At 50.6% G+C, this 133,721-nt stretch overlaps 2 protein-coding genes across 4 annotated transcripts; both read left to right on the top strand.

Annotated features, from left to right (window-relative positions):
- Nucleotides 1–919: 919 nt before the first annotated feature.
- DDX4 (DEAD-box helicase 4) lies at nucleotides 920–60,894 on the top strand. Of its 3 annotated transcripts, XM_036279572.1 has the most exons (21): nucleotides 920–991; nucleotides 8,496–8,556; nucleotides 11,820–11,900; nucleotides 15,773–15,850; nucleotides 18,358–18,408; nucleotides 21,662–21,721; nucleotides 32,219–32,320; nucleotides 33,200–33,280; nucleotides 34,290–34,331; nucleotides 36,160–36,207; nucleotides 36,310–36,357; nucleotides 36,584–36,726; nucleotides 37,585–37,737; nucleotides 38,880–39,034; nucleotides 49,875–50,004; nucleotides 51,257–51,423; nucleotides 54,855–55,000; nucleotides 58,292–58,391; nucleotides 59,164–59,434; nucleotides 59,836–59,946; nucleotides 60,817–60,894. In XM_036279572.1, the coding sequence occupies exons 1-21, from the start codon at nucleotides 920–922 to the stop codon at nucleotides 60,892–60,894; spliced, it is 2,178 nt and encodes a 725-aa protein (XP_036135465.1). The 3 variants fall into 3 exon arrangements, with proteins under 3 accessions (XP_036135465.1, XP_036135466.1, XP_036135468.1); XM_036279573.1 differs by lacking the exon at nucleotides 21,662–21,721; XM_036279575.1 differs by lacking the exon at nucleotides 32,219–32,320.
- A 22,647-nt stretch (nucleotides 60,895–83,541) lies between these two features.
- IL31RA (interleukin 31 receptor A) lies at nucleotides 83,542–126,009 on the top strand. The gene is made up of 14 exons (XM_036278802.1): nucleotides 83,542–83,641; nucleotides 89,713–89,830; nucleotides 93,103–93,281; nucleotides 101,060–101,211; nucleotides 105,887–106,046; nucleotides 112,201–112,280; nucleotides 114,062–114,278; nucleotides 116,821–117,003; nucleotides 118,020–118,121; nucleotides 118,805–118,951; nucleotides 121,209–121,349; nucleotides 122,969–123,062; nucleotides 124,006–124,087; nucleotides 125,569–126,009. The coding sequence occupies exons 1-14, from the start codon at nucleotides 83,542–83,544 to the stop codon at nucleotides 126,007–126,009; spliced, it is 2,196 nt and encodes a 731-aa protein (XP_036134695.1).
- The last annotated feature ends 7,712 nt before the right edge of the window (nucleotides 126,010–133,721 follow it).

Raw genomic sequence — 133,721 nt, 5'->3', positions numbered from 1 at the left:
GCGGACCCCCAAAGACTGCGGGACAAGCGGTCGCGGCCAAACGTGGCCCCCAAGGCCCAACGGGCCCGTGGCGTCGACGGCCCGCGAGCGGGCGGTGGGCGGGGCCGGCGGGCGGGGCCGCGCGCCATCCCGGCGCTGATTGGCTGGCGGCGCGCGCCGCCCGGTGCCATTTGCCGCGGCGGCGCGCACTTGACGTCGGCGTGGCGTGCGGCACGTGCGGCCGTTTAGGCGGCGGCGGCAGCGGCGCCGGCGAGGATCTCGGACCCGGGCGGCGGGCGGGCGGCCAGGGGTGAGCGGCGGCGGCTGGGGGCGCGGGTGGACGGGACAGACGGCGGCTGGACTCGCCGGGGCGCGGGTGGACGGGACAGACGGCGGCTGGACTCGCCGGGGCGCGGGTGGACGGGCCGGACGGCAGCCGGACTCGCCTCCCGCTCGGGGCTCCCGCAGCTGCGTGGTGAGGCCGGCCTGAGGGCGGCGGTGCGACCGTGCACGGTCGTGGGGAACCCGCCCGCCGGTGGGGCCGCGGCCTTCCTCCAGGACCCCTGTCCCCCCCCCCCCCGTCTCCGAGGCCCGCTCCCCGGGAAACTCGTCGAAGCCCCACGCCCAGCACCTTAACTTCCTTTGAGCGGACCGAGAAGGTCTCGTCGGGTGGCGTGGGCCCGGGCAGGGGGCCGACCGTGCGAGCGGCCCTGGGGACCGCCTGAGCTGACCGAGCCCCTGGAGGTGCTCCCCCAGTTTTTCAAGACGGGGGACCCCCACCGCCACGTGAGGAACAACACTCAGCCCCCCCCAGAAGCGTTTGCAGGGAGCACCGCGCCTCGCGGAGTAGTTGCGGGGGTCGGTGGGGGGACCATGCGATCTGATCAGATCAGGGCCCAACGTGTCTGTCTGTTCCCCGAAACCAGAGCAGGAACCCACCATGGGCGACGAAGACTGGGAAGCGGAGATCATCACGCCGCACCTGTCCTCCTACGTGCCGGTGTTCGAGAAGGTGGGCGCTGCGCGGACGGTTGCTAGGGGCGCCCCGGGCCCGCGGTGGCGGCCGGGAGGGCGGGAGGGCGACCGGGAGGGCGGGAGGATGGACAGCTGGGAGGGCGGGAGGGAGGCTGGCTGGTTTTTGAGGAACTCCGATTAGATTTTCAGTAAATTTTCTTGTCGTTTCCCGCCCCTCCCCCACCCAAACACGTTTTTATGAAAATTGTAATGATAGTAAAATTACAGCGGTAACTTTTGATTCTAGCTTTTTCGATGTTCACTGTTCCATGTTGCTGATTTCCTAAAAATAATCTCTGGTTACCTGATATTTCATGGGAAGGATCGACGGTAATGTGGTTGATTTTCTGTTGGTGTGAATTTAAGATGTTAGTTTTTCACTGCAGTAGTGTCACGAATATCTACAGTTTATTCTTAGTTTTAATTTGGGAGTATTTTTTTTTTTTCATAAATGGAATTACTTGGTCAAAGGATATTTTATGGTCCCCCGCCAGCCCCCTGTTCTCAATAGGATTGTTATATTACAAAGTCTAATTCACAGATACACTTTCTCCAGTGGACTTAACTTTTTTTTTCTTTATTGATTTTAGAGAGAGAGAAGCATTGACGAGAAAGAACATAGATAGGCTGCCTCCTGCATGCCCCCCACTGGGGATTTGACCCACAACCTGGGCATGTGCCCTGACCAGGAATCGAACTGGAGACCTCTTGGTTCCTCTTGGTTCATGGGTCAACGCTCAACCAATGAGCCACACCGGCCGGGCTCTCCAGTGGACTTCAGTAGTCACTTGTCTAATTTTTATTTTTTCTTCATCTAAGATTTTGTCCTTGTTAAGCATCCTTCAAACAGTACATTGCAAACATGCCTTGTTTCATGATATTAGGACTACTAACTTGAGTATAATTTTTGTTAACAAATCTACTTTATGATTCTTTTTGTTTTAGTTTTTTTGTTAATCCTCACCCGAGGATATTTTTCCACTGATTTTTTTTTTTTTTTGATAGAGTGGAAGGGGGGGGGGGGAGAGCGAAACATCGATGTGAGAGAGACATCGATTGGTTGCCTTCTACACAACCCTGACTGGGGCCAGGGATTGAACCTGCAACCCAGGTATGTGCCCTCGACCAGAATCCAACCTGGGACCCTTAAGTTTGTAGGCCAGTGCTCTAATTGCTAAGCCAAATGGACCAGGGCTACATTATGATTCTTTATAGCTATTTATGTGGGTCCAGTTTGTAGTCAACTTTCTGTATTTGTTTGCAAACTTAACAACACCTGGTGCTGGTTTTTTGGCCTATTTGACTTGAAGGAACATGGTGCAGTTAACAGCTTTTTGGCCTGCTTGGTTGAGTGAAAAATGCAGAAACTAAGGATGCATATGTAATTTTTTTAAATGACATTTTTATGTAGGAGAAATCTGAGGTTTTTTATTCAGCCTAGTCTCTTTTAAAGGCACGGTTTCGATTGGTTATTCTGACTGAGTTTCTATTTATAGAGACAGCTGTGTTTCCCTTTTGTTAAATTTATAGTGTCTCTGAGACTGTGTTGGATTGGTATCATTTTAATATCTGTGACCAGCCTTTTCTAAGTGCTTCTCAAGATTTTATTTGGAGATTTAATGTTGACTCGCTTATGCAATTTTTTTTTAATCCTCACCCGAGGATATGTTTCTGTTTATCATTAGATAGAGTAGGAAGGAGGGAGAGAAACATTGATGTGAGAGAGACATCTCGACTGGTTGTCTCCCACATGACAAGACCAGGTCCGGGGACGAACTGCAACTGAGGCATGTGCCTTTGGCAGGAATAAAACCTAAGACTCTTTGGTCCCTGGGCTGCCGCTCTAACCGCTGAGCCGAACTGGCCAGAGCAGTGTAATCTTGAATAACTGGCACTGTTCTGGTAGCTCTCAGAGTTCCCCAGTTCTGCATTCCGAAGTGAGTGCACCGCCCGAGACAGAGCAGTGCGAGCTGTGAGGTGAAGACGAGTCAGTGATCGGACAGGTGCGTATGTAGCGCAGGACCCCCGATGCTTGGCATCGGCATGCTTCGTGAAGGCTGGGGGTGGCCTGGATGAGTATGGTGACTGCAGCAGGGCTCGGGTCTGCTTGCGGGGGTGATGCTCCTTGTTGGGGGACCAGGAGAATAAGTCTGCACAGTGACCACTGCTCTCTAACCCCTCCTCCTTTTCGGTGGCAATTTCAGAAGGCAGATGCTCCTATGATGGAAGTAGGAACAGTCCATCCACAATGATAATTTTATAAAGCGGGGCAGCAGAGTTTGCAATAATAATTTTATTTATTTTTTTAATCTTCATCTGGGGATATTTTTCCACTTATTTTCAGATAGAGCGGGAGGGAGGGAGGGAAAGAGAGAGAGGGGGCTGAGGGTGAAGTGCAACCGAGGTACGTGCCCTTGGCTGGAATAGAACCTGGGACTTTTTGGTCTGTGGGCCAACACACTAAATGCTAAGCCAAACCTGCCAGGGCTGCAATAATTATTTAGATAAGGAAATAAAGTCTGCATCTTTTCTGTTTACATCCACGCTGTGGTTCTGGATTAGGAGAAACAAATGTGGTCCTTGAACATCACTGAGTTGGCAGACCTCAGGAAGTTGAAGTGCTGGAGTCAGAGGAAGATTTCTAGCAATTTCTGCATCTAGCCACCAGCGAGATGTGGGAGGATGGAGTTTTTCTTAACCGAGAGCACGGAAGATCATATATGCTGAGTAGGAGCAAGTTGTGGGGGATGGACAGTGTGCTCATCCTCAAATCCTAAAGGATGGAGTCAAGAGCAGAGTGACCTATGGTGTGAGGAGGCGGGGAGAAGACTAAAGAGAGGGCAGAGGCTGGTGGAGCTGGTCCAGAGAGGAGAAAGGTGAATCCTTTTGGAGGAGGATCTGCAGTTTAGGGACAGTGGAATCTCGTCACCGGATGAGGATTGGCTGATGCCTGGGAGAAGCTGACCCTGGAGTCTTCTGTTCCTCCTCGTCTGTGTCTGTACTGTGCCTTCACTCACAGTAGGCATTGGTTGCAGCTCGTTCTTGATTACCTCAGTATGAGTTCGATTGCCGAATATTTTTGTTTGGGGAAATTACTTCTATTTGGAAAATGCTTTCATACAGAAATCAGGGCCTTGATTATAAGGTCTTGCAACAGTCACATTTGTTTTTGGGCTCTGGTGGTTATTTCTAAATTTTGAGGTGCTTTGCTCTTTCTTGGGTGACCTGATAGCTCGCTGGAATGTGGGTTCTGTGTGTGACACCTGAGAGTCCGAGTTGGCATTCTCCAGCTCTCGTGGTGCTGAAGGAGCAGCATTCATTCCACACAGCGCCGCTGAAGAAGCTGACCAAGGGACCAGCCGGGGATGTAGATGGGGCTTATCTGGGGGGACCGATGAGTCAGAAGAAGGAGTAGAGGATGGCATTGTCTGTACGCTGGGACTTTAATTTGTGTGAGACCAAAGGAGGAAAGATGTATTGTGTTCAAAATTTAAATTTACGTGGCACACCATCTGATGTAGCATGTCTCTTTAGCTTGGTTTGGTGTGGAACCTAGACTAGGAGGTGAGTTCCTGGGATTCAGTACAAGTTGATGTAATGACTCTGATTTCAGGGGATTCTGGGCATAAAATGATAACGATATTTGCAAAGACCCTTAAGGAGCTGGGAAGGGAAACATGGAGCTGGCTATGTTGGACACTAAACTGGATGGGGAGGCGGCATCTTCATGGTTCATAAGTTATCCAGCTATAAATTTATTTGAATAGCAGACTTGAAAAGCATTTGAAGTCCAAACCTTAGCATGTTTTTAAAGAAAAACAACTTGCCCGGCCGGTGTGGCTCAGTGGTTGAGGGTCGACCCATGCACCAAGAAGTCACCGATTCAATTCCCGGTCAGGGCACATGCCCAGGTTGTGGGCCTAATCTCCAATGGGGGGCATGCAGGAGGTGGCCAATTGATGTTCTCTTTCTTCAGTGTCACTATCTCTCCCTCTCCTTTCCTCTCTCTGTACAGTCAATAAAGAAAAAAAAATTTAAAAGGAAAACAATTAACGATATGAATAAAAGTACTCATTTGCTTGGATGAGATAAAAGACTTAAAAAAGCTATGATATTTCAGAATTGAAAATAATGAGAGTGCTTACAGGGAAAGAGAGTGTTTGTCAAAATGCATACAGGTGGTTTGCAGCTGCACCTGAGGGTGTTTGGAGCTGCACATGCTCTTCATGTGAGATTTATTTATTTGTTTTATTATTATTTTTCTTAAATCCTCACCCGAGGGTATTTTTCCATATATCTGCAGATAGAGTGTAAGGAAGGGGGTTTGCGGGGGGAGAGAGAGAAACATCTATGTGAGGGAGATACATCGATTGGTTGCCCCCTGCATGACCCAACCAAAGCTGGGGAGCAAACCACAACAGAGGTACGTGCCCTTGATGGAAATGGGACCCACGACTCTTTGACCCATGGGCTGTTGCTCTAACCACTGAGCAAAATGGGTCAGGGCCATGTGAGCATTTTTAAATTTCTAAGTTGGTTCATTTGGATGGTTTAAAGGTTATAAATGGTTTACAGCAAAGTTTTCTAAAAGTAAGCTAATTACAAGACCTATGATTCATCCAGTAAATTCTCATGGAGCTCTACTAGGTGTTGGAGATGGTGGTGAACATGATAAATAAGGTGCTTGCTGCTGTGGGCATTGTATTTTACAAGGGGAGACAGAATAACCTGATTTGAGAACCAAATAATTGTAAATAGTGAAAAGTGCTATGAAAAAAATTGAGGAAAGTGTGTGTGTGTGTGTGTATGAGAGTGTGAGCGAGCGTGATGGACAGACAGACAGGAGTGGGTGGATTAAGATCCACTGGAAAGGAAATGGAGAAGACAGGCTTCCCTGAGACAGTGACTGAGCCTAGGACATGAAGGAGGCCCAACAGAACACCATGTGCACGGGTCCTGAGGAGGGAACAGAATCGGCTCTCAGGGCGACAGGAAGAAGTACAATATGTTAGTCTCCTAGGGCTGCTGTAACAAAGTACCACAAACTGGGTGGCTTCAAACAACAGGAACTGATTCTCTCCTCGTCCCGCTCACTGGAAGTGAGCAGTCACGGTGTCAGCAGGGCTGTGCTGCCCTGGAGGCTGCAGGGGAGAACCCATGTCCCCTCCAGCTTCTATGGCTGCACCTCTGCTCCATCTCCATGTGGTCTCCTCTGTGTCCTTGGTGGCACTTTGCCTTTCTCTTGTAAGGACACTTGTGATGACATTGCGGGCCCACCCAGGAAATCCACACTCATGTCCTCATTTCAAAATCTTTAATCATATGTGCACGAACATTTTCCAAAGATCACATTGACAAGTTTCTGGGATTAGTAATTGATATTTTTGGGTGGCCATTACTCAGCCTAGCACAGCTAGTATGGTTAAAGCACAGTGAGATCAGAAGAGAGTGGTGGGAAATGAAGGTGGAGGAGGAGGGAAGGAGGAGAGGGAGGGGCCTGTGCCATCATGGATGTGGAGCTGGTCAGGCGGGATGGGCTGGATGTGGGAGTGAAGAGGGATCCAGGGTGCTGGCTCGGTCTTTCAATTTAAACAACTAGATGGGTGAGAATTTACTGCGAGGGAATCTATGGAAGATGAACAAGTTTGGGAGGAAAAACATTTAAGAATTTTTTTTTGGTTGTGTTCAATTTGAGATGCCTATGAAACATCAATAAGGATGCTGGTCAGTAGAGGATGTAAATTTGTTGATCAAGGGAGGGATCAGGATATGCGACATGAACTTGGGAGTGATCTGTGTGTTAATGGGATTTGAAGGTATGAGACTGGGTCAAGTTCCAGAGTAAAAGTTAGAGGGCCCTGCCTGAGGGCTCTGGGGCACTCTCACTGCAGAGGTCGGGGGAGGAGGAGCCCTGAAGGGCTGAAGAGGGTGTGGCTGGCAGGGCAGGTGGTACGTGGGTATTAGTAATAGTCCCACAGCTTGAAGATCATCTGGTGATAGCTTTTCAGTTCCTCAGCGCCAGAGTGTTTCATTGCCTCTTATCAGCTTTGTAACACGTATAAAACCAGCCCTTTTGTGCCTATTCACCCAGTGATACTTTGGCCATGAGAGGAGAGAAGAAAGTCTGTAGTGAAAGGGGAACACTGGATCACTTGCTTGTTTTAATGTCTGTGGTGTCATATTTTGGAACTCCTTACTGTACCAAAAGCGCAGGCACATGAAAGATGCTGTTGTCTATCTGTTCTTAAGAAAAATAATTGAGAGACACTCAAGCTTTAGAAAAGTAGTTTTTTCAAGCCATTCAGTGTCTTTTGTGAAAGACATTTTAAAAAATAAGTACTACCCAAGGAAAGCTGCCTTGGCGTGCTCCCTCCAGCTTTGGGTGGTTCAGAGAAACTTTCTGGGAGAAATCCTGGGGTGCTCGAATGCAGCCAGCTCATTAAGGCACCACCGGTCAGCTGTAGGTGCCTTTCACCTTGGAGTTTCTGAATTCCGATTCTCACGTGCAGGAGCCGCAGAGCTCGGTTCTGGAAGTGTTGCTGTAAGTAGAGGGAAGCTTATGTGACAGGAAAAAAAGTACTGGATTGATGATAATAAGGACACCCTAGGAGTTAGGAGTGAATTTACTTTAGAGTGAATTTCTTTTTAAAGGATGTGAACACATTAATCTGTTTCACTTTATAGAAATACAGTAGAGGGTTTAAAAGTAAATTTCTGTAGAAACTGTTTCCCACTGCTCCCGTCTGTGCTCTGCTTTGTCCTGTGCAATACTGATGCGTATGCTGTAAAACACCCAACTCTGTGCACTGTGTTGTACATTGGCAGGCATTGTTTCATTTATGTATCACTTTGGTCAGATTTTGTTTATGTAATAGTATTTAGTTATACTTTTCAGATAGATGGGTGGCTAAACTCTCAATTCAGATGTAGGCAAACTCTTTCATAAACAGCTGGGTAGCAAATATTTTATACTTTGCAGACCTTATGGGCCTGTCGCAGCTTTGTGGTTGTAGTGTGAAGCAGCCATGGGCGTACCCAGGTGAGTGAGGGCTCTGTTCTAATAAAACTTTATTCACAGAACCTGGTGGGTCACCAGATTTGCTCCTGGCCGTAATTTGCTGACCACTTAAAAAAAAATTATTGATTGATTTGAGAGAGAGAAACGTTGATTTGTTGTTCCACTCATTTCTGCATTCATTGGTTGACTCTTGTATGTGCCCTGACTGGGGTTTGAACCCACACCCTTGGTGTACGGAGATGATGTTCTGACCCCTGAGCTGCCCAGCCGGGGTCTAAGTGATACATTAATGTGCTGTGCCTACAGTGTCAGTGTGAAGATTTTGGAGTAAGTGATAAAGGAGCATGGGTGACTCAGGAAATCTTACAGTGCACCATTATTTTGTTTTGAATAAAGCCCAGTTGTTAAAGTTTTCTAGTATTTGTGAAATAGATTACACATTCTTATTATCCAAAGTGGAAAACTAGTGTTTTCTTTCCTACAGGACAGGTATTCTTCCGGAGCAAATGGAGACACTTTCAGCAAGACTCCGGCTTCGTCCTCAGGTAGGTGCTAAGGCAGAAGGCTGGAGCCTTTCAGGTTAGGGCTTCATCTCGGGTGAAGCGCCGCCTGGTGGACAGCTCATGGAGAAGCTGAAAGAGTCCCTCGAGAGGTTCTGTCTCACTTGGATATTGGGATGGGGCCCACTTCCAGTTAGAGAAGGGAGAAGTGAGAGAGAGCGGTGCCATAGACAGTTGTATTTGATTTAAGGGGTGCGCTGTCAAACCTTTGCCCAACCTGGATGCTGCACGTGTGGCTTTCAGGCTGCTAGCGACTTGCCAGGGTCCTTGACATAAGGGAGCAGGACTTTGGACTATAAAGGTGAAGCCCATTGCAATGTTGGTGACCTGTCAGGATAACAGCTGTTTACACCAAACCAGCTATTGCATCAAGGTACGAGTTTCTCTGACACCCAAATGAAGGGGCAGGCAAGGTGCTAGGAGAGCGACCACGTCGGGGATGAGGAGCTGTCGTTTTCCCCAACACTCATTGCGGGCCTGAATGTGTTCCAGACCTGGTGTGGGTGGGGCGGGGGTGGAGTGACAGGCTCGTGCTCAGCTCGGGCTCCTGCTGTTGGCTTCGTTGAAGCCCAAAGCAAGCTGAAATGCTGTTTCTACTGTGTTCAAATTGTAACATAAAATCGACCATTTTAACCATTTTTCAGTGTATAGGCCAGTGACATTAAGTACAGTTGACCATTGAGCAAGGCATGGTCAATATCCATGGATGCACAGGTCCTTTGTATAAAACAGCACAGAACCGTGCATATGGTCAGCCCTCTATGTCCTCGCATCCCCATCCGTGGACGGAAAACACACATACTGATGTTGTACTGGACTTGCCTTTCATTTAAAGGGAGCACCTTCTGGCTTCTCTGCGGCAGATCTGAATCGCCAGCCTCACTATCTTGTGCGTTGTTGCCGTTATTAAGTACAATGAGGGTGACTTGAACACAGCACTGCGATACCTGGACAGTCCATCTGATAACCGAGATGGCTGCTCAGTGACTGATAGGTGGGGAGCATATTCTGTGTGGGTGCTCTGGACAGAGGGATAATTCACGTCCTGGGTGGGGCTGAGTGGGATGCGGGCAGAGTTCGTCATGGTAGTCAGAATGGCCTGGCATTTAAAACTTAGGAATTGTTTATTCCTGTAGTTTTTCATTTAATAGTATCAACCATGGTTGACCGTAGGTAACTAAAACTGTGGAGGGTGAAACCGTGGCTAAGGGGGAAACTACTCTGTTGTCTTTGTTCTGCAGTTTTAATTTCTCACTCAGTGTTGGCTCTAAGGTCACTCATATTGCCAATTGTTGCAGTTCATTTATAATCATACTGCCATGACTATTCCTTCTTTTCCTAATTTGCTTTTTTAATAAGTATGTGTTTTTAAATAATGGTGTTGAATTATATCATGTAATTTTATCTATGAATGTAATTAGTTTTTTCTTTTTAATCTGTTAATTGCCTTTTTTAGATGTTTTGATGTTAAAATTTAAAATACCCTTGCATTACTGGAGTAAACCCAACTTGAACATTTACTATTGGGTTTGGTTTGTTGATAATTGTTTTTGAGATTTTATATCTACTTATGAGCAAGAGAGGTTTATAATTTTCCTGTGTCCTTGTCAAATCAAAGTTAGGTTGGCCTTGTGGAAGGAGTTGGGGAACAATTCTTCCTATTTCCTTGAAGAGTGGTATGACATTGGAATGATTTGTTCTTGGAGAGTGTGGTAGAACTCACCTGTAAAACTATGTCTGGGCATGATGCATAGATTTAAGTACTGATTCAATTTCTGTAAGACAGTTCAGTTTTCATTGCTTCTTGAGTCAGTTTTGGTGAGTTTTCTCTGACTTTCTCATTTCTTTTAAGCTTTAAATTTAGTAGTATAAAGTTGTTCATGGCAGTTTTTTAAATTATTGATTTTTAGAGAGGGAGGAAGGGAGAAAGAGAGAAAGAAACATTGATTTGAGAGAGAAACATTGATCAGTTGCCTCCTGCACGCACAGTAGCTGGGGATCGAACCTGAAACCTTTTGGTGCACCGGAGGGCACTCCAACCAATTGAACCACCAGCCAGGGTCATGGCAGTCCTCTCTTACTGTGGTACAAAGCACGTGACATGAGCTTGAGCCTCTTAACACTCCCAAGTGTACAGTGCTGTTAGCCAAGCACATGTCCTGCTGCAGGTCCTGGAGCTTGTCGTTTTGCACAGCGGACTTGATGCTCACTGAACTGCAACTCCATTGTGTCTGAGGTTATTTCTTCTTTCTTTTTTAATTCCTGATACTATTCATTTGTGCCTTTTCTCCCCCCACTCCCCCAGTCAATCTAGTAGAAATTTGTCACTCTAGCGAGTTTTCGCTGGTTTCTTTTGAAGAACCTGGCTTTGCCTTTGTTGAATCACTCTATTATATGTTTTCCTATTTTGATAATGACTGCTCTTTTATCCTCCTCTTGTGTGATTTACTTTTCCCCAACATTCTTTCTAGTTGAGATGGCTAAAAATTTAGTTAATTAGAGTTATTTTCTTGTATAAAAATGTTGGTGCTGATGAGTAACATTTTTTTTTTTATCCTCACCCGAGGGCATTTTTCCATTTTTTATTCAGACAGAGTGGGAGGGGGAGAGAGAAAGAGAAACATCGACCTGAAAGGTACACATCGAGTGGCTGCCACCCTCATGACCCTTAGCGGGTCTCTCTGGACCACAGGTCTCTCTGGACCGTAGGCCGACGCTCTAACCGCTGAGCCAAACCGGCCAGGGCATGAGTAACATTTTTATCATACAATTCTGAGTAGTTTTAAAGTTCCATTGTCATTTTTTCTATGAGCTGTGGGCTATATAGTATATAGAAGTGTTTTAAAAATACATTTCCAAATATAAGAGGATTTTAAACAAGTTTTCTTTTTGTTTATAGCTTCTCATTTGATTACATTGTGGTCAGAGAATTTTGTGTCTATGATACTAATTTTTGAAATTTGTTGTTGATTTGCACTGTAACCTTCCCACCTGGTCAGTTTTTATAAACATAAGTTCTTCAGCGTTGGATGCTGCATGGCTCTGTGGAATTGCACAGTGCTCTGTGGATGACCATAGGATGACTATGGTTCATCTGTCCTCCGAGTTTTTCCTGCTAATACAGACAGTGCTCATAGAAACATCTTTATGCACCTGTGTTACTGTGTGACTAGATCCAGAGGTGTAAAGTTTGCATACAACCAAGGTACTTGTTATTTTGATTTGCTTCATGATGTTATTTGCTTTAGAAATGGATGATGGACCTTCTCGAAGAGATCATCATTTCATGAGAAGCAGATTTGCCTCTGGGAGGAGTTTGGGAAACAGAGGTAAGTAACTTTGTCTTCCCTCAATCCTTGTCAACTGTGGACAATGGGATGAATAGAGGCTTTATTGCTGCTGAGTGAAAGCTAAGTCTGTTGTAACTCAGTGTACAGTAGGTTTTGTTGGGGTAATGAGGTCATCATCTTCTCAGATACTGTTCTTTTTACTGTTTTACTTTTTTGGGACAGTAGGAAATAGTTTAATTGCTTAGATAGATGGGTTAAAGATTGTTGCTTCACAGAGCGACTTCCTAATGTGGTTGTGGTGGTTGATTTCCACCACCTGGCATGGGAAGATTGTAAACGCTTCAGAGTTAGGGCAAGAAGGACCTTTTTCTTAAGTTTTAGATTTCTCAAGAAAAGGCAGCATAGGAAGCATTTCTGTTAACTTATTAGTATTAAGAGGTTATTTTTCCAAGCTTGGAATTTTTTATTGTTACTTTTAGAACAGCTAGAACTTGATATGACAGATAATGACACAACAAAAGACCTTCTCCCAGTCCACCTTTAAATTTGATAATAAAGTGCTGAAAATATTCTGCACTGTGGTTTCTTTTTCTTTTTTTTAATGGGATCTGTTTAATTTACAGCTTTTAATAAAATATAAATCAGCATTCACAATATCTTATCTTTAACTGTGCTGGTTCCTAAGATCAAGTAACAGCAAAGTCAGTATAGTTTTATGAAACATATAGTGGCCACACTTGTATCACTGTCTGGTTCTATTTTTAGAATTAACGGGAAAAAATTCAGTCCAATAAACCACAGTGACTTAAGTCTTTCACATGTTTCAAGCAAAGAAAAGAAAAATTCAAGGAAATTTTGTAAAAAATGGTTACTTTCACATTTTCAGTTGTTACTTGATTGTCTCTGAAGCTGTATATATATATATATATCAGACCTAAAAATGTAGTAACAAAAACAAAACAACCCAAACCCCAAAACTCTTCTACGAAAACAATCTAAAAGAAAAAGTATACACCAGAACAACTCTATATCTGGCTCAGCTCTTCATTTGGAAAGTAAAATATATGAAAGTAGTAAAAACTAGACATTTGTAAAAGTCATCGGCAGTCGAGGACAGCACAGTGGCAATACGGATCAAGTCTTAGAACATGTATCGTCTAAAAACATTTGCTTCTCAAAAAGAAGTTCCGTGGGAAAAGTAGGTGCACACACAGAAATCGCAGCATCTTTGGGAAAACGAAACAGCTACTGAAAACATTTTTCTTAAAGCTTCAAACAGGCATATGATTTTAGGAAAAGTATATTCTCTGTACTAAGGATGAATAAAAAAATAAAGCAACTGGTTTACTCGCTCCCCACCTGAAAGGGGATGACTGCATTAGTATATGTGCTTTACACATTCATATGCTTTAGTGAAGTTCAACACCTTGCACTGTGGTTTCTTACAGTACAACAAAAGATTATTAGAATCTCTAAATTTATTTAAAAACACATATGACCATATATTTTTGGGGGGCTATATCATGAGCTAGGGCTAATTGGTAGTCTTAAATATACTAACACTTATTGAATTTATTAGATATTATTCTTTGAAAAACTGTGGATATTTCTAGATATTTTATTCATTGGAAACTAACGGTTGATGTGTGTGTGGTATTATTTCATTTGCTACTTGGAAAACTTTTTTTTTTTAATCCTCATCTGAGGACATTTTTCCATTTTTTGTACAGACAGAGTGGGAGGGAGAGAGAGGAAGAGAGAGAGAGGGAAACATCGATGTGAAAGGGACACATCGAGTGGCTGCCACCCGCACGACCAACCAGGGCCGGGGACAAACTACAACCGAGGTACATGCCCTTAGCGGGAACCAAACCCAGGTCTCTCCGGACCGCAGGCGGACGCTCTAACTGCTGAGCCAAACCGGCCAGGGCACTACTTGGAAAACTTAATTTCTTGTTTAGATACAATTAAAACATGTTAATTTTATATTTTGGCATGTGTTCCTGGTACTAATGGAAGTCATTTATTCTTTAAATATGCATATATATTTTGTTTTTTATGTCTGCATATTAAGTAAGAGGCATTGATGATTTGGACCATGTTATACTGCTAAGAGATTCACATGTGAGTTTTGTTTGCTGTTACTAACATTAAATAATAAATATCTTCATATTGCACTCAAATATTTAACATTTAGATATACTTTGAAATAGTATTTTAGAACAGGCTATGTGATACTTTTTGATTCAGACTTATAAACATTGTTGAATAAAGCTTTTTTAATGAGAAAACCTTAACAGCCCTGGCCAGTTTGGCTCAGCGGTTGAGCGTCGGCCTGTGGACCAGAGAGTCCTGGGTTCGGTTCCCACTAGAGGCACGTACCACCAAAAAAAAAAAAGAAAGAAAACCATAACAGGCATTTTACTACAAATGGATAAGTTCATATGTTTTAGGTTGAAATACACATTAAACATCTGATCAAAACTTTTTGTTGCATGTTAATCGAAAAAGTTACCTTTCTTTTTTTATATCCTCACCCAAGAATATTTTTCCATTTATCTTCAGATAGAGTGGGAGGGTACGAGAGAGAGAGAAACATTGATGTGAGAGAGACACATCGATTGGTTGCCTCCCGCACGACCCCGACCAGGGCCAGGGCCCCAACTACAACCAAGGTACGTGCCCTTGTCTGGAATTGAACCCACGACCCCTTGGTCTACAGGCTGACGCTCTAACTGCTGAGCCAACCCGGCCAGAGCTGAAATGGACTCTTTCATTGCTTAAAATATATGAGCTTTCCTTGTTCTGTGAACTGCAGCCTAAATAGCCGTACCTTCGTGAATCACACATATCTTTAGCGTCTGATGGAATGTTGATAAGTTGCTTAGACCCAAATGCATGTGACTTGAGGAGTTTCAGAGATCCCCGACTCCCCTGGGGTGGGATATGACGGAGATGGCCAAGATGGTTTATGAGGCTCACAGACAGTGCTTTAACTTAAGTGACAGTTAACGGGGCAGTGTAGCTGTCTGTTACGGTTTTTTGTTTTAAATAACCCCGATACTTTCCATAGCAACTCTGCCCTCAGAATTCTTAATGCAATGGTGGAGACATGTGGAAAGAGGCGTTACTAAAAAGAGCTACAAGACAGTGCGCTGGGAGTGTGGGAGGATTGATTGTGACTGGAGTGCTAACGGAAGACTTCCTGCAGGAAGTGGCCTTTGGAGGGGCTGGACGAGTGCAGAGAGTTTTGGTAGGAAGAGCAGAAAAGCTGGCAGTGCCAGGCTGAAGGAGCAGCATGAGGGGTGCAGATAGGAGAGGTCCATGGGGGTGTGGGAGTGGTTTGTGGGGATTGAAATGGTAGGTGTTGAGAGTTGGAGTGGGGTGCAGGAAGGCTAATAGGGGACACGTGTGTTGGGGGGGGATGTGAAGGGCAGTGGCCTCAGCTTGTTTCTTCTATCATGGGGTCTCTTCCTCTGTTCGCTTTAGAAATGGAAAGCTTGAGTGATGTCAGGGCTAGAAAAAATGCATAAGTAATAGAATGATCTAGAAACAGGACAAAGGGTATAAACTTTTCAGTAGCAGTGACTTTCGCACGGGGCGTGGTGTGAATAGAGCTCTCAGGTGAGGTTCGATACAGGAAAGTCAGTGGAATTTTCTGATTGAAGATCACTAGTAAAATAACAACTAGTATAAAGCTATATTTCAGTGGTATATTTATGTTTTTACCTTCATATCATGATTTAAGAGTTTAAGAAAAAAATAACTTGGGGTATATTAATTATATCTTTATAAATGTCTGTACTGCTCTCCTCCTGTTTCTGAAAGTCCCCAAGATGCTTTTCCTTTCTGAATATTATGACGTGCATGAAGTTATGCTACAGAATTCTAACCCTGTCTGAATCTTTCAGATGCCGGGGAGTCTAATAAGAGGGAGAGCACCTCCACAATGGGTGGCTTTGCAGTTGGAAAGGGTTTTGGAAACAGAGGTAACCTGCTTGCGATGTCTTAACCGTCGAGGCTGAGTGAGCACACGTTGTTCTGCCTTGGGTCCCTAGCTCCCTGGGACACATGGGGAGTGCATGCCTTTCCCAGCATTGCTGCGGAGCACGGCTGCCTCCACTGTCCTGGTCACAGGTTAGAGCAGCAGCCTGTGCTGCCGCGGGGTGTCTGCTGTTCTGGGCAGCGTTCTTATAGCTGTGCTCCTTGCTGCAGCATCTCTTCAGATCGACTGACCCACAGGTGAACCCCAGTTCTTATCTTCTGTGCTCAAGACTCTCCCCAAACAAGAGATCTACAGTATGTCATACTTCCAAGTGAATTTGAGTCTCCATCTTCAGTTGAGGAAAGAACCAGTGGGAGCTTTGAAACTAAACTTTTTTCCTAAAAACATTTAAAAACTGTAGATCAAAAGTAGAGTTTATGTTCATGACCAGTAGTGTGTAGCTGGAGGACTTTCCCAAGCATTTTGGAAGCCCAGCACTTGGCTCTCTTGGGGAGGGGAACAGGGAGGGAAATGGGCAGTTGTAGAGGCAGTAGAATGAAGCCTTCTCTGAACCAAAGATTGCCCATATTTAAATGAATAAAATAACTAAAAACTTTGGTTTTGTGATAATATGCTCCTTCTGTAGGGGTTGTCTTTTTGTTGTTGTTAATCCCCACCTGAGGATATTTTTCCATTGATTTTTAGATAGATGGAAGGTTGGGAAGGAGCCAGAGAGAGGGAGAAACATTGATGTGAGAGAGACACACTGGTTGCCTCCCGCATGACCCCTACTGGGGTCGGGGATCAAACCTGCACCCAGGTACATACCCTTGACCGGGAATCGAACCCACAACCCTTTAGTTTACAGGCTGATGCTGTAACTGTGGAGCCAAACTGGCTTTTTAATTTTTTTAGGTTTATTTTATTTTTTTGTAGGGGTTATCTTTATTTCAAAATTATATATCTGCTCAGGGAAAAACTTTTTGTCATCTAATCATATTGAGGCCATAGGGTGCTTACTTTATATGGTAATAGTGTATTAAATTTCCATGGAGTTTTACGCTGGAAAGGATATTACATTCTGGTTGAACCTGAGATGTTAAGTGACTTGATGTGTATACATTCTGCATGTAAATTTAATGTCTGTCAAACAGCAATCGATTAGTCTCTCAGTCACAGAAACTGCAATTTAGTATGTCACAGTTTAGATCCAATACTGATTTATAGGCTCCTGTATTGACCATTTATTTTTTAAAATTTTATCCTCACCTGAGGACATTTTTGCATTTGTCTTCAGATATAATGGGAGGGAGAGAGGAAGGAAGAGAGAGAGAGAAACATTGATGTGAGAGAGACACATCAAGTGGTTTCCACCCACATGACCCCAACTGGGGCCGGGGACAAACTGCAACCGAGGTACGTGCCCATAGCGGGAACCAAACCCGGGTCTCTCTGGTTCATGGGCCAGCGCTCTAACCCCTGAGCCAAACTAGCCAGGGCTTGACTATTCATTTTAAAGTATATTATTTCTTGAATTTCTCAACACTCAACATTTAAAAATGTTATAAAATATTACTGATGGATGCTTTTAAACTTAATTTTAGAGACATGTCTATATGCTCCAGAGATGCATAAATTTAGACACAGATTTTTATTAAGTGAGGAAATTGAAAGCAGAGCTTGGTGAAAGATTAAAAATATCTTTTTTATAGGTACAGAAGTTGGCAGAATTTTGTTACTGAGAAGGGAAAGATTACTGAATATTGAATTACAATTTAGTTGTACTGTCCTCTGGCAGATAAAGAAATTATGAGTTAATTTATACAATTTAAAAATTGTGATGCTTTGAATAGCAAGTCTATAGGGATGATACTGACATACACCCTGTTGTAACCATGGACACATAGAGGGCAGATAATGTCTGTGATATGACCTTGTACACATAGAGGGCATATAACAGCTGTGGTGACAGAATCTTGACTGACATTTTAACCTCAATAGATTGACACAGGGCAGCCATGGCTGGGTGGCTTGGTTAGTTGGAGTGTTGCCCTGTATACCCAAAAGGTTTCGGGTTTGATTCCTGGTCAGGACACAAACCTAGGTTGTGGGTTTGATACCTAGTTGGGTGTGTATGGGAGGCAGCCGATTGATGTTTCTTTCTCACATCAGTGTTTCTCCCTCTCTCTCTTTCTCACCCTTCCTCTCCCTCTCCCTTTTCCTCTCTTCTCTCTCCTTCTCTCCCTCTCTCCAAAATCAATACAAACATTTCCTTGGGTGGGGATTTTTTTTAAAAAGTGATATGTGGGGAAAAAACCAGATCGACACAAGACAGAAATTGTAATACAACCTATGCAAGTTCTTCTTCAGTATTTGTATGGACAGTTGTCTGGTTTATCCTGTTCTAAAAGGTCACCATTACAAATAGTTCCTGGGACTTTTTAAATGCCATAGAGATCCAGGTCATTACTGTTTTCAGAGATGTGCAAGTTTCATCTTGATTCTGTGTAGGTTTCCCCAGCAACAAGCTCGAGGACGGCGACGGCGCTGGTTTCTGGGGAGGTGAGTGCGGGCTGTTGGTGGTGACGGTTAACTTAATGTGTGCAGTGCCTGCTAAAGAGAATCGAGACCAGCATTTTAGTCTGTTCCAGTTCTAGTTTACTTATCCCAGTTTTATGGAGCAGCTGTAGCCACCGCCTTCTCCAGGAATCCAGGCACCCTGATTTGGCCCAGTGCCACGCGCCTGAACCGGCGCGGTGCAGCCCTTGAATGCTGTGCACTCTAAGGAAAAGGTGATGATGCAACAGCAAATCAAGAATGGAAATTACACTTCCAAATGTAAACACAGTTTGGGACATATAGGTCCCCGTTCAGATTCAGTTAAGTCTTGACAGTTGAAGGTTGACGAGAACATCGCTCACTGCTGAAGTCCAAGGCGCTCCGGTGGGTTCTGACTGGTGTGGAGGGCTGCGGGCGAGGGCAGAGGAGCGGGTCCAGAAGGCAGACGGCAGTGCACAGTGCTTCCCAGCATGAGCTGCCAGAGCAGGTTCCGGGGAAGCCTGGGGCCTGTGTTAAAAAGCAGCCCCGGTGACTGATGCCTCCCCTGTTCATGACCACTGGTACGTGGGATCTCGACAGCAGCTCATGTGGAGTTCAGACGTCGTTTCCCTGTCCCCACCCTGCTCCCTGCTGGTGAGTGACTTGGAGCCGCGGGTTCCTGTCCTGTGGAACAGAGGCCCCGCTTCACAGGGTGTTAGGCAGATGGACTGAGCGCGTGTGAAGGCCCGAAGCTCCACCAGAGGAGCCGGGGCAACTGGAAATGCCGCCTATTTTCATCAGATGTTTGAGACTTGATCTTATGCCCTTAACAGTGATTCTCAAAGTCAAAACCAAACCCTTTTGGAATAAGGTGGGGCTTTAATATCAAATAAGACTGTCCCCCCAAACTCTGGGCCGTCCCAGTCTCCCTGCGTCTCTGCCTTTCCTCCTCTCCCATTCCAGTGGACACACAGCACAGCACTAGTGTCGTGCAGAGAACACCATTCTGTCCTTGCTGTTCTTCTTGAGCTAATCTCCTAGTTTTTAATTAATTGCTATCCAGGATCATTCCCTCTTACCTGAGACCTCCCTCCTGGTGCCCTGTCAATAGTGGGCACTGTGGAGCCAGAGCCCAGCTCTCAGTGCCCGCGAGAACGGCTTCCTTCCAAACGCTGGGTCTCTCCTCGGTGCTTTGTCCTGGCCTCGTTCTTGCTTCCTCTGAAATAAAACGGAAACAGACGCAGGGACCGAATTCTTCCCGACACGGATTGTTGGCAGGCCCAGGAGGCAGCTCGATGCCACGCACACTTGTCCTCAGTCGGCTCTCCCCGCTGGGCTGGCGTCGCGATGAGGAGTCCGATTTTGGACTTGGACACCCAGATCCTCCTCCTCCTCCTGGCAGTTGTATTATTTTGAAAAAAACATTTACCTTCTCTGCATTTCATTTTTCTCCATTTATAAAATGATTTTTGTGAGGATTTAAAAAGATGGCACATGTACTTCATTTAAAACAGTGCCAGACACGATCCTAAGTTCTGTCTGTGCCATTACTATTATTTTTACATAGCTAATAGGTTGTAACTAATCTTGGGATCATTATCTAATTTTTTTCTGTGCTTGGCTTTACTTTATAACTTTACAGAAATTCATTTTTGTATAAATCTTTTTATTTTGAATCAGTTTAAGACTCAAATGAAGTTGGGAACTAGTCGAGGGTTTCCTTCACCCTTCTCCCAGCATCACCGCACCTTCCTCCAGCTCTCCTTTGGTCGTCAGCCTGTTCTAATTCCCAGTGCTGTAGAATAACTGCAGGTTTGTTTCAGGGGAGTGATTGGCCAAAGATAATTTAAGATCGCTTTCTCCTCGCCAGGCTCCTAATTGATAGGTTTTTTTCCTGTAGAGCAATAGATGTCAGCTTTCACCATCAGCATTTGAGGGTTGACTTCTTTCCAGTTGCTCCTGTTCAGCCCCTGAGTGTACAGTCCGCTTCTCAGAGGCTGCCAGGTGCCAGAGGGCCCCCTGGGAGTCGGGGGCAGCTGACTCCAGCTCAAGCAGGCGCTGCAGCGAGCGCTGGGCTGTTGTGAGGCAGCGCTAATGGTGGGTTGGGCATGCTCCTGCTCTCTGATGTCACTGTCCTCAGGTTCTCGCATGGGGGCATCGATGACATGCGAGATTCCTTGAAACGAGGTCTGCATTTGTGGGAATGTTCTAGAAAGCTTGAAGTTACTACTAAAACAACAGCATAGTTTTTACATTAAAAAATTATTTATTTTTTTATCCTTACCTGAGGACATTTTTCCATTTTTTGTTCAGATAGAGTGGGAGGGAGAGAGCAGAAGAGAAAGAGAGAGACAGAGAGAGAGAGAGAGAGAGAGACATCGACGTGAAAGGGACACATCTAGTGGCTGCCACCCGCACAACCCAACCAGGGCCGGGGACAAACTGCACCTGAGGTACATGCCCCTAGCAGGAACTGAACCCGGGTCTCTGGACTGCAGGCCAAAGCTCTAGCTGCTGAGCCAAACTGGCTAGTGCAAAATATTATTCATTCTTTACTGTCACTTTATACTTTCAAAATAAACATCTCGGGGTGGGCCATGAGAATTTATTTTTAATCAACTTTCCAGATACTTTTTAGTCAAACTTCAGCGTCGTGGTCCTCTTTAACCTGTTTAGAAACCCCAGTAATGTCATTAAAAACAGAAAAGCCAGCATCTCCTCCCAGTTTTTTCATTAGTACAAATGGAGAAAAGCTTGCATATATTTAAAAAAACACTAACGTTTCAGTTTTACCAAAAAGGCAGATTACGGGAATGAGGGTGACAAAGGAACCGCTGTGTGTTTCGAGTGGCTGCAGCCAGGGAAACTGCCTACAGCGCAGGTCTTCCTAAACCATCTCAGTCCCGTTCATGTTCATGAAGTGCTGAACTTTTGGCTTTTGCCCTGCACTTGGCACACGTGGGTTCTCAGTTACACACTTCCCATCGAATATTTAGCTTGTAGCAGGTGATTTGTATAGGGATTGACTGTGAATGATGTCTTTATATTTCTGTTGTTAAAATTAATTTAAGAATTATTTATATTTTAATTTATGAAAGTATTTTGCTAATGACTGTTATTTTTATTTTAAAATTTGTTTTTTTAATCATAGTTGGCATACAGTCATATACGTAGTAGTTTCAGGTGTATAATATAGTGATGACAATGCTAATATTTAGATGTTCCACCTTGAAGTTAATTATTTAAATACTGTTCACATGTTAAACTTTTATTCAAGAGTCTAACAATGACGGTGAAGATAATCAGACGCGCAACAGAGGGTTTTCCAGGAGAGGAGGTAAGGACCACATGTTGGAACAGTTTGTACTGATGACTGATACCAAACCGATGAAAGTGATTTGGAAGAGATGAGAGAAAGGGACATTCTGGTGGTGAGAAACTTGGGAGAAAAGTACTCTGGTGTCTGCTCTGTGCTGTCAATACTGGGTGACTGTTCAGAAGGAGGTCCTCTTTCCACTCTGCCGCCCCTGGATTTCCTCCCTGCTGTCTCCAGGATGTGCTGGGAGTGCAGAGCAGGCGGGACCCCGTGTCCTGGTTAGTCACAGTGCAGATGCGCTGGATGTCTGCCTCAGGACAGACTCCTCAGAGGTGTGGGGGGAGAGAGACTGGGGATTTCTTTCTGTCTGGTCCACTGAACTCCCCCACACTCACTAATCCTGCCTTGAATGAAGTTGACAGGAGAGGGCACGACAATCGTGATGCTTGATTCTTGATTGTCTGTAGGCAGACGTGTTAAAATAGCAACAGCACCACCCACCAAAAGACTGTCGAGAGCTTACGACATTGCTGCAGGTGTGCAGGCGCCTGAGCATGGAAGAGTTTACTATCTGGAACTCCTTGGTAACCAGATACCGCAGTGCCCCGGCTGCAGCTTGGGGACATGCTTTCCCCTGTCGTAGGTGGTCAGCTGGTTGCGTGCGTGCCTGCCTCCTGAAGCTGGATGGCTGTAGGTTTCAGTGCTGCCCTGTTAGCGACGTGAGGTGGTGGACGAGGGACGGCTGTGGGTGCCACAGTGCAGGGGCCGCTTAATGATGCCGAGAACATTGAGCAAAGGAAAAAAAATGACTTAGCATTCCTTTCCCCCCTTTCTATTTTTACTTTTACTTTATTTTATCCTCACCTGAGGACATTTTTTGCATTTATCTTCATATAGAGAAGGAGGGAGAGAGGAGGGAACGGGGAGGGGGGGACGAGAAAGAGAAACGTGATGTGAGAGAGACACATGGACTGGTCACCACCCACACGGCCCCAACCGGGGTGGGGACAGACTGCAACTGAGGTACGTGCCCTTGACAGGAATCGAACCCGCGACTGTTTGGTCTGTGGGCTGACGCTCTAACCGCTGAGCCAAACTGGCCAGGGCAGATTGTACAGACTTAATTCTGCACGACATCCGTGCTCTTTTTGCCTCCAGTACTGGCTCCTTCTGTCACTTGGAATTGGCATTGTTTATGCGTATCCATTTCCATGTTGGAGTCTCTGTTGCGTAGGAGTCTGAGCTGTGGATCCCAGAGATGCTGAAGCGTATAGTCATTGGCTCAGCAGAGAAGGTAGATTTGAAAAGGTACCAAATTGAATTTATGAAGAAGATGGCTGGATTAATCAGATTAAATATCGATAAATAGAGCCGGTGAATTCAAAGGTAGATCGGAGGAAATTTTCTGAATTTGGAAAGCCTGAAAGCTGTTACCAGATTTGGAAGAGAAACTCTGTCCTGTTGTTCCAGCACATGTCCGCACGTCTGAGGAGAGAACATAGAAAGGGGGAGGGGGGGGTGAACCTTTTCCTGTTTGAACAGCTGCACGGGTCCCAAGCAAATTAAATTAAAACAAACTCACACCTGTGCGTGTATGGGAATTACAGTATTACAAAGATAAAAAATCTTTAAGCTCTTGCCCGTGTAGCTCAGAGGTTAGAGTGTTGGCCTGCACACCAAAGAGTCACAGTTCGATTTTGGTCAAGGACATGTACCTCGGTTTCGGGTTCAATCCTCAGCCCCAGTCAGGGTCGTGTGAGAGGCAACCAATCAGTGTCTCGTTCTCACATTGACGTCTCTCTCCCTCCCTGTCTATCTAACAATCAATGGAAAAATAACCTTGGTGAGGATTTAAAAAATTAAATCTTTAAAACTACCAGGGAGAACATACAGACCCCCCGAAAAAGATGAGTAGATTGAGAGCAGAAGTGTGTCCTGCGGTGAAGGTGGGGTGTGCAGAAGTAGAAGCAAGTACCCAGGGAGAGCAGCGCCAAGCCCAGCTGGTGTCAGTGGTGCCGTTGGCACGGAGCCGGTGTGCAGTGCTCTCTGGCCTTCGAGGGAGGGGCTGCAGTGTCTGGATCAGTGAGACCACTGAGCGGGAAGGGAGGGTGGAAAAGGAGCGATGAGCCCAGACAAAGCGCCATCCCGACATTGCTGAGCGTGCTGTACACCTGAGGGAGTGTTGAATGTAGGAGCTGATAATAATGATGATCAGTTTAGGGGTTGTAGACACAACAAAAATACGAGAAAATAAAATACCTTTTTTTTTTCTTTTTAAATCCTCACCTGAGGACATTTTTGCATTTATCTTCAGATAGAGTGGGAGGGAGAGAGGGTAGAAGAGAGAGAGAAACATTGATGTGAAAGAGACACATCGAATAGCTGCCACCCACACAACACCAACCCAGGCCAGGGACAGAGGTATGTGCCCTTAGTGGGAACCGAACCCAGGACTCTCCGGTCCACAGGCTGAAGCTCTAACCACTGAGCAAAATCGGCCAGAGCAAATACCTGTGTTTTTTTTTGTTTGTTTTTTACCAGTTCAGTAGGAAGGAGAATAGATAGGAAATAATTTAAAGATTTTTTTAATTGTTTAATTTTATTTTTGATACAGATGTTTCTCCTTATTTTCCCCATTGACACCCTCCTCCCCTTTCCCCCCACCCCGTCCCCGGCTTTGATGTCTGTGTCCATTGGTTATGCGTACATGCACATAAGTTCTGTAGTTTATCTCTTCCCTCCACCCACCACCTTCTCCTCTGAGGGTTGTCAGTCTGTACCCTACTTCCACGTATTCCTCAGACTGTTCCTATTCCTATTCCTCAGACTGTTATGTTCATTATATTCCATAAATAAGTGAGATCATGTGGTATTTGTCTTTTTTTGCTTGGCTTTTTTTGCTTAGGATAATACTTTCTAGGTTCCTCCATGTCATCTCGAAGGATAAGAGATCTTTCTTTCTTACCGCTGCATAGTACTCCATTGTGTATATTCTATTGTGTATATGTACCACTGCTTTTTTTTTTTCAAATCCTCACCCGAGGACACCTTTCCAGTTTTTGTTCAGATAGAGTAAGAGGGAGGGAGGGAGGGAGAGAGACATCGACGTGAAAGGGACACATAGAGTGGCTGCCACCCACACAACCCAACCAGGGCTAGGGACAAACTGCAGCCAAGGTACATGCCCTTACCAGAAACCGAACCCAGATCTCTCTTGACCGCAGGCCAACACTCTAACTGCTGAGCCAAACCGGCTAGGGCATACCACAGTTTTTTTTATCCATTTGTCTACTGATGGACACTTGGGCTGTTTCCAGATCTTAGCTATTGTAAATAGTGCTGCTATGAACATGAGGGTTCATATATTCTTTCTGATTGGTGTTTCAGGCTTCTTAGGGTATATTCCTAGAAGTGGGGACAAATGGCAGTTCAATTTTTAAGTTTTTGAGGTAACACCATATTGTTTTCCATAGTGGCTGCACCAGTCTGCATTCCCACCAGCAGTGCACTAGAGTCCCCTTTTCTCCACACCCTCGCCAACACTTGTTGTTTGATTATTTGTTGATGGCAGCCATTCTGACAGGTGGGAGGCGATACCTCATTGTTGTTTTAATTTGCATCTCTCTGATGATGAGTGATGTTGAGCATTTCTTCATATGTCTCTTGGCCATTTGTATGTCCTGTTTGGAGAGGTGTCTGTTTAGTTCCTCTGCCCATTTTTTAATTGGGTTCTTTGTCTTCCTTTTGTTGAGTTGTATGAGCACTCTATATATATTGGAAATTAACCCCTTCTCTGATGTATCATTGGCAGTTATGCTCTCCCATACAGTGGGTTGCCTTTCCATTTTGATGGTTGTTTCTTTTGCTGTGCAGAAGCTTTTTAGTTTGATGTAGTCCCATGTGTTCATTTTTCCCTCTGTTTCTGTTGCCTTAGGTGTTGTATCAGTGAAAATTCTGGTGCATATGATGTCTGAAATTTTGTTGCCTACATTTTCTTCTAGAATTTTTATGAATTCACGAGTCACATTTAAGTTTTTTATCCATTTTGAGTTTATTTTTGGGCATGGTGTAAGTTGATGGTCTAGTTTAATTTTTTGGCATGTTCCCAACACCATTTATTAAAGAGGCTGTCTTTACTCCACTGTATGCTCTTGCCACATTTGTCAAATATTAATTGAGCATAATGTCTTGGGTTCATTTCTGGGTTCTCTGTTCTGTTCCACTGGTCTATATGCCTGTTCTTGTGCCAGTACCAGGCTGTTTTGATTATAGTAGCTTTGTGTAGTATAACCTGATATCTGGTATTGTGATCCCACCTACTTTGTCCTTCTTTTTCAAGACTGTTGTGGCTATTTGGGGTCTTTTTTTGGCTCCATATGAACTTTTGAAGTATTTGTTCTGGTTCTGTGAAATATGTTGTTGGTATTTTGATGGGGATTGCATTGAATCTATAGATTACTTTGGGTAATATGGACATTTTAATGATGTTAATTCTTCCAATCCATGAACAAGGTATGTGCTTTCGCTTTTTTATATCTTCCTCTATTTCTTTTTTTCAATGTCCTGTAGTTTTCTGCAAGTAGGTCCTTTACTTCTTTGGTTAAGTTTATTCCGAGGTATCTTAATTTTTTTGCCATGATGGTAAATGGGATTGTTTTTTCAATTTCTCTTTCTGTGAGTTCATCACTTGTGTGTATGAATGCCATCAATTTCTTGACGTTAATTTTGTATCCTGCCACTTTGCCAAATTCATTTATTAAGTCTGGTAGATTTTTGATGGAGTCTTTAGGGTTTTCAATGTACAATATCATGTCATCTGCAAATAATGACAGTTTCACTTCCTCCTTTCCAATTTGGATCCCTTTTATTTTTTCTTCATGTCTGATTGCTGTGGCTAAGACTTCCAGTACAATGTTAAATAAGAGTGGCGAAAGAGGACATCCCTGTCTTTTTCCTGTTCTTAAGGGAAATGCTTTTAGTTTCTGCCCATTGAATATGATGTTGGCTGTAGGTCTTTTATATCTGGCCTTTATTATGTCGAGATATGATCCCTCTATTTCCACTCTGCTGAGCATTTTTATCAGAAATGGATGCTGGATTTTGTCAAATGCTTTTTCAGCATCTATTGATATGATCATGTGGTTTTTATTCTTCATTTTATTTATGTGGTGTATGACATTTATTGATTAGTGAATATTGTACCAGCCTTGCATCCCTGGGATGAATCCCACTTGGTCATGGTGAATAATTTTTTTGATGTATTACTGGATTAGATTTGCTAGTATTTTGTTCAGGATTTTGGCGTCTATGTTCATCATGGATATTGGCCTATAGTTTTCTTTCTTTGTAGTGTCTTTTTCTGGTTTTGGAATTAGAATTATGCTGGCCTCATAAAATGAGTTTGGAAGTCTTCCTTTTTCTTGAATTTTTTGAAATAGTTTGAGGAGAATGGGTGTTAGTTCTTCTTTGAATGTTCGATAAAACTCCCCCGTGAAGCCATCCGGGCCTGGGCTTTTGTTTGCTGGGAGAGTCTTGATTGCCTCTTCAATTTCTTTTTTTTTTTTTGATCCTCACCCGAGGACATTTTTCCATTTTTTTGTACAGATAGAGTGGGAGGGAGAGAGAGGAAGAGAGAGAGAGAAACATCGATGTGAAAGGGACACATCGAGTGGCTGCCACCCACACGACCAACCAGGGCCGGGGACAAACTGCAACTGAGGTACATGCCCTTAGCGGGAACTGAATCCGGGTCTCTCCGGACCGCAGGCCAACACTCTAACCGCTGAGCCAAACTGGCCAGGGCGCCTCTTCAATTTCTTTAGTTGTTATTGGTCTGTTCAAGTTTTCTCTCTTCCCGGTTCAGTTTTGGAAGACTATGTGTTTCTAGAAATTTGTCCAGTTTTGCCTAGATTGTCCAATTTGTTTGCGTATAATTGTTCATAGTAGTTGTTAATGATCTTTTGTATTTCTGTGGTGTCAGTTGTTACTTCTCTTCTTTCTTTTCTGATTTTGTGTATTTGTGTTCTGTCTCTTTGTTTCTTGATGAGTCTAGCTAAGGGTCCATCGATCTTGTTTATCTTTTTGAAAAACCAGCTCTCTGTTTCCTTGATCCTTTGAATTGTTTTTTTGATCTCTATGTCATTTATTTCTGCTCTGGTCTTTACTGTTTCCTTCCTTTTACTTGCTCTGGGGTTTTCTTTTTGTTTGCTTTCTAGTTCTTTAAGTTGTGAGGTTAGATAGTCTATTAGAATTTTTTGTTGCTTCTTGAGGTAGGCCTGTAGTGCTATGAACTTCCCTCTCAGAACTGCTTTCGCTGCATCCCATAGATTTTGTGTTGTTGTGTGTTCATTTTCATTGGTTTCCAGGAAGTTTTTAATTTCTTCCTTGATCTCCTCAGTAAACCATTTATTGTTTAATAACATGCTATTTAACCTCCATGTGTTGAAATGTCTTTGCATGTTCTTGTTGCAATTGATTTCTAGTTTCATGCCATTGTGATCTGAGAAGAGACTTGATATGATTTTGATCTTCTTGAACTTGTAGATATTTAGTTTGTGTCCTAACTTGTGGTCTGTCTTTGAGAATGTCCCATGTGTACTTGAGAAGAATATGAATTTTCTAGTTTGGTAGTGTACTTCTCTGTAGATATCTATTAAGTCCATTTGGTCTGGTGCTTCATTTAGAGTCTCTGTTTCCTTGCTAATTTTTTGTTTAGAGGATCTATCCAGTGCTGTCAGCGGGGTGTTGAAGTCCCCTGCTATAATTGTATTGCTGTCGATTTCTCCTTTGAAGTCCTCCAGAAGATTTTTAATATATTTTGGTGCTCTTATATTGGGTGCATATATGTTTGTCAAGGTTATATCTTCCTGTTGGATAGATCTTTTCAATATTATGCAGTGGCTTTCTTTGTCTCTAGTTATGGTCTTCATTTTGAAATCTATTTGCTCAGATATGAGTATTGCTACCCCAGCTTTTTTTTCCTTTCCGTTTGCTTGGAAGATTTTGTTCCATCCCTTCACTTTCAGCCTATGTGAGTCTTTTGTTGTGAGGAGGGTCTCTTGTAAACAACATATATATGAGTCATGCTTTCTTATCCAGTCAGCTACTCTGTGTCTTTTTATCAGAGCATTCAGTCCATTTACATTTAAGGTGATTATTTATACGTACTTATTTATTGCCATTTTTGTTTAGTGTGGTTATATTTTTCTTCCTATTTCTTCTACTAATTACAGCAGTTCTTTAAATATTTTTTACAGTGCTGGTTTGTTGCTAATGTATTCCCTTAGCCTCTTTTTTTTTTGTTTGTTTTTTGTCTGCGAAGCTCTTTATTTGACTTTCTATTTTGAAAGACAGCCTTGCTGGGTAGAGTAGTCTTGTTCACTGATCCGGTCCTCAGCTTCCTCTACTCTGATATTTAGACCTTCCAATGTGTTCTTTATTTTTGCTATGTCATTCTTCATTTCTTCTTGGTGGATTTTAATTTCCAGTTGTTTGATTTTCAACGTTTCTGTGTCTTTTCTTATGGTGTTGATGTCCTTTCTCATACTGTTGAACTTTCTCAAGTTCATGGCTCTGAATTCTAGTTCTGTTAACTTGCCTAACTGCACCTCATTTATCTCATCTTTGGTAGAGGTCTCTTGTTCTTTCATTTGGCATTTGTTTCTTTGTTTCGCCATTTTGGCTATCTCAGTGGGCTTTGGAGCCTGCCAAATTTTCCCTGTGGGTGTTGGTGTTCTGCTGTTTGTGGCTCCCTCTCCTGGGTTTGGATGGGCGAGGGAGGACCCATGTTAAACACCACTGTCACGTCTTACTTTCCTGGGCAGAGTTGCAAGCCCCAGGAATGGTTCAGTTATCCTCTAGCTTTTTGCTCGGAGGCTATTAGTTGTTGAAGGATAAAAGAAACATATTACGTCCTGCCAGAGGAATCCTGTAGGAGGATAGGGCTATGGAGGAAGGTGTCTAGGCGGAAAATAATGCTAATATTTCTTCTTTTTTTTTTTTTAATCCTCGAGGACATTTTTTAGTTTTTTGTTCAGATAGAGTGGGAGGGAGAGGGAGAGAGAGAAAGAAACATTGATGCGAAAGGGACACATTGAGTGGTTGCCACCCGCACCGGGGACAAACTGCAACCGAGGTACATGCCCTCAGCGGGAACTGGACCCAGGTCTCTTTGGACCGCAGGCCGATGCTCCAACCACTGAGCCCAACCGGCCAGAGCTAATGCTAGTATTTCTTAAATATTTGTGGTTAAATGGAGGGATATCAGTGAAAGAGTAAAATACAGCAATTGGGAAAATCTAATAGGTCAGAAAGCACAAAAAGCATTGGAAAATGCAATAAAATAAATACAAAATAAAATAGTAAAAATAAAAATCCATATATCAGTAATTACAATATATGTAAATATATTTCAATGCATAACTGAAAATAAAGAGAAAGATGCCAATCAGTATTAACCAAAAGAAGCTGATACAGATATGAGAGAAAATAGACTCTGAGGCCGACATATCAGCAATAATTACTGAGAAAATGCATGTTCACTGGGGAGGCATCACAGTTCTGAGCGTGGTTTGAATCTAACAACATATTCCTTAGATAAAGCAAAAATAGACATCATTTTAAGGAAATTTTGCAAATCCTAGTTAAACCATTAATTCTGTATTTAAACTATTATGGAAATGAGTAAGACTATAGAAAATTTGAATACCAGTTACTAGGCTTGATTTCATATTTCTGTGTGGAATAATATACCCCTGAAGCATAAATTGCATATTCTTTTCCAGTATATGGAAAAATACATACAATTTGACCATCTATTAAGGCCAAAGGAATTTTCAAAATAAGCCATAGAATTTATGTCAAGGCCATGTCCTTTTGTTAAAGAACAATAAAAGTAGAAATCAATTTCAAAAAGCCTAACCCTTGTGGTTTGGGAACCGAGTTTCTCAGTTTAGGCATAAAAATTCATATGGAAATAATGAAATGTCTAGAACTGAGTGACCCTTAAAACAGTGTATCCGCACTGACAGGATACAGCTGAGGCGGCTGGCCTGTAGAGGCAGTGTTATAGTCTTAAATGCATCCATTAGGAAAGAAGTTAGGTTAGTGCTCAACTTAAGAAAAGCAGGAATAAGATCTGCTAGAGGAAGTAGAAGCATGACTGGAGGAAGTGGGAACACCCCGTGGAGAGTGCTCAGCAGCAAGGCGAAGGGCGGCTCACTCAGCAGCCGAGCCGTGAGTCCGGCAGGACGAAGGGTGTGCGTCCATGACAGCTCAAAAGCACAGCCACTCAGAACTTCGGGTGGCTGGTGGGGGGTTCCCAAGGGGGAGAAGGCAAACGTTACAGGGCAAAGGTACTGGGGACATTTAGTCTCAGACCGGGTGGTGGGTCTATAGGTTTTCATTGCATTATATTTTAAAGTGCATAGGTGTTATACATTCTTTTATTTATACACACAAACAAGGATCTAACGAATGCCTAAAAATAGAAAAGCAGATCAAAAAGACTGTTTCTTGGAGAAATTCTGACAAGGCTTCTTAAAAGATAAAGAGGTACAAATAAAGCCCTACTGGTGTGGCTCAGGGGATTGAATGTCGTCCCGCGGACCGAGAGGTCTGGGTTCGATTCCCGGTCAGGGCACATGCCTGGGTTGCCGGCTCGATCCCCAGTAGGGGGCATGCAGGAGGCAGCCGATCGAGGTTTCTCTCTCACATTGATGTTTCTATCTCTCCTTTCTTCTCTCTCTAAAAATTTAATAAATCATTGTGCGTAAGGTGCCTGTAGCGCTGACAAAGGTGGCTTGATCGGAGAGCGCTCCGTGAGCGTTCAGTGACAGACGCGCCTTCGTCTGGCCCAGTTTACAAACAGGCTTTTTTAAAGTGCCCAGAATTCAGTATCAAGAAATGGTATGTGTAATATTTTTGTTGATCAATTTATGTAGGTATCAATTGTTCCAAGTTCATAAATGACATAATCTCAAACTTAACATTCCCTACCCAGTTCGCATCTTGGTTCTGAATTGATCTTGTTCTGTCATAGGTGAGATCTCATTTTACTTGAACCATTTCTCCTTATTTTTTGGTATTCAATTGAGTTAAAAATGTATTGTTTGTAACAGGAAATCAGACTTTGTATGTGCCTACATGTCTGTGTTCCGAGTGTGATGTTTACTGTTTTCTCTAGGAGCAGATACACGCGCAGACTTAGGTAACTGTCTGTGGACTGGGAATCCTGTTAATGCTCAGTTGGGGTGGTCTTCGGGGTTTTATCGGGGTAACTTCCTTTTAGTCACTTCTAGCTTTGAGCCCCAAGGTAAGCAGTCGGCATTAAAAAAAATTGTAGCCATGTTAGTTAAACATTTATAGGTCAAATATGGTGTTTCTTTTCAGTAACTGTATGTTAATGCCTTAATATATTTAAAGTCACTGAATTATGCAAGGCTTAAGTTAAACTGGGCCACTGTGTGTGTCCCACGGGGTCTGCTCTCTGTTGTTCATGTGTATGTTCTGCTGTTTCAGGCTTTCAGGATGGAAATGCTTCAGAAGCTTCCTCGTCATCCAGAAGAGGTGGAAAAGGAGGCTTCCGAGGTGGCCGGGGAGGATTTGGTCTAGGAAGTCCAAGTTAGTAGTGGTTGCAAATGGTGTGGTTCAGTAAGGAGGAGGATGGATAGCTTAGCACACTGGCTGGGTACATAATCACCTACATTGTACATACATCATTTAGACATTTGTAAATGCATCCTGGTTAAGTTGGAGTGTGTGAATCTTTTCAGAAGTTTCTGTGACTCAGCTCTTCAGTGTTACATACTATTAAGTGTTTTAGAGCTGTGCTAGTGTGGCTGACCTTATAAATAGGTGGCCTTCTCTGTGGTTCTCTCTCCAAGTAACCTTCTTTCGCCAGCACGGCTTCCTGCCCAAAACCCCTCCAGCCACCGTGCCTGGGAGCTGAGGCGCTGCCTTCAGAAGTCAGTGCTGGGTTGCATGTTGCGCCTAAGGGGGGGACAGATGAGTGGTTCTGGAAGCTAAAAACAAGTTTGCAGTGATGATTTACTAGATGTGTAGCACATTAGTGAATTGTCACTTCTTGAAAGTAGGGCGATCTGGAGGGTTGCTGCGCAGGAGGTCAGGTTTGCCAGGCAGAAGCCGGGGGGCCATTCTGGGGAAAAGCAGCCCGTGCAAGCTCTGAGGCAGACACGGGTTGCTTTTTGGAGGGAATCAGACTTTGCCGATACATATTTTGACATAGCATTGGCCCTAACGTCTTTTACAAAATAATTTTAAGAAGATAAAAATGATGAAGTAATTTGTAATTGAAGGAAGTAATATGTAGAGAAATCTTTTGTGCAACACTTAGAAAATGTTCATATAACTCATGTTAAATTTAAACTGTTTACCGACATCTTTTAACTTCTGGGACTATAACTTGATGTTTTTCTTTTTACTCACGATTTAAAACTTTTTAAAAGTAAGATAATCTGATTTTATCATTTACATATCTAGACAGTGAGTATGAGCAAGACGAGGGGACCCAGCGCACTGGCGGCCTTTTCGGACCTAGGAGACCGGCACCGAGCGGCCCAGGTGAGAAGTGAAGTGTGCTGGGAGGGGACCAGTCACGGCTCTCGCTCCGGGCTTGGTGCCCTGCCCTGGCGCTTCCGTGCCCCAGATTGGCTGATGCTTCCTGCTTCCTGTCTGTAGGCAAAAATTCATGGACAGTTTTGCCTCATAAAATTTATATACTGTGAATTACTTCTCTCTCATCTACCAGTTAACTTGAAGTGTAAATTGTACTTTTAATTAGAGAAAGGAAAATGAAGTTTGCATTGGTTTCAAAGAAGGGATTCTGAGTTAAGGGATTTGAGGAGAAAATGAAATAAGAATGTAATTGTTGATGACAAATGTTCAAATGTGAGTAAATAAACTGTGGTACATCCAGACAATGGAATGTTGTTCAGCACTGAAACGAAACGAGCTACCAGGCTATGAGAAAGTTTGGAGGAACCTTAAATGCATTTTGCAAAGTTGTTTACCCAAAAAGACTGCACAGCGTCTAGTCCAACTCCATGGCCTCTGGAGAAGGAAAACTGTTGGAGAAGTAAACAGACGAGAGGTTTCCGGGTCAGTGGGGAGGGGTGAGCAGGCGGAGCAGGAGGGTTTCAGGGCGGGAAACACTCTGCACGACACGGCAGTGGTGGAAACACGTCGTTATATATTTGTCCAAACCCACAGACTGTGCAGCACCCAGAGTGAACCTGCAGGCACCCCTGGACTCGGGGGGTGGTGTGCAGTGAACGGTCATCAGCTGTAACGTGCACCTCTGGGGGCGGGCATGTGTGGGGACGGGGGGGATGGGAGATCCCTGTGTCTTCCCCTCAGTTTTGCTGTGAACCTAAAATTGCTCTGGAAAACGAAGTCTTTAAACAAAACATTCAGATGGGAAAAGGTTTAGGTTAAAGGTAGACTGAAGAGATGGGTGGGTGAAGGGACTAGTTGTCCTGAGCACTGCTCAGTATCTGACTAGAAGCAGCAGTGGTATGCTGGAGGGGAAGCTGTGCTTTCTCTGAATATTCTGCAAAATGGTGTCTTCCAGGCAATGGCGACGTGTATCCAAGCCGAAGTGGAAGTGGGCGAGGTGAGGTTCTCTTGGTCTCCTGTAAATGGTTACAATGACTGATCCAGCCTTCACTCTGGAGCTGAAGGTGCTGTTGCTGCTTTCATACACTGGGGGGCGCATATTTCAACAGCCCGTTGTTGACTGACTTGATGCTCTTCAACCCAGAAATTCCATTTTTGGGGTTATACACTGTAGATATATTTGCTCAATACATGTACACGGCTGTTCACCAAAGCTTCATTTATGATAAGAAAAGACTGAAAACCACCTAGACTTTATCAGCAAGTAACTTTGACAAATAATATAACCATAAAAAGGAATACTGTGCAAATGTTAAATACTGAGAAACATGTATATGTAGAAATCCTTATTATTATTATTATTATTATTTTTTAATCCTCATCCGAGGACATTTTTCCATTTTTTGTACAGACAGAGTAGGAGGGAGAGAGAGGAAGAGAGAGAGAGGGAAACATCGACGTGAAAGGGACACATCGAGTGGCTGCCACCCGCACGACCAACCAGGGCCGGGGACAAACTGCAACCGAGGTATGCGCCCTTAGCGGGAACCGAACCCGGGTCTCTCCGGACCGCAGGTGGACGCTCTAACCGCTGAGCCAAACCGGCCAGGGCGAAATTCTTATTATTTTAAAACAATTTGTTTTTTCTTATGATAGTTACTTGATTTGGTATTTGGAATAAAGTTCAGTATACATGATTTGGTACTATAAAAATATTTTCTGAGTTATCAATATTTTAATGTCATATAAAAGTTAAAATGCTTTTCTAACTATTAAAACAGTCAATTTGGTTTGCTGTCCGGAAAATCCTCAGTGACAGACATCAGTCTGAGAGCATTCAGAGTACCACACCCCGCTCAGGCCTTGGGCTCTTCATTCTAGAAAGAGATTCTTCTTCAAATGGCTCACATATTGTTTGAAAAAACATTTCAAGACCTTTTTGTGGACAAGAAACTTAGAGGGCTCCCATGTAAACAGGTTACATCTTGCTAGCTTCTCAGATCTAACGCAGCACCTGTTCTGTGCTGTGACCGTACCTGAAAGTGGCACAGAGGTGACGAGTTGTCTGAAATAGAAAGGCTACATGCTGTGTAGGGCGGTGAGCAGTGCAGGCCTGCTGCTGTTCATCCTGCCTACAAGGCTGGCCCCGGCGCCTGGGACATTGCACTTGGGAAGGGTTCTCACCCCCTAACCGCTCAGAGCGGCTCGCTGGGCCTCACCTGTTTGTACAGCAGTGTGGTTCATGCTGGATCCCTGCTTTGCTTCTGAGTCTGAAGTGGCCGTGTGCAGCAGGAGCTGGTCGCAGGTCTGCTGAGCCTTCTCCGGCGGACATCTCCAGCGTGCCGTCACTGCTCCTTGCGGGGAGTTCCGCCTGTCCTGCGAGACTCCAGTGGAGAGGACTTGGAAGCTCAGCCTGGCTCTGACTGCCCTGGGCTCATCCTCCTGTCTGTCCTTTCCCTGTGAGACGGCATTGCCATGAGTCCTAGGGAGTCGTGGGACCTGCAGGTGCTGGTGGGGACACCCCAACACAGATGCATGTTCAGTTCCTCTAGAAAATAAATTCTTTGCTGAGGGATATAGGAATTAGGAGACATAACAGCTTAAACAAAAATGTAACAGGGTCATCTGCATAAAGTTAGCATTTTTGAATACTGAAATTTAAAATGTTCAGGATTCTAGATATCTTAATTGTCTCAAGTATTGTTTGTATACAGGACTTTAAAGATGTCTGACTGTTTTTAGAATTGTTCTCTTTGAAGACGAGCAATGACCATAAAGATGTGCACAGCCTGTGTCCTGACTGTCACTATGGGTTTCTCTAACAGGTGGTTACAAAGGGTTAAATGAAGAAGTAATAACAGGCTCTGGAAAGAGTAAGTTCTACTTTAGATAAGGTACTTAATTCTTGTAGTGAGAGTTCTTTTACCCCTCACTTTTTAAAAACATTTATCTCTTTGGGTTTGATTTCCTTTAAGATTCTTGGAAGTCAGGAGCTGAAGGAGCAGAAAGTGAAGACACTCAAGGTATGTAAATTTTGTGTGATTCACAGAGTGTATATTGCATTTTAATATAAATGCAGAATATTTAAAAGCAGAGACAACTTTTAAAAATCTGAAATGAAAATTTGAATGGTAAATATCGGGAGATTCTACAGTACTTACAATTTGATTCTGTCAGTTTTTGTCTGTTTTCCTCTTATTTTTCTTCTGGTCTTGTAATGTAGATTCTGTTTATTATTTGAATTCCAAGGACCAAAAATGACCTACGTACCACCCGCGCCCCCCGAGGACGAGGACTCCATCTTTGCACACTATCAGACAGGCATCAACTTTGACAAGTATGACAGCATTCTCGTGGAAGTGTCTGGACACGATGTGCCACCAGCAGTTCTGGTCAGTGTGACGGTCATTCCTGTATTGGCTGTGTTTTCAAATTTATGAGACATTCCTTTAAGTTGATATTAAAGAATACAAGAATTTCATTTCTAGCATCTCATGTGTTAGCTTGGAACTTTAAACCATGTCTGGCGTCTGCAGTAGACTTGATTGATCTGTCGCAAGAGAGGCTGCTCATTTCATCCCCACCTCCCTAGGCCAGGGTGTGAACTGTACATAGATTCACTAAAAACGGTGTTTTTCTATAGAGTCAAGATTCCTGCTTCCTAAGTATGTGAGAAAGTGTGTCCTAGGGGAGTGATTCTCTAAGGCGTGGAGGACCTCACAGTCCCTCTGATAACGAGCCATTGTTACTGATTAGTTTTTTGTATGTCACAGGTTTGAAGAGGGGCAGAAAAAATGTTTTAGAACCACTGTCTACCGCACTATTCCTTAATTCTATCAACAATGATACAGGTTCTGGATAGCACTTTGAGTGGGAGTATATTAGTAAAGTATCTTCAGTATGTAAAGTGGAAGTAACAAAACCTGAAACTAGCCCTGGCCTGTTGGGCTCAGTGGTTAGAGCGTCGGCCTGCGGTCCAGAGAGACCCGGGTTCAGATCCCGCTAAGGGCACGTGCTTCGGTTGCAGTTTGTCCCCGGCCCTGGTTGGGTCGTGCAGGTGGCAGCCACTCGATGTGTCCCTTTCACGTCGATGTTTCTCTCTCTCCCTCCCACTCTAATTGAACAAAAAATGAAAAAATGTCCTCGGGTGAGGATAAAAAAACAACAACCTGAATCTAATTCAAGTGGGGCATGTTTATGGAATGATCTTCAGGTGATCTGTGGAACTGAATCACTGCCCCCTTTTCCAGACGTTTGAAGAAGCTAATCTCTGCCAGACCCTGACCAGCAACATCGCTAAAGCCGGCTACACCAAGCTCACCCCTGTGCAGAAGTACAGCATCCCCGTCGTCCTCGCAGGGCGGGACCTGATGGCTTGTGCTCAGACGGGGTCTGGGAAAACTGTGAGTCCTTTTCCCACTCGGGCTGTTCAGTGTTTTTAATTCTGGTTCTTCCCCAAGTAGCTTTAATCTCTTTTGTTGGGTTGAAGGTTTGAAGATGATTTTAATGAACTGTCATAAATTATTTCTGCTTTTGCTTCTGATTTCTGGATTTATTGGGGTTTGTGTAGTTCTGAAGAAATAATTTTGAGCTATTTTTAGAATAATTTTCCAGTTAATAGATGTTTAATTTTTCTAAGTGTGTCCAGCTCCTTCTGGAACATGATAGTATCTGAACCAAGATGATTGAGGGGAACGGACCAGAAGTGATAAAGACAGAGAAAGGGAGAAGGCAGTGTATGTAATAGATGGTACAGTTTTGGAGTCAAAGGAATAAGAAATAGCTAGATACATTGTAGGGAGTGACTTCAGGCTGTGCCACTGCTAAAAGAGCTGATGAGACCAGGTTGGCTTTAGGACTCATCTGTGGATTTGTCTATTAAATAGGGTTCCATGAGTGAGTCTTAGACTGTCATTTCTAGGGTCTCAGTCTTGGTTCACAGCAGTGGTCTAAGCCCACATGGCAGAGTCGAAGGGAAAGTGGGTGAGTTGTGTAATAATAGCAGCTGACGGACGACTCAGGCATGGTTGTGGGGTTGGAGTTCAGGGTCTTACTTGCTTAATGAGAAAACTAGAGCAAAAGATGTGTCTTGCCAGATGTCTTTCAGTAAGGGTGATGTGTGGAGGAATCTGAATGTGTGGTTGCCAGGGCTGGCTCTGCTGGTGGACCGTGTTGGTCGTGCATGCTGAGCTGCAGTCTTATCGCTGCCGCAAAGGACGCAGCAGTTTCCTTCTGGTTACAGCTGCGCCTCCATAGGTGACTCAGTGTTCCTTGATTCATGCAGCATCCAGGGTGTGCTTTTTAACAAGAACCAAAAATGATGTGATAGGGTAGGTTAACTTTATCAGACATTTTATACTGTATAATATGAGCATAAAGGCCTAAATGTTAAAAATTCATTGAAATGGAATTATTTTCCTTTCTCATTTTAAATTAACCAGCAAGATGGAAGAAGATGGTAAGGCTGTAGGGCATGAGGAATAGGTTTTCACAGGGCAAAAGATGATGCTTGATAAATTTGTGAATTATACCGTTGAACTTGTAGGCAGCATTTCTCTTGCCGATCTTGGCGAACATGATGCGTGACGGCATAACCGCCAGCCGTTTCCGGGAGCTGCAGGAGCCCGAGTGTATTATCGTAGCCCCCACTCGGGAACTCATCAATCAGATCTACTTGGAAGCCAGGAAGTTTTCTTTTGGGTAAGTAAGTGCGTCTGGAATACACTCAACGAGCAAGTGGTTCTTTAGATTTTCCCCCTTGTTTGGGGAAGAACTCAGTAATAATGCAGTCATGTAATTAATATTACTTAATTGTTCTTTTTCATGATTACGTTTATAGAATCCCTGCTTATTTTGAAAAAGAAGCATGTTTATTAAAAAGTAGAGGATGATAGAAGTAGAATGACAAGAAAGGAGTGAACATATTGGTGTATGTTCTGGTAGTTTTTAATTAAAAAAATGAACTTCAGGTGTTCCTCATAATTTTCTGTTCTTTAAGACATAAATATGGAAAGCTACTTACCTCATAATCAGACCTAATTTTTAATGACTTTACGAAAGTCTGTGTGTACATATTTTGTTTCCCTATTTGGGGACATTTAGGTTGTTTCTAATTTGAGGCTACTGTAAGATAGCTATAATGAACAGCTATAATAAACTTTATCTATTTTTATCTTTTAAGTATTTCCTTAGAGTAGATTTTAATAAATTTAATGAACTTATTTGAAAGCTCGTACCAATGTACATTTCTACCAGCAGTATTATGGGAAGGCTCGTTTCACTATACACTTTGCCAGTATTTGGTATTGTATTAGTTATCTTTTGCTGCTTAACAAATGACCCTAAAACGTAGTTGCTGAAAACAGTACATATTATCCCACAGCTTCTGGGGGTGGGGAGTTGGCGAACAGTTTAGCTGGGTGCTTCTGGCTTCGGGTCTCTTATGAGGCTGCAAACAAGATGTCAGCCAGGATTGCAGTCATCTGAAGGCTTGACTGGCCCTTTGCAGAAGGCAGCTGCGTTGTCCTTAGGAAATAGCAGTGGTTTCCCTTAGATGGAGTGACCAGTGGGAAAGCGCAAGGAGGAGACCAAATGGCTTTTATAAAGTAGTCGAAGTCACTTTTGCCACATTCTGTCTGTCACTAAGCAAGTCACTAAGTCTAGCCCAAGTTCAGGAATGGGTGTGTAATTTGCAAAATGAAAATATAGGTTCTTTGTTCAAAACTTACACGAATTTTAAGACAGCCAGTAGCAGAGCATCAAACCGAGCTAAGGCCCTTCTAAGCTTGGGCCCCAGTGTGACGGTACAGATTGCACACCTGTGAAGCCAGCTCTGCACACACTTAGGGGGAGGGAATTGGGACCCATATTTGACAGAAGGGAGGACTATTGAAGAATTTGGGCACATATTTTAAACCACTGCAGGTATCCACATATTTGATTATTAAGATGTTAGACTACTTTTTGAATGCTTAATACTTTCCCTTTGCGAATTATCTGCTTGTTATCTATCCAGTTTATCTATTGGGATCTTAGTGTTTTCCTTTACAATTTTTTTTAGAATTCTCTATGTAGACGGTGTTAACCTTTTATATTGTATAAATTAGTTTATTTGAAATGAGAAAAGAAAAGACTAAAGTTATTCAGTCCTTTTAATGTCAAGCTTGATAGGTCTTTTGGGAAAAGCAGATGTGTATTTTTAAACCAGTGTTTGTTTATTGTTAACTCCCATGTTGCTTTTCAAACTTTTAAATCAAGTTAAAAGATAACATTATCTCTTTTAAAAAATGTGCATAGTAAATTCAGATAATATGTATGCAGAAAATGAATATTTTACATGGATATTTGTTATAACGTTGTGCAAAAGACAAAGTATCCAAATTTCTGTCAGTCAAGGACTGGTGAAATTATGGTACTTTTAGAATAATCATGCTAATAGCTCAGTATTCTTAATATATGCTAAGTTGTAAGTGTTTTATATATAACTCATTTAGTCCTCACAATAGTGGAAAACAAAGAATCCATTTAAAGCAGTGAGTTTTTAAAATAAAACAAACATTTCCTGCACACTTGCCCCCACGCCCGGGTCTTTAATTCTACTCTTCAGAAGTTGTCTACTCTATTAACAATTTAATATGAGTTATTATAGAAATAGCCTGGTGCACTTTTTAAAAGTAGTATTTAAAATTTAACTTTTTTTTATCCTCACCAGAAGACATTTTTGCATTTATCTTCAGACAGAGCAGGAGGGAGAGAGAAAGAGAGAAACATTGATGTGAGAGAGACACATTGAGTGGCTGCCACTCACACGACCCCAACCAGGGCCGGGACAAACTGCAACCAAGGTATGCTCCCCTAGCGGGAACTGAACCCAGGTCTCTCTGGACCACGGGCTGATGTTCTAACTGCTGAACCAAACCGGCCAAGGCTAAAATTTAACATAAAAAAAAAATCTATTATTTTTTAATTGCAGTTTACATTTAGTATTAGTTTGTATTAGTTTCAAGTGTACAGAATTGTGGTTAGACAGTCATATACTTTACAAAGTGGTCCCCCTGATATTTCCAGGCACCATACATAGTTATTGATTATACAGTATTATTGACTATACTTTTTATGTTGTACTTTTACATCCTTGGGACTATTCTGTAACTACCCACTTTACATCTTAATCCCTTCACATTTTTCACTCATCCTCCAACCCCTTCCTGTCTGGAAACCATCGATCTAAGCTCTGCTTACATGAGTCTGTTTCTGTTTTGTTTGTTAATTTTGTTCTTTAGATTCCACATGTATATGGAATCGTATGGTACTTGTCTTTCTCTCTTTGACTGACTTTGCTTAGCATAATACTGTCTAGTTCCATCCATGTTGCTGCAGATAGCAAGATTTCATTCTTACTTATGGCTGAGTAATAGTCTCTTGTATATATGCACCACATCTTTTTTATCCACTTGTCTATTGTTGGGCACTTGGGTTGCTTCCATACTTTGGCTATTGTAAATAACACTGCAGTAAACAAGACTGCATATATCTTTTCAAATTAGTATTTTGGCTTCTTTGGATACATACCCAGAAGTAGAATGGGCAATTTCATTTTTAATTTTTTGAGGGCCCTCCACACTTTTCCATAGGGGCTGCACCAGTCTGCATTCCCACCAGCAGTGTACTAGGGTTCCCTTTTCTCCATATTCTTGCCAGCACTTGCTGTTTGTGGATTTACTGATGATAGCCATTCTGACAGGTGTGAGGTGATACCTCATTGTGGTTTTAATTTGCATCTCTCTGACACTATATGTCCATTGGCCATCCGTATGCCCTTTTTGGAGAAGTGTCTGTTTAGGTCCTCTACCCATTTTTAAACTGGATTTATTGTTGTTGGGTTGTATAAATTCTTTATAAATTTTGGACATTTTTAGGTCCTCTACCCATTTTTAAACTGGATTTATTGTTGTTGGGTTGTATAAATTCTTTATAAATTTTGGACATTAACCCTTATCTGATACATCAGTTGGCAAATACCTTCTTCTGTTCAGTGGGTTGTTTTTTCGGTTTTTGATGGTTTCCTTTGCAGTGTAAAACCTTTGTATTTTGATGTAGTCCCATTTGTTTATTTTTTCTTTTGTTCCCCTTGCCTGAGGAGCTATATCAGAAAACATATTGCTAAGGGAAATGTCAGAGATTTTACTGCCTTTGTTTTTCTCTAGGAGTTTTATGGCTTTGAGTCTTGAATTTAAACTCTAATTCATTTTGAATTTATTCTCGTATATGATATAAGAAGGAGGTCTAGTTTCATTTTTTTGCATCTTTCTGTCCAATTATCCTAGCATGATTTATCAAATAGTCTTTACCTCATTGTATGTTTTTGCCTCCTTTGTCAAATATTGATTGACCACATAGGCATGGGTTTATTTATTTATTAAAAAATTTGTTTTCTTTATTGAATTTAGAGAGAGAGGAAGGGAGAGGGAGAGAGAAATAGAAACATCAATGAGGGAAAACATCGATTGGCCGCCTCCTGCACGTGCCCTGACGGGGAATCGAACCGGCAACCTCTTGGTACATGGGTTGATGCTCAATCACTGAGCCACACTGGCCAGGCAAGGCATGGGTTTATTTAATTTCTGGGCTCTCTGTCCTGTTTCATTGATCTGTATGTCTGTTTTTTACACCAGTACCATGCTGTTTTGATTTATAACCTTGTAGTATAGATTGATATCAGGAGGCATGTAACTCCAACTTTGTTCTTCTTTCTCATGATTGCTGTGGCTATTTGGGGTCATTTGTGGTTCTGTATTAATTTTTGGATTATTCTAATTCTGTGAAAAACACCATTGGTATTCTGTAGGAATTATATTGAATCTATAAATTGCTTTGGGTTGTATGGAGATACACACACACACATACATATGTATATATATATTTTAATCCTCACCCGAGGATATTTTTCCTTTTATCTTCAGATAGAGTGGGAAGGAGGGAGAGAGAAACATCAATATGAGAGAGACACATTGATTTGGTTGCCTCTTGCATGACCCCAGCCGGGGTCAGGGACAAACCGCAACCAAGGTACATGCCCTTGGCTGGAATCAAACCCAGGACTCTCTAATCCATGGGCCGATGCTCTAACCACTGAGCAAAACCAGTCAGTGCGGGTTGTATGGATATTTTGATGATATTATTATTTTTCTGTCTATGAGCATGGTATATGCTTTCATTTCTTTGTATCATCTTCAGTATGTTTCTTCAATGCTTTATAATTTTCTGAGGAGAGGTTTTTTACAACATCCTTGGTTAAATTTATTCCTAGGTATTTTATTTTTTTTAATGTGATTATAAATGGAATTTTTTTCTTAGTTTCTCTTATAGTTATTGGTATATAAAAATGCAGCAGAAATAACTGTATGGTGCTAGTGGGTACTAGAAATATCAGGGGGAACACTTTGTAAAATATGTGATTGTCTAACCACTATACTGCACACCTGCAACTAATATAAAATGTTGAATGTAAACTGTAATGAAAACATAAAATAGATTTTTAAAATGCAATCAGTTTCTGAATATTTATTTTGTATTGTGCTGCCTTTACTGAACTTATTAGTTCTTATATTTTTTTGTTGGAATCTTCATGGCTCTCTATACATAGTATCAGTTATCAGTAAATAATGACAGTTTTACTTTTTTTGCTTAATTTTGGATGCCTGGTATTTCTTCTTCTTGTCTGATTGCTGTGGCTAGGATTTCCAGTACTATGTTGAATAAGAGTGGTGAAGTGGACATCCCTGTCTTGTTCCTGAACTTAAGGAAAACGCGTTTAACTTGTCCTTGTTGAGTAGGTTAGCTGTGGGTTTGTGATATACGGCCTATATTATGTTGAGGTATGTTCCTTCCATTCACACTTTGCTGGGTGTTTTTATCATAGATGGGTGCTGGATTTTGTCAAATGGTATTTCAGCATCTGTTGATATGATCAGATGGTTTTTATTTTTCATTATGTGCATCACTTGAATTAATTTGTAGGTATTAAACCAACCTTGCATCCCAGGAATGAATCCCAGTCGATCACAGTGTCTGACCTTTCTAATGTATTGCTGAATTCAGTTTGCCAATATTTAGTTGAGGATTTTTGCATTGGTTTTCATCAGGGATATTAGCCTATAATTTTCTTTTTGGTAATGTCTTTGTTGGGTTTTGGAATAAGAATAATGCTGGTCTCATAAAATGAATTTGAGAGCCTTCTGTTCTCTTGAAATTATTAGACTAGTTTGAGAATAAGTATTAATTATCCTTTGAATGTTTGGTAAAATTCACCTGTGAAGCCATCTGGTTCAGGACTTTTTTTTGCGGGGGGGAGGGGGGGGGTGTTTACTGCTTTGATTTCATTGGATGTAATCAGTCTGTTTAAATTTTCTGTTTCTTCATGATTCAGTCCTGAAAAATTGTATGTTTCTAGGAATTTATCCATTTCTTCCAGGTTGTCCAACTTGTTGACATATAATTTTTCATAGTATTATAATCTTTTGTATTTCTGTGGTGCTGATTGTTGTTACTTCTCTTTTTTCATTTCTGATTTTATTTATTTAGGTCCTCTCTCTTGTTTTCTTGATTAGACTGATTAAAGGTTTATCAATCTTGTTTTATCTTTTCAAAGAACCAGCTCTTGGTTTCATTGATCATTTTGTCTTATTTCTTTAGACTATTCTGTTTATTGCCACTCTGATTTTTCTTAATTTTTCCATTCTACTCACTTTTGGCTTTGTTTGCTGTTCTTTTTCTAATTCCTTTGGATATAAGGTTAGATTGTTGACTTGAGATTTTTCTTCTTTCTTGAGGTAGGCCTGTCTTGCTATGAATTTTTCTTTTAGGACTAATTTTGTAGCATTCCATAGATTTTGGGTTGTGTTTTTATTTACATTTGTCTCAAGGTATCTTTGAATTTCTTCCTTGATCTCATTGTTAACCCATTCATTGTTTTAGTAAAATGTTAGCCTTCATGTGTTTATGTGTTTTTCTTTTTTTTTTTCCTTGTTGATTTTTAGTTTCATACCATTGTGGTCAGAGAAGATGCTTGATATGATTTCAATCTACCTAAATTTATTGAGACCTATTTTGTGGCCCAACATGTGGTCTATTCTGGAAAATGTTCCATGTGCACTAGAAAAGAATGTATTCTACTGCTTTGGGGTGAAATGTTCTGAAGATATCAATTAAATTCCATGTGGTCTAATGGATCATTTTAGGCTGCTGTTTCCATGTTGATTTTCTATCTGAAAGATCACTCCATTGATGTCAGTGGAGTATTAAAGTTCCCTACTATGAGTGTATTACCAGTGCTCTCTCCTTTTATGTCCATCAAAATTTGCTTTATATATTTAGGTGCTCCGATGTTGGGTGTGTAAATGTTTACAGGGGTTATATTCTCTTGTTGGATTGATCCCTTGATTATTATTTAATGTTCTTTTTTTGTCTCTTATTATAGCCATTGTTTTTTAAAGTTTTGTCAGATACAAGTATTGCTACCCTACCTTTTAAAAAATATCCATTTGCATGAAATATCTTTTTCCATCCCTTTACTTTCAGCCTGTATGTGCCTAACGTTTTGAAGTGGTTCTCTGGTAGACAGCATATACATGGGTCTTGTTTTCTTACCCATTCAACTACCCTATGTCTTTTGGTTGGAGTGCTTAATCCATTTACATTTAAAGTGATTATTGATAAAAATATACTATTTATTGCCATTTTATTCTTTATAACTGTGTTTCTCTTATTTTTTGTTTCTTCTTAAAGAAATTTGTGTAGCCTTTGCTGGTTTGGCTCAGCAGTTAGAGCGTCGGCCCGTGGACCAGAGAGACCCGGGTTCGGTTCCAGCTAAGGACATATACCTTGGTTGCAGTTTGTCCCTGGCCCTGGTTGGGGTTGTGTGGGTGACAGCTACTTGATGTGTCTCTCTCACATCGATGTTTCTCTCTCTCTCTTCCTTCCTCCTGCTCTATCTAAAGATAAATGCAAAAAAAATGTCATCGGGTGAGGATTTAAAAAAAGTTTGTTTAACATTTCTGGTAATGCTGGTTTGGTGGTGGTGAACTCCTTTAGCTTTTTCTTGTCTAGGAAGTTCTTTTATCTCTTCAAATTTAAGTGACAGCCTTGCTGGTTAGAGCGGCGTTGGTTGTAGGCCCTTGCTTTTTATCACTTCGAATGTGTCTTTCCTCTCCCTGCTGACCTGAAAAGGCTCTATTGAGAAAAGAACAGACAGTTTTATGGGTGGTCTTGTGTCGGTAACGAACGGTCTTTCTTTTGCTGCTTTTAGGATTCTCTTTCTGTCTTTAATATTGGTATTTTAATAATGAGGTATCCTTGTGTGTGCCTCTTTGGGTTCATCTTGTTTGGGACTCTCTGTGCTTCCTGAACTTGTGTGTCTTTTTCCTTCACGAGGTTAGGGAAGTTTTCATCTATTATTTCTTCAAATAGGTTTGTAGTCTCTTGCTTTTTCCCTTCTACGGTGCTTCTTTAGTGTGGATGTTGTTATACTTGATATTGTCCCAGAGATAATTATCCCCATTAAAAAAATTTTTTTCTCTCTGCTGTGATTGGGTGTTTTCTACTACCTTGTCTTCCAAATCCTGATTTTCCTGTGCTTCAGCTAATCTGCTGTTCATCTTTGTGTGTGTAGTCTTCATTGCATTTAGTGTTGTCTTAATTTCTTACTGGTTCTTTTTAGAGTTTCCATGTCTGTTTTCATGCTTACCATCTTTGTTGAAGCTCTCATTGAGTTCATACATTTTTCCTCTGAGCTCCTTGAGCATTCTCATAACCATTGTTTTGAACTCTGTATCTGGTAGATTACTTGCCTCCGTTTCATTTAGTTCTTTTCCTAGATTTCTACACTTCTTTCATTTGGGGCATGTTTCTTTGTCTCCCCATGTTGACTGCCTCTCTGTGTTTGTTTCTGTGTATTAGGTAGAACTCTGTGTCTCCCAGTCTTGGTAGGGTAGCCTTGTATGCTAGGTAGGTTTCTTATGGGGCCCGGTGACAGTCTTCTTGGTCACCTGAGCCAGGGTCTCCAGGAGTGTCTCTTGTGTAGGTTATGTGAGCCCTTCTGTTGTAGTTGAGCCTTGATTGCTGTTGGCATCTCAGTGGATGGGGTTGATTCTCAGACTGACTGTGGATGTTATCACAACCACAATGTACAAGCTGCTCTGCAGGGACTGACCCCACAGAGCAGAATTGACCCAATGGGGTCTGGTGCCTCCGAGAACTCCCTTCGTGTGTGCCCCTTGCAGAGCTGATCCAGCGGTGCTCCTCTGTGGGCTGGCGCTGGCCAGTGGGCATGTTGGTTCTAGGGCCTCTTGGGAGGGACTCCGGTGCAGGTCAGCGTCAGCGCTGCCTATGGCTGGCGCTGGCCTGCCTGTTAGGAGCTACACAGCGATTCACGGCTCATGGCTGCCTTTGTGGGCTGTGCCTGAGGGCCCATGAGGCGGCCATCTGAGAACCAGGCTTGCTGCCGGCCTCCCGCCAGGCTTGTTACTGGAAGGACCTCAGGTTGGACATGTTGTATGAGGCAGGTTCTCAGGGAGTCACCGGGTAGGGGCAAGTGGTGTTCACCTGGATGATACAGGTTCACACTTGGTGTCAGTGCTGGGTCTGAGACCACTCAGCACAGGTTTCAGGGTACTCCGAGGCCAGCCGCCACCTGCCTGGGGCAAGGGTTCAGGGTGTTGCCAGGGCAGAGCTAGTAGAGTTCCAGGCACAAGCAGATTCGGATGTGGAGGGAGGGCTCACCAGAGGGAAGGTGGCACCGTCCCTGTGCGTAAGGCACCCCTCGCCCTGGAACCATGGGCTTGGTGTGTCCCTGTGTGTCTGTGGCACCCTGAATCTGACTGCAATTCCTTGAGACTTTTCAAGCAAAACTGCAATGTGGGCCCGGTTTGGCTGCCGCTGACAGCCCAACCACGAGTTGGCCAGAGCCGAATGGTCAGGGCGGGGCTGGTGCAGCTCCCCAGGCTGATGTGGAGTGGGGGGCGTGCTTGGCCCAGGAGCGGAGGTGCCTGTGGGCCGTGCCAGAGGAGGACTTGACTTGGGGCCTTGGGGCTGTCCCCCAGCCCCCACCCAGAAGCCACACAGTGCTGTCTCTGTGGGTCTGGGAGCCTCCAGCCTCATCCCTTCACTGGGGCTCAGAGTGAGCACCCGCAAATGAGAGTCTGGGCGTTGTCCCTTTAAGAGGACACCTGGGTTTCCAGCAGCCTTCTGTCTCACCTGGACAGGTGGAATCCCTGCTGGTTTTCATGGCCAGGTGTTGTGTGGGCTCCTCTTCCTGGCTCTGGGCTCTGGCTGGGGGGCCCAGTGTGGGTTGAGACCCCTTGCTCGTAAGGGGGAACCTTTGCCGCTGAGACATCCCTCCTGATTCTCAGCTGCCACCCGTGGGTACGGGACCAGCCCGTGACACATCTCCACCCTTTCTGCCAGTCTGATGTGGCTTCTTCTGTAAATCTTTGGTTATGGGGCTTCTGTTCAGCCAGTTCTCAGTTTGTTGTTCAGCTGCATGTTCTGAGATGCAGCCGATGTGGTCGTGGAAGAGGAGAGCACAGTGTCTGCCTGCTTCGCCCTCTTGCACCTTCCTCCACGTGAGTCCTTTCAGTCCTTGTGGCGGGTGGCAGGCTGCTCACCTGCTGCCACCTGTTAGCTTAAGTGCTGTGTGTTGCTTATTCTAGAACCGTCCAGTTTCGCGCTGTGAGTGCACAGTGTTCCTTTGGGTGGGTAGACTGTAATTGTGGTTTTCTATTGTTAGACGCTTAGTTTTCAATCTTTGCTACAAAACAATGTTGGCAATGAATCTCATTGTACAGGCATCGTTGCCCATCATGGGGACACATCTGAAGGGTGACTTCATATGTGTGAACTTACTGGGATGGAAATAAGTTTTTTTTGTTTTGAGAGAGAGAGGAAGGGGGAGAGAGATAGAAACATCAGTGTGAGAAACCTCGATCAGCTGCCTCCTGCACGCCCCCTACTGGGGATCGAGCCCGCTACCCCGGCATGTACCCTGACCGGGAATCGAACAGGGACCTTTCAGTCCGTGGGATGATGCTCAGTCCACTGAGCCCCACCGGCCGGGCCAGTGTTTACGTTGTAATAGAGACTACACTTGTGAAGCAGGTGGCGCCGGCTTCCCTGTCCTCTGCTTGACGCGATGCTACCAAGCTCGAAGGAAAACCTTGTGTTAGTCTTTCTTGTTTCCCTTTTGAAAATAATGTGTAACTTAAATATCTTTAAAAGCCATTTGTACTTTTAATAAGCCATTTGTTCATGTTTTTGTCCTATTTTAGTGTGTGTGGGGGGTGTTTTTCCTTGTTTTTGAATTGCCGTTTATCAGATAGGTAACAAATTATTTTTTTCATTTGTTTATCAACTTCCTGGGAATAATTTATTAAAGATTTTTTAATGTGTTAGTTTTTGTCTGTATGGATTTTGTTTTACATTTTGTTAAAAATAAATGTCTCATTTTCAGGTAACTAGAAAATCCTGTTTATTTTCTTGTCACTAGGACTTGTGTAAGAGCTGTTGTCATATATGGGGGAACCCAGTTTGGGCATTCAGTCCGCCAGATAGCCCAGGGCTGCAACGTGCTGTGTGCTACTCCTGGGAGGCTGATGGACATCATAGGCAAGGAGAAGGTAGGCCGGAGGGGTGCCGTGCTCACGGGCTGGACGGACAGTGCTTTGTATGGGAGATGGAGACAGTGGTGTAAAGATAGGTGTATCTGTTAGAGCACCGTTTATAACCATTTATGTTTTAGGCCTTATCATATTTTTAACTAGTTCTTACATGAATCTTAAAATAATTTCAGCAAGACCTAAGTAGTGTTTTTCATGTCATACTTGGGAAAACAAGCTGCGTGTGCTGTGTGATTTATCCCCCCCCCTCCCCCCGTTAGCGCTAGTACATCAGTAGGCCAGGGTTAGAGTCTAGGTCTGATTCCAGAATCCGCGTCCTAACCCGGCCACACTCAGAGGAAATGCCCTGAATGCTTTTCTCCAGTTTCAGATGTCTCGATGGGAGCGTCCTTCCTGGAGGAAAGCCTCTGGCATCAGTAGTCGGGTTTCCTGTGGGAGTGGGAGTGGCAGTGACCAGGCCTGTGCCTTTCCTAAGAATTGGAGGCGAGATTTTAGGGCCCTGCCCTGACTGCAGGCTCTCACCACCACATTTCCACATCTCTCAGCAGCGCCTCAGGGCCCTGCCATGATGCACACGATGCTTCTTTTCTTAGCTCTTCTCTAAAGGGTTTCTCAGAACATGCTTTTTCTTTATCAAGGCACTTTTCTTAGAGTACTTATCAGAGTGCCCAGGAGGAGAGGGAGGGAGGGACTGGATGAAAGAAGGTGAAGGGATTAGTAAAGAACATGTATGCGTAGCCCCTGGCACAGACGTTTGCATCTGCCAGCCTGTTAGGGATGTCCCTTCTGGAATTAGCGTCTGCCTGTCCGAGAACACCGCGCACCCTGTGCCGTCCGTGCAGCATCACTAGCACATCTGCTCTTTACCTTCAGAGCTGACGTAACACTTAGATTCAGTTGTCAGGCGCACTGGCCGTATTCCACGTGCCGCTTAAGAACGACAAGTGGCCAGTGGCCAGCACGTCAGACAGTGAAGATGCCGGGTTTGTACATAATTAGGGTCTGTTGTGCAGAATCGATCAAGATGTTGCGGTTTCACTCTTAACTTATAAACTGTTTTACAACATTAGAGAAAAGTTGAGAACTGAAATAAACAGTAAAATATTATCTAAGCATAACAATTCCCATTTTATGTATTGATTTCTAATCTTCATTCTTAAGAATATATTAATTGGAATTGTGGGGGATGTTTTAGTTTACTATATTAATTAGTGTGCATTCTCTGCTCTGATCTTTGAAAATATCCATAAAGATTGGTCTCAGACAAGTCAGATATCTAGTTTTGGATGAAGCTGATCGCATGCTGGATATGGGCTTTGGACCAGAAATGAAGAAGTTGATTTCCTGCCCAGGAATGCCATCAAAGGAACAGCGCCAAACCCTTATGTTCAGTGCAACTTTTCCAGAAGAAATTCAAAGGTAATTGTTTTCTTCTTAAAGATAATTGTGATGTACATAAGTGTTTCTGTGGAAGCAGAAGCAATGAGTATCCTTGATTAAAAAGTAGACATATTCCTGAAATGTTGGCCATATCTTCCATTGTTTCTTACCTTTGTTCCTGGCTTTGCATCAGCATCACATTTTATTTAAATGTGTGTGTGTGTGTGATAGCGCAGCATCTAGCTAGGGCTTAACACGTGCTTATTTACTGAAGGAAGTTATTTCTATAATTGTGCCTTCAAATCAAAACTATAGAGCCTTTGGTAGAAAATTGTATACCCGCTGTTGACAGGTGTGGTCTGGTGAGCTGTGGCGTTAGGAGGATACATCCCCGCTAGCGTGGTGACAGCTGCCGCCTGTGTCCTTCAGCCACAGGAGGTTGGCAGGCCCAGACAGCAGTCTCAGCTGGTAATTTAGAGGTGGAACTGCTCTCTCTTTGGGAACCAAGACCTCCAGATCTGCAGAACCTATAGTGGGGGGGGGGGCGCAGGAAGCACAGATTCCCATGCGGGTCACGGGGAGCCATGGGGGTGCGCCACTCTTGGCTTGCATCCCTGGTCCCCAGGCCCCTGCGCCAGGAGAAGTCTTCGGGTTGGAGTCCATGCCATGTTGAACGATGGGCCAGCCCCACAGAGAGTCACTTCAGGCTGCCTCTGGGCTGGTTTCTCAGTGGGTGGTCCCAGTTTCTGTCAGGGTGGCAGCTTCTGGGGGCCATGGTGTGACAGGCCCTGGGGATCACCTTTGTTCTGAAGTGGGCCCCCTGGTCTGATACTCCCCAAGCCCTCAGATAGTTGAGCTGGCTATCAGTTTCTTTCACTTATCATATAGTTTTAAAAGTCTGTGCGTATGCCCTGCCGGTGAGGCTCTGGGACTGAACATTGACCCCTGCACCGAGAGGTCGCTGGTTTGATTCCTGGTCAGGGCACATGCTCAGGTTGTGGGCCAAATCCCCAGTGGGGGACATGCAGGAGACGGCCAATCAGTGTTCTCTCTTATTGATGTTTCTATCTTTCTCTCCCTCTGTCCCTAAAATCAATAAAGAAAATATATTTAAAATAAAAATACAAGTCTTTGTGTAAAATTAAATAGAACTCTTTGTTGGGGAAAAGGTCTAAATCATAAGAAAGCGTTTAGGCAGTTGGTACAGGTTTTGCACTAGTGACACATAACATAGTAGTTTCTTACACTTCAGTGGGGTCTTACATTTGAAGTAGGATATCTATGTTTCCATTGTCCTTGGTAAGTAATATCAATTATCTACCTAATCAGCGACTACTATTCCTGCTGCCCATCTATTCCTTGATTTACCCTCAAGTGGGAAAGTGTTTGGTATCAGCCAGCTCAAATGGCCGTGTGCACGTCATCCGTCAGTCATGTTGTTGAGGACTTTTATGAGCCATATTGGATTCGGAGCCCTGGGAATGTACAGTAAATAAAGTTGAGTCCCTGGTCTTGGGTTGTTTGTGTCATTCAACTGCGTCACTGTCTTCTGAGTCCATGTTTCTCATTCTCTGTGTTCACTGAACCCTTGCAGCGTCCATTTTGTTAGCTGGCACCTCTGCCTGTAACTCCCAGACCTGCTGCCTGCATCCCTGACCTCTGCTGAGCCCCAGGCTCTCAGATCTAACCTTCTGGCCGTGTTCTCGCGTGGATGGATCACTGCATCATGCTCACCCTGTCCCCAGCGGAGCCCTGCTTGGCTCCCTCCTCCGGGTTTTCCTTGTTGGCATGATAGTCTTTCTAAGCCAGAGTCCACAGAAGCAGGTTTAATCCCCCTCACATTCCTTTACGTCTCTGCCCTTGAAAAATCTTCCAAACTTTTACTTGCTGCTTGCTTAGACCAAGCTTCAAACTGACTCTACTCTATAAAACACTTTGAACATTTATTGGAATATAGGAAGTGTTCAGTAGATTCTGTTGTAACACTACATTATTGTAAATATATTAAATATTAAAACACTATACAATTAAAATGTATATATAGTATACATTAGAAAGTATAGTAATTGTTTTATTTATTTATTTTTATCCTCACCCAAGGACATTTTTCCATTTTTTGTTCAGACAGAGTGGGGGCGGGGGGAGAAAGAGAGAGAGAGAGAGAGAGAGAGAGAGAGAGAGAGAAACATTGATGTGAAAGGGACACATTGAGTGGTTGCCACCCACACAACCCAACCAGGGCCGGGGATAGACTGCAACAGAGGTACGTGCCCTTAGCGGGAATCAATCCCGGGTCTCTCTGTACTGCAGGCCGACACTCTAACCACTGAGACACACCGGCCAGGGCTATTTTAATATAATTTGATGTCAGCACCTCCGAGGCAGAGACCATCCTGTTCATCTTTGTGCCCAGTGCCTAGTCCCAGTGTGCCTGACCCAGGCCCCGCAGTGCTCAGGGAACGAGGAGGAGGAGGGACAGGGAAGGACTGTGCCCAGTGCCTAGTCCCGGTGTGCCTGACCCAGGCCCCCGCAGTGCTCAGGGAACGAGGAGGAGGGACAGGGAAGGACTGTGCCCAGTGCCTAGTCCCGGTGTGCCTGACCCAGGCCCCCGCAGTGCTCAGGGAACGAGGAGGAGGAGGGACATGGAAGGATTGCTGATGGTGTCAAGGTTTGTGCCTGGATGAGAGGGTGCTTGACTCTGGAAGAGGTAGATCGAAAGGAAGCTTTTCTCTTTTTCATGGTGGGAGAACAGGGAGGAAAAAGAGGCAGCAGCTATTTGCAGAGATTCGGATATGCTGAGTTTGACTATTTTCATGATATTCCAGGAGACGGCGAGAGAACAAGGGAGAAAGGAGGGCTGCAGGGAGGTTTGGATCTGTCCTGTTATCCCCAAAGTTGGCTTTCTAACCGTAGTTCTCCTTCTCTGCCCCCCGGTCTCTGGGTGACCTCGTTTGTGTCAAGGTGCTAATACCCCAACCGTAGGGGCGAGTCACATCCACGGCCTGGCCTGGCCTGGCCTCTGGGCCCTTCACTTCTTGTCTCATACTTTGCCCACTTTTGCTCAACAAATACAATTTTCTATGTGTGTCATGACGTGAAAGGCACTGGCCTAAGGTCTGGTTTGCTCATGGCCGTTCATGTGAAGTTTAGTAATTTAACAAACAATATTTCACATAATACACACAATGAGCAAAGAACAGAATTTTTTGCAGTAAACTGACATTTCAGTTGAGCACACACATTTTATATAGTTTTACATGGTCAGCACATCCAATCAGAATTAATGTTCATTATTTGACACAAACTTTTCACTAGTAGTTACATATGTTGCAGAATCAACATTTTATATTAATCTGACAATAGTACTTGGATGATACAAGCATTCACCTTATCATCTTGCAGGATTTCAGCAAATGCTGTGCGTATTAACGGAAGAGGTTAATTTAAGGAAAAATCTTTTGTCTTTCAAGGCTGGCTGGGGAGTTTCTGAAGCCGGACTATTTGTTTGTCGCTGTTGGACAAGTGGGCGGAGCCTGCACAGACGTCCAGCAGACCGTTCTCCAGGTGGGCCAGTACGCGAAGAGAGAGAAGCTCGTGGAGACCCTGCGGAGCACAGGTACCTCCCTCGCCGTGATTATTTTTTGTCATGATTTTGATGTTTTAAAATTACCCTGAGAATTGTTTGGCATGGTTTTAATAAATTTGTTTTTATTATTCTTTTTTAAAACTGTTTTTATGATTCCGTTTTCTGTGTAAATTATGTAGTAGAATAGTTCTTTCTCCTCCATAAAGGTTAGACATAGGACGGAGTTGAGACTGCATAATAGTATTTGGCCAAAAACTATTCCAGCAGAAAAATGGTTTTGTTTGTTTTTCTGTTTTAGAAAATATAAACGCTCAGGTACCATGTCTCCGGCAAGCTCTACTCCACCGAAAGGGAATTCTTCACTGTTTTCTGTCTGCTTCCCAGTTTTTGTTTCCTAAGGCCCCTTCTTCAAAAATTCAAAGCATTTTAGGGCTGGAGGGAACTTGAAAGATCCGATTCTGTTTCTTCACAATACCAGTGAGAAATCTAGTCCTCTGTCCCCCAAAAACAGTGTTTATGGAGAGTCAGCATTTCTTTGTTTGGTTGAAATAGTTGTAGTTTGTACCCGGAAATAAAAGTCTCAGGGACTCACGATAGCTTCTTGTGGCCTCACAGCCGAGTGCGTTCCAGGCTGTCCCTCCCCTCCTGTCCTCCACTGGCCTGGCTCTTCTCCACCGCGATGTCGGTGTTGGAAAGGGGGAGGAGAAGGCAAGAAACCATCTGATTTCCAAAAATGAGCAAAAGAAAGAAGGTTGACTTAGAAAGCACTTTTTAAAGGTTTTTAGTCTTTATATATGTGTGTGTGTGTATATGTATATGTGTGTATATCTGTGTGTGTGTATATCTGTGTGTGTGTATATGTATACATACATTTTTAAAAACCAAATACTTAATGTTGAGTGAGAAATTTTACTGGTTTGCTTCGTGATGTTTCATAACACATTCTGTGGCACATAAAATAAAAATAATACCTGCTATGGGCCAGTTATTGTTCTGATTGTTATACATGTGTTACTAACTCATTAGTTCTTGAAACAGCCTTGTGAGGTAGGTCTGCCACCCCACCCTGAGGATGGAGGACACAGAGCAGAGAGGCCGAGTCCCTCAGCACGTGGCTGAGGGTGAGCTCTGCTGGCCAGGAGCACGTTCTGTTGTGATCACAGTTGCGTGTGGTCTGTAGACCAGCACCTGTTCCGAGAATAACCCTGATGAAGAGGGTTTCCAGAAGTGCCGGTTAGCCTTCAGGGTCAGTGCATGAGCACTTTTGGTATATTTCTGTGTTATTTAAACTGTTAAATGTTTTGAAGTTTAGAATTCATTGCTGTATTTCTTTTGCTTTGCATGGAGTATCTTGCCAGTATGCCCTCAGCTTCACAATTTTGTTCATATAATTTAATATTTTCTTTTTCATTTTTTTACCTTGGAACCTGCTGCCAGCAGGGGTGCAGCTTATGGTCTGAACCAGAGCTGATGCGAAGTCAGCAATGAGGGGAGTCAGCAGAGTGAGATTTGTGGTCGCTGGGGGTTCACCCTGGGAGCCAAGGAGGGGTGGGTGAGGGCTCGGCTGCTCAGGGGTGTTTGGTGCCTGACCCTCAGGGGAGTCAGCTTTGGCATCAAGCATCAAGTCTGATAATTTCTGATAAAACGGAAAATCATTGCTCGTCAACCAAATGACTGTCTGCAAGGGCTCTGCTCGTGCGGGCGCCTTGGCTTTCTCTGCTGCCCCCCGAGACCGCCCCTGGCGCCCCGTCTCACAGCCCCGGTCGCAGTCACCTCGGTGCTCAGACACGGCTCCTGCAGCTGTCCTGATGCTTCCTCTGACCACATCTGATCTGTTGCAAACCTTCTTGGTTCTACCATCAAAATACATGCAAGATCCAATAGCTGCTCAGTTAAAGCAAAGATCGGCTCTTACCACCTCTCTGGTGACAGCCCGTGGCTCCCTTCTCAGAGGAAAAGGTCCTTTCAGTGGCCGTCGGGCACGTGGCGTGGCCTGTCGTCTCCGTCTCTCCTGCTGCCACCCCTGCACACTCCGCAGCAGCTCTGCTCGGCACTGCGCACACACCGGGGGTCCTGCCTCGCAGGCCTGTGGACTTGCTGCGTAGGTCTGTTTGCCGAGGTTTCGAGCACACCAAGAACACCCAGCCTCGGCCTTCATGGTGCTTTCCCCAGATGCTCGAGTAGTTCACATCTCACTTTGTCATCTCTCTGTTCACTGTCATCCAGTTAGAGAAGGCACCCTCTCCAGACCCTCCATCCTTCTGATTGTCCTTCCTACCACTTCACGCAGAGTATTTGTCAGTCATTTGCGTCCCCCCAGCGCGGGCACTGTCTGCTTCACTGCTGTGTTTCCAGCGCCTGGAACGGCGACTGGCGTCTGGACACTTGTTGAGTGAACGAAGCCAGATGATAGGGTGAGGGCGGGATTATGAACATAGTGAGTTCTTCCTTCCATTAAGGCTGTAACTATCATCTTTCTAACGTTTTTTAGGGAACTTCTTTGTGTGGAAAAATCTCTGGCTCATGCTTAAGTTTCTACCAATTGAACACTTTAAGCTAGCAAGTCAATAATGTTTGATGCATTAGGACCCTGGGAGAGAGTTATCACTTAATTTTTTAATTATCTATATAAGATACTTTGAGTCTGGTTGGCGTGACTCAGTGCACTAAGAGGTCGCCGGTTCGCTTCCCGGTCAGGACACATACCCAGGTTGTGGGTCTGATTGCCATTGGGGGGCGTGCAGGAGGCGGCCATTTGGTGTTCTCTCTCATCGATGTTTCTGTGTCTCTCTCCTTCTCCCTTCCTCTCTCTCTCAAATCAATAAAGGGAAAAAAATACTTCGGGGACAAAGACATTCAAATTAAGCGATAAAGTTAGAACATGAAGTATTCTAGAGTTTGTCAGCCCTGGGTTGGGTGCCATTATTATAAATACCTTGGACAGTCAAGGCAGAGTGAAAGATGGGGTAAGCTTGGAGGCCAAGGGCAAAGGCATTTCTGTACAGGGGGGAACGCAGAGCCTGAGACAGCGGTGGGCCTGCCGAGAGCAGGAGGATGCACTGACCTTCCTGCCGATGGCGCGAAGGGCAAAGGACAAGCTGGTTGTTTCAGTCCTGAAAGTAAGAAGAACAGTCCTTGTCCCTTTACCTTTGACAGTCATCCACTAGGGAAATACTTGCGTCCCTCATACCTGCCAGGCTCGTGCACGGCGCTGGGAATGAAGTGATGGATGAGAAGGGCTCCTGCTCCCCCTCCCCCTCCCCCGCCCCCTCTCCTTTCCTGAGTTTTCAGTTTGAATGTTACCATTTCATTGTCTTGTAGGTGATGAAAGGACTATGGTCTTTGTGGAAACTAAGAAAAAAGCAGATTTTATTGCCACTTTTCTTTGTCAAGAAAAAATATCAACAACAAGTATTCATGGGTGAGTAAATTAACACCCTTTCCTAGTAGGGAGCTGATGTCTCATGTGTTCAGACCCATGAGTGTGTGTAACTAAGAGGATACAATTGTAGGGTTAGTGTTCAGAGTTCTCAAGCACTACACTGTGATCCTTCATCTTCCCTTTAAGTTGAAAGTAGACTCAGTGGCAGGATAGGTTGAGTTGAAGGTCTGTCTTCAGTCTCCTCGTCCTGAGGAGAAGAGTTCACTTCTCAGAGGGTCTCACTTACAGGCCTCTGGTCCTCAGGTCTGAGTGTTTTCTCTGCTGAATCTAATCCTTTTGAAGCCTGACACTTTTTATTATAGGGGTGCTTAAACACATATTAACACAGCCTTACTGGTATTTACTAGTAGAGATGAAATATTAATCAGTGAATATGTAGAATTCTGAGATTACGCTTTGTTAAAAATCTGTATTTTTAAGAAAGTATTCCATTCAAATAGTTGTATTTTTTCAAAACTAAAAAGATGACTAATAGAGATTATTAATAGGTGAGATTTGACATTTATCACACTTGAGTTTATACTTTGTACGTACTACCTGTTACCTCATCTGCAAATGGGGGTGACTGTTCCAACCTCCAGGTATTGTGGGAATTGTATAATAAATACATGGTATATAAGGAATAGACTTTAATGTTAAATGTCGCTGTCTTTACTAATATTACAAAGAAATTTATATGTTGAACTTTAAAGGCTCTCCTTCTGATTTTCTTAAGAGCTGTCCTAAAACATGTGCTTTCCTTTCTCCCAAGTGACCGGGAACAGAGAGAGAGAGAGCAGGCCCTTGGAGACTTCCGCTGCGGGAAGTGCCCCGTCCTTGTTGCTACTTCCGTGGCTGCCAGGGGGCTGGACATCGAAAATGTCCAGCATGTTATCAATTTCGACCTTCCTTCCACCATCGATGAGTATGTTCACCGGATCGGGCGCACCGGGCGCTGCGGGAACACCGGCAGAGCTGTCTCCTTCTTCGACCCCGAGTCAGACCGGCACTTGGCACAGCCTCTAGTGAAAATACTGTCAGATGTAAGTATTTAAAAAACATGTTTTGGTTCATTCTCACCCAAGGATATTTTTTCCATTGAATTTTAGAGTGGAAGGGAGGAATGGGGGAAGAGAGAAACACTGATGTGAGAGAGAGACATCAATTGGTTGCCTCCCGCACGTGACCCAACCAGGGCTGGGGATCAGACCTGCAACCCAGGTATGTGCCCTTGACTGGGAATTGAACCTGTGACCCTTTGGTCCACATGCCCACGCTCTGACTGCTGAGACATACCAGCCAGGGCTAAGTATTAAAATTTTAAAACTGAATGTTCTTAACATTGAAAGTAGACGTTTTATACATGTGTATATTCAGGGAAAGTAGATTGTTCCGTTTTTGAGACTTTGTGCATGTTGTACATGGAGTTCATTTGCTTTTAAAGGCTCAGCAGGATGTTCCTGCCTGGTTGGAAGAAATTGCCTTTAGTACCTATGTTCCTGGCTTCAGTGGGGGCCCAAGAGACAGTGTGTTTGCGTCGGTGGACACCAGAAAGGTGGGTCGAGGGGCAGCTCAGAACCTGGCGCTTGTCCCTGTGAAGGAACTGTGACATGGACGTCCTCCTAAGCCGCTGCTCCATACGAGGGGCTGCTTCAGTGTTTCTCTACAGTTTTATGTGCATGGATGTTTTTGGTATTAAAGGTGAGGAATTAACAAGATGTAGACTTAAAATTCCTCCTTTCCCAATTTTGCTGGCATTTTATATTCCAACTTGGTATCTTTTTTTTTTATTCTCACCTGAGTTCATTTTTCCATTTTTTGTTCAGATAGAGTGAGAGGGAGAGAGAGAAACATCGACGTGAAAGGGACACATTGAGTAGCTGCCTCCTGCACGACCCAACCAGGGCTGGGGACAAACTGCAACCGAAGTATGTGCCCTTAGTGGGAACCGAACCCCGGTCTCTCTGGACCGCAGGCTGATGCTCTAACCACTGAGCCAAACCGGCCAGGGTCTAACTTGGTGTCTTTTGAACTTTCCATGTGGATTCTTCAGTTTGGAATTCTGGCCACATCAGCACTGAGATGAAACACTAGCGACACGAGCTGTGTCTTCTCTGCTGGGTCAGTGCAGGCCACAGACATGGAGCACATGGCATTACTGATTCACACCAGCTCATTGGCAGACAGAGCTTCAAGTTTCTCTGTTTGCCAAAACAATTGGCTTACAGTTTTTTTCTTGACATGTCTTGTGCAGTTGAGACTCCCAGGTGGAGACGGGCCTTTTTTCAATAGCTGGGGTTCGTGGAGAGTGGATGTGGGCGGGCATGGAGGGGCGTGTGAGTGCCCGGCCCCAGTCTGGGCGGTGTGACTGCAGCTCTGAGAACTCTAAATAATTCTTTTTCTCTTTCTTTTGAAGAATTACCAGGGCAAGAGCACTCTGAACACAGCAGGGTTTTCTGCGTCACAAGCTCCTAACCCAGCAGATGACGAGTCATGGGACTGAAGCAAAACCCCCTTCAAGTCTGTGGCTGCGTCTGTCGTGCAGAGAAAACAAAGTTCTGAGTTTGAGTTTTCAGCGGAAGTGTGAGACCCGACACTCCGCTCTCATTCCCGCCCCTAAAGCCGCACAGGCTGGTTATGTGAGATGCTCAAGGCACCGCACGCAGCTGCTGGTGCGCTTGGCGTTGGCTGCAGGATTAAAGCGTTCCAGATGTCTTGCTTATTTCTAGTGCATTCTTCAGGGTTTGCTGACACGTTCCTGTCTCAGCGCTGAGACTTAGCAGAGTGTTTATTGACCCATAACAAGCAGTAGCGTCTCTGATGCACTTTTGGTTAAAAATGGTTGGGTCTCATTCATATGAAAAGGAGGCTTTAAATGTTGAAGCATCGGTGTGCCGTGGGGATGTGGAGTAGACGTGACAGGTGAGCGCGCCTGGTGACTGACCTGGACCGTCACCGGTAGGATGGGCGTGGGTCCGTGTGCACTGAGCTCGGCGCGTGCCGAGCGCGTGTGGTCTGGTGGCTCTCCTGCAGCGCTGCCCCTGCGCCTGCACAGCGCTTGTGCTTCGCTGTCCGTGGCGTAGTTTCCAGCTCCTGTGTTTCGAAGTTTGTTTCATGAAATCAATGGACAGTCATCTTACACAAACACTACATCAGTACACAGATACGATGATGAGAATCATTCTTAGAACTCAAACTATACCAACAAGAATTTTTGTTCCTTCTTGCCATCATTAAATTTTTTGATATTTTAAGATTGGGGGCAACAGCCCTCTTCTCATTTACCATTATATATCATATATGTCTAGAATGTAAGTTCTTAGATCATTGAATGAACGATCCAAAACGTTAAAACAGCGAGGTGTAAATATAGGAAGACAGAAATGATCAGTTCTGAGTGTATGCTATTGTTCACTTGAGAAGACTCCATGTCCTCGACATTCATCTTGTTACAAGAATTTGGTTAGGATGAGAAGGGGCATTAAACAGATGTTGTGAGGATCACTAGTTAAGATGCCTGCCACATACCATATTCAAAATCGGTTTCCTGCGAATTACCAAAAAAAAAAAGTACAAAACATAACATTAAATAGTAAACCTTTGAATTGGGGGCGAGAGTTGACCGTAAGCTGCAAGGACAGAAATCACGAAGGAGGCCACAGGTTCGTCACAGGAGGAGTTGCTTCGGAGTGAGCAGCGGCAGGAGAAGGGGTGCTGTGGCTGCAGGTGGGGGCGTGGGGGCGTGGGGGCGTGGGGGCGGGCAGGCCAGTGCACAAGGCCCGGGCCTCCTAAGGGAGTTCAGCTGGAGAAATGCGGGGGCTGTTCAACCTACACGTTACAGCCTCGCTGCTGGGAAAGGCTGGCGAAGATGTTCATTGTTATCGTGATGTCTCTTAGTTTTCCTCCAGTTTGTTTTGTTTACAGAGATCATTTACAGACCATTTCTGTCTTTTTCATCATTTCCTCAAAGGCCATAGCCTGGTTGCTTTGGCAGGCTTTTGCACACCTTGATGTGTCAGATGCTGATACAGGACTACATTGCCGAGCGAGTTAACATGGAAGGAAATCACCCCCAGCCCACCCTTACTGCAGCCCAGCTGTACACGGCCCTGTGTTTCATTACCGTCCTCATTTCTAGGTATAGATTTGAATTTCTCACGCAGACTGTCAGGACGCAGCGTGCTGGGGAGGGGGTCAAGGAGGGCGCGCTCCTGCCCCTCCCCCCCCACCCCTCGCCCACCTGCCTGCCCCTGCTGGCGGTCGCCTCACATGTATTTTTCTCTTACCAAGTTGATACTTCTGTTGACTTTATGAATGATAAGTAAACATTTCACTTACCTCACTCTTTCTTCTTGGTAGCTTCGTATTTTTCCAGTCTTACTGAGGTACAGTTGGTGTGCATCACAGTAAGTTGAAGGTATACAGCTGAAGGTTTGACATGATCATGCAGTGAATTTAGTTTGCGTGCATCATCTCATGTAGATACAGTAAAGAGAACACTGTCCCGGCCGTGGCTCAGGAGGTTAGAACGTGCCCTACACCAACAGGCAGCAGGTTTGAGTCCTCGTCAGGGCACATAAGTAGTTTGTGGGTTCAATCCCTGGTTGGGGCTCGTGGGAAGGCAACCAATTGATGTTTCTCTCACATCAGTGTTTCTCTCCCTTTCTCTTTCTCTGTTTCTCTTCCTTCATCTCTGAAAATGAAAAATGTATCCTCAGGTGAGGATTTAAAAAAAAAGTAAAAGCAAAAAAGAAAAAAACTTGATAACTGTTAACAATATAATTAGAAGTGTGCTTAGATGATGATACACCACCCTTCCCTTCCCCGTTCCTGTTTTCTCAACGCGACATCTGTGAGCTGGACACGTCCACGTCCAAAGTTAGCATTTGCATCTGCTCCTGACCACGAGACCGCTTGTCCACTGCCGGGCCTCCTGACACGGAATCGTGGGCGGGGCTTGCACCACTGACCCAGCGCTCCGTGTGGGCCCGCTGACCGTCTGATAGCCTTCCTTTGCTGCTTCTCCAGTTCTGTGACTTCTCTCTGTTTCCAGGGGTACTCACTGTGTCAAGGTCAAATAACAATTGATCAAAACCATTCCACACACCAGTTTGCTTTACACTCAGACCATCCTTTTCCAGCCACTGGTGTGCCCTGTGGTGTGCCTCTTTTCTCCTTGCTGGGGAAGTGGGTGCCTTCCACCAGCTACCTTTCTGGGTCAAAGTCCAGTCCTCTGCAGCTTGATCCCAGAGGCTGGTGTTCCCAAGTTTTACCCTGAGGACCTTTGGTTAAAAGCGAGGATGGGGTGGCAGGTGCCCTGCAGCTCCCCCTATCTGCCTAGTGTTTTGTGTTCCTTCTTGGCTAATTGTTCCCTAAGCTTTCTCTGTTCTCTCATGGTAAAACTACACCTAGTCGTCTATACCATTTATTTATTTACTAATTCATTTAATTTAATTATCCATTCATCCATCCATCCTCCCTTGAGGACATTTTTGCATTTATCTTCAGATAGAGCAGGAGGGGGGGGGGGGTAGAGAGAGAAACGTTGATATGACAGACACATTGATTGGTTGCCACCCACACGACCCCAACTGGGGCCGAGGACAAACTGCAACCGAGGTACATGCTCTGAGCCAGAACCGAACCGGGTCTCTCTCGTCCGCAGGCCGACACACTAATGGCTGAGCCAAACCGGCCAGGGCTATCTCATTTTTAAATCTTTGTGCTTATGTTTTGGTAGGATTTTCACTATCTTTCAACCCTTTTATTATTTGTAGCAGTTTTTCTACTTTCAAGAGCTACCCTACTTTTTTTTTGTTTTTCCAAATGCTGCTTAACTGTGTTTCCTGCTTCAGTGATGCTTTTTAATCCCTGGAGTTTGACCTACGGAGTCATGTTTACATCGAGCGTGGTCTGCTGTTTGACATCAGAAGCCTTAAGATCTCAGTGTATAAGTTGTATGTATATGGAGTGCTAGCTTCAGCCGAATCCAGCCTCTGTCCGAGTTTGCACTTCCCCCACCTCCTCTGCTCCCCGGGTCCATCTAGGCCTGATCTCAGAAGAGGTCAGGTTGAGATGTCGCTGATAAAGCTCAGCTTCACTTCCCTGAATCCTCGAATTTCAGTGTGTCAGAGGCGCCCCCTCCCCCCAGCTGGAGTGGAGGCCTCTAACCCTACTGTAGGGTACCCACGCTACAGTGGAAGCCCCTGGTGTGGGTAGCCCCGCTGGAGTGGAAGCCCCTAACCCTACTGTGGGGTACCCACGCTACAGTGGAAGCCCCTAATGTGGGTAGCCCGCTGGAGTGGAAGCCCCTAACCCTACCGTGGGGTACCCACGCTGCAGTGGAAGCCCCTAGTGTGGGTAGCCCGCTGGAGTGGAAGCCCCTAACCCTACCCTGGGGTGGCCCCGCCGGCTGCCCTGAGCGCGGCAGACCTCGCAGCGGTGCCCTGTCTCCAGGGCAGGGCCCTTCTTCCGGCTGCGCAGGGTCCGGGGTGGAGGGGCAGTTCCGCCGGCTCGGTGCAGGGCAGCAGCCTGGGCCAGAACCTTACTTTTCCCGTAGCTCACACTGTTTGCAGTTCTCTTTATTGGTCCCCTAATTTGAAAGAAAACAGCTTTTCACTGGTCGGTTTGTGTGGTCAGTGGGTACCTGTCCAGGGTTGGAAACACCTTTCTAGGGCCCCATTGGAAGGTCAGCCCTCGCCAGCGTGCCCAGTGCTGCGGGGGCAGAGGCTGCTGTGCCCGCTGTGGGCCTTAGGCCCCCACTCAGCGAGTCTGCCCTCAGTCAGCCCAGGACCACCTCCCTCTGTCCGGAGGCTCTGGCGGTGAGCGCGGGCTCCCGTCCTCCTCCCTCTGCAGGAGGGAGACCAGCCGGCCTCGGGCAGCTGCCAGTGCGGGGGGGGGGGGGGGGCTGGTGGAGGCCGGGGCACCCTCCATAGGCCCCGTGCGCTCAGCCAGCCACAGCGCGAGGACCTGGGCGGGCGGGGCCCCGGACTGGCTCACCCGAGCTCCGAGCTCCGCTGGGGTGTCCAGGTGAGTGGCACGTGGGCTTCCCGGGGCTGTCTCTGGCATCCCAGGGCCTGACTTGGGGTCCCGTCAGGTTCCGACTCCCGTTTACATAGCGTGGCAGGAGCTAATCCGAGTCTGAATCCACCCACAGACCCACCAGGGGCCGGGCGGAGCCAGCCTCCCGCCCCCAGATGGTTGGAGGAGTCGTTGTCCTGTGCTTGCGGGGTGGCGGGGTGGGCAGGAGCCAGTGGGGAGTGGGCACCCCCCCCCCCCCCGCGTGCTGGGAAGTGAGTTCGGGGCCGGGGACTCGGGTCAGTTCCTCCGTCCTTTACCCCCAGGCCTCGCCACCTGTTCCGAGCCGTTCAGGGAGCAGGGCGGTGGGGTTAAGGGTGCCTGGGGATTTCTTGAAAGGCTGGGCTCCATCAGCTGTGTTTTCTGGACTTGGGGTCTCCTGTTTGTGGGACTCTTTCTCACCACCCAGGAACAAAACCCACATTTTCCTCCCTTTCTGAATAGATGAACTTGTTAACTGTCTCAGTCTTGGCTATATCTATTTCCATTTGATTCTTGCCTTAGAGTTGGGAGGGTGATGACGTGTAGGGAACTACAAACACTAGCGGAAACCACGTGTGAGAACACCCAGACCCTCCACGCGGCCCCTCCTGGACGACACGTGGCTCGGCGTCAGCAGCAGCCTGGCCGTGTGGACGTGCCCGGCACAGGCAGCCGCGGGCGTGGGCCTGGCCTGCTGCTCTGCAACCGGCTCCCCGCCTTCCTCCCCCCAGGCTGGGGGCCCGCAGTGCTTGCAGCTCCGGCGACATGTCCTCAGAGCGGCAGCCGTGCCGGGACGAGGGTCTCCCAGCTGGACGCTGCGCACGTGCTCTAGGGCACGCTCATCGGCTGCCTGTGAGCGGCTCCGTCCGTGTCACCGTTGGGAACCAGTTCGAGGTCACTTGTGCAACTGCAGGGACTGAATCTCAAAATGATCACGCGGGCACGAGTCTCCACATCTCCTCCTCTGTCGGCCCGTCAGCCTGAGGATGCTGGGCCCCTAGGGGTGCAGTCGATACCCACACATGCTAATCAGCTGTGTTCGTCCAGGTAAGTGCTGTGCGGGTTCGGACACTTGCAGCCGAACATGTTCCTTCTTCAGTTGCCACTGACCTGGGACCCAGGAAAGCTGGGTCCCAACCATTCATTTCAGCTCTATCAGCAGAGTTAATGTTGCTACGGTGCCACACAACGGTACCAGCATTGGAAGTAGCGTATAGGATGTTCCGGTGCCAAACTAATTACAGCCTGTCCTAGTGTGGACGTGATGAGTAAAATATGCACAGTCACACTCATCGTGCGTTTAAGCTAAACGGGAACAGCGATTGCTCTGTGTGGCTGTCATTCAGGAGGAAAATGAGCCCTGCTGTCGTGAAAAGACCCCAAGTGACCCGAGTTTCAACCCCAGCTCTACCTCTAATTGTGTACTTTGGGAGAAGTTAACTTTTAAATTTTTTTTTTCATTGAAGTAAAAATTTACCTATAATGGAATGCACAAATCTTAAGTGTATACTGAAATTTTTACCTGTGTAGATACCTTATATTCATCAAGATATGGAACATTTTCCTCGCCCCCTCCCCCTTTCCAGTCACCCTCCTTGACCAGAGGTAACCACTGTCCTGACTTTTCTCACCACAAAGTAGATGGACCTGCTTTTGAACTGTATGTGGCTGGGACCACAGACTGTGCCCTCTCTGCCTGGCTCTTGCTCAGCAGTGTACCCGAGCCTCATCCGTGTCGTGTGTCTCAGCAGTACCCCCTTTCCACTGCGGGGGTGCTGTGCGGGTTGCTCCCCGCGGCTGCTTGCTGGCCTCTGGGTTCCCGGCTTCACCTCGGGAATAAGCTCCCGTTGACGTTCTCCCACGGTCCTTTGGCGAACAGAAGCACAGATCTCTCAGGGGTGCGCCGGGGGTGGGATCGCTGGGCCCTCGTGCGGCCTGTTTAACTTCATGCCTTCCAAACTGGTCCTACCGTTTCACTGGGCGGCCAGCACTGGGAGCCCCGTGCCCCCCGAGCCCCCCGCGCCATCACGCGGCGGTGCTGCTGTCTTCATTCCAGCCGCTCACTGTGCGGTGATTTGTGTGCCTGGTGACTCACGAGGTGGAGCCCTTTCCACGTGCCCATTGGCCATTGCTTTCTGTCTTGGCCTGTTCACGTGCCCACCCGGGCTCAGCCTCGAGCAGTGTGCTCGGGAGAGTCAGAAGGGGTGGAGAGAAGATGGAATCGCGGGATGGTGTGCAGGACAACAAGGGTCATGAAATGGTTTGTCCTTAGGCTAAATTACAGTCCTTTAGGTCACTGATTCTATTTATTAGGGTGGCACCAGCTGGCATTCCAAGCCCCCAAACATCCGTGACTTAGCAAGATAGAAGTATGTTCCTTTGCTCACCTGACTGTCCAAGGAGGGTGTTCCTGGTAGGTGGGTGGCCTCTCCGGTCGTTATGTAGGACCCCAGGCCTCCTCCTCCAGGTGGCCCTGCAGCCTTTGACACGAGGCCTGCAGGGCCTGCTCCCCTCCATCCAGCCCCAGAAGGGGGGAGAGCGGAGGTGGCCATGGGAAGGTTTTTATGGGTCAGACAAGGAAATGGCATGTGCGTCTCACATTCCGCTGTTGAGAACAGTCACCGCTGACTTTGGGGGCCTGGGGAAGGTAGCCTTCTGCCTCAGCTTGCAGCCTCTGCCCACTCGGGGGGGCTGTTTTCGGGGATGGTGGCGCCTTTCCTTGTCACACCGAGTCCCAGCAAAGACCAGCTTCTTGATCTGCTCTGCACAGCAAGGGGTCTCTGAGGACGCTAAGGGGATCTGAAGACATCTTCCCGTTCCCTGCTTTCTGTGGCCCAGTTAAGCTGCAGGACTTGGAGGTGACCATGGAAATACAAACAAGAACTTAATCGATCCATTCTGCGATGGCTCACAATGCTTTCGCGAAAGCTTTTCTCCAGGAGAATTTTATCTAATAGCTGATATTTATCGAATAAACGTAATTTAGGACAAGGCAATAAAATCACTTTGTCTTTCATTAATATTTCAAGACTTTGTGATTTTAAAACTTAAAAAGGAGTCTAAGTAGTGTTTAGTGATTCATTTGAAAACTGCTCCCAAGCTCCACGGGGAAGTGCAAAGCTGTGTTCTTTGCCTCCTTTGCCTTGAGTTACAAGATACTCCTAATATTTGGGAGTTGCTAAATCATTGCGCTGTTACTTTGTCATTAAAATCCTCAAGCAACGAGACGGATTGCCTTGAATCATTGAACCCCTGGCCATGGGTGCTGCGGCCCTGGAGTGCACACGGCTGGTAGGACAGCACCTGGGACGCAGGAAGGGAGGGACAAAGGAGGGGGCGTGGCCCTGCGAGTAAGGTTTCCTGGGGCGGGTCACTGCCCCCAGCCATGCTGTGGACAGAGCGTGGCCACCTGTGGTCAACTAGTCCCAAATGCCATTTCAATGTGGAGTCAGTGTGAAAATCATCGCGGTTCCTTCGTACCACCTCTTTGGGGTCCAGCCCATGTTTTACAATGATCTCACGTCTCCACTGGGGTGCTGTTTGCATTGGAAATGCCTGGCCAGTGTTTAGGTTTTATAAAATACACATAAATATAATAAACGATGATTCTCACACCCAGCAGTGAGTCATATGCCCAAGTTGTTCCAAACACTGAAAAGTTTTCCAACAGCGGAGTCAAGTCTCGGTTTTTACATTTAAATTTAGATGAATAAAATTACGTAAAATGGAAAGTCCAGTTTCTTGGTAGCACTAGTCACATTCCAAGTAGCTTCCATGTGAACAGTGACACCCCCGAGTTTGCACTGTGAGCTCTAGGAAAGGGGGGGGGAGGGGCTTCTGCCTGGCCCTGAGGATGTGCTCAAGAAATGTTCCTGGTTTAAAACATGATCACACCTATTTTATTTATTTTTTCTTTTATTGACTTTAGAGAGAGAACATTGATTGGCCGCCTCCTGCACGCCCCCCTCTGGGGATCAGGCCCACAACCTGGGCATGTGCCCTGACCGGGAATCAAACCGGCCACCTCTTGGAGCAGGGTCGACGCTCAGCCACTGAGCCACACTGCTGGGCTATCACACCTAGTTTAAAGTATGCAGACCTGAGAGTGAGGTTTAATAAATAAATTTAATTGAACAGCTGGAGGAAAGCAGTCTCCCCAAGCTCCACCCTTGTTCCCAAAAGACCGTCACGGCTGCTGGGCCCTCAGTGTCTCCAGGACCAGGTGGCCCCACCTTTCCGGAGGGCGCCTCGTCCACACCCGCCGCCGCACAGGGGTCAGGCCGACGGCTGCGGGGAGTAGCACGCTGCCCTCTGGAATCCATCGCTTTGGAGCTGAGTCAAAGCAATTAGGGTTGGAATTGTGAAAAAAATCATCCCGTTCCACGTCGCTCTGCAGGGGACACGCTCTCGTTAGGGGGGCACCCGCATCTAACTGACAATACTCTGACCTGCGGGGTGTTCCTCCGTGGGAAGAAAGGGCTCTGCTCTTGGCAACCGGAGTCCTCCGCACGAAGGCGATGTTGCCAGTGCAGGGTCCTGTTGGCTGGAGTTGTCACAAAGCCTTCCTGAATTCCCCTCTTTCTTGGGGCTTTCTCCCTCCGAATTCCTTTCTCACAGGCCCACACGCTCCCTCGTCCAAGTCCATCTGCGTCTGGGAGCCGTGCCTGGACCCGGGCATCTGCCATGACTGCGGCGCAGCCCCTCTGTTCAGCAAGGGGGGCCATCTGCGGGACACGGACCAAGATCCGAACAAGAAGCACATGGAGATCCTGGCTGACAGCTCCTGAGGACCTGGGCGCTCCCAGCCGAGTGCTCCTCGCCTGGCTTGAGTCCTGGCAGAGGCTCAGCCGAGCTGCAGGGGGAGGGCCGGTGGAAGGAGCGCAGACCCGAGTGACAGCCGAGCTCCATCCCCCGCTGCCCTGTGCGTCTGGACGCACTGCCCCCGGAATGGCCCACCTGTCCAGGGTTCCGTGGGTCACCACAGGTGTGGGGGTCGTCTCACTGTGGAGGGAGCACGCACACGAGGCTCCTGCAGAGTGGGGGACCCTGGGCTGGGGAGGAAGGAGAGAAGAGGGAGGGCCTCGCTGCCTGGAGGGACACCCTCTCCACCCCCCTGTGTAGACTGCGCCTGCAGTGCCCCTGCGCCCGCAGTGCCCCTGTGCCCTGTTCCGCTGCTGCCCATCTGTGTGCTGCTGGGACTGAGCTCCAGTGCCCTCCGCCTTGTGCAGCTCCCAGCGGGAACTGCCTGCCCCGGCCGCTCCTCTGGGGCCTCCCTCCTGTCTTTCTCCTGTGCGATGACCGTCCATGTCCACAGCGGCCTGACGAGGAGCCTGGACCATCGTCCCGTAGCCCCACAGATGGTCAGGGACGGGAGGTGCCCAGGGACTGCTCCGGCCTGTGGGCCCCGAGACCTGCCCGTGGACGGTGGGGTGGTGGCCAGTGGGCGGTGCTCCCCGTCTCCGGGCCTCAGATGCTCCTCTTCCCTCCTCCCCGAGCAAATCTAGACGGGCCTGAAACCACCAACATGCGGATGATGAAACTGCGTTTAATTCGGGGAGCTGGGCTTCCCGGAGGTCGCTTCCCTTTCCCCGTCAGTCTGCCCCAGGAAATGACTCAGTGCAGTAATTGCCACTTTGTGTCCACCTGCTTGTCTCTTCTTAAAAGACTGAGTTGCTCCCCAGCGTCCCTGTGAACCCAGGAGTCGTTTGGTTGCGAGGGACAGACACTGGATCACGTGGCTGCCGTCATCGGGCGGCCATGCAGGTAACGGTCTGTCACCTGCGGCGGGGCCCCAGGGCCTCCCGTCCGCGTGGCCCCCGAGGCCGGGTCCTGCACTGGCTGCCAGCACGTGGACTTTCCTGTTTGCGTCTCACCTCGCTTTTCTTCGCTGTCTTGACCTCCTTCCTTTCCTGGCGCGTCTAACACGGGGCTGCCAGCACCTGGACCTGGCACCGTGCCCGTGGCCATCCAGCTGACTCTGTGCTGCGTCCCCAGGGGACAGGATCGCTGGGTCCACCTGGCCTGTGGCTCGCATGTTGCTGGAGGAGAGACCGGGAGGCTAACAACACACATTTATTCCCTCCCAAGTCCGGAGGACAGAAGTTCAAAGTGGAGCTGTGGGCACGGTGGTCCCCCGGGCTCTGGAGGAGAATCTGCACCCTCCTCTCTCCCAGCTCCTGGTGGCCCGGCAGTCAGTCCTCCAGGTCCCTTGCCATGTGGATGCTTCACTCGAGTCTGCTCCTCGCTCACACAGCTGTCCCTGTGCGTCACTGTGTGTCTCCTTTCTGTCTTATAAGGGCACCGGCCCCTGGCTTTAGGGCCCAGCCTAGCCCAGATGAGCGCCCCTAGGCACCCTCACCCTGGTCACATAGGGCCAGATTCTGAGGATTCTGAGGTCCCGAGTGGACGTGAACTTCGGAGATCACCGTTAGCCCTCCCGCGGGGGGTGGTCCAGGTGCCAGTAAACGTCCGGCTGTTACACCTCTACCGGGAACATTGTCACTTTACACCGTAATTTCATGTTTGTTTCCAAGTAGCATGTTTCACTAAGATGTCCCTGTCTCTCAAGGACTCTCTGGGGTCCTCTCTCCCCTGGGGCGGGCCGCTGGCTCCTCTTCCCGAAGCTCCCTGCACACGCCCTTTGTCAGTACTTGCCACTGGGTGGGTAGCAACGTGCTGCCATGTCTGTTTTTCTCAAGCTGTGACATTGTCCTGGGTGGGGCCTCCGCCTTCCTCCGTCTCCGCAGGGCCGAGCCCAGGCCTGACCTTGAAGTACATTCGAGGACTGAGCCCCATTCCCTCCAGCCGCAGGGCTGCTCTCTTCAAGGGTGCTGTCCTGTGTCACTTCGCAACGACCTGCGCACGCCCCCTTGGACACTTCCGTCACGGTGTGGCCGTCACTCAGAGGGCAGTCCTGCCGGCGCAGCCGCCGCCGCTGCGAGTCCTCGTGCCCGGTGCCTGTTCAGGGACACGCAGAGCAGGACGCGACAACCTGCTGTGGGGGTGAACGTGGCGACCTGGCGGGGGCACTGACACGGCCGGGACAGGACCGTGAGGGCTGCAGACATGTTCTCTCTTTTGGGTGCAGCGTCGCCCCGTACCCCGCAGGGCTGCAGGTTCGATCCCCAGCCGAGGCGGGTATGGGGGCAGCCGGTGGATGTTTCTCTCCCTCTCTCCCCCCCTTTCTCTCTCTCAAATTGATTTAAAAAACAACAATAAACAGATTCTTGGTGAATTAACCTTAGCGTTCTACAACTTTATAAACTTTTAAATTATTTAAACGTGTTGACTCTTTTGTAACAGGTTAAAACGCAAACACATTGAACAGCAGTATAAAAATATTTTCTTTATATTCTTATTCTAGACACTTAAAACATTTTTTTTACTTTTTGAACTTTCTTTGTTAAAACCGAGGACACTCACACCCACGCTAGCCGGGCCTGACGGTCATCCAGCGGCACACCTGCCCCCGGAAGGGCTTCTGGGGCAGTAACGGGCATGGCACCTCTTCCGGAACCTTCTGGAACGCCTCCTGAGGACCGGCCTGGGCACAAACGCGTCCGCGGGGCGTCGCTTGGCTCGTTTCCTCTCCCGTCGGAGATGTGCTCCTAAGCGGACGTGTGTCGTGAGTGTTCCTCTGCTGCTGAGCGCGCTCCGTGCTGGGGTCCCCGCGGGCTCCCCTTCCCTGCGTTCCCCTGGCTCTCTGCCTCCTCTCGAGCTCTGCGGTCCTGCTCCGGGTCCAACAGCCGCCTCGGGCCAGGTCCTCGGGCCTCCTCCAGGGCCGTCTCCCTGTCCCTGCCCACACCCAGGGGACGCCGCCATCTCAGCCACCGCCTCGGGCTTGGCACCTCCTCGCCCTGGGCAAACCCTCTGAGGCCACAGGCCGACCTCGCGAGTGCCCTCCTCGGCGGCGTCACCCTCAGCCACGCAAGGCGCCCGAGGCAGTCGCAGATGGCGGGTGCTTCCAGGACCCCACTGCCGTCTGCAGTGTCCCTCGCTTGCTGCAGGGGCCCCCCCCCGGCAGAGGCCCCTCGGGTGGCGGGCGGGCCTCGGAAGCTGATGTCACCCTTGGCCCAGAGCTTGGCTCACAGAGGCAGTGTTTGAAGGGAGAGACCACTCTGATTTGGGAGGAAGAGCACCAATCAAAGGAGGATGTCGGGAGCATTATCAACATTAAGAAAAATCTTGAGCCCTGACCGGTTTGGCTCCGTGGTTAGAGCGTCAGCCCCTGGACAGAAGGGTCGTGGGCTTGCTTCCCAGTCAAGGGCGCATACCTGGGTTGCAGGTTCGATCCCCGCCCCCGTCGGGGTCATGCGGGGGGGCAACCGATTGATGTGTCTCTCTCACATCGATGTTCCTCTCCCTTTCTCCCTCTACTCCTCTTCCACTTGATCTAAAAATCAATGGGAAAATATCCTTGGGTGAGGATTAACAAACAAACAAAAAATCTTGACAGCTGTTATTCCCCACAGTGAGTTTCCATTTCACTGCTGTACAAGTCAGTAAGCTCTCCGAGCCCCGCCGCCCCTGCGTGCGAGCTCACCGCCTGCCGGACCCGGGGCTCGCTCCCGCCAGCACAGATGGCTGCAGTGTGTGGCCTGCACATGCCGGCGAGGCGGGTGGCCTGCCCTGAAGGCTTGACACCTGCCCGACGCGGCCTCCTGGGAGGAGTGTCCCTCCACACGTCCGTTTCAGAACAGGGGTCCATCCCTGTCGGTGTTTGCTCTGGCAGGGAACGGGCCTCCGCAGCAGCGTCCCCGGTTCCCAGCCAGCCCCCGAGCGGGTCCCCATCGCACCCTCTCCACCCACGTCTGTGTTATGTGATGACTCACGATTCCTGAGTCATTGAAGCCACCCAGAGCCAGGAGTAAATTCAAGCCCACGATCGGGTCCAGCTTTTTCTTTCAACACCGCCAACAAATTCTTGCTCTGGCCACGATCATGGGCTGAGAGGGACACGCTTCTGTGTTGGTCTTCGATCTAGGTCATTGGACGTTTCTCCACGTCGGACACGGGCCCTTCTCAAAGCTTCGTCAGCCTCCTCGCCTTCAACGAGGCAGGTCCTTCAGCAGCCTCGGCCACTTCAAGCAGGAAACATGAGGCTGGGAAGCAGATCTCGTTTAGGAGTTTAGGGCGGGTTTCTTTCCTCTTGTATCACAATCTCTTCCGCAGTCTATTTTTTTATTTTTAATTAATTTATTTTTGTTACAGATATTTCTCCTTTTTCCCCCATTGATGCCCTCCTCCCGATCCCCTCCCCTGCCCCCAGCATTGTTGTCTGTGTCCACGGTTACGCATACATGCATATAAGTTCTGTGTTTATCTCTTCCCTCCCCTCCCTGTCTCCCCCTTTTGAGGTTCGCCAGTCTGAGTCCTACTTCTATGTCTCTGGGTCTATTTTGTTCATCAGCTTGTTTTGTTCATTATATTCCACAAATAAGTGAGATCATGTGGTGTTTGTCTTTCTCTGCTTGGCTTGTTTCGCTTAGGATAATACTCTCCAGGTCCCTCCATGTCGTCTCAAAGGATAAGAGATCGTTCTTTCTTACAGCTGCATAGTACTCCATTGTGTACATGTACCACTGCTTTTTTATCCATTCGTCTGCTGATGGACACTTGGGCTGTTTCCAGATCTTAGCTATTGTAAATAGTGCTGCTATGAACATGGGGGTACATATATTCTTTCTGTTGGTGTTTCAGGCTTCTTAGGGTATATTCCTAGAAGTGGGACCACTGGGTCAGATAGCAGTTCCATCTCTAATTTTTTGAGGAAACACCATATTATTTTCCATAGTGGCTGTACCAGTCTGCATTCCCACCAGCAGTGTGCTAGAGTCCCCTTTTCTCCACACCCTCACCAACACTTCTTGTTTGATTATTTGTTGATGGCGGCCATTCTGACAGGTGGGAGGCGATACCTTATTGTTGTTTTAATTTGCATCTCTCTGATGATTAGTGATGTTGAGCATTTTCTCATATGTCTCTTGGCCATTTGTATGTCCTGTTTGGAGAGGTGTCTATTTAGCTCCTCTGCCCATTTTTAATTGGGTTCTTTGTCTTCCTTTTGTTGAGTTGTATGAGTACTCTATATGTTTTGGAAATCACCCCTTATCTGCTGTATCATTGGCAATGATGCTCTCCCATATAGTGGGTTCCCTTCCCATTTTGATGGTTGTTTCTTTTGCTGTGCAGAAGCTTTTTAGCTTGATGTAGTCCCATGTGTTCATTTTTTTCCTTTGTTTCTCTTGCCTTAGGTGATGTATCAGTGAAAATTCTGCTGCATGTGATGTCTGAAATTTTGTTGCCTACATTTTCATCTAGGATTTTTATGGATTCAGGAGTACATTTAAGTCTTTTATCCATTTTGAGTCTATTCTTGTGTAGGGTGTAAGTTGGTTGTCTAGCTTCACTTTTTGCATGTAGGTGTCCAGTTTTCAGGATTACTGTGGCTATCTGGGGCCTTTTTTGGTTCCATCTAAACTTTTGAAGTATTTGTTCTAGTTCTGTGAAATATGTCGTTGGTATTTTGATGGGGATTGCATTGAATCTATAGATTGCGTTGGGTCATATGGACATTTTAATGATGTTAATTCTCCCAATCCATGAACAAGTTACGTGCTCCCACTTCTTTATATCTTCTTCTATTTCTTTTTCAATGACCGATAGTTTTCTGCAAATAGGTCTTTTACTTCTTTGGTTAAGTTTATTCCTAGGGGGTCTTAATTTTTTTTGCTGCAATGGTAAATGGGATTGTGTTTTTAGTTTCACTTTCTGTGAGTTCATTGTTGGTGTATAAGAATGCCGTTAATTTCTTGACGTTAATTTTGTATCCTGCTACTTTGCCAAATTCATTTATTAAATCTAGTAGATTTTTGGTGTTCATTTTTTTAATGAAAATGTCAATCACAAAAGGATGCAAAATTATAGTGCTCAAAGGGATCCCAGGGGTCATCTAATTTAACCCTTTGATTTATAAGAAACTGAAAATGAGGGTCAGGCTGCGTTGGTTCTATTCCTGGCTCAACCTCTTACTTTGGACACACCCCTCAGTGGTGTGGGCCTCAGTTTCCTCATCTGTCAAGTGGGAATAACAATATCACCTATGTCGTGAGGTTGTTGTGAAGATTAAATGAGATAATTAATTTAAAGTTCTTAGTGCTCTGCCTGCCACATGGTGAGGGGTCCACATCGTCCGTTATCATAAATGATCACAGAAGCTGCTGAATTAGTGGCTTAGCTGGGCTCCTGCCTCAGTCCGGTGTGCTTCCCTCTGGAAGTAAAGAACTATGAGCCTCTTTCCTAAGTTAGCTGCTATTCTTTCCTTTCCTCTTCTCAAGTATCTTGACTGAAAGATACGTGATTATGCATTTCTTTTTTCAAGCTTCGGATATGTGCTCTCAGCATCTCGCCCCTTACTGCACGTGTAAGTTTCCCGAACAGAAAACCTGAAATGCAGTCATTTCCGTCCATTGTTTACGAACCTTTCGGATGGCACTCACCGTGCGCCGTGGAGCAGGCCCCGAGCGGAGTGGGGTTCGCACTCAGTAACGCACAGCCCTTCCCAGCAGCACTTCCCAGCCTAAGTGGGTCCGTGGCGTCCTGGGTGGGGCTGGGCTTAAAAGCAAAGGAAAGTCCCCAGACAGCCCGTGAGGGAAGAGTCAGCATCTGTGTGGATGATTCCACATCGCCCTCCAGCCCCGGCTTGTGTTGGAGGGGCCAGAGCACCTTTGAGCCGCAGGAGGTCTGGGGTCGCCACCGGGCACAGACGGGTGAGTGCCACACTCATCACATGATCTGAGACCTCAGACCCGTGGAAATCAGGCCTCTTTTTCTATACAGACAGACTCTTTTCTGCTTCATGCAGTGAAATGAGAGGTCAGCGCAGCCGCATGAATTAGTCCTAGGTGTGGTTGTTGACGGCCACAGGGCACCCAGTCTTTGGGTAGTTAACGTTTTAAAATTCTGGGGGGAGATGTGGGACTCACCGGGCCGGAGGTCAGGGCTGGGGAAAGGTAGGAGCATAGTGATTTGTCTGTCTGGAAACCCAAGGCTAGAGATCAGACCTCGGAGATTCAGAGGGGGGACACCTGCGTGTATCCTGGGTTCAGTGTCGGGAGGGCTGAGGGCCAGAGAGTCACTGTAAGCTGCTGCCTGATTTTGGAGGGACGAGTCTAGGCTTTGGAATAAGACAGTTGTGGGTTTGAATCCCAGCTATACCATTTAAAAACTAGACGACTTTTGGACTGGTTACACATGATATTGGTGAGCCTGTGGAGATAAAAATACCATCTGTCAGTGGAGATAAAAATACCAACTCTCGCCTGGCCGGTGTGTCTCAGTGGATTGAGCGCGGGCCCTGGACTGAGAGGTCCCAGTTTGATTCCCGGTCAGCGCCCCTCCCCAGGTTTCGGGCTCCATCCCCAGTGGGTGGCGGGCGTGCAGGAGGAAGCCGATCGATGTTTTTCTGTCTCACTGATGTTTTTATCTCTCCCTTCCTCTCTCTCTAAAAAATCAATAAAAACATATTTTAAAAAACCAACTCTACAGGGATTTTTAGAAGGACAAGAGATAATTTATGTCACGTAATTAGCACTTTGTAGACTCAGGACTGCATTTGTGCGAACCCTGCTGCTGACCACCTCGGAATGTTCTTTGTTTGAAGGCAGCCTGCCCCGCCAATGGGGTGCAGACTTGGAACTGAATGTAGCCATCTGACAGATGATTTTTTAAAACAAACTGAGATACAGTGGCCATATAACATTGTATCCGTTTAGGTGTACACCATAATAATTCAGTATTTGTATATATTTCAATCTACTTAACCTGCTTTATCTCACATAGTGACACTTCTTTTCTTGTGATGAGAATTTAAGGTCCGTCCTCTTAGCCACTTTCGAATCTGCGTACAGTATTATTCATCGTAGTCACAGTGCGGATAGCTCTTCATCTCATCGTGGGCGGGGCACGGGATCAAGTTCCTCATCCCCAAAGAAAGATATTCTTAGTTCATTGTGCTGAAATTGCCCATATTTGACTGTTTTTGACATAAAAATAGCCATTTCACGAGAGTCAACCTAAAACTCGGCCTCACTTATCCCAAAGGCGACAAAGGTCCACAGGAGACCATACCTGTGACAGGGCCTTGTGAATGTAAGGCTCTTATTCCTATGACTATTAGTATTGTGGGCTCCACACTTCAAAGAGAATGAGAACAGAGTGCTGGCTGGATCAGCAGGAGTGAAACTGGACCAGGTCCTGGGGGTGCACAGAGTGGGCGGGACTGAGCGCTGGCCCCTCCCTCCCAGCCTCAGAGCCCGGCTGACCTGGAACCCACCCCTCCTGCTTGGCCAGCCTTTGAAGCCCAGACCACACAGGCAGGGCTCCCGCACACAGGGCGTCACTGAGCTGAGCGGACTGGTGTGGGGGAGGGCCAGCAGGCTGCCCAGGAAGATCACCCCAGGGCACGTTGGCACAGTGGTGTCCGATGAACCCTAGAGTCTGGGACGCAGCCTTTTTTTTTATCCTCACGCGAGGATATTTTCCCACTGATTTTCAGATAGAGGGGGAAAGAGGGAAGGAGGGAGCGAGCGAGAGAGAAACACCGATGGGAGAGAGACACAGGCACTGGCTGCCTCCTGCACGACCCCAGCTGGGGCCTGGGATCAAACTGCAATCGAGATACGTGCCCTTGTCCGGAATCGAACCTGGGACTCCTTGGTGCATGGACTGGGGCTCTAACCGCCGCGCCACCCCGGCCCGGACACAGTCTTGAACGGGGACTTCTGAGCCGCCCGACAACGGCCGTGAGGTGTGCGTGGGGGGTGGCTGGAGAAAGCCGCAGCCACACTCGGCTCTTTTGCTCTGGTCACGAGACAGGGTGTGGGGAGGAAGGATATCAACCGGCTAAACTTTGCAGGGAGAGGCAGGTCCCCTGCTCCGCTTCCCCCTCTTACCTTGTCCCCTTGGGCTTGTTTCTCGTCGCTGTGCCCCTAACGGTGGCCCGTTTACGCCTGGCAGGGTGGTGCTCCCAGGAGCCAGCACGCTCGGTGTGTTTGAGGATCCCCACAGTCCATTCTGGAGGCTCCTGGTGGACTTGAGCAGTCGGGGCTCCGTCCATGCCGCATTCAAGGGGTGCCCACTAACGAGAAGCCGTGTTTCTAGGAAATGACCTCTCGGTGAAAGCCAGTGACTCAGCTGCTCATGTTGGCAGTCAGGGCTGGTGACTCAGGCAGGCGGGGACGCCGGGGATTTCCTCGGATCACAGCTCAGTGGACGTAGGAGTCCTCGTGGCCCAGCTTGCTGATCCGGAGGACTCAAGTGGGGAGACTGAGTCACCCCTGTGAGGCTTCGAGACATCTCTCTCTATATATATATATACATGTAATATTTTTATCGAAATTTTAGAGAGAGGGGAAGGGAGAGAGAGATAGAAACATCCATGTGAGAGAGAAACATCCATCAGCTGCCTCCTGCACGCCTCCTACTGGGGATGGAGCCCGCAACCCGGGGCTGTGCCCTGACCGGGAATTGAACCGGGACCTCTCTGTCCCTGGGACTATGCTCTATGCACTGAGCCACGCCGGCCGGGCGAGACCCCAGGAGTTTAAACGAAGCACAGACAGGGTCTGATGGCTGGAAGGTTCCCCACTCGTGCTGGCCCCTCCTGCTAAGTTAGATCCGAGAAGGCTTCCCAGACTCAGAGGAGCAGGAGTTTGGCTGGAGGTGCCTTCGTCAGGGCTGTGGTGAGGTCTGGCGGTGGCCCTGTTGCAGCGTGGCCCCCGGGGCGGGGAGTTGCATCGTCTCCTTCCCCAGGGCCTTGGGGAAATCTGCCCACTCCCTCCTCCCCATCAGCGCTTCACGCCCCCGGTGACCTCTCCCTCCATCCTGTCTCCTTCCCTGCAGGCCAGTTGGTCACACAGACCCCTGCACCGGTGGGACCCGGCCGTCTCCCAGGGCTCCCAGGTGTCTTTGGCTGGCACTCCGAGTGAGTGTGCAGGGACGCAGACGTCCTTGACTTGGTCCACTGATCACTCCATCACCTTGTGCTCAGATCTCGCCAGATAGACTCTCAGATGTATGTCTGAGTTTCTGGGAGGCCCCACATCTGTTCACATTCGCACTGCCAGGCTTTGTCGTGGGGCGGTCGTCCGGTGCGGGGGTCAGGGGCAAGGTCCTGGGGGCTGTGAGAGCCGTCCAGTGGAGGGGTCGTCCTGGAGACCGTGCCGCCAGCGCCCCGTCATTGCCCTCGAGTCCCTGTGCCCTCGCCAGCTGACCTTTGTGGCCGACCAGGGCTCTCGGCCTTTCCTGTCCAGCCCTCCTGAGGGCAGCATAGGGCCGCCAGCAGCTGCCGCTCACTGGGGACTCCACCACCCCTCCGCCCTCTGACCCTGCTCTTTGCTCAGGACCCCTGAACTGGAATGAAGTTGTGACGGGCACTTCTCAGACACCAGAGAGGTGTGACTGGACAGCCCCTGGGTCAAAGAGAGTGGCAGCCCCCAACCTCGATTCTTGTCCTTCTCATAGAAAAGAACTTATAGGAGAGACCTTGATTGCACTGGGTAGTATATTCATTAACACACGAGGGCGCGTGAACGTATCAGCACACGAAGGAGTGTGAACATATCAGCACACAAGGGTGAGTGAACGTATCAGCACACGAAGGCGTGTGAACATATCAGCACACGAGGGTGAGTGAACGTATCAGCACACAAAGGCACATGAACGTATTAGCACACGAAGGCGTGTGAACGTGAACATATCAGCACATGAGGGCGAGTGAACATATCAGCACATGAAGGCGCGTGAACGTATCAGCACACGAAGGCGAGTGAACGTATTAGCACATGAAGGCGCGTGAACGTATCAGCACACGAGGGTGAGTGAACGTATTAGCACATGAAGGCGCGTGAACGTATCAGCACACGAGGGCGAGTGAACGTATTAGCACATGAAGGCGCATGAACGTATCAGCACACGAGGGCGTGTGAACGCACACGCATCAATGAAACAGCGAGCAGCCCTATGTGTCCGGCTTGTTCAGCACAGACTGCTCTCTGGGAGCCAGTGGGTGGGCGGTTTCTGCCTTAGGTACCCTTCTGTCGATACGTTTTTTAGAAAGTTCCTCTGTTGTATCTACTGGGACAGGTGAACTCTAAAAGTCTCCCCTTTCCTTGACTGTCGCCTGCCCACAACTGACGGGAGCACCGGGCTTTTTCCTACCCCTCTGTCCTCCTCCCTGCTGTGCTGACAACTTCAGGGTGATCTGCACCAAGTGGTGTCTGATTCTCCCTCCTCCCCGTTCCCCTCCCCTCCTCCCCGCCTCCCTCCCCCTCCCCCCGCTCCCCTCCCCCCGCTTCCCTCCCCCTCCTCCCCGCTCCCCTCCCCCTCCTCCCCGCTCCCCTCCCCCTCCTCCCCGCTCCCCTCCCCCTCCTCCCCTGCCTTCTGTGAGGAGAGGTTTCAACCTTGTTCTCAAGGTCAGGCCCTCCGACAAGCAGACTGCAAAGTTCTGGCTTTGTTTCATTTCCTGTCTCGGTTTCCCTATTCCACCTGTCCCAGAATTCCCCCAGCTTTCCATTGTCCCACAGCAAAGGGACAGGCTCTTTATGCCCAGCGCCTCCGGCGTGGCCGCTGAGTAAGAGGTGCGAGGTGGCGGGGCCGCCCTGGACCGGCCTCTCCAGTGACCGCACCGCTCCCGGCCCGTCGCCCTGGAGTTCAGCACCACTGGGCTGTTTCCAGTCTCACGAGTAACGGATAAGTCTGCTCACTGTAAAGGAGCCAAGCAATACTTGCCACCAATCAGAAGTATTTTATACTAATATTTTCTTCAACATTGAATATTGATAACATTTTAAAAATGCCGAGCCCCTCCTGGAATCACCCCTACCGCAGGCGTCTAGGATCACTCAGGCGGTCACGGGGCTGCCCGCCGCCCGCTCCCAGGACGGCAGGGCGTGTCGCTGCCTAAGAACACAGCGCCCTGAATAATTGCACAGCGCAAATGCTATTCGTGTTACGAACGCTGAAAGAACACGTTTGTTCGTCACTGAAATGGGAAAACTTTGCCTGCAGGTGTGGAGCGCGTTCCATCAGAAGCTTGTTCTCGAGAACACAGCTTCTGCCTGCGGAGCGGCATCCCTGCTGCCCCGGGGAGTTTCCCCTGGACGCCGCACCCTGTGCTCGGAGCAGCAGGATCCTCCGCTAGTTAGCATTTCACGGCTTTGTAGCTCAGACAATCCACCCTGTGGGTTCTCCAGAAATGCTACATGGGACTGTGTCCTGAGTGGCGGGTTGATTCCGTGGCGGGCTCTGTGTTTTCCCTATAATCGCCTGACAGGGGAATGCAGCCTCATTCATTCCCTCCCGAGAGGAGGCGCTGCTGCCACATCAGCCCCATCCTTAGAGTATCCGCGTCCCAGGGGACGAGGGGAGGAGCCGCAGACTTTCTGTCCTAATTAATTCCATGAACGATATGGCATGTCTCCCACGCACTGGGCGCTGCCTTAAGTACTGAGCCTTCTCAGAGGAGCAGGAGCCACGCTGCAGACACTGCCTGGGAGCGAAGAGGCCAGGTACCCCGCCCAGTGCCGCTCTGTGACCTGCTACTGCGGTGAGTGGCAGGCGGGGCGGGCACAGGCCCCGCTGGACAGCTCCCGGTGGGAGTCCGGGGAGGATGCTTGGAGGAGGTTGGACTCTGGAAGGATGGGTGGATTTGCCAGGAATGTGAGGAGAGGACACCCTAGACTGAAGGAACCACATGGTCAGCCCCTGGGATGTGAAATACTGTGGTGCTTTTGCGAAACGATGAGTCTTGCCATCTGGCTGGGGTGCTGGGACCGGAGGCCAAGACCAGAGGAGGGGTTCAACCCGTAGAACTCACAGTACCTTCCTGTCACACAGTGGATGAACTGTGGACAAAATAAAACGTTGACGGGGGTTGATGGAGTGATCAGAAAGGGATCTGTGTGATGACCGTCACAATGTAAAGTGGAATAAGATAGAAAGAAATAAAGAACTCGTCCTTAAAGTCCTCAGAATCGGCTTGTCGCTGGAAATAGATCTGTTGAAAAGAGACAAACAAGCCAACCTGGCTGTGATGTTTCCACTCTCTCCCCAGCCGGCCTGCGCGGACGTGGGGACCATGCGGGCCTGGGCACTGTGGGCGCTAACCCTGCACTGCGGACTCAGCCTGGCAGGTAAGTGAGCTGGTGCTGTCCTCTGGGCCATGGGATTCCGTTGCCTTCGTGGGACAGGAATTGTCCCTGGAGAGCAGGGGGTGCCTGGGCTGCGGGCACCGCCAGGGCAGCGGGGTGTGTGGACCCCTTGAGTGTGTGGGCACGTGCACAGGTTGATGTATATTTATGGGTGTGCGGGTTTGGCAAGGTGGCCTGTCATATTTCCAAAGGGAGATCTGACCCCGCACAAGAGGTCCACTGTCTCAGAGTAATGAATGCTTATTTCAACAGTCTCTGTGTTACGTGTAGGAGTTTCACATAAAACCCATAAAAACAAACATGTATACTTTTCACGCGCTTTGCATTAAATGCCAAGAATACGAAGGGACGTGGTGAAAAGGCATGTTTCTGCAGTGGCCCAACTCAAGGCGATGGACCTAAAGTCAGTCTGGCCACTGGCCGGGCTACGCTTCATTTGGTGGCTGTTGTGTGGAAGACGGAGGCGGGGCGGGCTGGGCGGCTTGGCCTGCGGAACTGCGCTCACGGCTCAGAGGCTGAAGTCCAAGGCCAAGGTCGTGCAGGGCGGGTTTCCTCCGACATCGCTCTCCAGCCCAGCTTGCAGATGCCGTCCCTCTGGGAGTCTTCTCCTCTTATCAGGACCCCAGTGGGGGTTAGAGCTGTAACGTGTGCATTTGGGGTTCATAATTCAGTCCATAGCATTTAGCAATCGGGGATCACCAAGAGGGCATTGGTGACTCACAGGGGATGAGGGTGCTAGCCAGACCTGTCGGGACACAGCCTGCCTTGCAGCGCCTCCCCCATCACACCTGTGCCCCCAGGACCTCACGGACCACAGGGGTGGGCAGGCCCCCCCGCCAGCTCAGGCATCGACAGTTACCCCAGTTAAAGTTCTGACTGTGGCGTCATGGTCCCTACTAACTCACCCTCTCCGTCTACTTGTCTTCTCCTACTTTCTCTCTGTCTCCTGCCACCTGCTCCTTACACCGTCTCCTGCAGAGCAGGCTCCAGCTCGCACCCGACTTCCCTTCCAGAATATTCTTCCCCGGCTTCTGCTCAGACCACTCTTCTAGTCCAAGACACTTTTTATTTTATTTTTTTTTTAAACACAATTTATTGTTATTTTTTCCTTTCTCAATTTTTAGAGAGAGAGGAAGGGAGAGGGTGAGACAGAAACATCGATGAGCTAGAACATTGACTGGCCGCCTCCTGCACGCCCCCCACTGGGGGTTTGGCCCACAACCTGGGCCTGTGCCCTGACTGGGAATCGAACCCGTGACCTCCTGAGCCACACCAGCCAGGCTCAAGACACTTTTTAAAACACTAACTTTGCAATGGCACCAAAGTGATATGAACATGGGGGAAGAAGGGAGATTGAGAACATCTTTTTAGTTTTGAAAAGTTTGCCTGCAGACTGAAGGGTCACAGGTTCGATTCCTGGTCAAGGGCATGTATATATACCTGGGTTGTAGGTTTGATCCCCAGTCCCAGTCGGGGTCATTTGGGAGGCAACTACTGGATGTGTCTGTCTCACATCGATGCTTCTCTCCCCCTCCCTCTCTCTCTTTCACCCTCTAAAAATCAATGGAAACAATATCCTCAGGTGAGGATTAACCCCCCCCCCAAAAAAACAAAAGTTTTCCTCTTGCATATAGGAAATTCTCCGATAAGCAAGAATATTCTCCCAGTCTTTTTTCAAGAAAAGTTGATGAACATTTCTTTTTATTTCTACAAATAGGGGTAATAGTTATTTCTAGAAATGTAGGAATATAATCATGGGATTGTGTTTGAAGATGTAGGGGAAGGTGAGATGTGTGTGAATGGTAAATCCAGCTTTTAGCTGTCAATTTTTAGAAAAACCTGTTTTTGAATCATTCTAGATGTCTCAAAGCCCTGTGAAGCTAGTACAGAGGGTCCCCACGGACGCTCGTCCGGGCTCCCCACGTCGGCAGCCAACAGCGTGTCGGCCCAAACTGAAGCAGGCACTGACGGAGACATTCCAGGGGTGAACTGGGTTCCTTCCACTCGTTTTCCCATCGGTGCCTTCTTAGCGTTTCCTTGTCTCGTGACCTCTGCAGTCTTGAGTAGCCAGTACTCCTGGACTTCGGTAGAACCGTCACAGAGCTAGGGTGCCCTTCAGGGCCCATCACAATTTTACACGTGTCTGGGACAGTCTTCTCTGTAGAGCTGACACGCTAACGACAGGTCAGTCTGACGAGGCTTGACGGAGGCAGCCCAGTCGCCGTGCGGGGCCCCCAGCCACCGCGGCTGTGCTTCATGGGGTGCGGACGGGTCCCAGGGCAGGGCCCCCCAGGTGACGGGGGCTGAGACGGTGACCGCAAGGGGAGCGCGGCGTAGACACCAAGCCTGGCGTTGTCTGCTCGGCTGGTTCCTTTTCACCCGCCCCCGCCCGATTGGTAGTAACACGCGTTTAAAATGCTGAAGGAGAACGTCGTGCGGACACAGGAGCGGCGGGCGATGTGTCAGGGCGGATCCCGGCCGGTCTCAGAGGCCTGGCTTTGCAGAGCCGCCAGCGCTGAGCCAGGTGACACATGCCCACCGCAGCGAGCGGGCGCCAGGCCGATGGAGCCCCCTCCCCCCCGGGATCTCTAGGCAGGCGGGACCCCGGACAGGCTCCTTCCTCTCACCAGCCAGAGCAGCTTCAAGGGGGCGAGGGGCCGAAATCTGCCCCGTGCGGGGGGGAGGTGCTGAAGAAACAGCGCTGGGCCCTCCTGACTATCACAGGCCCCCTCCACGCTCCGGGTGGGGCCAGAATGCGCCCGGAACATGCCGCTGGGACAGAAACACGGCTGGACCGGGAGGCAAGGAACACCAGTAGACGCAGAAAGGAGGTCTTCCTGCAGCTTCCCTGGTCTGATTAGGGGCAGAACTTTCTGGAAACTCATGACTGCCACAGATCCTCTCTCCTGGGGCAGCTTCGTGGCCTCCAGGAAGCAGAGAGTTGGTGCCGGGAGGGACCTCACTGTATGAGGCCCCTCGCAGTCCCCGCCCCTGATGCCACCGTGGGAGGCTGACGTCCTTCCCCCTGGCCTCGTGCCCTCTCGGCTAAGATGCTGCACAAGCCCACGTTCTAGCCACATCTTGGTTCCTCTTCGTTCCGGTTTCTCCTGCTCATGGGACGTGCTCTGCGCGTGTGAACAGACGGCTTCTCCTGTGACCCTTCCCTTCAGTCCAATCTAGGAGGCCCCAGCCGGAGAACCTAGGGGGGCAGAGGACCAGGCATCGTTCCCTCCCCGACACCCACGTCAAGTGGCCTCCGGGAGACTATTGCTCTCGTCATGTGCCCAGAGGTCAGGGCAAGACAAATGTCACTTCTTAAAAAAGCTGAGCTAGGCCCTGGCCGGGTTTGCTCAGCGGTTAGAGCATCGGCCTGCGGTCCAGAGAGACCCGGGTTCGGTTCCTGCTAAGGGGTTGCAGTTTTTCCCCGGCCCTGGTTGGGTTGTGTGGGTGGCGACCACTCAATGTGTCCCTTTCACATCGATGCTTCTCTCCCTCTCTCCCTCCACTCTATCTCAACAAAAACACAGAAAAATGTCCTCAGGTGAGGATGATAAAAGCTCATTTGGAACCTCTTTCTCTTCTCCCGGTACCTGGTGATACGTATGGTTCTGGGACCCAGATGTTTGACTGCGATCTGGCTCGTGGCTTTTATGTATATTAACCCAAGCTTCGGAGGGAGCGAGGGAGAGGTGTTCGAGAAGAGCAGGAAAGTACAGGCACTGGGGTTTGACGGGGGTGCACAGGGGTTTGACGGGGGTGCACTGGGGTTTGACAGGAATTTGACGTGGGTACACTGGGGAGAGAGGGGGAGAGAGAGAAACATTGTGAGAGAGACATCAATTGGTTGCCTCCTGCATGACCCCCACCAGGGCTGGGGATCAAACCTGCAACCCAGGTACGTGCCCTTGACTGGGAATCAAACCCATGGTCCTTCTGTCCGAGGGCCAACGCTCTAACTACTGAGCCAAACCCGCCAGGGCTAGCTGACCAGTTTCAAAAGTCTCCTCCCCCCTGGGAAGCCAGGCAGGGTTGAGGAGGGGGAGGGGGGGTAGCATTTACACTGGTTAACCTTGTCTTGGTTCTTCTGGGTTATGGACACTGGTTAACCTTGTCTTGGTTCTTCTGGGTTATGGACACTGGTTAACCTTGTCTTGGTTCTTCTGGGTTATGGACACTGGTTAACCTTGTCTTGGTTCTTCTGGGTTATGGACACTGGTTAACCTTGTCTTGGTTCTTCCGGGTTATGGAGTCTTCCCACTCACTCAGTCTCTGTGGGTAAATGCCCGCTGCTCCCCCCCCCCCTCACCTCTCAAGCTGGTGCCTGGGTATCGAGCAGGGTTTGTGTGAATCCAGAGCCTGGCGTGGGCTCCTGAATGTATGTGAGGAGGCCCCGGGCGCCCTCTGCCGTCTCTGACTCCCCGCTGTGGTCCGAGCGTCCCCCTCTGCCTGCTGAGGGGCACTGGCTGCGCCTGGCTTTGGGGTGTCACCCTGGCAGCTGCTCCGCAAGCCGAGGCCCCGGCGGGGCCTGTGGGCTGAAGTCTCTGTGCACAGTGTCCGCCTGGACAGCCCCACCTCCCCACGCCCGCTGGAGGCCCGGGAGGGTTCTGGGTCCCGCACGCTGACTCGCCTGCATGGAGCTGCGCAGCCCACCGCTGCCAGGACCTCTGTGCGCGCTGGGGAGGGTGGACCCCGAGCTCCCCTGGACCACAGCCCGTAGCTTTCCCAGGCTGCACCTGGAGGGGCGGCCACCAGCCCAGGGGCCCGGATCACCGCCCCACCTGCGGTGCCTACTGCTCCCAGAAGGCTGATCCGAGCTCTCTGCTGGGCCTCACTCATCCCTGGCCCCCCGCCCCACACCCCACTTGCTGGAAGTGATGGGCTTTTCCCTCCTGGGCCGTGGGACCTCCTCCTGGGAACATAGCGCTTTGCTCTGACAGTAAAGGTACCTGAAGAAGTTGCCTTCTTCTCTCCAAGATGCCTGCGTCTTAGGGCTGTGGACTTACCGAAGCTCATAAAGGAGTTAGGCTGAGCCCAGAGCAGAAACTGCCCTTGGTTTAAAAGGCCCCCGTCCTGAGCTGTGATTTCCCTGACTGTCCTGAAATGACCCCTGTAAACACGGATAAGATACACGGGGTTCGCGAGGACCCCTCAGAAACTGACGTGACGTTATCAAAATATTCGTGACGGAGTAATGTATGCGCTTCTTCACGAACACATCAAATAAGAAGACCTAACGATGGCATTCATTTCACGATAGCGACAGTAGTATTTGATATTTCAAGGTGTCTGTGACAACTGACGTGTAATATGAAAATGACTGACTTTTAATGGTGACAAAGACACAAGTAACGACGTCACTGTAAGTCGCTGACCACCTTCATGGTGGAAGAAAGGTGTGCATTTCAACAATAGGTTCGTGAAAGACGAAGATGAAAATGTCTCCTTGCTTAAGTTCACGCACCCCGAGTTCTGCCCCGACTTCTGCAGGGTCAGACCCTGTGCGAACGGTGGTGCCTGCCCTCCCTGGACGGGTGATGCTCCTGGGTGGGAGCAGCAGGAGCAAGGTTGTAAGATGTGAACATACAGCTGCAGACATCCCAGAAGTGTTCCCTGCTATACCACCTCCTGGGGAGAGGACTGTATAGAAGGTGAAGTGTGGACATAGCTCAACATTTTAATCTCTCTCTTCCCACAGGGGTTCCATCACTTAATGCTTTACTTTGCTGGTGTTTTATTTTATTTTTTTCTTTATTGGTTTTTAGAGAGAGGGAGAGATAGAAACATGGATGAGAGAGAACATCGACTGGCCGCCTCCTGCACGCCCCCCACTGGGGATCGGGCCCACAACTTGGGCATGTGCCCTGACCAGGAATCGAACTGGAGACCTCTTGGTGCAGGGTCGACGCTCAACCACTGAGCCTCACCAGCCAGGTGCTGGTGTTTGAACATCATTTTTGATTCTCAAATGCTGCATTTGAGTAAGAATGCAAAAGTGTTTTTTAAAAAGTAGAGATCTAGAAGTCACGGTGTGTGTGCGTGTCTCTTTTTTCCAGTTCTGCCAGCTAAGCCCGAGAACATTTCTTGCAACTTCTACTATAAGAAAAACTTCACTTGCACCTGGAGTCCGGAGAAGGAAGCCAATCGTACATGGTACACAGTCTGGAGAACGTAGTAAGTACAGGAGCCACGCGGTCAGTGGAGAGGGGAGGGGCCGAGGCTGGGAAGTCAGTGTGTTCTCAGTTTCAGCTGCTGGGGGACCGCTGTTGCCTCCAGTGGCTGCTCACAGCCCAGCTGAGGGGGTCAGAAGCTGTGGGGCGGGGGTGGGGGAGCCGGGGCTGTGGTCTGGCTGACAGCCGTCTCCGGGCACACGCACAGTGGACAGATCTGTCTGCTCCTGCAGTCATCCACCTTCCTCCTCCTGGGACGTGTTGTGACACCTCATCCTTCATGGATGCAGGTATGATGGGAGGGCACTGTCTGCCCCAGGTTCGCTGTGTGGCCCGCCCTCAGTAATCCGCCAGGACAGTGGGTTCCAGGTGTTCTCTGCCTCAGGCTGCCCTTTTTATTCAAATTTGGCCAGAATAAAAGTTATAAAGATAGTATTATAATTCCAGCCCAAACGCAGGTGTTCAGTGAGCGTGTGCAGGGGTGTCTGGAGTGCTGGAAGGGCCCGTGAGCTCCATGGCACCTTCCTGTCGCCCGGGAGCCTGGAGGCCCGAGTTGGCACCTGCCGCCACCAGCGTCCGGATTCTCCATTCAGAACGAGAATCTGTGGCTCCAGGTTTTTGTTTTGTTTTACAATAGATGGTCTCGTGTATACTCTTCTTTTCACGGTGGAGAGGGGGGTCCACCCCTGTCTCACAGGGGAGAGGGCGGAGAGGGGGTCCACCCCTGTCTTGCTGGGGAGAAGGCAGAGAGGGGGGTCCACCCCTGTCTCGCGGGGGGGAGGGTGGAGAGGGGGGTCCACCCCTGTCTCGCAGGGGGAGGGCATAGAGGGGGTCCACCCATGTCTCACAGGGGAGAGGGCGGAGAGGGGGTCCACCCCTGTCTTGCGGGGGGGAGGGTGGAGAGGGGGGTCCACCTCTGTCTCCCAGGGGGGAGGGCGGAGAGGGGGTCCACCCATGACTCGCAGGGGGGAGGGCGGAGAGGGGATCCACCCATGTCTCGCAGGGGAGAGCGCGGAGAGGGGGTCCACTCATGTCTCGCAGGGGGGAGGGTGGAGAGGGGGGTCCAGCCCTGTCTCGCAAGCGAGAGGGCGGAGAGGGGGTCCTCTCAGGTCTCGCAGGGGGGAGGGTGGAGAGGGGGGTCCACCCCTGTCTCGCAGGGGAGAGGGCGGAGAGGGGGGTCCACCCATGTCTCGCAGGGGAGAGGCCGGGGGCGAACATCTCTCCGGCACTGAGGGGCGGGGTGTGGCAGAGAGGGGGGCACTGACGGGCGGGGTGTGGCAGAGAGGGGTCCGAGCAGGCGGAGAGCAGAAGCTTCCGGCCAGAGGGGTGGGCCTGCCTGAGCCACAGCCCGGTGCCAGGGCAGGAGAGCCGCTGTCGGCCACGGTAAACCAAAGGACCCGTTTTCCACAGAACCTTACTTACAGACACCAAATTCAAATTTCACGCGCGTTTTCACAGGCCTCAAAATATTATCCTTTTTATTTCCCCCTGACATTGAACCGTGTGAAACCTGTCCTTAGCCTGTGGGCCAAGGAGGGACAGGGGTGGGCTGCACTTGACCCTCGAAAGGCCCCAGAGCCACGGTCCCCGAGACTCCCGCCTCCCGTCCGGGCTTGCTGGTCTGGTCCCCCGCGGGGCGGGAGGTGTTAGCAGAAGGCAAACGTGCAGACTTCCCGAGGTTTACTCCCTGTGTCTGTTTCAAGGAGTCATTCCCGCCCCCTCCCTTCCATGGCTTCCTGTGGCTGGTCGTCATCACGTAGAGTTAGGGACCGAGGTGTCCCCAGGCCTTGGCACAGCCCCTCCTGATGGCCTCAGGTTGCTGGGCTCCCCGGGGCTCCCACTGGCCGTACTGCTGTGAGGTTTGCACCAGACTGTCGCCCAGGCCGAATGGAGGGGTCTGCCTGCGGGCCGTCAGCTCCGAGAGCCGAGGGCAGTGGTCCACGCTAGGGGCAGGAATCCCACCGACGCCCAGAAACAGCAGGGACCCACTTTCCTTGGGGCGCAGGAGAGCTAGACGCCTTCTGGAGACAGGGGCGCTGACCGAGGTCTGCAGGGGCTTCCGAGGGGCAGAAAGGGGGGTGGGTTTCTCAAAGTGGATAAACGCACAGACACTCGGCTGTGGCCCTGGAGCCGGTGAGACGGTGACATCATGTCCCCTGCCCCGTGGCCGCCCGGCTCACTGCCCCTGGCAGCCCTGTGCGGGGGACATGCTGCTCTCCTCATGTGAGAGGGCGAGACGAGGCGCGGACGGCACGAGGCTGGCCGAGCACAGGTCAGCAGGGGCAAAGCTGGATGCAAACCCCTCCCTCCGAAGACGGCGCCGCCACCCCACACAGCCCTGCCCTGGACGCCCTTTGACCGCGGCCCTGGAAGGCCCTGGGGCTCTGTCTACTTCCCAAGGTCCGCGCCTCTGTGTGTCCAAGCGCTGCGCCCTGGCCCCCGCCCAGCCAAGGTGGCACCGGGGATGTGCGTGGGCCCCCTTTCTGTCCCAGACACCCCCACCTCCTGCAGGACCCCAGCCTCGCGACCGGCCACGCCCACCCCTGCCAGTGTGCGCGTGTCCATGAAGTGACAGCTCGGGAGGATTCACACGCTCTAGGGAACAATCTTAATGCGTTTTCTGAAAATAATATACACCCAGTGGTAAAACGTTCAACCTGAAACATATAGAGAATTTAAAAATCACCCCAAATCCCACATCCCCAAAGGTAACAACTTGAACATCTTGATGAAGACCTTTCCAGATACCTCTTAGAATAGGTATGTAAATTCATACGCTCTGTAGGTGTCACTGTTCCCGACATAACATGCTTCCTTCTCTTTCTCCCCAAAGACAGAAATAGGCGCCTTTCCATATTAATAAGTATAGATGCACTAAAAACCATCATTTTAAATTCTATTTATGTGTCAACAGTAATTTACTTAACAAGTCCTCTTTGATTTTTTTCTATTAAAAACAAGTCCTCAAGGTTAGAATGTGGGATTCTAGGGCCCTATGCATTGCTTGTTACCAGTAGGAAACGCGTTATAAGTGTAGCTTCTGATGGACTGGTAGGTGCAAGGGGGTCTCCGGGGTTCACAGCACCCCAGGCAGCCGGGATCTGATCTCTCCATGGAGGTGAGGAGGGGTTTGGAAAGACGGGTAACGGATTCGGGTCTATACAGTTCTCGAGAGAAACCCAGCCCGAACCCAACAAATACATGCTGAGTACATGAAGTGTGGTTGTTTCCGAACTGCCGAACCCAACTCACGCTGAATCGTTCTTTCCTTCAAAGCTTGAATGGAAGGGCAAGTGATATTTGTACCACCTCGAGTGAGAATGGCACCTGGTGCTCCTTCCTCTCTCCAAAATCTCCAATAACCCCCCCAGACAATTACACCATCCAAGTGGAGGCTCGGAACGAGGGTGGAGCCGTGGTATCTGACCTAACACATTGGTACTTAAATGCCGTAGGTAAGTGTTACTGGATATCTATATCCTTTTTTTCTGAAAATATACCCTCCCCCTTTTAAAATCCTCAACCAAGGACATTTTCCCATTTATCTTCAGATTGAGTCTGAGGGGGGAGGGGAGAGAGAGAGAGAGAGAGAGACATTGAAATGAGAGAAAGGCATTGATGGGCTGCCTCCTGCACGACCCTGACCAGGGCCAGGGACTGAATCACAACCGAGGTATGTGCCCTTGACCAGCATTGAACTTGAGACTCTTTGGTCTGCAGGCTGACACTCCAACTGCCAAACTGGCCAGGGCCAACTCGTATTCTTAATTTCTTCACCTTTTTGGCCCATATCCTCAAACCACCCCCCCCCCCAATCTGGCACCCTACAAAAAGTTCTCTGTATCTATGAGTCTCTCTCTGTTCTGCTTGTTTTTTATATGTAGATTCAATTGTTGATAGATGGGTATTTATTGCCATTTTATTGTTCATATATTTCTTGTTCTTCTTCAAGAAGACCCTTTAACATTTTATATAACACTGGTTTGGTGGTGATGAACTCCTTTGGCTTTTTCGTATCTGGTAAAATCTTTATAATGTCCATCGATTCTAAATGACAGCTTTGCAGGAGAGAGTAATCTTGGTTGTAGGTCTTTGCTTTTCATCATCTTGAGTATCTTTTGCCACTCCCTTCTGGCCTGCAAAGTTTCTTCTGAGAAATCAGCCGACAGTCTTATGGGAGCTCCTTTGTAGGTTAATAACTGCTTTTTCCTTGCTGCTTTTAAGATTCTCTCTTTGTCTTTAATTGTTTGCATTTTGGTGATGATATATCTTGGTGTGGGCCTCTTTGGGTTCTTCTTGTTTGGGACTCTCTGTGCTTCCTGGAACTTGTATGTCTGTTTCCTTCACCAAATGAGGGACGTTTTCTGTCATTATTTTTTCAAATAGGTTTTAAATTTCTTCCTCTTTCTCTTCTCCTTCTGGCACCCCCATGATGTGAATGTTGGTGTGCTTGAAGTTGTCCCAGAGGCTCCTTATACTACCCTCATTTTTTGTTTTTGTTTTTGTTTTCTTTTTGCTGTTCTGATTGGGTGATTTTTACTACCTTATATTCCAATTTGATGATTTGTTTCTTGGCTTCACTTTCTCTACTATTGATTTCCTGCAAATTATTCTTCATTTCAGTAATGCATCCTTCATTTCTCTGGGCCACAGGCTGATGCTCTAACCGCTGAGAAAAACTGCCCAGGGCCATCCTTCATTTCTGACTGGTCCTTTTAATGCTCCTGAGGTCCTCACTAAGTTCTTTGAAGTTCTCACTAAGTTTCTTGAAATTCTCACTAAGCTCCTTGAACATCCTTATGACCAGTGTTTTGAACTCTGCATCTGTTAGATTGCTTATTTCTGTTTTGTTTAGTTCTTTTGTTCTGTTCTTTCATTTGGGACATGTTTCTTTGTCTCCTTATTTTGGCTGCCTCCTTGTGTTTGTTTCTATGTATTAGTTAGAGTTGCTATGTCTCCTGGGCTTTCTAGGGTGGCCTATTGCAGTAGGTGTCCTGTAGGGTCCAGTGGCACAGCCTCTCTGATTACCCAGCTGGGCCCTCGAGGTACACCCCTCGTGTGGACTGTCCACCCTTCTGTGGTAACTGAGCGTTGATTGCTGTTGGTATATCAATGGGAGGGATTTACTCAGGCTGATCAGCTGCAAGGACCGGCTGTGCCCACTGACCACTGGCCTCTGACTCCCTTGGAGGGTCAGCTGTGCAGGGCCCACCACACAGCAAGACTTACTTCAGCAGGGTTCTGGTACCCCTGAGTCCACTCCGTGAGTGTGTCACTTGTAGAGGTGGTTGGGTGGTGATGCTTTGATGTGGTCTGAAGCTGTCCACTGGGTGTGCTGGCTCTGGCGCAAGGTCAGCCAGTTCCTGTGTGCTGCCTGGGGCCACCAGGCATAAGCTACAAAGTGATCTGCAGATGGTGCTGCTTGTGCTGGGCTTGGAGGTGCCCGGGCAAAGCCACGTTGTGAACCAAGGCTGCTGCTTCTAGTGCCAGGCCTGGGCCACTTGCAAGAGGTGTGGGGCTCGCTGAGGCCAGATGCTGCTTGTTTGAGAGAATTTAGGAAAATCTGAAGTAGGAGCTAAGACAGACCAATCCTATGGTAAAGCCACTGGAAACAGCTTGGGTGGGCCCAAAAGTTAGGTGGTGCGGGGCTCAGGGAATCACCAGGGCGGGGCAAACAGTGTGAGTCAGGTTGTTGGAGTCCCAGATATGGCGGCCATCTGCTGTACCCGTGGGGGAAGGGCTCACCGAAGGAACAAAGGCCGCCACCAGCACATCTGTCCAGGAGAAAGCTGCCCCTCCAGCCCTCACCCGATGCCAAACAGCTCAGTTCTTCCCTGTGTGTCTCTGGTGCCTTTCAAGCTGCCTCCCCCACGCTGGAGAGTATTGATGTGGCCTCTTCTCTAATCTCGTACTTGTAGGACTTGCATTCAGCTTGATTTCAGATGGCTCTGAGTGATGGTTGTTCTGTAGCTTAGTTGTAATTTCAACGTGGTTGTGGGAGGAGGCGATACTGTGTTTACCTACACGACATCTTGACCGGAAGTGCTCAAGACCATTGTTTTAAATGTTTTGATGTAGCCCGGCCAGTGTGGCTCAGTGGTTGAGCGTCGACCCTGCACCAAGAGGTTGCCGGTTGGATCCCTGGTCAGGGCACACGCCCAGGTTGTGGGCCCGATCCCCAGTGGGGGGCGTGCAGGAGGCGGCCAATCAATGTTCTCTCTCATCGATGTTTCTATCCCTCTCTCCCTCTCCTTTGCTCTCTTTCTAAAATCAATAAAGAAAAAGAAATAAAAAGATTTTGTCTAGGAAGCCTGGTGTCCGGGCACCCTCAAGGACAGTTTCTGCTCCTGTATTTTATTTCTCCGAATGGGCCATGTTTTCCTGTGTCTTTGGATGCCTTGGGATTTGTTTGTTGAAACCAGGCATTTGAAAACGGTCACTTTGCCTGGTCTCAGCAGGATGGTGGCCTCCGAGTCTAGGGATCAGCCCAGGTGAGAGCTTCAGGCCTCCGGTCTGGAGCGCTTCTTGCACGCTGCTGGCCCAGGTTCTCTGTGCACACAGGACTGCAGAAGGCCCATTTCTGCACCCACAGCCTCCTGCCCTGGGCTCCGGAGGGTCCCAGGCTCCCTGCAGTTTTCCGGAGCCGTGGCTCTGCTTTCCCGCAGCCCTGGCCTCAGACAAGTAGAGGCCACTCTCGGTCTTTCCCCAGGAGGTCAGAATTGGTAACGGAGGTCTGCTCTGCTCTCCCTGGCTTGAGGACGGGGAGTAGGAATGGGTTTCTGCCTCCTAGACCCAGACCACCCTCGTGCTGGGGCGGGGAGGACGGGGGCAAGCGCGACCTCTCCCGCCTCTTCGAGGGTGTGTTCCCTTGGCCACTGCGAACCACGGCTCCGACTGGTTTCCAGAGCTCCAGCCAGACTGGGAGAGGCGGCTTCTGTGTTTTTGTTTTATGTTTCTAGGGCGGGACAAAAACGCGGACTTTTTAGTCCATCACTTCGCTGGCATCACTCAGTACACACCGGTTCTTAATGAGCAGTTCTGAGGGCCCTCTTTAATCAGGGCGAGCGTGAGTCACGTGTCCTCGGGGACGTCATTGTGGGTGAAAGAGCACCACAGTAGGGTGTGTGCCCACGCTGCCTGGAGGTGGTCTAAGTTAACGAGGAAGGGCAGGAAGGCTGGGACGAATGAATCCCAGCTTGGCTTCGCGTGAGAAAGTGATTTAGCTTCAAAAATCTCAGTTTTACCTTCTTACAAATGAGTGTAACACATGTTAGGTGGATGAAAGGAATCAATACAATGGTTCTTCTGAAAAATACTCATCGATTGCTCAATAAAAATCAATCTTATAAAGAGTGCTTCGTCTATCTATTGTTTATAGCTCCATCCACCCTATGGCCACACAGATGGATGACCACCCTTTAGTCCAGGAATAATAAGTACAGACTATTTTTCGAGAAGCTACAAAGAGCTTTCTGAATATGTTTATCCAATGTCTTTATTTTATTTATTTATTTTTAATCTTTATTGTTGAATGTATTACAGATGTTCCTCATTTTTCCCCCATTGACCCCCTCCTCCCCACTCCTGCCCCCCTCCTGCCTTTTCCCACACTGTTGTCTGTGTTCATTGGCTAGGCATATATGCATATAAGTTCTTTGGTTTATTTCTTCTCACTTTCCAACCCCCCCTTCCCTTTGAGATTTGTCAGTCTAGCAACCAATTTGTACTTCTTAATCCCTTCACCTTTTTCACCCATTCCCCCAACCCACCTCCCATCTGGCAATTAACAAAATGTTCTCTGTATCTATGAGAATGTTTCTGTTCTGCTTGTTCATTTTGTTTATAGACTCAATTGTTGATTCATTGCCATTTTGCTTGTTCATATATTTTATCTTTTTCTTCAAAAAAAAACCCTTCAATATTTCATATAATAATGGTTTGGTGGTGATGAACTCCTTTAGCTTTTCCTTGTCTGGGAAACTCTTTATATGGCCATCGATTCTAAATGACAACTTTGTAGGGTAGAGTAATCTTGCTTTTCATCACTCTGAATATCTCTTGCCACTCCTTTCTGGCCTGCAAAGTTTCTTTTGATAAATCAGCTGACAGCCTTATGGGAACTCCCTTGTAGGTAACTAACTGCTTTTCTCTTGCTGCTTTTAAGATTCACTCTTCATTTTGAATCTTTTGCATTCTGATAATGATGTGTCTTGGTGTGGGCCTCTTGGGGTTCATCTTGTTTGGAACTCTCTGTGCTTCCTGGACTTGTATGTCTGTTTCCTTCACCAAGTTAGGGAAATTTTCTGCTATTATTGTTTCAAATAGGTTTTTGATTTCTTGTTCTCTCTCTTCTCCTTCTGGCACCCCCCAAGCGAATGTTGGCATGCTTGAAGTTGCCCCAGAGGCTCCTTACACTGTCCTCATTCTTTTGGATTCTTTTTTCTGTTTGCTATTCTGATTGGGTGTTTTTTCCAAATCGATGTTTTGCTTCCTGGCTTTACCTACTCTACTATTGAATCTGTGTAAATTATTCTTTATTTCAGTTAGTGCCTTCTTCAATTCTAACTGTGCATCCTTCATTTCTGACTGTGCATCTATGATTTCTGACTGGTCCTTTGTATGCTCTTGAGGCCCTCACTAAGTTCGCTGAGGTTCTCACTAAGTTCGTTGAGCATCCTTATAAGCAGTATTTTGAACTCAGCATCTGTTAGGTTGCTTATCTCCATTTCACTTAGTTCTTTTCCTGGGGCTTTGTTCTGTTCTTTCATTTGGATCCTGTTTCTTTGTCTCTTCATTTTGGCTGCCTCTCTGTGTTTGTTTCTGTGTATTACTTAACGAGAGGTATGGGGCTAGCTGAGACCAGATGCTGCTTGTTTGAAAGAATTTAGGAAAACCTGAAGCAGGCTCTGAGACAGGCCAATCCTATGGTGAAGCAACAGGTAACAGCTTGGGTGGGCCTGAAAGTTGGGGGGGGGGGGCTCAGGGAATCACTAGGGCGGGGCTACCAGTGTGAGCCAGGTTGCTGGAGTCCCAGATATGGCTTCTGTCTGCCGCCCCAGGGCAGGGCTCACCAAAGGGACCAAGGCCTCTGACAGCACGTCTGTCCCAGAGAGAGCCCCCTCTCCAACCCTTGCTCCAATGCCAAACAGCTCAGTTCTTCCCTGTATGTCTCTGGTGCCCCTCGAGCTGGTGCCCCTCGAGCTGCCTCCCCTCCAAGCTTAGAGGGAGAGAGTCCGATAAGTCCGTGCATGGTCCCTTTAGGGAGCTGCCTGGGGCTCCAGCCGCCTCAGCCTCCCTGAGCCTCAGTTCCTGCTGGTTTTCCAGCCAGAAGTTATGGGGATTCTCTTCCTGGCACTGGAACCCTGAGCGGGGCACCTGGTGTGGGACGGGGACCCCTCAGTCCTCAGGGAGGACCTTCCTAGCCAAGGTGTCCTCCTGATTTTTATCCACCTCACGTGGGTGTGGGACCAGCCCGTCCCCTCCGCCCTCCTCCTAGTCTCGATGTGGCTGCTGCTTTAATTCCGTAGTCGTAGGACTTCATTCAGCTGGATTTCAGGCGGTTCTGAAGGATGGTTGTTCTGTAGTTTAGTTGTAACTTTAATGTGGTTGTGGGAGGATGGATAGCGTTTACCTACCCGACACCTTGACTGGAAGTCCTATATTTATTTATTTATTTATTTATTTATTTATTTATTTATTTATTTTTAATCCTCACCCGAGGACATTTTTTGATATTTTATTCAGATAGAGTGGGAGGGAGAGAGAGGAATAGAGAGAGAGAAACATTGAAGTGAGTGGCTGCCACCCGCATGACCAACCAGGGCCGGGGACAAACTGCAACCTTTGTAGTTTGTCCCCGGGGAGGTACGTGCCCTTAGCAGGAACGGAACCCTGGTCTCTCTGGACCGCAGGCCGACCCTCTAACTGCTGAGCCAAACTGGCCAGGGCTACCCAGTGTCTTTAATTCCATGGATCTCAGTAGGGATATTGCTTTTCCAAAGCCCCCAGGAACCGCAGAGATGAGACCGCTGATACCAGGCAGGAGAGTGAGGGTGGGGTTCCCAGGGCGCCGAGGGCGGGGTTCCCAGGGCGCCGAGGGCGGGGTTCCCAGGGCGCCGAGGGTGGGGTTCCCAGGGCGCCAGCAGAAGCTGGAATCAGTGGGCTTTGTTTGAAAGAAAAACAGCGAGGTGTGGAAGGCTCCCTGAAGAAGCTCACACCCTTGCACTTAGTCATTCTGGCCCAAGGGGATTCAAGGAAACCATCAGACCAGACAGAGAGGCAGCTGTCCCCCATCCACGCAGGGGGCCTCCCGAGAGCTCGGTGTTCATGCTGCATTTGTGAGGACACCCAGTTCTGCTCAGGGAGCGTGACCATGAGAAACTGGAAATACTGTGAATGCACAGTGATGGCGACAGGGTCAGATAAACTCTGTCCACAAGGTGGAGCCTCGTGGAGCTTTGAAGGCTCTGAACGCGAGGGGTCTGTGCTGATCCGCGTGGTTCTTGAAAAAGAGAAAGGTTGAGGTAGCACACCATCGATTTTGTTTGAAAAATACGCAAACAATTACATAGCAGAAGTCTGAAAAGACACCAATGTCTTAATCATGGTTATCTCTGGTTGATGGCATTATGGCTAATTTAAAGTTTTTCTTTGTATTTTTCTTTCTTTAAATTCTTTTTTTTTGAAGGAGCCTATGTTACTTAATAACCAGGAAAAAAATACGTATTTTTAAAGAGAGGGATTTTGGGTATGAACGTTTGTAGTGTTTATTCTTCCATCCTGGGGGTGAGGGAGAGAGGCAGGAGGGGGGAGGGGAAGGGAGGAGAGAGGAGAAGAAGGGAGTGGAGGGGAGGAGAGGGGAGGGGAAGGGAGAAGAGGGGAGGGACGTGGAGGGGAGGGGAGGAGGGGGGAGGGAAAGGGAGGGTAGGGTAGGGAGGGGAGCCAGACAGCTCTTTGCGTCTTCTTGCTCCATTCCGCTCCACATACCTGACCTCATCAATAAAAGGCTGATTGCAGAAAAACCATAGAACCCTCCCTCTGCTCTCGGACCGTGTTCCTGCCTGGAGGGAGCAGCCGTCCACACGCCCCCCAAAGCCCCGGCACACAGCCGCACCGCCACTTCCTTCGCAGGCTGGTGGCGTTTCTGGCTTCTGTTCTTCTTTTCTCAATTTTTGGGTGGATGTTATTAGCACTTTCTGATCTTTTTACAAGTATAAATGGTTTTAATTTTCAGTAAGAATCGAACCACCTACGATCATCAGTGTGCAACCGGTTTGGGGCATCAATCGGACGCTTCAGATACGATGGAAAAGGCCCGTGTTGGCCCCCGTCTCGTCCGACTTAAAGTACTTGCTTCGATACCGAACTGTGAACAGTGCCCGCTGGGTAAGTGACGCCATGGTGCCGCGCTGGGAGAGGGCCCGAGGCAGAGAGCTGCCGACAGCTGCTGTTGACCGGGACCACTTTTCTCTTCTGCATTGAAAAGAGAAGCTGGAGAGCAGGGCATCCTTCGCCCGGTGGCCCTCTGGGCTGGGGGCGGGAGGTGTTGAACAGCAGGCACCCTGCATCTAAGCGGGCGGGCAGGTGGCGCGGTCAACAGGGAGACCTTTTCTTTAGCCTTTTGCCCTGGCCTGTGTGTTGGCTGCCAGAGATTCTAGGGCTTGGTTATTTTCTTTTTAATTTTTCAACTTTTATAAAGTTGGGATGTATAATACCCATTTAGAAAACTGAACAAAATATAAGTGTTGCATTTAATAAATGGTCATTGTCAGCTTAATAATATAAGCTCTCTTAATTATTATTAGCTCCCCTTAGAGCTGTTATTCAGATTTTCATGGTAATGACTTCTTTGCTTTTTATTGTGGTTTCAAGCCTGCATCCCTGAACCACATGGTTTGAGACATCGTGTAAATGGAATCCATACATTTGGTACTTAGTTTGCCTTGTTTTCTCATTGTTGTGCTTTTAAGAGTCATTCATGTCATGGAGTGCTGGAGCTGATACTTTTCATTGCTGTGTAGTATTCCGTTGTGTGAGCACAATAGAGTCACGGTTGCACTTTGCATACACCCGACGTTCATGAGGTTGCATAGCTTTTCATGTGTTTATTAGCCATTTGGAGTTATTCTCTGTGAATTCTTTATTTAAAACTTTTACACATTTTTTTTTCTGTTGGGCAGTCTGTCTGATTTTTTAAAAAACATATATTTTTATTGATCTTTTAGAGAGACGAAGGGAGAGAGAGATAGAAACATCAATGTGAGAGAGATACGTTGATTGGCTGCCTCCTGCACGCCCCCTACTGGAGATCGAGCCTGCACCCAGGCATGTGTCCTGACCGGGAATCGAACCAGGACCTCTCAGTCCATGGGATGATGCTCAATCCACTGAGCCACACCGGCCCGGCTCTCTGGTTTTTAAACGGACCTGTAGGCGTTCCCTATATACTGTCTGAGTCTTTTATTTGTTGTGTGTTGCAAACGGCTCTCACTCTGTGGCCAAGACTGTTCACTCTGTGTGGTGACTTTGGATGAACAGACTTCTTAACTTCAGTACCGTCACGTTTTATCAGTCTTTTCCTTTACACTTAGTGCCTTTTGTACCTTCGGAAGTATTCCTTACCTCAAAGGTCAGAAGTTTTCTGCATTTCCTCCAGTGCAGCCTGAAATTATAGCAACTCTGTGGTAAACACCCTCCTTTATTGGCTCTGAGCTACTGGTCAGTTAAACGGGTTGAATCTTCACTACTCCCCCTACGCAAGATTTGCTAACACACCTTCACCACCTTGTCACTGTTGGGTTTTAACCCCAGCCGGGGCGTTTGACCTGCTCCCTTTGAATTTCTTCACGTTGGTTTTTCCCATCATTTCAGCCTGTTCAGTGCCTTCCCCGCCCGAACTTACAGTTAACTTACCTCCTCCTTCCTGACTTTTCAATTACACTTACAGTTGACGTTTTACTTCCTGACGTTCAGTATCTCCAGGCCGGAGAGCACTTCCTTCTGTACCTGTATTTAACCCTCAGCAAGAGCGTGGCTCCATCAGAGCCCTGCGGTGAACCTCGGACCGTCCAGACATCCGCTTCCCACTGGCGAGGACAGTCGTGTCCCCGGCTTCTGAGTGTACCCGAAACCCCCACAGCCTCTCAGCCTACCTTTCCCACCTTGTCCGTGAGGCTATTGCTGGACTCTGGCCTTTGCTAGAGCCCCTGGGTGCCACGTTCGCCGCATCCTGTCCTGGTCTAGAACTTTCGGGAAATTAGCTGCTTCACTGTCCCGTGTTCACGACGAGAGAGAGAGCGATGCCCACTCCTCTCGGCTTCCCTTCCGCGCCAGCTCGGGCTCCTGGGACCCGGCTGAGTGTGACTTAAGTCTCCCTGATGAGTAGCTTCTCGAAACCAGGAGCCCGAGCAGGGTCCACCTTCCTCACACCACATGGCATGGTCTCAGCAAACCTGAGGAACTTCGGGGGTGACCTCTGTTGATCTGGGCCCAGAGTCTGCTGGGATAGGACACAACGAGAGAAATAAAGCAGGTCTCTGTCCCTCTGGAAAATGGCTAAATCGTGCACGGTCCTTCCTCCTGCTCCCCCAGAGGAAACGCAGCCAGTATCGCCTTTCAGCACCACGGTCTGCACCCAGGACACCAACCCCACCTTCCACGGTGCTCCCCGTCACCTGCGCACAAAGGTCCGGATTCCTGACCCGCCGAGACCTGGCCGCTGTGGACCCTCCCACCTCAGCTGTCATCTGGCCCTCGTCCCCCAGCAGTTCTGAGGCTGGTCTCCCTGGCCTCATGTCCCTTCGCTGTCTGTCCCTCTTCTCCTGCCCCGCCCGGGCTTGGAGCCCGCCCTTGTTGCCCTGACACCCGGCACCGCCACTTCCTGTCGCCGCTCCCCAGACAGACTGCGGGGGCCTCGCTCGGACACAGACACCTGGGTTCTCGTCTTTGTTTTCCTTGGCCTGGGCCCTGTGCCCAATAAGTGTTGGTTTAACTAACCTCTGCCCTGGAAAGGCTGGTTCTGAAGCCCGTGGGTCCCTAATAGCCAGCACAGATTCGTGTGCCGCCGTGTGGGTGCAACGTGCCTTCTTCTCCGGATCGTAGTCTTTGCAGGCACCCTGACATCGAGGCACACCGCTCTGTAGTTTGTAGAGCAGGACATTGCAGTGGGGAGAGCTGAAATCACCCCCAAGATGGCAAGGTGTGTAAGCTGCCGACCTGAGCCCAGGGGTCTGGCTCCGAGCTCAGTCATTCACTGGGCGCCGGTCAGCACCCTCCACCGTACCTGCTGAGGCCCTGGTCCGAGTGGCCTTCGCAGAGCGAGCCTGTGCACCCCCAGAGGGAACCCGGGGCTGTTTCGGGAGTTTGATTTAGGCTCTGTACCAAGACTTCTGACTCATCTCCTAGGACGTGAACAGCTTGAGGGAGCTGGATAGGGCGCGAAGGAGCGATTGTTCGAGACACCCAGGTGAAGTGAGTGTTTTGGTTGGAGTCGTTGCCTGTGTTGAGTTGTGGGCGTTTTAGATCGAAGCCTGTACATGAGGAAGGATCGGTCCTGGGCCCTCAGGGCAGAGGCCCCGGCCCAGCCACGCCAGGCGCCGTGTGAGCACCCGGCAGCCTCTTCCCTGTGGGCCTCGGCCGCGGAGCACGGGCGTGGAGCCGCGTTCGGAGGGGCGCTGGGCGTGAACCCAAACAGACCCGTGGGCACATCTGCAAGATCTCAAACACAAATATTTTAACAAGCACGGAAAGCAAAGCAGAACTCTAGACGTCTAGCACATGGACTGGCGTTGCCTTCATTGTCATTTACACGTGGTTGGCCTTCTAAGTCTCAGTCTGGCTCCAGCTGGGCCCGTACGAAGGGGAGGGGGGAAGGCTCCTCTCCCGGAGACCCAAGTTAGGTTTCCAGCCCCCTGCTCTGCCTCTGCAGCAGCAAAGTGACCCCCCGCCCCTGTCCATGCCGGCTCACTGGGCTGCGACCTCAGAAGGACCCTCCGAGCTGGGGCTCAGCGTGTGGCCACAGACACATCCTCACATGACCCAGGCAGGCCCAGGACCTCGGGTGCTGTTCTCACAGCTCACACGCAGGAGCGCCAGGCCATCCTCTCACAGGCTCTGCGCGGCTCGTGTGCCCATCTCGTGTGCGCGGCTCGTGTACGTGGCTCGTGTGCCCATCTCGTGTGCGCGGCTCGTGTGCCCATCTCGTGTGCCCATCTCGTGTGTGCGGCTCGTGTGCGTGGCTCGTGCGCACGCTCAGCCATCAGATGTGCCTGGCGGGGCTGTTTGTTCTTACTCATCAGCTCGATGCCAGTCAATGCAAACCAACAGCGGAGTCCCTGTTGCAGCGGCGCGGCTGCGTCAGAGAGAGCTGTGTGCCGTGGGAGGTTGGGTCCAGAGTGCCACAGTCTCCCATTACTAACGGGGACGCAGGTGCAGAAAGGAGTTTTATTCACCTGCCCCACCCTCCGCTCCAGGAGTGTCCGCATGAATTGCTGAGGTCCTTAGCAATCTGACCGGTCACCCACAGGCCAATCATTTGAAATGGAAGATTTGGGGAAGGGAGAGAGTCAGGGGGTGAGGGAATCTGAGTTCTGACCCTGTTTCTGCTGGTGACAAACGCTGAGATTCCAGTCACTGACGTCTGAGTCTTGTCCATGACGGGAGGCTGAACCTCATGCCATGGGGGTCTCGGTGCTCTACTGTCCCAGGAGGCCGTCTCTCTGGGTGTTGGAGGCACCCCCAGAGTTTTAACTGAGACCCTGGCTGCCTGGGTCCAGGACTCCACCTTGCTTTTCCCCGAAGCGCACGACTGCCCACTCACATCAGCTTAGACACAGGCCTCTGCCGCACAGGCTCAGAGCTGGGAAGGGGGCGGAGCTCACGGGGCGGCTCACCCCCATTGGGTGCAGGGGGTCCCCAGGCACTTGTGGAGGTTTGTTCATGAAAGCACAGATGGTAAAATTTGAGATTCGTTCTGAAGGGGTGCGAGAGGGCTTGGGAGTGAAGAAGAAAAATAGAAAGATTACTTGTCTCCCCTCAGTTCAAGGGTGTCTCTGCTTTGCAGATGGAAGTCAGCTTCGAAGAAAAATGGAATGGAAGCCAGACCTACAACCTCGTGGGGCTGCAGCCGTTTGCGGAATATGTCGTGGCTCTGCGGTGTATGCCCAAGGGGTCCCAGTTCTGGAGTGGGTGGAGCCTGGAGAAGCGGGGGACAACGGAGGAAGGTAAGCTGGTCTCGTGAGTGCTTCCCGCCTGCTCGGGCCAGGGCGGCTGGGTCCTTGCTCTGGGGCTTGTCAAGCGTAGCCCCTGGGAATCAAGAGCCCCCGTCCCGAGCCTGGGTGTCTGGCCCTTTCCCCCTGACCCTCAGGAGAAGCCGGCCTCCTCTGATGGTGTCAGTTACGGTAGCATCCTTCAGCCCCAGAGGCAACAGATCTGATTGCAGCTTCAATACTCTTGCAAAGGTCTTGCCGTATCATAGTTAAAGATCTCCTTCATAAATTAAAGTGCACATTGTAAACCCTGGAGGTCTCACTAAAACCACAAACAAAGGTGTGACTAACGAGGGGGGGGGTCACACCCTTCGTGACAAGGGGGGGAACTGAAAAGGCCCGTCGGATCGGGGTTCGAGGAGGAGGTGCAGCACCAGGTCTGTGGGTGTGCCTGAAATCCCGGCCTGGCCCCAGTGACTGGGCAAGACATCTGCCCGCTAAGCCTCAGTGTCGTTACTGTTTATTCCCCTTTTCGGTAATGGAATGTGATTTGTAAGATGGAGTTAGTGTTAGCAACTACTTTTCAGTGTTATTTTATTTTATTTTATTTATTTATTTATTTTTTTTTATCCTCACCTGAGGACATTTTTCCATGTTTTGTTCAGGTAGAGTGGGAGGGGGAGAGAGGAAGTGAGAGAGAAACATCGATGTGAAAGGGACACATCGAGTGGCTGCCACCCGCACGACCAACCAGGGCCGGGGACAAATTGCAACCGAGGTACGTGCCCTTAGCGGGAACCGAACCCGGGTCTCTCGGGACCGCAGGCCGACTCTCTAACCGCTGAGCCAAACTGGCCAGGGCTTCAGTGTTATTTTAAAGCCCAAATGAAACACTCAGAAATGCAAGATTTCCTGGGGTCGTTTCTGGTCCTCCGAGGAGCCCAGAGGAACACAGACGCGCCGCCCTGGGAGAGAGCGAGCTGAGTGGTGGGTCGTGGGCAGATGGCTCAGGGGCTCGCGCTGCGGGCTGCCTCTCTGCGAATCCGGAGCCTGGCCCGTGCCGACCCCAGCCGACGGCCGCGCACGCGTGAGGAACGCCTGGGTTTTCCAGCGCCGCTCTTACCAGGGATGAGCTGGACTCGGGCGAGGTGTCATCGGTGGTCTCCTCGCACTCAAAGGGGACACGGTGCTTCTTTTCCAAGTTCCTCAGGCTGCCTGTATCCCTTGGTTACGGCCCCTCCCTCATCCACACGACATCACGCCCCTCTTTGCTTCCACCCCACCCTGCTGCTCCCCTTTTTCTGTCACGTCTTCCTGCTGCCCTCGTATAGAGACCTTTGTGGTGGCATCCAGGGCCCGCCTGGACACTCCAAAACAATCTCCTCATCCGAGATCCTGACTTAATTGCACCTGCAAAGTCCCTGGGCCACGTAAGGTGCCATTGACAGGTTTCAGGGATCGGAACTTAGATTTGTGGGGTCCATGTTCAGCTGAACACAGTGAGTGAATGACTAACTAGGTGACTACTTGGTGTTGTCCACGCGTCTTCTGAAACATGGACAGGAAAGCCCACAGCGCTGACCACCTTCTGAGGGTTTGACTTTATTTGTCTGTGAGACACGTGGTTTCCAACCGTGACTCCCGGCCTCACCTCTGGCCACGATTTCAGGCCCTGCTGATTCAGTCTCACAGGCAAGTCCCACGCTGGTCTCAGGTCACGTGTGGCCGGTTTCCGTGCTCCCGGGTCCACAAGACACACATTCCTCTGGCCCGGGCTGGTCCCCACAAGCTGGTGTTAACACATGTTTGGCACGTTTGCCGTGTGGACAGATGTCTGGAGCAGTCTAGCGCCTTCTGACTTTTGCGTCCCCAACTGGAGATGTTCGTGTGTGGCCTGGACGAGCCCTAGGTGGCGGGGTCTCACGCCAGGATTCGTGCAGCTTGTGGGGAGCGGGGTCAAAGGCCTCTGAAGGCCCCTCTCACCCTAAAATTGTGCCCTGCACCTTTAGGGTCCCGTCTTCTCTGCTAGGCCTGGGGCACCAGAAACAGCCATAGAAGTACCCAGGACATCACGTTTAGGACTAAACAGAACCTCATACATGGTCAGGGCTGCGCACATTCTAAACACGTCAAAATACACGCATGGTTAAAACAAAACTTGTCAAGTCGTGGCTCTAAGGGGAACTTTCAATGACGATTATGTACAATATTTGGGAGCATTTACCATGGACATTACCTCGGAGTGTCCAACGAACACACACATAACTGTTCACAAATATCAAACCAGACAGAGCCTGCTCGGGAAAACGGTCCGGGGTTAGGAGCTACTGGAGGCGTCGGTCACCGTTGTCTGCCTTGGCTGAGCACCCCGCCCGATGTTAGAGGGGAACGAGGTGACCCAGGTCAGCACAGGGTCCTTGGTGCCACGGTTCCAGCAGGCTGCCTGGACTGTGTCCCTCCCGGTGCCTTGTCTGCTCACCCCCCCCCCCCCCCCCGGGTCTCTCTTCTCTCAGGGACAGCCTGGCCCACGTGCTCAGAGTCTGCCACTAGCTCATCACAGGCTACCACTCTTTTTTTTTATCCTCACCGGAGGACATTTTTGCATTTATCTTCAGACAGAGTGGGAGGGAGAGAAGGAGGAAGAGAGGGAGAGAGAGAAACATGGATGTGAGAGAGACACATCGAATGGTTGCCACCCACACAACCCCAAATGGGGCTGGGGACTAATTGGAACTGAGGTACATGCCCTTAGGGGGAACCAAACCCGGGATTTTCTGGTCCGCGGGCCCACGCTCTAACCGCTGAGCCAAACTGGTCAGGGCTAGCCATTCTTTTTTAAAAATATTTTTTTACAGAGATAGAAAGGGAGAGAGAGAGAGAGAGAAACATCGACATGGGAGAGAAACATGGATCAGCTGCCTCCTGCACACCCCGTACTGGGGACGGAGCCTGCAACTGAGAATCGAACTGGGACCTCCCAGTCGTGGGATGGAGCTCCATCCATGGAGCCACACTGGCCCGGCAAGTCTAGCCCCTTTCTCACGAGGGTTTCATCCGCCGGTTTGCTGCCAGAGGCCAGACTTAGCACCGCAGCTGGTTCATGGTCTCAGCCACTTGGCTCAGCTCGACAGCAGAACAGTAGATGATCCCGTTCTCTGTGCCCTGACTCATGACATCGATCGACACTCATCCAGCGAGGCCACCGCTGGGGAACGTGTGCTTTCGTTTTTCTTCTTTTTTTCCCAGGATCCCCGAGGAAATGAATGGAATGCACCCCCTACCCCCAAGAAACCCCAATTTCCCCTCTTTGCGTTGTTTCCGAATTTCACAATGAAATGCCAGTTGTTTACTACGAAGCGCCTCGAACCTTTTCTAATTGTTTGCAAATGCTTAGTTGAAGCACTACCTGTTTTCCCCAGATTTCACCGTGTCGATTATTCCGGTTATTTACCCACATCGAAGCATGTGGACACCCGCTCCGTGACACACAATGTGTTCCGACGCGGCTTTGTGACTTGGCAGCTGAGGCGCCAGGCAGCAGCGTCGTCGCTGCGCTGTGCCTCGGAAAGGGGGCCGGTGCCGCGGGCGCTCCGGGCTGCAGGGCTGTGGGGATCGGTCGCGGTGGCTCAGGGACACGGGCTGGAAGTCCATCGAGGTGTCTGACTCCCCGATGGGACAGAACAGCACTGAACGGTGACTGCGTCACTCTGAACAGGTGATGCCTCGAATACGTAGATGGTTTCTGGGAGATCTGGAAAAACTTAACCTTGTTCTTTCACAAATACAGAATCATTATCCCCTTCCGCCTTGGATGGAAGGTCAAGAGCATGTTAGCTCGTGGTCGGCGGGAGATCCGTGCTGGCGGGGCAGTGTCCCTGCTGCGGCCGCACCCGCGGGGTGTCGCTGTGGGGTGGCTTCCCGGCAGCCTGTCTGCGGGGACCAGCAGCCTCCGTGGAGACAGAAACACCCGGTCAAAGCCGCTTGGCCTCCCCATCTGGAAAACTAACCGGCTGCCTCAGGGGTAAAGCTAAGGAGGATTTTGCTTATATTTGTAATCAAGTGACTGGAACGATCGGTTTTTAACTCATCGGTTTGTTTTCACCTCGCGTGTCCTTCAGACGAGCATCTGGGGCTGGATTGTAATGAACATTCCGCCTTTCGATTCTTCCCTCGCTCTCAGTGTCATTATCCCTGAGCCTGACTCTCACACGAGCGGGGCCGAGAGGCTGCAGGTTAGACGGAGTCGGCGTCCTTCCAGCCGAGTGGGTGGCCTTGGGGTCCCGTGACCTTGCAGCCTGTGCTGAGTCTTCTCCTGGGAGGAACCCAGGCTCCGCGCCATCTCCTTGGCTGGCAGACAGGCTGCAACTGGCCCGCGGCTCCCTGTCTGGGGCGGCTGAGTCCTGGCTGTCGTGTCTTTTGGTTCAACGAAGAGCTTTGGGAAGTCAGGAGACTCGCCGGGGCTTGCAGGGCACATTCCAGTGGCGAGCGCATGCAGTCACGCATGGAGCCTACACGGTGCCACTGCGTTACCGGAACCCCCCGCCCCCGGAGCCCGGGCCTGGTGCCGGCAGGCTTGCCATGCTGCGTTTTCTGCAGGAGGGCTTCTGGTCAGTGATTCTCCACGCACGGCGAGATGGGCAGCTGACGTCACTGCCCATTGGTGCCTTTCTGTACGTGACAAAGTTGACTTTGGAGTTCAGCAATTTCACGTGACGACTGTCTGTCACCAGGATCACAGGGATCCCTGTGAACAATCTCGTGGGGCGAAACCAGCTCAGGCCTGGGGCAGACCCGATGGCGTCGCCTTCAGCTGTGCGAGCTCCCCAAGAAAAGGTTCGGGCGCATCCCCTGCACCTTTGACGAGACATTTGTCTCCTCACTTCTCCGAATCACGGTCCTCGAGACGACCTCTCTGCTCTCCTCTCGTGGCTGACATGTGTGGGCCAGTCTCCACGCAAAAGCTCAGCATTCGGAAACTTCAGCTGCCCGTTGGCACGTTCGACCGTAAATTTCCAGCAATCCACTCCTCGCCAAAATGTGCTTGAGACAAGCACCATGGTCCAGAGATCAAGCGACATGGACATGTCTTGTATTTTTGTGATTTCCCCGTGTGGTTGGAGCAGCAGAGGCTGACACGCGAGGACCGCGTGGTCTTAGGACTCGTCGTTCACAGGAGAGACGCGAGGGTCGGGTCGAACACACTGCCTCGCGCATTCCCATGCTTGTGCTCGGCTCTGATTGCACACGTCGGGCTTGGTATCACTCTGTGCCTTTTTTGAGAGGAGCCCCGTGATAAAGTCTATTTATAAACCGAGTGCTCATAACCAGACAGTACTCATGTCTTCCTACGAATTTCTACAGTGATACCTCGGTTCTCGAACATAATTCGTTCCAGGAGGACGGTCGAGAACCGAATTGTTCGAGAACCGAAGCAATGAAACCAATAGGAAAGCGTGACTCCACAAAGCGTGACTCTCCCTGCACTCACACTGATGACGCAAGCAAGGCGCACTGGGCCGAATGAACGCCATTCGGCTCAACTCGGCTCATCTCGGAAGTTCGAGTTCCCAATATTTGTTCGGATTCCGAGACAAAAGTCTCTCGAATCTCCTGGTCGAATACCGATTTGGTCGAAATTCGAGGCGTTCGAGAACCGAGGTATCACTGTATTTTGTTTTTATCAGGCCCGGAGAAATATGCAACTCAGTGTGAGACCCCTGACCCTTGCTGCCGGGACCAGTGTTAATTTATGGCTCAGAGAGGAATTAGTAAAGATGGGTTCTCTGCCCCTTTCTTCTTTACTTCTCTCATACTTTGTAACTATGCAACCTTTTGGGAAGTAGATATGGTATACATTGTATCTATTTCTGTGTCAGTTAGCTGTCATTCCCAGCTTTGATGATGCAGATATCAGTCCTCAGAGGACAGGAGATGTCAATCCAGGTTTGAGCGATAAATCCTATTACAACGGGGTGGTTTGTGCTTTTTTTTCAACCTCACATTATTAAGTCATCAGATCCAGAGCTGTTTAGTTCATACTTTGGGTTGCTCTGCTGGCCCCCTCGAGCAGGTCCTTCCCACGCACTTTCTCCAGGGGTGGCCCCGCCCACCCTCCCCATCCCGTGGCCACCCTTCCTGTCTGCGCTGAGCTCCCTCTCGTTCCTTACAGCCCCCCTTGGCCTGGACCTGTGGAGAGTCCTGGGACCAGTCCAGGAGGATGGAAGACGGCCGGCCACGCTGCTGTGGAAGGTGAACGTGTTCTGGCATCTCTCGTCTTCACGTTTCCTAACCCCTGGTCTCTTACACCCCGACGAGCTGTGGTTCTTGAACTCTGACCTCCGGCATTTCCTTCCCAAGGGGCACTGTGGTGCCTCAGCGCTCAGGTTTCCCGGGTCAGAGTCTGGTTGGCCTCTGTGTAGGTGGCCCGAGCCTGTGCTCCAGACCGTGACCCTCTGTCCTCTCGTCTGAAACACGGGCATGTGGGACGGGTGCAGGGATAAGAGCAGGAGGCGCCTGGACCTCCGGGCCAGTCCCTGCCCGCCGGCCTGCCCGCGGAGGGGTGTGAGCCCTTCCCACATGGCGCGTCCCTGTGCGTCCCGCAGAGTGGAGACACATGGCGGGACAGGCCCGGCGGCTCTCTCTGGGGTGAGGAACCAGGGAGAGGCACAGGGTCACCCAGAGGAGCGGGCGGGGAAAGGCCCGGAGGGGGCAGGGGAATACATGGGACAGGAACCAGCAAATAGAACAAACCAGGCTGGAAATACAGAACAGACGGGGCAGCTGAGGGGACACAGAGAGGGGGAGCAGTGTGCCTCCCCAGTTCTCAGAACATACCTACGCGTTACCCCAGACTTGCGGAAGGCCAGGCAAGCCCAGCAGCCTTAAGAAAATGGAGACTTCACCCTGTTTTGCGCAGTGACTCTCTAGTCCCCGTTGCTTCGGGGCGGAGCACCCTCTGGCCTTTGTCCTCCCTTCCGCCTGCAGAGCTGTGGCCCCCCGGCTGAGGGACAGGGAAAGCCTGGTCAGCGGTGTCCGCGTCCCTGGGGGGGAGGGAGCCGCAGTGGTGCCCCCGCGGGTGTTCGGTCACCAGTGGGTCAGGCATTGCCACCTGGAGGGTGGGACAAGGACTTCAGGGCCCTCCTCCTGTGCTTGCCGGGGGACTGCTCCCCCTTGCTGTGATAGGAACGTTTTCTAAGCTGGTTAGAAAAACGAACTGTTACCAGACAGTACTCATGGTGGGACAGCTCTGAACACACCGTGGCCGCTGACGTGGCCGCCGACGTGGCCGCTGACGTGGCCGCTGATGTGGCCGCCGACGTGGCCGCGGACGTGTACTGTGAAACAGCAGGGCACACAGTGTGCGTGGTGTTGATGCAGCTGTCACTGAAAACAGGAACGCGTGAGTGTCCGGAGGGAAGGCTCCTCGCACCACCTGCCACGTTACGGGGCTGGAAAAGGCGTTCCTGGGCGGGAAGGCGAGGGGACAGAGTGCTCCTAATGCCCGCCTGGCCTTCTCCACAGTTGCTGTGCCCTCCTGTGTGTGCCCAGACAGGAATGAGCGACCCGGGGAAGCACCCGGAGGGGGCACTTAAGTTTAAGGCTGTCAGAAGAGGCTGGGTCAGAGCCCCTGGGCTCACCTGCGGCTTCTCACCAAGGGTCTGGGGCCGAGAGGGCGCCCGTCTGAGCCAGTGCCCAGGTGCTGGTCCAGGGACGGGCTCCCCTCACAGGGGCTTGGAGATGAGAGGCAAGGGGTGACTTGGCTCAGCTTTTTAGCGAACGTTCCGTGTCCATGGGGCCGGAGGGCAGGCGGAGCCGAAAGGAAGTGGGGTGTCTGCTCACCCTGGCTCGGCCCCGTGGAATCAGGATGACGCTGGTGCTGACACCGAGGGGAGGGGCCCTTGCAGGTTGACGGGCACAGCATGGGGCGCATCATTCACCCCCCACCGTGCCCCGCCCACCCCACCACCCGCCGCCTGCTCAGTGCCTGCCCTTCTCTGTTTTTGGGGATTCGCTCGGCTTCCTGTGTGCAGAAGGCCAGGGGGACCCCGGCCCTGGAGCAGACGCTTGGTTACCACGTGCGGTACTTTCCCGAAAACAACGCTAACCTCACGGAGACGCTGAACACCACTCGCCAGCAGCTGGAACTGCTCCTGGACGGCAGGGCCTACCAGGTGTCCGTGGTGTCCTATAACTCCTGGGGGCAGTGTCCCGCGGCCACCCTGAGGATCCCGGCTGTGGGCGAAAGGGGTGAGTACAGTGGACCCTCTCACGCCGGCGCTGCGCCCGGGGCCCGGGGCGTCCGCCCTCTCCAGGCTGCTGCTCCCGAGTAGGATGCGGACACGGGGACTCAGGCTCTGGTGGGAAGAGCAGACTCCGAAGTGGCTCCTTGGAGCACAGCTGTGTCGGGACAGACTTCACCCACCTTGCGATGCGAAGTCACCGGCCCGCCACGCGGCGGCGTGTTCGCTCTGGTCTCAGGAGCCGATGTGGCACCAGCCCTGTGGACGGCCACCTCCCCCACGGTGTCCTCAGTGGCCGGCACTCTCTTTCGAGACCTCCCCTCACGCGGTGGCCCTCTGCCCGGCCCAGCCTTAGTCTGCTCGGTGTCCCTCCGCCCGACCCCGCGTTAGGGACACGCCTGCTGTCCGTCCTGCCAGCAGATTGCTCGTGGGACTTCTGGCAAGTAGGGGAGAGCGTGGTGCCGCCCTCGGCAAACTCGTATTTTATATCCCGTTTTAGGTTCAAATCGCTTCTTTGGTTCTTATTCAAGGAACCGCGGGCCCTGGGTTCCCCTGCTTCATTTTTCTCTGACCTTCACTGAAATCATGCCAAATGCACACGGGATTTGTTTGCTTTTCCCCAGCTCTGCAGGGATGTGCTTTGTCAGAGCTCGGCCGCTTCATCAGGTGCAACGGCCCCAGAGCAGGTGTAGGCAAACCCGGCCTGACACCGGCTTTTATAAAGTTTTATTGGCACACGACCACACCTGTTCATTTACATATTATCTCTGTCTCCTTCTGTCCGACAAGGGCACACTTGTTAATGACGGAGATCATCCGACCTGCAGAATCTGAAATATTCCCTATTTGGCTCTTTATTTACTTTTTTTTCCTAGGGAGAGAGATAGGAACATCGATGTGAGAGAGAAACATTGATCAACCAGCTGCCTCTTGCACGCCCCCTACTGGGGATCAACCCTACAACTCGGCCATATGCCCTGACCGGGAATGGAACCGGGACCTCTCAGTCCACAGGACCACGCTCAGTCCACCGAGCCACACCGGCCGGGCTTTATTTACTATTTCTATTTACGAAGGAAGTTACAGACACCTGTGCGGGTCATAGAGAAAGTGATGTCTCATAGAATTTTGTGTACGCGGGTGGAGACTAGGGGAAGGACAGCAGTAAGGACAGCAGTCACCGAGTGGGTGTGACGAGCGTGAATTCCTCAGTGTGTCTCGCGCTGCGCTCAGGACACAGGTGGGCCTCATGTCAGCTCGCCACGACCCATGAAGTTGACGCCGTCAGATCCAGTTACAGACGATGAGGCTGAGCGCCAGGAAAGCTTAGCAGGGCCTTCGGCCTCACGGTGAAGTCCCAGTGTGCACAACAGGAAGGCCTCGGACTGGGGACTAACAGCATGACGTAGGCTGTGGTCACGGGCGCTGTGTGACGCTGACCTATCCTACCTCTGTGGCTTCCCTTTCCCACGGCGAGAACATTAGGGACTGGAGCCCGTGCAGCCTCAGGCTCCTCCGGCCGGAAGCCCTCTGCATTCTGGGAGACCTTGGCCGGCAGAGGAGGGAGGGGCTGAACGGGCTGGAGTCGAACCTGAGACCTGCATCTGGCAGGTTCGGGGCAACCGCCCTCATGAGAATCACAAGAAATCAAGGGTGTTTGCAGTCAAAGCCCCTTCCCGGAGGGACCTGTGTTTCCTACCGCTCCTGGGGCTGCGTTGTATTTGGAGAGACTGCTTGTAACTTCTTGCTGAATGGCGGACAGCCCAGTAAGGCTGTATGTTCAGGAGAGTGATGATTTGGAAACATCTTCCAGCTCCACTCACAATGCCCGGCCCCCCTGTCCTCTGTCCTTCAAGGCTGGCCCGTGGCCTCACTGGACAGTTCCGCCCTGTGTGGGGCTGACCTGTGGCCTCAGTAGACGGTTCTGCCCTGTGGGGGGCTGGCCCGTGGCCTCAGTAGATGGTTCTGCCCTGTGGGGGGCTGGCCCGTGGCCTCACTGGACGGTTCTGCCCTGTGGGGGGCTGGCCTGTGGCCTCACTGGACGGTTCCGCCCTGTGGGGGGCTGGCCTGTGGCCTCACTGGACGGTTCCGCCCTGTGGGGGGCTGGCCTGTGGCCTCACTGGACGGTTTCATCCTGTGGGGGGCTAGCCTGTGGCCTCACTGGACGGTTCTGCCCTGTGGGGGGCTGGCCTGTGGCCTCACTGGACGGTTCTGCCCTGTGGGGGGCTGGCCTGTGGCCTCACTGGACGGTTCCGCCCTGTGGGGGCTGGCCCGTGGCCTCAGTGGACGGTTCCGCCCTGTGGGGGCTGGCCCGTGGCCTCAGTGGACGGTTCCGCCCTGTGGGGGGCTGGCCCGTGGCCTCAGTGGACGGTTCCGCCCTGTGGGGGCTGGCCCGTGGCCTCAGTGGATGGTTCTGCCCTGTGGGAGGCTGGCCCGTGGCCTCAGTGGATGGTTCCGCCCTGTGGGGGGCTGGCCCGTGGCCTCAGTGGACGGTTCCGCCCTGTGGGGGGCTGGCCTGTGGCCTCACAGGATCCCTTCTCTGTCTGCAGCATCTCGGTGCATTGAGGCCGTGCAGACCCGCCTCACTCAGGACCAGCTGGTGGTGGCGTGGCAAAGCTCTGCCCCGGACGTGGACACGTGGATGGTGGAGTGGTTCCCAGACTTGGACGCAGAGCCCTCTGCCTTGTGCTGGGAGTTGGTGTCCGGGGCCAGGAACTGGACCATCCAGCAAGGTAGCCACTGCGGCCCCCGCACGGGCCTCCTAGCAGAGTCCACTCCGCTCCCAGGCAGCTTGAGTCTGTGCCGGTGGCCTCAGAGCCGGGAGTGTGGCCAGAGCATCAGCCCGCTGGCCGAGCACACGCCTCTCGGCCTTCCCAGCAAAGCCCGGGCGTCAGACCAGGCCTCGCTGTTTCCCGGTGCCAAGCACCCTCCTCACACCAGTCAGAGGACCCTGCCCAGACCTCTCGCCCGTGTGGATGACACCAGAGTTCATGTCCATCTGCCCAACCCAGGCCCCCCAGTTCTGGCTGCCTGTTTCAGAGCTGGGCCCTCTCCAGGGAATTGATGCAGGGAATGACCTTGCTTCAAGGTCGTCTCGGATCCTGGTGGGACACGAGTGTCCTGTCGGCCCAGACCCTTAATACCTAACCACGTCCACATGCGGATGTCGCCCCGCAGGGATGCAGGTGGCAGAGGGCCTAGAGCTCAGCGCAGCCGTGTGCTCCAGGGGCGTGCTGTGGGCGGTGCCCGAGTCGTACCGCAGCACCGGGGTTGGGGGCCCGGACCCCTCGCCCTCCCTTCCTGGGTGGCTCCGAGGATTCGTTTAAAATGTTAGAACTAGCCCTGGCCAGTTTGGCTCAGCGGTTAGAGCGTCGGCCTGCGGTCCGGAGAGACCCGGGTTCGGTTCCCGCTAAGGGCACGTACCTCGGTTGCAGTTTGTCCCCAGCCCTGGTTGGTCGTGCGGGTGGCAGCCACTCGATGTGTCCCTTCACATCGATGTTTCTCTCTCTCCCTCTCTTCCTCTCCACCCCCCCACCACTCTACCTGAACAAAAAATGGAAAAGTGTCCTCCGGTGAGGATAAAAAAAAATAATAATAAATAAAATGTTGGAACTAGAATAAACGCCAGAGACCATCCACCTAACGCCCTCACGTCCACTGCAGAGAAGTAGCGTTTTCCCCAGTCGTGGGCGGGGCTTGGCCTGGCGCCCCGTCCACACGTCTGTGCGCCCCCGTCTCTCTGTTACAGACGCGCTGACACCTTTCTGGTGCTACAACATCTCGGTGTATCCGATGTTGCGAGACCGCGTGGGCGAGCCCTCTTCTGTCCAGGCTTATGTCAAAGAAGGCGGTATGTGTGGACGGGTCCCGGGGGGTGCAGGGGGAACACTGGGCCCGTCCAGCCCCAGCCAAGTGAATGCCCGCAGGCCTGGGGCTCACCTCGCTGCCCCGGGAGCACCCCGTAGGCTCCGGATGCAGGGTGGTCAGGTTAGGGTTCCACGAATTTCAAAGCATCAAGTCCAAGCCCCTCGTCTCGCGAATGGGGAAGTGAGGCTCAGAGAGGTGACCACCTTCCCCAAAGTCATGGAGGAACTGGGGGCACCCAGCGCTGTGGGCAGAAATAACGTTTGGTTAGGACCCTGAAGAGCCCTTCATAAGTCGGAGATGCTGAAAGATCCTAACTGTGTCGCAGTAAGTGAGGGTCTCCCTGGAGAACCTCTCAGACTCCACGTGTGTCTGTGTGGAAGTTAACGTCTCCCGGCCTCAGCCGTGGAGAACGCACCTCATCCACGTGGCCCGTGGACGCTCTCCCCTGTCAGGCCGTCGCTAGCGCAGGAGCGGAAGAAAGAGCAGGTGTCGGACGAGGCGGGTCCCCGAGAAAGCCCCTTTCGCCTCCGGGTCGAGGTTGCAGGTGACTGGAGGCCAGTCGGGCCCCCGGCCTCTCCTCCAGCACAGGTGGTCTGAGGACCCGCAGAGCCGAGGGGCAGGGCCGCTGCCCGCCTCGGTGCTCACGGTCCTCCGTCTCCTGTGAAGTCCCGTCAGCAGGTCCCGTGACCAAGGTGGAGGACATCGGTGTGAAGGGCGTTACCGTCACGTGGAAAGAGATCCCCAAAACTCAGAGAAATGGGTTCATCAGCAACTACACCGTATTTTACCAGGCCGAGGATGGAAAGGCGTTCTGTAAGTGTGCTTCTAGCCTCGTTGAAAACCCCCCAGGGCCCCGAACAGAGGCGGCAGACCCACCTGCCGGGGTGGGGGGTGTGGGGGGGTGGCTGCCACCTTGCAGGCGTCACTGAGCTTTCGGGGCCTCTCGAAGGAGGGGCACCTACGCGGAGATTTTTGGAATCAAAGGAGAGAGGAGTTTCTGTACCTGAAAGTCCTGTAGGAAGCGGAGGGGTTCACCTGGCGTGTCCTGGCAGGCGGGGAAAAGGCTCCCCTCGGGGCATCCGGCCATTATCCCGGCTGGGCTCCTGGGCTGGAGACAGACCCCGCTGGGGGCGCTCACCTCAGTGAAGGACCCTTTTCCGAGCTGCCTGCTGTCCCCGCCAGGGCACCCTTTGTTCTTGAACCCACAGTATCTGCTGACATCCTGAGCTCTGGGCTCGGCTTAGATTGCTGTGTAGGCCAGCTTGGTGCTGTGCTAAAACACATATGACATCACATGTACCCGTGCACACGGGCAGTGTGTCAGGCATGCTAACACAAGTAAGTGCATCCATGATGTGCACCCATCACCGCTGCCTGTTTCCACTCCAAGCAGAAACCCTGGATCCACCGGTCAGCCCCTCCCTGCCGCCCCCTCCCACAGCCCCGGCGCCCACAGAGCGCGTTCTGTGTCTGTGGACGTCCCTCTTCGGACGTTTCGAGTAGATGGGGTCCTGCACCGTGTGGCCTTCGCGTCCTTCCCCCAGCACGGGGTCTGCCAGTCCACGCGCGTGGCAGTGGGTGTTGGTGCCTCTTTCCCCTTTGTCACCGACTGTATTCTGCTGTCGGGTGTCCACAGTTTGTCTGTTCTTCGTCAGCTGATGGACGTTTGGGACGTGTCCGCCTTTCGGCTGCTGTGGTCAGTGCTGCTGTGAGCACTGGCCACGGGGTCTGGGAGGGAGCCGCGGGGCGCGAACACCTGCTCGAGTCCCTGCCTGAATTCTTGGGGATGCGCACCTGGGGGATGGCGTGGTGAGGAGCCTCCCCCAGCTCACAGGAAGGTCCGAGGTTCCAGCTTCCCCACATCCTTCCGACACGTGTGACTTTCTGTTTAAAAAACGACTCGGGCCCTGGCCGGTTTTGCTCAGTGGTTAGAGCATTGGCCTGCAGTCCAGAGAGACCCGGGTTTGGTTCCTGCTAAGGGCACGTACCTCAGTTGCAGCTTGTCCCCGGCCCTGGTTGGTCGTGCGGGATGTGTCCCTTTCACGTCAATGTTTCTCTCTCTCTCTTCCTCTCTCCCTCCCACTCTATCTGAACAAAAAATGAAAAAATGTCCTCAGGTGAGGATAAAAAAAAAAAAAAGACTCGGTTTTCCTAGTGGGCACAGAGAGCCATCTTACTGTGGTTTTGATGAGCATTTTCTTAAAAAAAATTTTTTTTGAGAGAGAGGACGGGAGAGGGAGAGAGAGATCGAAACATGGATGAGAGAGAACATCGACTGGCCGCCTCCTGCTTGTCCCCCACTGGGGATCAGCCCACAACCTGGGCATGTGCCCTGACCGGGAATCGAACTGGCGACTTCTTGGTGCAGGGTCGATGCTCAACCACTGAGCCTCACCGGCCGGACTGATGACATTTTCTTAATAACTCATGATGTTGAGCATCTCGGCCTGTGGCTGTCTGTGTATCTCCTTAGAAAGTCTTCACAATCCCCTTGCCTGTTTTTGTCTTTGTTTTTGTTTTTTTGTGGTACGTGCCCCTCGCGGGAACCAAACCCAGGACTCTGTGGTCCGCAGGCCGATGCTCAACCGCTGAGCCACCTGGCCAGGGCCCCTTGCCTGTTTTTAAGTTGGGTTGTCCTTCGGTGATTGAGTCGTAAGAGGTTCTCTCTTATCTTCTGGATACAAGTTTCTTGTCAAGTACATGATATGCGAATATTCTCCCCATTCCGGGGGTTGTCTTCGCACAACACTAAGGATGTGTCCTCAGATGCATAGACACTTTTCATTTCGCTGAAGCCCCGTTCAGTCTGATTTCTTTTGCTGCCGGTGAGTCTGCGTCAGGGCTAAGAAGCCCCGTCAGCACCTGGGCCGCGCGGGTTTGTCCTGTGCTGCCTGCTAAGAGCCGCAGAGCCTGAGTCCCTGCGCGGAGCTCCGTGATCCGTCTGGAAGAGAACATGGTCGAGGGTCGGGGCACGAGAGGACCAGGTTCTCATGTTCCCATTGGAGGGGTGCTGAAGCCCCACTTCCAGTGGGCTCGGCGGTGGTGGGTGACATCTGTATTTTCCCCTCAGCCAAGACGGTCAACGCCAGCACCCTGCGGTCTGACCTGGGATCTCTGACGCGGATGACCTCGTACACTGTTCAGGTCATGGCCAGCACCAGCGCGGGGGGCGCCAACGGCACCAGGATAAACTTCAAGACGCTGTCAATGAGTGAGTGCTCCCTCCCAGCCCGTGTCTCCTTGGCCTTCTCCTGGGCCGGCAGGGGTGCCCTGTGCCAAAGGCAGGCGAAGCCATCTCCTGGACTTCCCCGGAGGCCTGTGGGCGAGCAGAGAGCAGGGGACTGGGAGCTGGGTCCCGAGACACTGGCCATCTTGCCCCTTCCTCCTGGGTGGCCCCTATGGTCTCGAGGAGGAGGGTTCAAGTTCATGTCAGCTGCGCTCAGCCGCCAACCAGCTCCTGCTTCCAGGCTGTCCCCGAGCTCACAGTCACCCCCTGGTGTGTGTCGGAGGTTACTGCACGGTGCGGCCTCCCACGGAGAACCTTGGTTGGACAAGCACCATGGGCCCACGGGACGGGACTTATCTTCCTCATTTGGGGAGTTTTTTAAGCAAAAAAAAAAAAGGACCTAATATGCTCTACTTATCAGCTTTTACATTAAAAACAGGGAGCAGGAACCATTTAATAGAGCAAAAATGTAAAATGCATGGTAGTTGCACAGGATGGTTCTGGGAGGGGTCGAGGGCACAGGCCCAGGAGGAAGGTGGGGGGAGGGAAGAGGGGGAACCGCAGTGTCTCCTCTTCCCAAGTCCCCACCGAGAGGGCAGATTTCAAGGGCGCATGAAAACTTGAAAGAATGAGCAACCTTTACAGTAAGAGGGAAGGAGCTAATTTCCTAGGAGCAGCTGAAGACAGTCTGCTTTGAGTCTCCTTGGAAGCCTTTGTCCATCGCGTTTCCAAGAGAAAGGGTTTCTGTTCTTTACGGGTCGGGAACATGTGCCGGAGACCGTGTTTACATAGAGCAGGCGCTCTCTTCGGACTAGCACGGCCTCCTGGGAGTTCCGTTTGAAAACGCTCTTTAAAACCTCGTCAAGTCACCTGTTTTCACAGCTCTGGGCGCAGCGTAGTGTCCGAGGTGTTGCTGACGGCACTGTCCGCAGGGGTCCAACTGGGCCTCCTCCGCCGGGTCTGCGGGGGGCGAACCTCTCTGCCCTGCCCCAGCCCCTCAGCCTCGTCCCTGTCCCCATGGGGGGGCGAGTCACAACCCGAGGCCCCTGCCAGCCCGGCAGTGGCTTCTGCTGCCTTTTGAGTGAAACCCAGATTCCTTCCCAGACCTTTCTGGGTCCCACACTGGAGCCTGTTGCACCTCAACTCCTGCCCCTCTCGGTTCCCGAACCCGTCCCTGCGCCGCGGCTGTCCCATCAGCGGATGCCTCCCCCCTGCGCGGGCCTCCTGGTCGCCAACACGAGCTTTAGTTGGTAACCTGGCCACTATTCCCGGCTCGAGGAGTCTGCGGTGCTGTCCGAGGTCCTCCTGGGCAGCAGGGGTCTGCAGTGCTGGTTGTTCCGGTGCCCAGAACAGCGTTTGGGGAACAGTGAGCGAGCCGCAGGCGAGGGAGGCTGCAGCTGGACCTGTGGACACGCCGGTCAGCGCCCCTCGGACCCCGAGGGGGAGCCCCGAACTCCACGTTTTCTTAGTCGGAGGAACTCGAATGAATCGAGAGGAAATCGCAGGGAACGTGCTGCCGAAGGTCCTGGGGAGAGAAGCCGATCGCGGCTTCTTGCCAAGGAGCCAGGAGCGTGAGCTGCCGTGACGTGTCCCCTCTCCCGCAGGTGTCCTGGAGATCTGCGTCACGGCCTCGCTGGTGGGCGGAGGGCTGCTGGCTCTCACCATCCTGACCGCGGCGTTCGGGCTCAAGAGGCCCAAGTGAGTGTGTGGCCCCGAGCACCGCCTCGGCCGGGGCTGGAGACCGCGGGGGCGTCGCGGGGGGGGCTCTCCCGTGAGGGCGCCCCTGCATCACTGGTACACGTCCTCCGACTGTGCTACCTGTCACCCCGGGGCTCCGCAGAGTCCTGACCAGCCAGGAGGACTGTCCCGTCCACACCCGGGAGCCAGGCCCAGGCCGTGCTGAGTAGCCCACAGGCTTTATCTGCCGAGTGCGGCATCTGAGACCACAGTTGGGGGGAAGCAGCAGTGGGGTCCTCGCAGCAGCAGGAGGCCTCAGGGCCGCGAGCGTCTCTGGCTGGCAGAGCCGGAGCGGTGAGCCCTGTACCCGGGAAGGAGGGTGGCGGCGGTCCGGGCTGGCCGCAGGGGCGTGGGTCCTGCCTCCCGGCCACGGGAAAGGAGCCTCTTCAGGGTCGTGCTGCCCTCCCCAGAGAGCCCCTGCCTCCTATTCGTCCAGAACCGCTCAGCGGGCGCCTCTGCCCGGGCTGTGCTGGGTCGCGCCAGGCTCCTGTCAGCCTCGGCTCCGAAGGCAGGTGCGCTTGTCACCAGCGCCAGCCTGTGCACTCTGCCCGGGTAACTGGTCCCTGGTGCAGCTGGGCTGCTGCGGGGACCACACTGGGAGGACCGGCACCGAGAGTGGGTGGTTTTCCAGGGTTAGCGCACCACTGGGCCCAGAGAACAAACCTCACAGAAGTGGCCCGGGGCGTCTGATGGCTGGTGCCGGGTGGGGGAGGGAAGCAGGAAACTGCTTCCCATCACGTCAACCTCAGCCCGAACTGCCTCCCTTTCCCAGCGGGAGTCAGGAGGCCGGGGCGCACCCTTATTTCCGGGGCCCCACCGCCCCTCCGCCAGCAGCTCCGCAGCTCGCTCTGCTGTCCCGAGAGTGCACGCTGGACTCAGGGCTGTTTGAAATCTCCCTTCCCAGCAAACTGAGGCGCCTCTGCTGCCCCGATGTCCCCAACCCTGCAGAAAGCAGCATAGCCATGTGGCGCGGAGATGACCTCAAGGTGAGCAGCCCCGTGGGCTCCCCGAGCCGGCGGCGGGGGGCTGGGGAACCGTGCAGGGCCGAGCTCTGTGCAGGGCTCACGCACAGGACCCGAGCGTGGAAACTCCCGGCCACGGCGGGACGTGGGCTCAGCCTCCGGGATGGGCTTTGAGCTCATTCTGTGCGCAGAGGAAAGGGGTCAGCAGGCTCACCGGACCCCAAGGGCGCCGGTGGGAAGGACCCTGGCCCTGCTCCTGATTGGGGGCGAGAGAGCCGGCCGTTCGGAAAACAGCCAAGGTGATGGAGCGGCCACCTGGCGCCCTGGGGGCCTGGATGTGTCCACGTTTGGGGACGGCCACCGCAAGCGTTCTCAGACCCAGGAAGTTACCATCAGACTTTAATTTGCAGTGGCGTTTTCTAGTGAATTTCTCCAAAGCAGAAAACCCTTCTTTTTCAGAAGTTTTACATCTAAAACTGTCCTGAAAAATTTTAGGTTGAATTTCTTGCTTCAGTAAAAATAAGCCCGATCAAATATAACCTTTCAATCCTTGTCATCGAGAGACTGTTGGCAGTATTTCTTGATGCAGGAATTTTGTTTTTTAAACTTTTTTTCTTCATTGATTTTTAGAGAGAGAGAAAAATAGAGGGGAGAGAGATAGAAACGTCGATGAGAGAGAACATCGATGGGCCACCTCCTGCACGCCCCCCACTGGGGATCAGGCCAACAACCTGGGCATGTGCCCTGACTGGGAATCAAACCAGTGACCTCTTGGTGAAGGGTCAACATTCAACCACTGAGCCACGCCGGCCGGGCAGGAATTTTTAATATCAGCCCCTGTTTCAACTCAGAGGTCTCCCTTTAATGTGGACATGTAAAAATTATTTTCACTTAGTTATTTTAATTTTTGCTATTTTGATTTCTATCTTCTCTCCTCTCTCTGTCCTGCATGACCCTGTTTACTTCGCTGCGTACCGGAAGTTACTAGGAGAGCAAATGATTCGTAGGCAGGACCGTCTGGTGTCTAAATGCTTTTCGAATGGTCTGTGGGCCTGGCCTCAGCACCAAGCACATGTCCGTACTCACTGCCAGTCGGGGGCCGGGCTGGGCTCTGGGCGACAGAGGGACAGAGAGGACACTGTCCCTGCCACAGGGCCACCTTGAGTTTCCGTGACACTGGGGGAGTCGTTTGTCTTTGTGACCATGGCCTCCCACCCGTACGGCTCTGACTGTGACGCTGGGCTCTCGGCTGGGGTGTGAGCACGGGATTGTGGGAAGTGGCCTGTGGCCTCTAGAAGTCGTCCGAGGGCTGTCCCTTCTCGGGACATGGGCCGCTCTCGCCACGCTTGACAGACGGCACATGGCGGTGACGAGCCTCCACTCTGGTCTCGGAGGAACATGGGGGACTGGTCACCGGTGGGTGTTGGGTGTTCAGAGCCTAATGAGCTTTTGCTTACTCATATGTAGCCCCCAAATGACCACGGGGGGTCTCCTCTCTTTTCCAGAGCGTGCTAACCCTGAACACGGACGCCTCTGTGAGCTCGGAGGAAGACAGGATCCTGAAGCCAGGCGCTGCCCCTCGTGACCTGGTTGACAAGTTGGTGGTGAACTTCGAGAACTTCCTGGACGAGGTTCCCACGGGGGCACCAGGGAAGGGCCAGGAGAGCGTTCCGGGAGGGGAAGAGAATGAGTACGTGACCTCCCCCTACAGGCCTTACTGGGCCCCCGGGGACAGCCCCGTGGGGCCCGCCCAGCGCCTGTGCCCTGGCAGGCCCGAGGGCAGCGGCCCGGCCGCCGGACAGCAGCTCCCGCGTTCGGCTCCGGGCCCAGGGCCAGGCCAGGCCGGTGAGGAAGGACCGCAGACTCTGTATTTGAAGAATTCGGTGACCACCAGGGAGTTTCTCGTGTCTGCGAATCCTCCAGACCAAACCAAGAGAGAGATCTAGATGCCATTCCGGCTTGCGTCCCCCTTCGTCTCGGTGGGGGACTCTCAGAGGTGACCCCGGCCTGGCCAGAGGGTGACCTGCCACCACGCCCGCTGTTGTGAGGGGAGGTCTTGCCCACCTCTGATGGCGCGGGCGCACCCGCTCGGCCTGCCTGCGGAGGAGACGGGGCGCTGGCGCCCGGACGCTTCCCCCAGGACACGCCATCTATTCCCTTTGGTTCGGATCAGAGGCTCCGCCCAGGCCTGTGACAGGTCGGCTGGGCAGGACACTGGACCCGGAGGTGGACGTCCGGCCTTCCCTGGGCACTGGCTCAGGGTCACACCTGCTGGGGCTACTCCTCAGAGTTCCGGGACACGTTGTCCCCGTGGCCAGAGCACAGGTGTTTCGTGGCACTTGGGCAGTCTGAGGGGCGGGGGTGTCTCTCTTCTGTCACCTCGGCCCCCCCAGTTGGCGCTGAAATGGCACTGATGTTCGTCCCTCAGCACGGGGCGGGCAGTGGACAGCCCCCTGGCGGCTGCTCGTCACCCCGGGGGAATCCTGAGGGGCCGTAGCAGCACCCAGCTGGGCTCAGCCCTGTCCGCAGCTGGCTGGGCTCTCGGGCCAGCGTCTGCCCCGCTCTCAGGCCCTGCCCAGCCCGGGACATGGCTCCGGAGGCCCCTCTGCCCTCTGTCTTGCCCCCAAGGCTGGGGTAGAAAGACACCGTTCCAGGGGCCTCTGTGCGTGAACCTCCCCTGCCTCGGAGCCCAGCCACGCTGCCTGACACGCCTGGCGGGCCTCTGCCCAGAGACAGACCGAGTGACCACTGTCCCAACAGCAGACCTGCCCTTGTCCAGCTGAGCATGGAGCTCCTGACAGGCAGGGGCGCCTGGAGCCACAGTGCTGCAGCCCGACCCCGCCACCTGACCCGGGACTCGGTGGGCGCTGGGCTGGGCCCCTCCACAGAGACAGGGTGCCATCCAGCGCGTGGCTGCGAGGTGCGGTGACCCCGGGACGTGCGGCCAGCGGCCAGCGGCTGGCGGCTTTTCCTCCAGGAGGGGCCGCAGGACTTCTTGGCCCCCAGCTCAGCGCTGCAAAAACCTCGCTTCACTTCCCTGTGACTGAATGAATGTCCGGCCCAACCCTCTGCTGGGTGGGCGTCACCACAGCCCAGGCGGCGGTTTCTGAGTGTCTGGGCTTGTGACTCGAGCCATCCGCTGGGGGAATGAGGCTGAGCGTGGAGGGTGTCCATGGGGGAGGCTTCGTCCCTGTCTGGCGTCTGCCCGGGGCTGGCATCGGGCATGCTGAGGCCCCACCTGCCCTGTGCAGTCACTGTGTCCGGACGGGACACCAGCCAGCGGTTTCTGCCCCGGAGCTCCCTCCTCCGCCCACCGCCTGTCCGCAGCGCCTCCTCGGTCTCCCCACCCCCCCATTAGAAAGGTTTGGGCTGCTACTAGGGCGTGGGGCTGGGAGGGGCACTCGACACCTGCCCTGGTCCTGGGAGGAGAAAGGGACCCAGCAGAGGGATGCGCCACCTCCAGGCTGTGGGGGGCTCCCTGCCTGAAGCCCACCCCCCTGTGTGACTTGGGTACTTCTGTGAACCCCTGTTCCCCAGAGTCCAGCTGGGCCCTTGGCAATCTGCCTTTGGACTGTGAGCCGTGGGCAGGGCTGACCTCATGCCCACGCCGCCCTCTTTCCTGTGGCCCCCGGCCCCTCCGCCCGGCACTGCCTCGCACTGTGTACGCGGTGGGCCCACCGGCTTGTCGTCTGCCCCTGGATGAGGCTCCGGAGTGCAGATGCAAGAGTCTGGTGGCTGGGCAGAGACAAGGGGTCCCCGGGGCTCCGGGGAGTGGGCTTCAGAGACAGAGCGTCGCCTCTGCTGTCCCGCGGGGAATCGGCCTCCAGGAGGGTCTCGGGGCCCTGCCTGTGCCCCTCTGCCCTGGCCTCCCTGACCTTTCCCCACAGCTGCTGGCTGTCCCTTACCTCCTCCTCTTTGCTCTTGTTTCTTTTCCTGTCTTTCCTTTCCCTGCTTCCCGCCAGCTTCCTCTGGCCATTTCCTGTTACTGCGCTGCTCTGGGCCGTTTTGTTCTGGACGTCCGGCCGCCTTCGCTGGGCGTCACCCCCCGTCAGAGGGCTGTTTTCCCAGAAACCCCGGCACTCGCCGCACAGCTGCACCCAGCTGTTGAGAGCGGAGCTGCCGGACCCAGGAGCCACGGTGACCTCCCTGTCCGGTGGAGGCACAGCCTGTCCCCCTGCCCCGCGTCCGCGGCTGCCTCTGGCCGGCGGCCACTCGCCATGCTCTGTTCTGACGGCAGCAGGAGAGCCTGAGTTTCAGCCGGGCGTCCCGGGCTCAGGGGCCAAGCCAACAGCTGTGGGACCCCCGCTGGTGGGCTCGCTGTTACAGAAATCCCCGAAACGTGCACGGGGTGGCAGGGGAGCCGACCTGGTAAAACAGGGGATACCTCTCTGGTTTCTCAGCAGGTAGCGGCAGACTGGTGAGAACTCGGCGGTGGTGGGTGGGGGCCAAGGGAGAGGGTCAGGCTGGGGTCCCGGCCTCCCCACGCTGCCCCTCCCTGTGTGAGGCCTGCCTGCTCTGGTCACTGCCCGGGCAGGTGCGCTCCAGCCAGGGTTTGAGAACCCACCCTGGGGCCAAGTGTGCGCCCTGTTTTCGCAGAGCCCATGAGCCGAGGATGCTGCTGACTTTTAGAATCTGGGAAACAGTATCCAAGGAGGAATAATGTTTAATGACGTGAGATTCTATGAAACTGAGACTTCAGGTCCGTACAGGACACATCCTTGGAACACAGCACGTCCCCGGGGACAGAGCTCCCCCTGCAAGCTGACCTTCTGCCCTCGGGCCCTGCCCAGCAGCAGCCCACCCGTGCCGCCCCGGCACCTGTGGCCCGCAGAGCACTTCAGCTTTGCGTGAGCTGCCGATTAGAAAGCAGTCCGCTTCTGCCATCCTGGGTGTCTCACGGAAGGGGACTGTCCCCTATGGAAGGGCACACACTCTGCCCCGCCCCCAAGCCCTCACAGTTTCCTGTCCCTCACAGCTGAGGGGCGTTTGGTGGCTCTTTATCACTTATACCAGGGTTCTGGATGGGTGGTGTGTTCCCCTGCGGACATTTGGAGATGCCTGGAGACGGGAGGGGGGGTGCTGCAGGACTAGGGGTCGGGCCGCAGGACGGGGGTCGGGCTGCAGGATGGGGGTTCGGGCTGCAGGACTGGGGTTCGGGCTGCAGGACGGGGTCTGTGGGAGAGTGTTCTCAGAGGCACAGCCGTCCATTCTGTTTGCGGAAGCCTGGGGCTCGGCCCCCCCGCTCGGTCCCAGCAGGGCCATCCTGCACGAGGCGCGTGGTGACCAGCGTGTGGAGAGCCCGGGACTAACGCCATCGTCGCAGCAGCGCCAAGGTCCGGCCAGCGAGCCCGGGCAGCTGTCCAGGGCTTGGGGTGCGGCCGCCGCGCCGTTGTGCACAGAGGCAGGCAGAGCGGCCGCGCGTGACCGCGGGGAGGACGCCCTCGCGGCTGCTTGCTCACGGCGCCAGGGCCTGTGCTCCCAGCTGGCTGGAAACAGGTGGTTGGGCTGGAAGGAACAGGCTGTGAAGTGCTGTGACCCAGACTTTCCTGTTGACCTTTCGCATAATAAAGCCGTGATGCACCTTCACCTGACGTCTGCTTCCGTTCTCAGTGTCACCTGCTCAGATGTTAACGACACCACACACTGCAGGTGTGAACATCGCCCGCGGCACAGCTGGGCGTCTCCTGGCTCCGGTGACCAGGAACCGGGCAGGGGCACCTCTCCGGCCAGCGCCCTGCTGGGCCTCGCCCTGTCCCCGCGGCTTCCTCTCACCCCTCTGGGCAGCTGCTCCAGATTCCTCCAGCTCCCCAAGTCCCCCCGGGGCCTGTGTCCCGCTCCAGGAGGGTGTGCCCCCAGCGCTGTCACCCCCTCTTGAGGCCGGACTTCGACCTGGACCTTGAGGCGAAGGGGCCCTGCTCTCGCCCCCCCCCCCCCGACGTGCCCCTTCAGCTTCTGCACATGCTCGTCCCCCAGCTCTGTGGTCCTCAGCTTTCGCCAGCAGCCACTCCCCCTGACCAGCTCATGGTCGCAGGGCAGAGTGAGCCCACGCTTCTCCCGGCGGACAGCAGCATCATTCTAGAACTTTCTGGAGGTACAGAAGGCAAGCCCCTCAGAGCAGACAGCTTGGGGACAGGCAAGGACACCAGATCAAACACCTTAAGTGCCCGGATCTATCGCCCTGTGGTGCCTGGGGCCAAGCTCAGCTGAGGCCCCACAAAGTCGTCTGTCGTCTGTTAACTTTCTCCCGAGAGGACAGTGTTTGTCTGTTTCTGGGCCTTGTCTGGGACGGAGTCCAGTGGAGCCAGACAGAGCGGGGCAGACAGAGGGGACCGGAGTCCAGTGGAGCCAGACAGAGCGGGGCAGACAGAGGGGACCGGAGTCCAGTGGAGCCAGACAGAGCGGGGCAGGACAGAGGGGACCGGAGTCCAGTGGAGCCAGACAGAGCGGGGCAGGACAGAGGGGACCGGAGTCCAGTGGAGCCAGACAGAGCGGGGCAGGACAGAGGTCAGAGGTCAGGCTGTTTCTCACTGCTGCCGAAGCTGCCTGGGGGACCTGCCCTGGCTGAGGCCCCGTGGGCCTGCTAACGGTCATCGAGTTAGATGCCCCAGGTCACGGTGCTCTGCAGGGACACAGCGTCCTCAGGTGGCCAGGCTCCAAGCAGAAGGTGCTGAGAGCGTGAACCTAGGGGTGCCCTCAGCTCGTGGGCCCACAGAACCCCAAAGCAATCTCCTGGAGGGGGGCCCAGGCGTGGGAGCCCGCACGGTCCTCCTGCTCAGTTCTGAGTTCCAAAGCGTTAGCATGATGTTGTTGGCTCAGTTTCCCACGAGAGCAACCCCCGTTCGTGGACAGCTGGGGTGCTGGGGTCCAGACCATGACCTGATACGCACACACCCCATTCTTTGCTCCAAGTCTTTTCTTGCAGGAAGCAGCCCGGGGTGGAGGAAGCATTCCGATGCCTCCCAGAGAAATCAAGCAGAGGAGATGCTGAGCGGAGCTCTTGTGTGAGTCAGCATGGAAGTGCCCCGCCCGAGCTACGGGCCGTGTGGCCCTCCAGGAACGTGAGCTCTGGGGAAAACTCAGGCCTGCTGGATGCCGGGTCCTCATGGAAAGGTTATGGCCCGAAGCTGACCGTGCCGGGATGTCTCACGCACCGGTTTCCAGGAACGGTTTCTACTTGAACCAACGGGAAAGTGAACGCTCCGTCCAACGGCGGCGTCTCTTAGACACAAAGACACACACACATACACACATATATATTTTTAATCCTCACCCGAGGACATTTTTGCATTTATCTTCAGATAGAGCAGGAGGGAGAGAGGAGGGAAGAGACAGAGAGAAACATCGATGTGAGAGAGACACATCGAGGGGCTGCCACCCACACGACCCCAACCGGGGCGGGACAAACTGCAACCGAGGTACGTGCCGTAGGGGGAACTGAACCCGGGACTCTCTGGTTCGCAGGCTGACGCTCTAACCAGGGCCAAAGAAATATTTTCCATCCTGGTTCTCACTCCTCTCTCTTCCTTAGAACCCAGTCCCCTTGTATACCTCCCCCCACAAGAACAAAACAAACCCCCCAAAAACCCCCAAACAAAAACTGCTAAAACGAGCAACCCCGAAACAGGACGACACAATGAAACGCCCAGGCTTCTACTGTCCGACATCACCCTCGAGTCCCTGGCCCTCCCGGGGCCCGCGGCCGGAGTGGAGAGTCGCTCTGATGAGCGTCCTAACCGGAACCCTAGCTGGCGTGTCACTGGGACCCGCTGCTCAGGCCTTCGCAAGGGGGTGGGGCCCGGGGGCGATGACACTTCCTGGGGGGTCCAGGTGGAGGGCGCAGGTCCCGCTGTGTGGGGCAGGGAAGCGGGCAGTGCCCACAGGGCTGCTCGGACCCAGCTGTGGGCCTGCAGCCATAGTCCAGCGGAGCCTGGGAGCCTGGCTGCGAGATGGGGTGCACAGACAGGGGACCCCTGGGCCCTCTGGTACGCTAGAGCCAGCCAGGTGAGCCAGCCCCTTTGGGGAGCTTGCCTGACGTCACTGGGCCCCCTGCACACGGCTCCTCTCACCCCTGCGGAAGGCAGGCCCCCGAGGTCCGTGGAGGGAGCCGCGTCCTGGGATTTCGGGCACAGTCCCGGAGGGCAGTCCAGCCCGATGCCACGCGGCTGCTGGAGAGGAGTGGCGGAGGCCACACGGACTTGGGAACAGGTCCTTGTGTTCAGACCACGCCTAGCGCTTCTGCGACACCAGGAGGCCGGAAGACACTGCTTTTGCTGAATAAAATGAGTTTCCCCCAGAATCATGTCCCTGAGACGTCCCCTAACAGTTAATTCCTACAAGGTTTCTCATAGCACATGTTCTCCCCCAATCGCCGTGAAAAACGAGAACTCTGTTTGGGAAGGACCGAGTCACCAAGACGGCCTCGTGTGCGGTGGGGAGGGACGCGGAGACCCCAGAGGGACGGCCCAGGACGGGAGTGCAGGGCCCGGCCGGCCGGCTCCGCGGCCAGAGCATCGGCTCTCACTGAAGGGGTGTGGGTCTGACGTCTCAGTTGTAGGTTCAACCCCGGCCTGGCTGGGGAGCATGTGGAGGCAAAGGATCGATCGCTCCTTCTCCCCCGCCCTCCCTCTGACTCTAAAAAAAAAAAGTAATGGGGAAAAATACCCTGGGGGGGGGGAGGGAAGTGGGGGAGACTAACAACAAAACAAACAAAATGAACGAAGGTAAAGACAGATTTAGTGCCCGGCCAGTTTGGCTCAGTGGTTGAGTGCTGACCCTGCACCAAGAGGTCCTGGTTCGATTCCTGGTCAGGGCACATGCCCAGGTTGTGGGCCTGATCCCCGGGGGGGGGCGTGCAGGAGGCGGCCAATTGATGTCTCTCTCATCAATGTCTCTATCTCTGTCTCCCTCTCCCTCCTCTCTCTCTAAAACCAATAAAGAAAAAAAAATTTTAAACCCCACAAAAACAGACTTAGTGGTCACTCCTCTGGTATGACCTCCACACTGTACGTGTTTGATTTCATGAGGACACGTTTCCGAAGGACACGCTGAGGGGCTGTTATGAAGTGACACACAGCACGGCTCGGCTAACCGGGGAGCGGTCAGTATTACACAGCAGACACTCAGGGGCTGGGTCACAGACGCCTGGACAGCAGCGCCAGGCTGAGCGCTGGAACCCTGTGCCGATCCGCAGAGGGGCCCGGGGCGACCAGGCAGGACCCTGCTGCCCCGTCTCCTGAGGTAGAGGAACATCCACAGCCCACAGCCCCGCGCTCCGTGGCTGCGGGCAGACGTAAGGGCTTCATCAGTGTCTGGAAGGTTCAGACATCCCAGTTGTCCGAAGTTCTCCTTCAGGGTCGTCTTGTCGAGAAATCGGGGTCCCTTTACGTCTGGGCTGCCTGTCTCGAAGCCGGGACGAACTCGGGCCTGGTCTGCGTCCGCACCTGCCTGCCTCTCTGACCTGTTCCTTCCCAGGGCTCAGCCGAGGGTCCTGTTGACCCCATCTTTCTCCGGGGCGGAGCTGCCTCCTGTTGCTACTGCGACCCCCACCCCCATTGGGCATTCTCCTCCTGGGGTCTCGGGAGGCTCACTGGCCGGTCCCCTCCTCGTCTGCAGGATGGGGAGACGGGAGAGATGAGCCGGGAGAATGCCCTGGCTCTGT

Source organism: Molossus molossus, unplaced genomic scaffold (genome assembly GCF_014108415.1).
Source record: "Molossus molossus isolate mMolMol1 unplaced genomic scaffold, mMolMol1.p scaffold_m16_p_3, whole genome shotgun sequence".
Lineage (NCBI taxonomy): Eukaryota > Metazoa > Chordata > Mammalia > Chiroptera > Molossidae > Molossus > Molossus molossus.
Note: the sequence above shows the minus strand (reverse complement) of the source record. Positions and strands in the feature narration are given on the sequence as shown.

What these genes read in the sequence shown, in the direction of transcription:
- DDX4 (XM_036279572.1), top strand. Translation starts at nt 920, where the DNA reads ATGGGCGACGAAGACTGGGAAGCGGAGATCATCACGCCGCACCTGTCC. An exon ending in TCAACAACAAGTATTCATGG is followed by an intron (nt 58,392 to 59,163) that starts GTGAGTAAATTA and finishes CTTTCTCCCAAG; the next exon opens with TGACCGGGAACAGAGAGAGA. An exon ending in CGTCGGTGGACACCAGAAAG is followed by an intron (nt 59,947 to 60,816) that starts GTGGGTCGAGGG and finishes AAGAATTACCAG; the next exon opens with GGCAAGAGCACTCTGAACAC.
- IL31RA (XM_036278802.1), top strand. Translation starts at nt 83,542, where the DNA reads ATGTTTCCACTCTCTCCCCAGCCGGCCTGCGCGGACGTGGGGACCATG. An exon ending in GAACTGGACCATCCAGCAAG is followed by an intron (nt 117,004 to 118,019) that starts GTAGCCACTGCG and finishes TCTCTGTTACAG; the next exon opens with ACGCGCTGACACCTTTCTGG. An exon ending in CGAGGATGGAAAGGCGTTCT is followed by an intron (nt 118,952 to 121,208) that starts GTAAGTGTGCTT and finishes TTTTCCCCTCAG; the next exon opens with CCAAGACGGTCAACGCCAGC.